A 130,979-nucleotide genomic window follows, 5' to 3' on the forward strand; every position below is an offset into this window, starting at 1 on the left:
AGTGAACTAGTGTTAGATTGCTGTAGTCTTCTTGGTTTTAGTGAAAAGCCTTCCATTTTATGTTGAATTCTTCAGGTCACAGGTCTTCGCTTAGAGCAAAAAATAATCAAATTCGGATGGCAGTAAACCAAAGAGAAATGGAGGGGAAAAGAGCTTGTAATGTTTTTTCCCCTGATGTTACTAGTCTAGAAGGAAGCAAATTAGTTTTCAGAAGACATTTCAAAAAGCTGATCTGAGAAGCACTGAGATAGCGTAACCACAGAGGTCAGATAAAAGTAATCATTTGTTTTCCGTCCATTTCTGAGGTCTGTTTTTATACTTAACCATGCTTACACAAAATCAAATCCTGCTTTCACGTGAATTTATAATGGTAGCTAATCTTTGAAAGATCTGTGAGAGATGGTGAAATTGGGTATCTTAACCGTTTAGTGTCTGAGACTCTCCAGCATTTGTAAGACCTTACGAGGCGAGTTTTAAGGTACTGCCATCAAATACAGCTCTGGCTTGTCATTTTGCAGTGCTTCCAAATGGTTTTGGCACTTGGGGTTAGCGCATTGTGAGGTGAGAGTGTTACCCTATGCAACAGCACTGCCTACTAAATGGATCTAGTATTCCACCTTCTGTTTCTCCCTCCATTACTTTTTTATGTCATCAACACAGCTGCTTATTTGGGGGAGTAAGAAGTATTAGTTAATTTCCCCAGTGACTATAAATCACCTGCACTTCCCTGGAAAGATTTGGTTTGCTCTGCTAAAGAAGTAAGAAGCAGCTTCTGAGGGACAGCCACACCATGGACAACTTTGCGCAGCGCTGAAACCTTTCTTTTTCCCCTCATATTTTCATGTATTAGGTCACAATGCAATGTTTGTACAGCTACCGGGAGCCTGTTGACCGTGCAGGCACAGGAAGTAGTTTGAGCCGTGGTGTGAGTTTAGGACTGGATAAATTTGTTTTTTTCTCCCCGTTTTCCTGTGTCCGAAGCAACACTGCTGCCCCGGCGCAGCTAAAGCAGGTGCTCTCAAACTTTGGTGTTTTTTTGAGGAGGTTTGTTTGTTTGTTTGTTTGTTTGTTTAAAATACGGCGTTTTCAGAGGAACCCGCGCCCTTCTCCCCCACATCCCCCCAACCGCTCGACGCGGGAGGGGGGGAGGAGGCGGGGCCACAGCGGCAGAAGCCAAACGGCCGGGCCGCGCGCCCCTCCCCGCCCCGCCTGCCGTCACGTGCGCGGAGTCACGTGCGGCGTGCAGATGGCTGCGGCGGCGCCGCTGGTCGGGAGCCCGCGGCCCTGAGTGGGAGCCGGGCCGGCATGGAGGTGTACATCCCCTCCTTCCGCTACGAGGAGAGCGAGCTGGAGCGGGGCTATACGGTGAGGGGAGGCGGGGCGGGAGACCCCTGCGCCTCGGGAGGGGAGGGAGGGGTGGGGGGCCAAGCGATGTAGCTGCGGCGGGCGGGGGCCGCGCCGGGGCCAGGTGTCAGCCCTGCCCTGCTCTGCCCTGAGACCCTCGGGCCTCACCCGCCCCACGCGAGCTTCATGCTGTGGAGCGGGGAGCGGGAGCAGGCCGCTCGGCCCCGCTGAGAGGCACACCCGGGCGCAGGGTCTGGGTCTGGGCCCCCCGGCGCAGAGGTTGGAGCGAAGCCAGTGCAGGGCCAAACATGATGGAGGGACTGGAGCATCTCTTGCATGAGGGAAGGCTGAGGGGGCTGAGACTGTTCAGCCTGGCGAAGAGAAGGCTCGGGGGACATCTCATCAATGTATATAAGTAATCTGAGTGGAGGGAATGAGGAAGAGGGAGCCAGACTCTTCTTGCTGGTGCCCAGTGACAGGACAAATGACAATGAGCACACATCAAAATACAGGGAATATTGTTTGAACACAAGACAAAACTGTTTTGTTACCATGAGGGTGGTCAAGCACTAGCAGAGGTTGGCCAGAAGTGTGTGAAGTCTCCATCCTTGGAGATTCTCAAAACCTCACTGGACATAGTCCTGGGCAGTTTACTCCATCTGACCCTGCCTGAGCAGAGGAGTTAATCTGCACAATTTTCAAAGGTCCTTTTCAACCTCAGTGGTTTTCTCATCCCATGGAGCTGTTGGGCTGTAACACTTTTCCACATGTTGCTGTATGGAGACAGGCTACTCTGTATCAAAGTCCAAGGTGCTTGACTGAAGGTGGATATTCAAAGCTAGCTTCTTTTATTAAATCTGTTTGTTCGGTACTTCTGAGCTGTTAAGAAGTACCAGGAAAAAAAAAAAATATAACCCTGTAAAATTGCCAGAAGTTTGGTCCATGTAGGCATACTTGCATGAAGCAAGTGCAACTCCCTGGTGCTAATGCTGTATATTCTCTGGCCCTCAGCCCCGGCAGGTATTTACAAGCCTTGTAAACTGCTTTAGACATATTAATGTGGGAGTGTAACCGCATTACTATCTGTGCTTCTTAGTTGAACTTAATGCAAGTGGTCCCCTACAACATGTCTGTGTGATTTTGGGAAATTAAACCAGCTTTAAAACATTCTGCAGGTCAGTTGAAGTGACAGAGTGATTTCTAAGATGTACATATCACACAAATAGGATTTTTCGTAGCAATATATATTTTTAGTATTTGTTTTTAATGTGCTTTTTATTTATTTAATAGTAATTCTGTCAGTGAATCCTGCAATTTAGAGCATTTTAGTTTTTAAATTTTATAAATGTTAAGCTGGGTAAGCTTCAAAGAATTTAAAAATGAAACTGTATTTCTAGAAGTCTTTCAAGAAAATGTTCAGAAAGTGAAAATGTTTTGTTATTACAGCACTGTTGATTGTTACCGCACTGTTCCTCTCAGGTCACTGGTGACAAGTCACACTCATGCATCTGAAACTTTCTCTAGCTCAATAGAGTTTGGTAATTGTTCTTGCATGATTACTTTGCATCTTCAACCAGATAAGGGGGTTTCTATATCACATCCCATACAAAACTTATCATGCTTTACACTATCAGATTCACAAGTTCAGTGATTTCCCTGACCATGGAACTGTGCTAGAAGTCACAGTTAAAGTTCCTCTGGGTCAGGCATGCCTGTGGGGTAGGATATGAAAGTCTATTCTGATAATAACATGGTGTATTTTCTTTATGTTTTAAAGAGTCTATGAACTATGCATGAGCGAGGCTTATTCTAATGTAATTGTCAATTTGTTACATGGCTAAATAATATGCATAAGTATTATTCCAAGCATAGAAACACAGGGCCAATGCAAATGAGTACACTGTAAGCCCTCCCTCTGGCAAAACTGAGGTTAATGAGAACTTACCATTGCTCTGTAATAACTAGGAAGATACTGTGTAGGCAGACATATTTACTTAAGAAAAAACAGTAACATAGGAATTGTTTTGCGCTGAGCAAAAATGTGATTTTGCTTGGATGGTTGGAGCTTGTGAATATTTCCTTGCTCAGACCACATCAGCTTTCATTCTTTTGGACCTCATTATGTGGGCGTTAACAGTCAGAAACTGTGGGCTTGGTAGATACTGCTATAAAATACGGGGATTGCAGAGTGTTGAAGACTTTGTGATTAAGATGTTTCACCAGTTCTTTGCTACCTGAATCTGATGGATTAGAAAAGTTGAGATAAGTAGAGGAAGGGACACTGTGCAGTATTGAATCTCTTTGAAATGTAACCTTCAAATTAAATGGGATGGGTGCAATCCTGGAATAGTGTAGTGTATCTGAGTGAAGTATGTTTTTTTTCTATTAAATTATATAGGTAATTCAATTGCAGTTATTTTGCATCATCAGCATATAGTATTAACATTTAAAACAGTATGGTGGTAAAGGTCAAAGAAGGTGTATCCCCCAGATTAACAGAACTGTTAAACTGATTAACAGACAAGGAGAAGGCTGACATACTTAACAGCTTCTTTGCCTCAGTCTTCACTGGCAGCCTCTCTTCCCACGCCTATCGAGTGGATGAATTGCAAAGCAGGGACCTTGGGAGCAAAGTCCCTCTCACTGTAAGAGAAGATCATGTTTGAGGATACCCGAGAGCATGGACATACTTAAGTGTATGGGGCCTGATGAGATACATCCCAATGTCCTGAAGGAATTGACTGAAGCAGTTGCCACTCTCCATGATATTTGAAGAGTCATTGGCAGTCAGGTGAAGTCTGCAGTGACTGACAAAAGGGAAACATTGCACACATTTTTAAAAAGAGTAGAAAGGAAGACACTGGGAAATACCAACTTGTCAGCCTCATCTCAGTGCCTGGGAAGATCATGGAACAGATCCTCCTAGTAGCTATGCTAAGGCACACAGAGGACAGGGAGGTGGTTCGAGACAACCAGCATGGCTTCCCCAAGGACAAGTCTTGCCTGACTAACATAGTGGCCTTGTATGATGGAGTGACTACATCAGTGGACAAGGGAAGAGCTACAGATGTCATCGATCTGGATTTCTGTAAGGCGTTTGACATGGTCCCTCACAACATCCTTCTCTAAGTTGGAGAGATATGGATTTAATGGGTGGACTGTTCAATGCATGAGGAATTGGCTGGATGATCACATCCAGAAAGTAGTAGTCAATGGCTCAATGTCCAGATGGAGATCAGTGATAAGGTCCATACTGGAACCAGTACTGTTTAATATCTTCATCAGTGGTGTGGACGGTGGGATCAAATGCACCCTCAGCAGATTTGCAGACAACACCAAACTGAGTGATGCAGTTGACATGCTTGAGGGATGGGATGCCATCCAGAAGGACCTTGACAGGCTTGAGAAGTGGACCCATGTGGACTTCATGAGGGTCAACAAGGCCCGAGTGCAAGTTCCTGCCCATGGATCCAGGCAAACCTCAGTATCCAAACAGGCTGGGGGATGAAGGCATTGAGAGCAGCCCTGCTGAGAAGGACTTGGGGGTACTGGTGGATGAAAAGCTGGACACGAGCCAGCAATATTCACTTGCATCCCAGATAGCCCAGAATATTGTTGGCTATATCAAAAGAACTGTGAACAGCAGGTCAAGGGAAGTGATTCTTCCCCTCTACTCTGCTCTGGTGAGACCCCATCTGGAGTGCTGTGTTCAGCTCTGGGGCCCCCAGTACAAGAAAAACATGGACCTGACAGAGGAGGTCCAGAGGACAACTGAGCACTGTGCAGTCACTGTCTCACCCCTCTCTCCTCAGGAATGGGAAGGAGAAAATAAAGCCAAAGGCTCAGGAATCAAAATAAGGACAGAGAGGAGTGACTCACCCATTATGGTCATGGGCAATAGACAGACTTGTTAGGGGAAGAAAAAAGAACATCAATTTAATTCAGACACTAACAACACTTAACAATCAGAGTAGGACAGTGAACATTACCACATCTTTAAGACACCTCTCCCACCACCCCTCCATTCTTCCCTGGTTCAGCTTTGGTTGGCATTTCTCTACCTCCACTGCCCCAGTGACACAGGGGGCAGGGATTGTGGGTTATTGTCAGTCTGCTGCTCCTTCCTCCTCAGGGGAAAGACTCCTCACACTCTTCCCCGGTTCCAGCATGTTGTCCTTCTCACGGGAGACAGTCCTCCATGAACTTCCTCTGACATGAGTCTTTCCCACTGGCCACAGCGCTTCTTGAGCTGCTCCAACATGGGCCCTTCCTCCACGTTGCAGTCCTCCCAGCACCAAGCTACAGCAGCGGGGGCTTCTTCCCATAGAGTCCTGGCTTTATTTGGGTGTACCACCTCCTCCAGTGTGGGGTCCTCCAGTGGCTGCAGGTGTATCTCTGCTCCACTGTGGACCTCCATCAGTGGCAGTGGGGTAGCCCTGCCATCTCTGCACCAGCGCATCCCCCACCCTTCCTCCTCTTTTCTTCCACTGACCATGATGTTTGCAAAGGTGTCTTCCTTTCAATTCCTCCTTGCAACTTGCACTCTCTCTGCCAGGATCTCCTTCTTAAATACATGGTTGCAGAGGCGCAACCACCATCACTAATTGGCTCGGCCCCGGCCAGAGGTGAGTCAGACTGGGATCTGGGGGAGCTCTGAGAAGCTTCTCACAGGGTACTGCTGCTATAGCTCCTTCCCCTGCTACCAGAAACCCCCACCACACATACAAACCCAGCACAGGGCACCACAAAAATGATGAGAGGACTGGAACACTTCTGCTATGAAGAATGGCTCAGAGAGCTGGGATTCTTCATCCTGGAGAAGAGAAGGCTCCAGGGAGACCTTATTGTAGCCTTTCAGTACTTAAAGGGGGTTTATAAGAGAGATGGAGACATACTTTAGTAGGGCCTGTTGCAGTGGGACCAGAGGCAATGGTTTTAAACTAGAAGAGAGTAGATTGAGATTAGACATAGAGAAGAATTTTTTTAATGATGAGTGTGATGAGACACTGGAACAGGTTGCCTGGAGAGACTGTAGATAACCGATCCCTGGAAACATTCAAGGTCAGGTTGAATGGGACTCTGAGCAACCTGATCTTGTGAAACATTATCCCTATTCATTTCAGGGAGTGTTGGACTAGATGATTTTTAAAGGTCCCTTCCAACTCAAACTGTTCTATGATTCTGTGATCACAGGAGTGCTACTTTACACAGTTGATCTTTTATTATTTTCTTTCCCACAAGTGCTAACTTGCTCAGAATTAAAATGTTTTCTTGGAGTAGCTGAAACAAGGAACTGTCAATGATGATGTGATTAATAGCAGAAAAGGATGATGGAGCTTGGGACAGATAGAAAATTGCTCATATGTTGGCTCCCCACCAGACCAGTAACATGCCAGGGGATACAGAGCTGTCTTTGGCACGGTGACTGTCTGGGGCCATTGCAGAGAAACAGGACAGAAGGGTTTTTTGAGTAGTGTGGTGATGCTCGTCCTAGTTTCTTCACTAGAAACAGCAATGATGGTGACCTCAGGCACAAAACGAGAGACCGGAAGTTGACTTTTACTCTCTACAGTGGCTCTGCATGGCTACAAAAACACGTTTTCAGGACATCTCCAGGTTTATGGTTTCTTTATCAGAACAGAATCCAGTTCCTCTTGGATTCCACCTGCAACTGTGTATTCTCGCTGCCTGGAAAGAAAAGACATTTAAAAAGTGTTTTTCCTTTTCTTTAAGGAAGCTCATTACCAATTTACTGGTTTGTTTTCAGCTTGCTTTTCCTGTAACCTATTGTTTCGGTTGCTTTTATTCTTCTCCTTGGTACAGCTAGGCAGCACTAGAAAAGTGGAATGGGCAGAGACCCATCAACCACCAGATTCCCATAGAAGCAGAATGCAGTTCTGGGGAGAGGGTAAAAGTGACCTGCTGGAGAAAGTGCAAACTTCTCCCTAGTTTCAAAGGGAAAACTACAGACCAGTTGAGAAATAGAAAGGGTGGGGTTTTGACCAGTGAAAGACTGGTTTAGAGAATGGAAAGATTAGAAAGAAAAATGAGGGAGAAGTCTATAATGCAACACTTGAGACAGGGCTGTGTCAACAAAGTAAATGGGGACTATGCTTCTTTCAATCTTTGTTTCAGGAGCTCAGCTTTGCTAAAGTACTCTTCCTCTGATAGAAAACCTTGAAAGCCTTCTTTCCACCCCCACCTCCCCAACCCCCACCCAACAAAAAATAGAACAGAATAAACTTGCAGTTGTTCCAGTTCTGTTTGGGGTATACATAAAATGATGAAACGCAGAATAAGGAAAATGTCTGTTTTCCTTGTGGACAATTAGATTTCATTGTCAGTTTAAATTGATGACACTGGCTTCCAAACTATTGAGCCTGTGTTAATAAATGCAACAGTTGTTCATAATTTGGCAGTGAATGACCTTTAAATGTAGACGCTTACTAAGGATGTCCCTAGGGAACAATTCAACTTCAAAATGACACCCATGTGTTCTTGTTATCATTTAAATATGCTTCCTTTGTCAATAACAGAATAATAAATGCTAGTTAGATTTCTAATGTTGATTCAGATGCTAGGAAACTTACTGAATAAATTAGTGTACATTTGATTTATATTGACCAAAAAAATTTTAAAGTGGTATATTGCAGGTCAAGGTGACATACATTTAAATGTGTTGTAGAGCAGAGGGCACACTTGACTGACACATGTGCTTACTACGTTTTTAATTAACACTTCCAGTACTACTCCCCAAATTGCTCCTAGAGTTGCAAATGTTGTGGAAGTAAGATGTGACATGTAAGATTCTAAAGTACTGTGGATTTTTTGAGAGTTCATAGGCTTTACCTCATTACTAGACTATGCTCATGTTCATGGAAGTATACAGCTACAAGGACTTAAAGTTTGGTATAGCTTATGTATTTCAGCATTCTTTACTTTTAAAGTAAATGTACATAGAGTCAAAAGGGAAGTTGTTAGGTGTTCTTCCGTATGAAGGCTAAGAGTAAGCCACAACAGCAAGTGATAAATGTGAAAGATAAAGTGGGAATATTTATAAGTATTGTAGTTATAAAGCATGGAGGAAGTAATTATGTAAATGGGCTTACGTGAAAACACTTTGAAGTATCTAACCCTTTCACTGAGTTGCTGGACTGTGTGAACTTGGTAGTTTTAAAAAATGTGGACAGGCTTCTGTGTGCCTTGACTATGAAATCTGCCAGTATGAAGACTTCCTGCTTACCAGACTGGCTTGTACAAGTTCACCATGTATTACCTTGTGTTGCAAGTCCTAGTCAAATCAGTGACAGACCACTTACTCTAGGTTCAAGGAAGTTAAACAGAAATATTAGATGTTAGATCAGTTGCACTTTTTTATTGTCTTAGTGTCTTCACAGAGAATTTTTAAATGTCCTTGTTACTCCACAAGGGAGTCAGGCTAGGTCTGTACAGATACTTCTCTCTCCTACATGGGAAGGTGAAGAGGATAAAGATAATTTGACAGATGCCAATAATTCTGCAATATCAGGAAAATGCTGTTTTGACCACTGTTTTTTTCAGTTCCAATGAGGAAGCATGTATTAGTGGAAGACCTGATGATTTAGGCCAAAGATTGACGTTACTGAAACTGCATTTTTTGTTTGGCTGGCTGTTTTTTTTTTGTTTGCTTTGTTAAGTTGTGCATTTGTCAACAGTGATGATTAAATTTCTTTCCTTCAGTCAGTTTTCCTGTTGACAGACTCTTATGTCAGTGATATGAAACTGACCACTTGGTATGCAATGGGAAATAGAAAGGTATAAAGTAAGTCACGGATAATTTTGCAGTGCACATGAAAGCAGCTAAGGCAGAAACTGGAAAAAGGTAAAACCAAAGTGAAAAACTGACTGAATGCATACATAACAGTCAGCTAAAGCTGTTTCCTTTTTTCTCTGTTTAATCTGCTTCTGGGTGTAGATGCATTAGACAGACACACATAGCTTCAGTGATCTCTAATTGTTGTGCAATTGCTCAAAATCCCCCTGATTCACAGTCATGAAATTCTAGTGGAGAGGGCCATGTAAAATTTCTCTGAGCAAGAAATCACTTTTGATGTATTCCTGCGGGGAAGGTGGGGGGGTTTTGTGCATTGGTCAGCAGTAGGATAAAGAAGCAGCAGCATGATTGCCTGTATCAGTTTGCCATCTGAAAGACCAAAAGTTGACACATTCTGTCAGTAACGCATAACTGAAGAACATCCATTACTCAATTCTCTCCCAGGATCTACTGATTTGAAGTTTTGATGAGAAGGTTACATTTTCAGAAAGATAGGGGGTAGCAGGGCGTTCAAACATGCATCACAATAAAGATATATTTGAGTTCCACTGGATTTTTGAGAGGTAGTAGTGGCAAAGCTTTGTTAACAATATAACGCTACCAATGGAATTACATCATCAGAGGATTTGTGCTTAACTGTTCCTACTGGTGTTTTCTGTCCATATAGCATCAAGTTGTGATGCTTGTAAAATCCTGTCAACAAAGATACTGTTAAGCATATATACGTTCTTTACTTCCCAGGAGTGAGAACACACTGGAATTTAAAACACCACATGAGGGAAGATGTAAGGGATCTCTTCCTTTTTTATTACTGTAACACACATTTTAATTGGTTTTTGAACTTTTTAATACCTGTTGTAATTCTTTCCAGGTTTAATTGACAATTAGTCATCATTGTCATGGCATTTATGGTTTTCTTGGAATTTCAGTATATGATACCATTTTTATGTTAGGTGACTGGTGAGTGAGTCCTGAAGAAGATGAAAACGTGTTTTCACCCACTGCAGTAGCTAGGTTATTAAATTAATTAAGTTAGTATTGCAGGAGCAGGTTTAGAAAGCTGTCTTTTTAATAATAGGTATTTATTTTTAGAATAACTGGGAACTTTACATGACAATTCTCTATACCATTGCAATTCAAAATTATCTATTGGAAAATACCACCTGATATCCACCCACTTATAGATTTTGATTTTTGCAATCTTTGTGATGAATGTTGTCTGTGCTGCTAATTTAAATGAACGCATTCTTTTTGGACTCAGCTGTCTCTCTGAGTTCCTTAGTGAATTTTTTATATGGAGGAATTTAAAGGATTGCTTGTATGGAGGCTGAATATATGTAAATCTTCATGCTTCTTATAATGATTAACTTTGAATTAACAAGAAATAGGAAAGAAATCAATGGTATTTTTTATACTGCAGCTTAGTAACCTAATTGTGTTTCTTACTTAATAGGCCACTGAAGACAAAGTTTAGTCAGTCTCAACCCAGCTCTGCCAAGGTGGAGAAATATTTTCCTGGCACCCTGTCAGTGAGGAGAACATAGAGATGAAGATGGGCTTGCGTGGCATTGTGCTTGGTAGTAGAATTTCAGTGCTACATTTAGGAACAGTGGAAGTACTTGTGTTATATATGCACCCTGGAAGTGTTCTAGTGGAGGCTTTCCAGTTACTGCATTTTGAATACTCTTATTGTAAGCAACCATTATTTCTCCAGTTTACAAGGATTATATGAGGATTTGTATCAACTTTTTGTTTGCAGTTTTCTATAAGCTTCAACTTCCTGTGCCTTGAGGAAGGCTAAAATAGCATTTTGTAGGGCACTCTGGAAGGGGATTTTGATGGCAAAGCAGAAGTGCCAACATTCCCCTTGAAATTGACATTGTATTTTTCACGGGCAACAAAAGTATTATGTGTTAGCAAACTATTCTTAGATGTCATGGTGATAAAGATCTTGTAGCTAGAACATGGATATTGTCTGTCTTTGAACAGTCCTTTTTTATTATTATTTCAACCTATATATCGTGTTATAAACATTTCACGTTTCATAAACTAGTAAAAGTTGTGTGGTTATTGGGGGTTTTCTTAAATAAAGTATTTGGGGCACAACAGTAATGCTTGGATACTTTTAGATATTTAAATAAGATGGGACAGAAAGAGCATACCATGAGAAAGGAGCACCTTCTCCATTCCAGGTTCTAAACGAACTGTTTCCTCTCATCATCCTCTGCTGGTGCAGTGAGAGCTCCACCTCCTGTTCAAAACAACCTTCAATTCTAAAAATGTGTAAATAGGAAATCTGAGAAGATGCTTTTGGATGTTGAAGCTGCCACCAGTGTAGCTAGAGTAAGTAATTGATAAGAAATGACAGCCAAACCTCCACTGCATCTTCCATTTAGTATATTATTTATTTGTATGTCACAGTGTTTGTGGGTCCCAGTTAAGGTGAGGGCCTTTAGGTGACAGTTGTTAAATTGTGTATGTGGTACACAGAGTTTCAAAAGCCACTCTTGAAAGGGGTTGCTTACACTTGGTAATAGTTGTTTAACTGAAAAGTAATGTCTATCCAAAATGGTATTATTATTGTTTGACTACTTTAATATGGTGAACATGGTATAAAACTTCTGTGAAAGTCTATTCTCCCACTAGTCTACCTTGAAAACTTTGAGATAAGAGTTATCAATTTTAATTATTTTATTTTTTATATTCCTTGTCTCTCCGTGTAATTCACTTTTTAAAAATGGATTCCCGTTTTATACTAGGACAGAAGGTATTCATGTGCTGCAGTATCTCCAAATTGGAGAATAACGAAATCCAAAGCTTTCCTATCATCTTTTATGTAAGGACAAACAAAGAATCTTGATTATGTGGTGAAACAATCAATTGTTTGGCAGGAAGTTTGTATTGATTACAACGAACCGCTTTTATGAAGAGTGACCATAGGTACTTCAGCTAACTGCCTTTACTTCTGGTCTTGCACAGGACTCTTGCTCTGAATATAGATTCCCTTCCATACTCTTTACTTAGTAATCCAGCTCTTTCCAGAAATAGGACTTCCTGGTCATGCATCTTGCTTGCATTCAAGCTGTGATGGTAATTATAATCTAACTTTCTTGTTCTTTTGATTAGTGGAAACAAAAGACACATGTCTTTAGTTTAATCATAAATTAATGGACTAATAGATTTATAACAATGTCAGGGAGTGAATGGAAAGATGTGAAGAAATGGATATTAAAAAAAAAAAAGTGCAAACCAAATTTGGAGTTGAATGCTATGCCATTATAGAATCAGAAAATACATTAGCCTATTGCTTTTCTGATTTCTAAGAAAATTTATGTCCCATGATGACCTCAGCAACATGAAACTCCAAAACACTCCATTCTTAAAAACAAGTTAGAGAACATTTAAAAGCTAGGTTTTAATTAAAGATCCACTTTTCCCCTAAAAGCCAAAGACTTAGCTTCTGTTTTTACATTGCAGTGAGGGAGCATAAAAAGTCAGTAAATACTGAAAACATCTATTTTTGGTATTGAATACAAAATGTTAGTGGCTTTCCTTTTGCTGGAGCACTCAGTGTGGATATGTGATTGGTAGGAGTACAGCCTTTACATGATTTCCTCTGCATGTTTTAAAAATTCCTGTTTGACACAGAAATTACAGAGCTGGAGTAGATTCTGAACTATAACTGAGTATGCTTGTTTTTTTCTTTTTTTTTCCATGTTTCTCCTCTACATCAAAATCTGTTTCTTTGGTAGTTTTAGTTTTACCTTTCCTTGGCAGAAATGGTATGGTCAGACTTCCAGGTTTTGCCAAAAATTTTTAGTGCCAGTAGGGAAGAGGGAAAGAAATTTTTGAGATAAGTTTTAAACAACTTGGTAAGAACTTGTTAGGAGCGTTACTGAGGATAGTAATTGTCTCTTCTCAAATAAAATAATCCTTATGTTGGCCTGAATTACAGGCAAAGTAGGAGAATATTCTCCAGGTTCAACACTTGCAGCTCAGAATTCCTTTATCATTTTCTCTTTACCTTTTGGTGCCTACTTGCTACTATATATGGAAAATAAACATAAGGAGAATATATTAATGGGCATCAGAAACAGTTTTAAGGTAATTGGTATAATAATTTTTTCTCTACATGCATTTAGACTTTGTATTTTAATTTTTCCTTTACTACTAGATGGTTTGTATCTAATTGCAGCTTTAGAAAACATCTAAACATAGTTTTAAGGCTGAAAAAACCTGGCATTATCTGGTTTGTAATATGGAACTCTAAATTAAAAGCCTGATTTTTACCTAGACCATGAGAGAAAGAAGGGAAATTCTTCTGAAAGTATGAACTGTTCTGTAAGCTAAGAAAAGATGACTAGAAGTTAGTCCCTTAAATCGCAAAAGGCACTGCTTTGTCTTTCGCTTTTTTTTTTTTTTTTTTTTTAAGTGTGAATGTTACAAATGTCGTTACTGTTTTTAAATTCAGTGTCCAGGATAATACCACTAACGCAAACCTGTTACAAATGCCATTACTGTTTTTAAATTCAGTGTCCAAGATAATATCACTAATGCAAAACTTTCCTAACTGCCTAGATGTTTAAATAATACATTTTGTGAATTGATACAGAAAATACAGTTATTTTAGTTCTGAAGTGTATTTGGTATCTGGAAGAGCACGGCAACATGCTGCACATTCAGAACTATTTTTTGCTACTCTCCAACTAAGTTGTCAAAAATTGCCGATTTGAAGAGGGGTAAAAACCTGCTTAAAGTAATCACAGATATAACTGTTATCTGTTACAGGCTAAGAACTTAATGCCCCGTTTCTCAAATGAGTTTTTACAGTAACGAGATAGCTGTATCACACTCCTAAGTGAAAAGCTCATGCACTTGCCTGCATGGTTATTTCCAACCTCTACACTTCTAACAAGCTCCCAAAGTTGTTGTTGCTTATAAAAGTGGAAAATGGACCTGATAAAAATGTTTAGTCCGCAGGGCTGTGTTTTATTTATCATATCACAAAAGAACAATGTTTTGTTGCATCATGGTCAAAATAGAAGCGACCTTGCTTGTTCATGAGTGCTCAAAGCGTAGAGATAAGAGGCAAAATAATAGAGTACAATAGAAAGAGTGTAGTGTAATTATTTGTGGCTTGTCAAGTGAAGCCCTCTCAGGCCCCAAGTGATTCAAATCTGGGAACTCTGCACAATTCTGTACACTAACCATAGCCAACATCAGAGAAATCTCACCCAGCTTCTCCGACAGTACTGAAATTGCATCAGTTTGTCATGCACTGAGCATGCCAGCTTCACACAATATCATTTGCTTGCAAATGGGCCTGGCCCCAACGCCCTGAAACACATTCTTTGGTATCTGACTCTTGGCCTGTGATTTGTCATGTCTCTAGTGCTATCGGCGTAAAGTAATTTTAATAGATTCTGATGGTTTGCTTGTGGAAGGTAAAGAATGCACTACAGATTGTGTCAGGTAGCTTTCTATGGCATGTAGCATGGTAGAGGCCCTCATGATGGTGATAGCCAAACAAAGAGTATGGAGAAATGAGAACCGTATTTTGAGTGGTATTTAACGCTCCCCTTCTCAACACCCTGCTGTGGACATCCTTGCTAACTCAGCAGGTTCAAGAACTTAGCAGCTCAACAAAACAGTGTTATTTGTGCTTATGAGTTGTGTAAGATGGAACACATAGCCAAAAATCAGTGGCTTTGTTTCTCCCTGTTCAAAAAGAAAAGAAAAGTGTATAAGCGTGAAAGTGTTAATTAATTTCAGGGACTAAACTGTATAATTTTTTTTCTTGGTGTTTAACTCTGTATTAATCATTTGAGTTTTAGTACTATTGAAATAAAATCACTGGATTTTTTCAGCAAATATGTTCTTTAATACTGTAAAAAAAAAAAGCTTGTACAATTTATACTGAAATGTATCTCTATAAAGCTACATAAATTTGGTCTAGAATATAGATTCCTGAAGAATTTCTTTATAGATTTTAATTGCAGTAGTTATTTGACAATTATTAGATTACTAAACATTTGGTTGGAATAGTTTTCTTGCATTATGAAGTAAATATGTGACATTTTTTTACTCTTCCTTTGACACCACTGAGATGAGATTATTTTGCCATTGACAACTCTGATCTTTGCATCATTTTTTTCAGCTGACTTCCTTAATTGATTACTACTTTGGTGTGGGAGCCTGCAGCGTAGCTCTCCAGAATTCTGCTGACACCAATCGATTAACTTGAAGGTGTTAATGTTAGTGATTTCATCTAAGAAACATTCAAAACCATGTCAGTAATCTGTTCTTAAAAACTGCCAGATCATTGAATCTTGTTATTTTGAACATGTTAGTTTGGGTTAGCAAGGATTTCTCTGGAGAGCCAAAAAAAATAGATATTTTAATAAATCCTGTGGGAAGAGCAGAGTTTTATTTAATTGTTGTATAGCATACACGCATGCACATGCCTTAATATTTAACAGACTGTTTTAAAATATGTTCTTATTAATATTTATGGTATCTCTGAGGAATTTATAAAAATGTTTGAGCACAAGCTATTTCTTTTTAGTTTTACCTAGGGAATTTTTGACAGCAGTGTAACTCTGAGCACCCCGCTAGCAAGTCTGTGCAAGTCGGCCACTTTCTTTCCCACTGTAGCTCCTACATTTGCTTAGCAGTTTTGCACAATTAAGCAAAATTTTTAAATGAGCCTGCATTTTTTCCTTTTCTGTTCTAAATTTTGTTGTACAGTCCCTCGGAGAAATTCTGGGTTAGGATCAGAACTCACTGTTCAATATTACACACAAAAAGAAAGAAGGAAAGTTGCTTTTTAAGCGTGACATAGACCAACTTTTGAAAGTATGTTTTCCTTTTATTTCTTAGTGGAGTTTTTTATAGGATGACTTCTTAAAACTCAATTTTTGTGATGGGCTAGCTTGTATGTGTGTTATTTATGCATCAGTAAAACAGCTCTGCCTTATTTCCTAGTTAAAAAATGTGGTTGATTGTGGAAGTTGAATGCAGTGGACATGCTGTTAACACAAGTTTTATTTGTACTGAAGGCAATCTAAATCAGTTGCCACTAAGCAAACAACAAAACCAACAAAGTACTGTGGTCAGTGTAGTCTCCTTATATTTAGATGGGGCAGAACACAGACATGTGTGCACACCCATATGTTTGTACATTTGTGTGCACAGGTACATAGAAGCACGTGCATGTGTCAACAATGGAAGGATTTATTGGGTTGTATTGCAGAGGTGTCTGTTTGAAGTCCTGTATGAATTGATGTTTTAATGACCTGGATGATAGAGTAAGAGTGTCCTTATTTAAATTTGCTATCGACACCAAGGTGGAAGTGGCTGTGAACATGCTGGAGAACAAAAGTAGAATTAAAAAATAATTTTTTTGAATTGGAAAGATTATTTAAGAAAGGGAAATGGGGTGGTAATTCAATAGGAAGTGGTGCCAAGCACTGTGTTTATCAAAAATAATCAGTAGCATGGAGTAACATCCAACAGATCAAGTAACAGATACTTCTGAAAGGATCTGAGGCTTATTGTGCATTGCAAGATGGCCATGTCACTGAAGTGATGCTGTTGCAGAAAAGGCAAATGCATGTTGGGATTTTGAAAGTTGAATGTAAAAAAGAGGTCAGTGATGAGGAGTGTATACTAAGCATGGAGTAGCATGTCAAATTTTAGGTCCTGCATTCTAAGAAACATGTGAGTGTATGGAAAAGAGTGTTCACAGGAGAAGACAATGTTGGAGGAACTACAACACATTACACTGCTTTCTGGATCTCTGATAGGTAGAAGAATGGCGTACACTACAGGCTGTTTAGATTGAAGGGAAAACACTCAGCAGGAACTTCATAACAATCCTCAGTAATGTAAAATGCTGTTGAAAAAAGAAAGGAGGCAATCGCTCTGTGTTTCGGAGGTGCTGAGGTCCTATACTGTGCAATTTTCTGTCCTATCCACCCGAAGTAAGAAAGACTAATTACAAAATGGTGCTGAGTAATAAAGGTACTGCAGCACCAGAACACCCTTCAGGAGTAGGGTATGGAAACTTCATCTGTACGAGGCTTAGCTGTTTATGCCCAGAATAAGAAGTAAAATTGGTCCTGCCTGGAGGCAGCAGCGTGAGGCAGGTAACTCCCAGAAATACAGATCCAGAATAGACCTGAGGTCTTCCAGTGCTGGGAGATAATATGCAGAAAACCCATGTAAGCAAATTGTTTGGATGTTCTGAGGCCCAGCTGGCCATTTCTCAGCAAAGTCTTCCTCAAATTTATTTTTCTGTGTTTCCCTTGACACCCAGCAATTGTCCTTTGCATTTCAAAAATTTTACCTATATCCATACCCTAACCTCTCATTGCTTACTGTGTCTTTCTAAAACTCTTGAGAATTCACCCAAAATAGCTCTGTTCTCTTCTCATAGTGGAACAGTTGCTGAAACAATGATGGACTTCCCCATCTCTGTCTCTGCATGCAGGATAGGAAACATCATTTGTTAGTTTGCTCCAGAGATCCTTTTGCAAGGTCCTCCTGAGAGGTAATAATTTTCTTCTGCCCCTAGCTTTAAATTTTGAGGTTACAGCAGTGTTTGGAGTAGACTTGTCACATCAGACTTAATTTCCTGTGTTTAAACACTGCTATTATTCTTCAGTAAAGCATTTGTGTTCAGTATGTATCTTGCTTAGTACTTAAGAATGGGACCACCTGTATCTGTTTCCCTAACTGTAAATGTAGATAGCAATGAAGGGAGGTGCAGAACATCAGGGACAACATCTCCCTCTATGAGCTAGTCAAGAAACTGCAAAAATTCAGTGCCACTCTTATCTCAATACACCTCTTATGGTATATAATACCTGCCATAAAATTAAAGCTTTCTAAATGTTTGAATTTCTAGATGAGTAGCTTATTAAGAGATAGGCTAGGTTGGTGCCTTAGCTGTGAAGCAGAAGGTAGCACAGGGACAGGAGTGACGGGAGTCCTGGTCAGAGCCCTGGATCTCCAACCCCAATCCAGCCCTTTGTCCTCATCTGTCTGTTAAAAAAGGAGACAGACACATTATTATAGGAGGTCCATGCTCACTTTAGCACTTGCACTGATGGGATATCCAGAACTTCTCTGGGCAACCTGTTCCAGTGTCTCACTGTCCTCATCATTAAAAAAATTCTTCCCTATATCCAATCCCAATTTACCCTCTTGTTTTAAAAAGGTTGCCCCTGGTCCTGTTGCAAGGCCCTTTTAAAAGTCCTTCTCAGCAGGCCTGCTCTCAATGCGTTCATCCCCCAGTCTGTACTGATATGGGGGATTGCCCTGAACCAGGTGGAGGACCTTGCACTTGGGCCTTGTTGAACTTCATGAGAATTATATTGGCCCCCTCCTCCAGCCTGTCAGGGTCCCTCTGGATGTGATCCCTACCCACGAGCAAATCAACTGCACCACTCAGCTTGGTGTTTGGTGCGGTTCTGTGTTTAGATGGCACTCACAAGGCCTGGGATCAAACATGAGCAGGACCAACCACAACAATGCTAGAACGCTTGCTTACTGAATAGTGCCAAGACCTTGAGAAATAAGTTTTTAATCATCTCTTGAGGCATTAAGCCCAAAGGAATTGAATAAGTTGTACACAGATAGCATTGTTTCTTGAATTTCCTGACTTTGGAGTGCTTGACTTTTAACCTCAGTGTTCTTTTGTCTTTTTTTTTTGTTGTTGTTGTAATAATGTCTAAATTTGTACTTTTATAGTGGATGTTGTAGTACTCAGTATTTCAGTGAAAACAATAACAAAGTTCACCGTATAGTTTTGGGGAGAAAAAAAAAAAAAAAAAACAAAAACCACAACAAGTTACAGGCTGCTTAAATGTTTTATAGCATGTCACTGTTTCTTTTCTTCTACTTTCCTTTGTGTAACATTGTAAATATTTAAATATGTCTCCCAAAAATAAACTGTCTATAAAATGTTGAGCTCCTGTTGAAGGCTCTAGGGATTTGGTATGCTAAGTTAGAACTGGTTGAATGCATTTTCAGAATAACTTTCGGCTGCAATTGTTTCCTTCAACAGCTTTGACTAGTGGTCAGAAGTAAGAGGCAGGGCGCAGGTCAGCCTGCTGGTGACCACTGAGAAGCTTCGAGGTTTAGGATCCTGCCTCCAGGTTCCAGCTGCTCCTGAGCATCTTGGATGAGGAATGTCTTCTGTAAACTCTCAGTGTGAGCACATATTGAACAACACTGGATTGACTTGGTTTAGACACAGTGGAAACTTGCAGTTACTACAGAATATTCCCTTTAATTTGCAGGGATTTTGAAGCAGAGGGAGAAGAATTTATTTCTATTGCTTACGCTTTCTGAGGAAACATTTCCTTCAGGAATGGGAATTAGCACTGCTTTCTCTTACTAGATCCTTGGAATTAGTCCTGTCCGAAATGAAGTCAGAGGCAAATGTTTGTTTTGTTTGGTCAGTCTTCTGCACACTTTATGTTGTAATCATACGTGTGTTATTAAAAAGCCCAATGGTCAAAGAAATGCACTTAGAATTCACACTTAGCATAAGCTTTGGTGTTTTCTAGTTGTTGTTCCTAGCTGAGTACTGGTTTCACCCATAAGTGTGTGTATGTGTGTCTAATATATATATTTATTAAAAATGAGAGAACATTCAGCACTACAAATAAACAGCCATACTCTTATTAATCTGTGGATGTACTCTAATTAGTGTTAAGATCTTGAACTGATTCTCCTACAAGATTGTTTAAATTAATAAAATAATGTATTAGGTAATAGTGTGTATTACAGAGCACATTATTGGTAACCTGGATTATTAGCTGGTTGTGTATTAAAGCAGACCATATTTAGACAAATAATTAGATACTTTTGTGACCTTGCTTTTTAGGTATAAAATAAAAGAGTAGCAAGCACAGTCTGATTCATGAGGGCTTATTGTTGTAAGTGCTATTCATGTTTCATTTGGAATGTACAGAACGTATGCATTTTTTTCTCATCTAAAACCTCCAGTAGACTGAAGTTTGTTTCTCCTGAGTGTTTTTTAAGAAAATTTTTGGAAAAAATTAAAACTCTTCATAGTAATGTTGGTCTCAAACCATTCACTTGTTTATTTTGTTACTTATAATAACAAGAATAATGATTGTTTAAAGGTCCATAGAAAACACTGGTGTGTTTTTGACTCTACTGACTTATTAGTATTAGTCATTCTGTGTCTTGAATAAGGTATGCATGCTCTTTATATGAGGATTGTCCATGTACATTATCTCAGGTTCACTCCTTGGAGTGGTGGTTTTTGTCAATTTGTGTCTCTGCTGGAGTGTCTAGCAGACCAGTAGGGGTCACTCTATGCATTGAATTTAGGAAATATGTAAGTCATTTTAATTATGTTTTATAATTGCATATACTAACACACTTGAAAATAATACTAGGGATTTATATACTTATTATGTATTATATTATTTTATTGTCTTTGAGTTGGGGGTACCTGTTCAAAACATATATAATAGTTAACATATTATATGCTAACTGCAAAGTGTGGATATATCAGAGCCTGGATGTCTAATGATACAGTTTCGGGAGGGTCTGACTTTGAGACAGTCTTCACAGCTTGCTGAAAAACAGTGTGCTGAAAAGAAAGTGGTTCTGGTTGGAGCTGCCATATTTCCATGCCCTAACAAAGTAAAAGAACATGGCAAGTCTAGTGAGGCAGATCGATGGGCCACACAAATGCTTCAGTAATATTTTCTTACATTTCAGTAGAAAAACAAACTTTAAGGCCATTTTAACAAGTCTAGCAGAAAGATACCAAGAATGTTTTTCCTTCTAAAATGTGTATCTGTTAAATAAAATAGATGGCTGATAGTATTCTGCTCTTCTAAGTCAGCTGGTTAATCATGCAACTAGTTGATAATCAATGTGATCACTTAAAACCAATGTATAAGATCCATCTGCTTCCTGGTTTTCTGTAGTGGCAATGTTGTGAAATATCTCTTTCCCTTCTACCCTTCCCCTCCCTACCCCACCCCAGAAAAAAAAAAAAGTCTGTATTTTAGGATTTGAAATGTTTTCTATATAAGATTGAAGAAAGATGTAAGGACATAAGCATCCCAATCCTTTCTTAAATGGGGCATTTATCCAGTTTTAAATTAAATATGAAGACTGAGATTTATTGTTTGTAATACTTTCATTACTGAGATTTCTTAATGAGGGATGCATTGCACAAAATCAGATGGAAGTATCTATGCTGTTTATTTTCATATCCTTCCCATGATCTCCTCTTCCACACTTACTGCAGTAGTTTCTGTACATGTGTTATTCTGTGCCACAGTTGTGCCTTCAGGAGCTCCCATACAGATCTCAAGACTTATTTAAAAATATTTTGAAGCCATTCAGAATCTTCAGTGTAAGTGGTCAGTGGGGAAAGCCCTGCTTTCCAGGAAAAAACACCCCAGTCTAGTGCCCTACCTGAGATCCAGGACTTGAGAGTTCAGTTTCTGATTCAGGCAAGTCACGGTGGTCTGGTAGTTTACATGGTTCTCCATGATTTTCTCAAGCAGAGTCAGGTGAAACTGAGAAAAATCGTATTTGTAATACTCATAGTCTTTGCTTCAGAGGCTGCCTGTAAGGATAAAGTGATTAATTTCTGTAATATTGGTACAACAGCAGATGGAAGCAGAAAGAGGCAATAGCAAGATAGTAGGCAGTAGCATTGCTTGTTTTTCTGTGCCTGCTGAGATTTGCTTAATTTGATTGATGAGCAGTATCTGAAAACTTGTTCTGATCACTTTTGCACACATTCCACTCTGACAAGAGAACCAAAGATCTGTACAACAGCGTGTCTGTCTCCCTTTTTTCAGTGAATTGGTTGAAATTCTAGTTATATTGGTAATTTGGGCATTATAATAAAGAATATCTTTGTTTCTGCCTTTCCTTAACTGTTGTCTCTTTACTATGAGTTGTATAGCATGGTGGAAAGGGAATGGTGGGAGAAACAGGTGGTGGAAAAAAGTATCCTTTCCTTCTGTTCTTATTTTGTGAAATTGATACTTTAAGTAGTCTAAAAAGTTATATAAGCAGAGAAATGTCTTCAAATGACTGTGATATTCTATTCCAATCAAAAATATAACAAATTCAGTAATCATGTAACAAAAAGCTATGAGCAACTTTCCAGGAAATGTTACTTGAATTCATAAAATTCCTTCAGCTTCAGTGTATTTTTTAGTGTAGCATGAGATCCCTTCTTCTAATGTTTGTTCTCTGCATCTCCAGTGAAGTCATTGTAGCTAAAGTGAATTGTGGCTTTTCTTGATTCTCTCTGCCCCTAGGTGTACTGATTGGTCTGGTCATCTAAACCTAACATATTTTAACACCTTTGAAATAAAAGCTTGCTCTCCTTTTCATTTCAAATATATTATTATCTTCTGTTATGCTTATCAAAATTTTAGAAGCTTGAACATGTGAATATTTCTACCTCTTCAGTTGATGAGTTTGTAGCAAAATTATGCAGTGGCCTAAATTGATGGTATGTTGCTAACAAAGTAGCAAATGAGATTATTAGTTTCCGTTATGTAATACTAATAGTTACCATAGCACGTACTACTTAATATGACCTATGTATGATTTATTTTGAAGGTTAATGATAAATGAGTAGCGATAATCAGTATAGTTGGGGGGGGGGTTAAAAGTTAGTATTTGGTTAGGGCAAATGATTGTTGTATTAGTGATTACTTATATTATTATTTTCATTTTTCTCTGAGGTAGATTGAAATAAAGCTTTCCATGAGGGTTTAGCAGTTTGATATGAATTAGGAATATGACAAAATGTCAGCATACTGAACTACATTTTCAAACAGCAACTTAGTGAACGAAATACCAGGAAAAAAAAAAAAAAAGTCCTTTTGCTTCTTCTTCATCCTTGGGGGAAACACTCATCTCTCCAAAATACATCTGAAGAATGGTTTTTGAAGCATGTTGACAAGATCACCAAATTTGTATGTTCAGACCAGATAAAGCGAACCAGGTTCCAGGATCTGAGAAGATAAAAATATTTTGTCACTTTATTGACTGAAACCATGTTTCTGTGATTTTAAATTAATGTGGGATTCTTTTTTTCTTCATGTACTTCTTTTCTTTACATACATTATACATTTTGATTCTATTTAGGATTTTTTTTTCTTAAATCACAGATGTAGTGATTTACCTTTTTTAAATTCAATCTTATTTTCAGGTATACTTAACATAAAAAACTTAAAACTTAACTTAAAAATAAGTAAAAATTAGTTAAAAAAAAAAATAGAAATTTTTCACAGGCCCAAACAGTAATATAACTGAGAGCTGCTAACAGTCGAGCCACGTAGGCAGGGTGAAAAGAGTTGTTACATCATGCAGTAGTAAATGTTACACTGGTTTCGGAAGTCACCGCTTGTACAATGAACTTTGTGTAGAACAAAAATCAGTCATTTTGGCAAGGAGCAGAGTAAGATGACTAAAGCTGGAGGAGGTAGCAAAAAGTGACATGGAGGTGTGCTGCAGAAGTTGTCACAGATCTCTGTGTGGGACTCTTGAACGATGTGCTTTCAGAGCAAAGATGAACCCCTGCTCAAAGGAGACCTCTTAAGTGGTGTGTTTTTCAGTGGAAAGATCTGATTATGTGATGTAGGTTGTCGTGTCTCATGTTTGGGGTTTCAAGGTAGCAGAGAGAACTGTAAATTACTTCAAATTAGTAAACATTGTAAGTGTTTATGACTACATGCATTTGTTTTTCCTAGTCTTTCAGGATTCCTTTTAAAAATGTGAGGTTCTTGGTTTATTGTAAACCTTTTATAAGACAACCACCTATAGCACTAAAATCTATGCTTACCCACTAACAAAGAAAGATGCATCTAATGCATAATGAATCCAAATACTAGTTTTTATTTTGACTTTGACTTTAACTCTGTTGAGTTTAACTAGAAACCAGAAAAGTCACTGCTTCAGCTTAGTGTGCTTGTCTAGAAAGAAGCAATGATATTGCTACAGGCATGCTTTGAGCAATGGCTTGAGCATTTACCCAGTTCATATATCCCTGTCATAAAGAGTCAGTTTCTGTTCTTTTGAAGTCAGATGCAGTGATGTAGGCTTTCTGTGAATTATTCACAGGGAAGAAAAAGTCTTCTGTCTCTTCTAAAACAGAAAGAAATGCCTGTGAAGTATGTTTTCCTGTAATGAAATAAAGGAATATTAAAATAATGCCTTAAATATGAGCAAGTAATTTAGATTATTGCATGCTGCAGTTAAGATCTGCTTTAGGAAAATAAAAGCTGAATCTAAAAGGAATTAAGTAGTATCATTTTCAGATGTGAAAGTTGTTTTATATTATCTAAAGATTGGAAGAGCGAAGTATATTTATTATAATTCACTTTCAAATTCTGCATGTCCTGTATGCATCCATATGTCAGCAGCCTGGCATACAGTCTCTGCTTCCAGCCTTCTTAGTTCCTATCCTGTTGCTGTGGAAATGCATGGCTTCTCACTTTTCCTGAGAGAAGTCACTCCAAGGTATGTCCAGCAAAATTTGGGAATGATTAATACTGAGTATCCTTGATTTTCAGGATGACTCGAGATAGATTAACTTCATTGAATGAAGAAATACATTCCTTGTGCTTTGAATAGATACTTTGCACTTCAAAAAAGCAAACAATTCTAGGTCCAGGGTTAATTTAAAAGCAAGTTCACTTGAGTTTTTTGTTTTTTTCATAACGGGTTATGAATTGCTGCCATCATCAGTATCAGTGTCAAGGCTTTAAGCCCAGATATTTATACATATCAGACAACTGAGATGAAGAGAATTTCCTGTTTTCTGTATAAGCACAAAGTACAAGAACCAGACTTGGAAAGGACAAAATGTAATTTGTCTGCAACTTCTTGTCTAAAGATATTCTTCTTGATAATTTTGAGTTCTTATGAAGGAAAGCTTATGTAGTAAAGGATTTAATGGCAGAATGCAGAACACTTCTTCGTCTTTGTTTTCTTTGTTTAAAAAAAAAAGTCATTGCTAAAGTAAGTTTCTTAAATATACATAAAATAGCATCCTATCTATACTGTTCATTGTCTAGAGTACTTCCTCTTCACTTCCCACTAACTTCAAGAAGATTAGAGAGTTTGCTTTTCAGACATTTGACATCACATATATTGAATGTGTGACTGTTTCTTTATCTTCCATTTTCTCCTTAGATCTGTATGTGCTAAATATGCAAGTTTTTGTGTATGTGCAAACCAATGCTGACAGCTAACCATAGTATCTGAGATGACAGTTTCTGTTAGATGTGTATCAAGCTTGCCATGGAAAATGTTGAAGATACATTTGAAAGCCATTTGGTAAGATTAAGTCCTTGGTTTAATTTTTCTGAATCATTATAAATATTGGCTTCAGGTTTGAAATCTTCTATCACAAGTAATTAGTATACATTTAAATCCTTCTTAAGTGTCAGTAAGATCAATTCATCTGCTTCAGATAAAAAAAAGGGGGGGGGGGGGAGGAGTTTTGCCAGGGTTAATAAAATAAATTCAGTCTTGTAACTGTTCTGCTGCTGCTGCTTTTTTTTTCTGCCCCCCCCCCCCCCCCCTTGGAGTAGAAATTGGGAAGTTTTATTAGAGTGGGATTTTATTAGTGGGAAAAGTAATTACTCTGTACTTGAAACTTGATCCAATTTAGCCATATGACCTGAAAATCTTGGTTTACCCCAAGTTTTTTTCAGTCTGAAAGAAAAATTCTAGATTTTTTGCATCAAGTGCATTAGAAGAACACCAAGAAAAGAACAAGACACTTCTAACAGTTATTTTTTTTGTCTGAAAGAAGTTTCAGTGATACAACTGAACTGAAAATAACAAGACTGTTATCCTTTTCCTTTGTTGTTAGTAAGTTGTATATAGTATAGTCCATGTTGTTTCTATGGAGAAATAGAAGATGTACTCTGCTTGTTTAAGACATTATTCACTTGCATTTCTGTTATTTTTAAAGCTTGAATTTCTCTAGTTGTGTAGGACTTGGATTTAGTCAACCTCTGGTCTCATGCTGCTTGTCTAAGTCAAGGGATAGGAAATGCCTTCTCTGAGAACTGAGTCTTTTATCTCTTTCCCCTTGAAATGGAAAGAATTTTCTGCATGTCTGAGGTGGCCAATAGTTTTGTTTTGAATCTGAAAACTGTTTTCAATTATAAGTAGTTAACCTGAATGCAAGGCTTAACTTAGAAAGGCTGAGCAACACTTCCTCGTTCTGAAGAGCGACTTTTGGACCATCGGCACCTTTTCCCCCTCTGGATTCTTTTTTCTTTGAAAGAAAGACCTACAGCTCCTGTCAACTGTAAGATATGAAATGGAAAGCAAGTTTTTCTGAGGTCTGTGCTGTGATCAGTGTACCTCTAGAAGCTTCATGATTTAAAGTTTTTCAGGTACTTGTAACATGCTGGGTCTTTTGAATCATTGCAGTTTACTTTGTGCTAAAACTGCTTTGAGTTTTCCAGTTAGACTGCTAGTGCAAACACAGATTCTGTAAGGAATCATTGTATACTGTAATTATGGCCTTACAGGTTACTCTGTGGAAAATGAGTTTACATTGACATGGGTTTCTACTCAAGATAATGAAAAGAATAAAGTAATAAAAATAATAAAAATAATATTTTAGCTGCAGGACAGTTTGTATGGAGAGCCAGTGCCCAAGAACTGTTTGGCATTTAAATCAATACAGTTTGAAAGACTCTCATGCAAGTTGATATAACTTCTGAAATGCTAATGATCAGTTATCACTTCCATTGCTGTACCAGTCCCAAGCACAAAAATGGTCATTTAAAATGTCTTTACTAAGCAGCACAGAATTCTGTAGAACTAAATCTTGAGTAGATCTGGCTCCCTAAATGGTAATTCCATCTTTTTTTAAAAGGTCAGCTCAATTAGATTTTGGCAAGATTGAGTCTTCAGTGTCTCTTAGTATATTCATCAGGACACACTGGCTGGTAGTTTGCAAGTGTTCCTGAGCAAAACAGGTTAGTAATACATTGGTACCAATACAAATAGATTGTCCTCATCACCGCATAGACAAAACACTCATGAGAACTGCACAATTCTTTAAGCACTAGTGGCATGATATAATGAAGTTGTATTCCATTAAGCACTTGTATACAAGGGAGCAAAATGTCATCACCTGAGTGTGGCTGCATTTCTGTGATACAACCTCATCTGTTCCATCAACTAGTTTTGCTCTGATCAATAAGCAGTTTTCTGTGGCCTTTCACTACTGTCAGATGTCATTGAATGATGTAAATACACATCAGAAACTAGAAACTTGACAGCTCACCTAGACTAAAGAGAGAAGTGTGTGGGGGGGTATACCACTGTGATAGACAGAAATGACAGCTGATGTCTGCTATGTATAAATTATTTGATATTGCTACAGACAAGATTTTTCATTTTCTATAAGCATGCAACAAAATGACTGTGGCTTGTACAAGTCAAATCATTCAAAAAGACTGAAGAGAAAAAAAAGGCTTTTTGTATTACAGGACAGCACTGAACACAGTGTTTTAATGGCCCATTTACAAGTTTTCTCTTATTTTATTCTTCTCTTTTGATACTAAATTTTGGGTACTACTTGCTGTTAAAATGAAGTAAGATTAAGTAAATACCGAAAATGTTCTCCTAGGCAGCATACAATGGATAGAATATCCATTCAGGTTAGCATCAGAGGATTCACGTCTTCAATATTTCACAACAGGATCAAAAAATGGAGGATTTTTGTTTGATTGGGTTTTGTTTGTTTTTTTTTGTTTTTTTTTTTTCAGTTGTGAAGAAGCTTAAAAAAACTTTCAAAATTGATGATAGGGGAGTAAAGAAGAAAATACTTGTATTCCATAGTGGAGACCTGTAGCAGAGATGTGCAGTATTTTTCTTATTAGAAGTTTTTTGGTTATACTTCATGATTCCAGTGAGGATCAACTACTACAGAAGTTGGTACAAAGAGAGAGCTTAGTTCTATTCACTACTTCATTGTAGTTGTATTAAGGGTCTTATACTGTGAAACCAACTCTTGCTCCAACTTTACCAGAAAATGTTTACAAAGCAAGTTCCAGACCACAGTTTTCTGGGAGGAGAGCAAGTTTCTGTAATAGATGGTTGGGGATAGAGAAACATTTAAGCTGTTTGAACAGGAGCATAGTATTTGGCTTTTTGTCCTGAGCGTGGTTTAATCCTTCATATGAAGTACAGATAGCTTATCTTTAACATATTTGCTATCATGTAAGAAGGAAAATGTAGAAGTTTTGATTTTGAAGAGAAAGTAAATACATTAGAAAAATGAAATCTGCTTCTAAAAAATCTGTTTTAGTAATCTCAAGTAACACCTGCTGGCATATTAACAGAGAGATCTGTACTCTAGCCTACTTGTAATAGCAGTCTCACTGATGCTGGGTTGCCCTCCACCCTGTTCTCCTGACCACTGGCAAAACTGCTGAGAAGATAGGGGTGTTACCTTTGTGTGATGATGTGTGCATATGTATACAAGTGTGTAATGAAGTTACCCATCTATCATATCCAGTTGAGTCTTCACTACCTTAACAATATTGTCATGCTTTAGTGTTCTTATCCATTACACTGAAGTGTGATTTGTATGAAGAAAAGCTCAAAAGCCCTCAGATTTGGCACTGTCCTTCTACAGCAGCAGGCTTTGGGAGATGTGTGCCATGTGGCCAGTGCTTACACACTGGAGATTTGGTCCTCACTGCTCACTCGCTGTACTGCCTATGTGTACCAGGATGTCTCAGCTGAAAGACCTGGTCTCGGAGAAGGAGTCACAATTCCCATTGATTTACGGATTCTTCAGTTTGGGCTCTCAGATTACCATCACCTCTACATCTCAAAGGCTTTCAAACAATAGTTGTCCTCCATCTGGAAAACTTAGACCAGGTGTCATGGTTTGAGCTCAAGAGGGCAACTGAGCACCACACAGCCACTCACTTCTCCTTCCTTCCCAGCACTGAGAAGGAGAAAATAAGCACAGGCTTGGGATTCCAGATAGGACAGGGAGGGATAAACCACCCATTATGATCACAAGCAAAAGGCAGACTTGTTAAGGGAAGAAAATAAGGAAAAGTTTATCACAGACACTAACAACAACATTTAACAGCCAGAATGGGACAGTGAGAAGCCGTACCACATCTTGAAAACACATTCTCGCCACCCCCCTCCCCTCAGTGGTGCAGGGGGCTGGGAATGGGGGGGGTGCAGTCAGTGCTGCTGCTTCTTCCATCTTTGGTGTGGGAGAAGTTTCTGGAACTTATTCCCCCTGCTCCAGCATGGTCCCCCTCTCCCAGGAGAGAGTCCTCTACAAGTTTTCTCCAACCTGAGTCCCTCCCACGGGCTACAGCCCTTCCCAAGCTGCTCCAGCGTGGGACACCCCCGCATGCTGCAATCCTCCCAGTGCCATACTACAACAGTGGGGGCTACTTCTTCCTTCAGGATCCCAGCTGACTTTGGGCACAGCCACCTTAATTGATCATGTGAAGTCCTTCACAGGCCATATATCTGAGTTTGCTCCACCGTAGATCTTCATGGGTGGCAGGGGGCGGCCACCCTGCTGTCTCTCCACAGGATACAGGGGGGTCTCTGCTCCGGCACACCTCCCCCCTCCTTTCTTCCTTTGTTCCTCCACCAACCTTGGTGTTCACGCAGCTGCCGCAACTCCTTCTCACAAGCCCGACTCCTCCTCACCACGTCCCTTCTTAAATATGTTATCACTGAGGCGCAGCTGGTTGGCTCAGTTTTGGTGCAGAGGTGGAGCTGACTTGGCACTGCAGGAGCTTTGAGAAGCTTCTCACAGGGAGCCACTGCTGTAGCCTGCTACCAAAAAACTCCACCACTCACTTAAACCCATGACACCAGATTTCCTGAGAGGGGCATGAATCCCGATTAAGAATAGCCAAGCAAAAGCACTCCAAATTAACTCTATTCCGTATTTTCTCACACAGCAGGTTTTACCTCTACCTTTCCTGTACGTTGTTAATTATTTGGTATGACTTACCTTTGTGTTGTATACAAAGAATTGCTAAGTGCTCATCTGCCATTATACATTTGTACTGACTACAATGGAAAGTAAAGTAGGTGGTGTTAAGTCATTAATTGCTACTCTGCCTGCGTACTTGAATTAATTTACTGCATATGATGAACTATTGTGATGAAAGGGAGGCTGCTGGAAAGGTCTGTGTAGGCTGATGTTTATTTTAAATCAGAAAATTATTTTTCATTTATTTCTAATTTGGCTTATGAACTCACTCAGAGCCAGTATTGTTGTCTTGCAAATGAGAAATGTCACACTTTCTGATACATTAAATGACCAGAATGATTTTACAACAACGTTAGAGCGTGTAGAATAATTGTCCCAAAAACAGAGTGGTTTCAAGGTGTAACTGTTAAGCAGAACTTTTGTTATTGACTTCATTGTGGCCAGGATATTACACACTTTTTTGTGGGGGAGAAAGGGAGATGATTGACTTATGGGATGGAGGAAATCATTACACAGAAGGAAGATACTCTAACTGCAGTCTTGTGTGTGTGGACTCAAATATCTTGAGAATGGTTATTGAAATTCTCTAGAAGCTAGCAAGAGGGCTCTGCTGCAACTTTGTGCTTTCCTGTGCATTAAGGTAATTTTTAGGTTTAAAACAACCTACTGCATATTTTCTACCTATTAATTTTTATTTATTTATTTTTTTTTACAAAATTGCCGTTATTTTACTTTGAATACTTGGTTGCTAGTACTGGCAAGTGGGATTAGATACCTCATAGACCAGTGTAACCCCTTCAAATATTGTAATCTTCAGAATAAGTTGAAAATCCCCAAATGAAGAGGGTAAAATGCTGCTTTCCCATTGTTCACAATCCCAGTCTTCATATATTTTAAAAATTCTTTCTAGAGCTATTTCTGCAACAGTTCTAAAATATACTTGCAATCCTAATACACCGAACAGTGATACAAAGATTAAAATGCATTTGTGATAACAGGGAGGTGTGCGATCACCCCAAATATATACTGATCATAGCAATTTTCCACATCATTCTGTTTTTTCTCTTTGTATATTGTATATATTAAAGTAAACATGTAGCCAGGTTTGGTTTGTTTTTTTTTTTTTTTTTTTTTTATTTACAGATTTTGCTGTGTTTCTGTCACTTCAACTTCTTGTTCCTTATTAAGACTTCAGAGATACAAACCAGTAGCTCAGTAATTGCTTTCTTGAATCTGCCTTTAATAATTACATTTAGTAAAGCTGTATCGAAAATTAGAAAGGCAGAGACTAATGGAAAACTAGATTTTTCACTGAATTAGAAAGCAAGACAATCCATATATTGACAACATTTCAAGTTGAAACAGATCAGGAAAACTGTTTTGGACTGTCTGTGCAAAGAGGCAAACACAGGCCTGATGTGCAGTGGCATCTGCATTTTATACAGGCAGAGAAACTGTAAGAGATTTCATGTAAATAGGTGTCTTGAGAGGGGACAGTACAAATCTGATTTGGAAGCAAGTCACTTGAGGTTTTTTTCATTTTTTTCGGTCAGAGAACCTCTTTTTTCTTCACATTAACAAAAAGTCTAGAAAGTACAACTTTTCACTGATGAAAATACCTTGGAATGGGAGGCGAGGGATAGAGGAAACATGTTTTAAATTCTTATTTTAGACTGGATCATAATCTGTGGAAGAATATTTGGTGAGGTTGATATGACAGCACTGTGAGCTAGCTCCTTTGAAGGGGGTAGAAGAGAGAAAGTAATTGTTTAGTCATTACTGGGACTTTTCACCAAAAATTTAAGGCATTTGAATTCCCATTTTAAGAACAAGTAAAAACATTAAAACTATTTTCAGACTTCTGTTCCTGGTATGTTGAATATTTTAAATGCTTCTTATTACCAGCAGGCAATGTATGTATGTATTTATTTATTATGCACATTGTGTTCATTAATAAATGGATAATTTGTGGTACCTTAAAATTAAAAAAAAAAAACGAGCAACTTTTATATGTATAGAGATCTTGCAGTGTAAATAGATCATCTCACAGTTATGTATTGTTAGTTGGATATAAACTTTTGTGCTTTCAAGATCTGTATTTTAAACTGGGTTTATTTACTGTTCTGTCTCCACATGCTTTCCCTTTTCATGTAGTAACTGAGCTGTTGATGATCATCTTTGCATCTTCTGTAGTATTTTGAGGTTCAACTTTCCTTCAATTATCTGCTAAATAGGTGGTGTTCCTAACAAAAGATATTTTAATATCTTCAGCATTTTTGGAGACCTTTATTTTTACCCAACAGTACAGTCCTACTTACATGATACACATTTAATAATGGTTTTCTTTGACGGTATAATGCTTTCTTCTGCTGCTTTTAAGGACATATTCACAGAATTATATGTCTTTCCTGAGTGTGAGATCTGGATCAGTGTGCATCCACAGAGTGTAGACCCTGTGATTTTATGACACTGTAGACCAGTTTCAGTAAATGTGGAAAAAAAGAGACTTTTGCTTATGTAAATTTATACTATGCTTATGTAAGTTTATTTATTGGATATTAAATTAATTTTGCTGAAAATTGCTGCTGAATTTTCAATTTTCATTATGTTTCATTGAACATATGTTGATGATTCAAAGGCTTCTGAACATAGGAAAGTATCTCTTACTAGAAACTTCACCTTAAATCCTAATCACGCAAGATAAATTTAAATAGTAACTTTCATTGTTTTACCTACATGTCTTAATCAGCATGTAATCTTAAATTCATGATTAATACACATTGGAAATCTGTTAAGTTTCTTTATCAATCTTAGCATTTATGACATAAGGAGAGCCCCAGTTGTTGCTAGTTAGCTTTTGAACCTTTGTTGAGAGAGTGTACTATACTGTTCAGTGATAACAACAAAGAAGACACTATTAGATCACAAGCAGTCTGAGAAATTTTACTCTTGTTTTTAGAATGCATAAAAGCTGGTTTTATCCTTGTTTGGAATGGAAATAATGAAGGTGTAATAAAGCACTGCTGGAGTCACTGAAGAAATGGAGAGAATCACAAATGTGAGGCATGCTTGTGATTCCCTGCTGGCTCTCTGGAATTGTCATTTGAGCAAACCAGCATTATTTGTATTTTAGGAAGGATTTTGTCAATTGTAAGTAAATTACTGTTTGAACAATGACTTTTGGACCTGGCTTTTTTTCCTGTACCTAGTGGGAAAGATGAAAGGCTCTTAAGAAGAGAAACAGTGTGAAGCTAATGGGAATATTTATTGTCTCCCATCCCACCCACCTTCAAAATATTGCGACAGGACCTTCAGAGAAGCAACAGGTTCAGGATATCATTTGATAAATCAGAATAAATTTAACTTTTCAAGGTAGTTACTCTGCAAAGCTGAAGGGCACACTGCTGCTTGATAACACAAAACTGTACAAATTTGTGACAGAGGCTAAGTCATGAATGTGTAATTGCATCTTCCAACTGTCTTCCAAAAAACAAGCAAATAACAGGAAGCAATTTTCTTTTTTTCTTCTTTTACTTTTCCTCCTGACTTGGAAGGAGCTTTCACAGGATCATAGAGTCATTTAGGTTGGCAGGGGCCCATGGAAGTCGAGGCACCCCCTCACTCCACCCCCTTCAAAGCAGGGCCAACATAGATCAGATTACACAGGGTCTTGTCCTATCATGTTTCAACTTTCTCCACTACCTCTCTGGGCCCCAGCTCCAGTGTTTATCTAATGTAGACTTTCTGATGAAACTATTAAGTAGGCCAGATTTGGCTCTGGATCTGATGATAGCCTTACTTTTCTAGAAAAATTAAGTGAGCTTTATATGCAATAATATTCTATCGGTTCTTTATGAAAAAATTGATAGAGGGAGATTTGATAGAAAATGTTGCTTTCAGTGCAAAGAAAGATCTGGGAATAGGATTGTACATTTTATGATATTTATTTCTGTTTGTGGTGGGTAGAATTTTACAAGTTCTTTGTTTTGCAGATTGATGTGATGACAGATCTTGGGGGGAAATTATTTTGAAACCCAGCATATTGGGTAATAAGTACATAAAGCAGCAACTGTTCAAAAGTATTGAAGTCCTAGGTTTTTTTCTGAAATTATTTTATAACTATTATCTTGTCACCATAAACTACAGTATTACTTCATATCTACCTTTAAGACCATTACAAATCCTATCATTCTTTACTGTCAGAAATGTTCAGTTTTAGTCAGGCATTACAATTTCATGTAAAATTAATGGTCAAGATCTTACAAAGCTAACGTGTGATATAGTAATAAGAAAATGTCACTCTTTTAAGACTAGCGGTTTTTTACCTACACATTTTAATTAATTGGTTTGCTTCATTTTCTGTGCTCATAAAGAATAGGGGAGTTTATTCTACTTAAAAATCCTCCACTGGCTTCATTCAATATTTGTTAGTGATGGCATTGATTAAGAAGTTTCGGGGAAAAATAACTTTTTTTGTTTTATGTATTTCAAGAATATCTGAAGTATGAATACTGTTTAATGATTTTTTCAGTTATGTAGTGTCAACGTATACCAAAAACACTGGCTACAGCAAAATTCTGCAGTGGTTCATGGTTTTGCAGGTTAATGTCTTTTTTGAGACTCTTCTTCTCTCATGAGGTAGAGGAGCAAAGAGATATTTTTCACTGAGCTTCTCTTTCCTCAGGTAGAAAAATCAATACTGCATTTTGTGGAATAGCTCTTCTATTTCCTCCTCCACCTCTTTAATATACCCTGGAAGGGGGAGTTGAGAAATGTTGGATCTATGTGTAGAACAACAGTGATCCCTGCAGCAATACAACTTCTCATGTTAAATCAGCTAGATGCCAGCACCAGCACTGCGTGGAGGAGCTGACTAGGAGATATTTGGGCTTCTGTGTGCACTTTCCAGGTTTGGTTGTGGAGCTTTTTTTATTTTTATTGTTTTTTCCACCACATTTTACATGCAGTCCCTGTTAAAAAGCCTTCCTGACAAAAATCAAGAAGGAGTGAGTAAGTGCCAGTGTTATTTTCTTATGTCCTGAAATAAGGACCTGTACATTAGTATGCAAGGTGGGATGTGTTTACTGTCTTTGTGGGTGTAAGCACATTGTACATCTCTGCTCTGCACCTGCTGGGTCTCTGAGGGCTTGAGATTTTAACCTCGGGACTCTGAATCATGCCCAAGGGGGATGCTCCAAATAGGTTTTCCTAGTATAAAGCATGAAATAAGTTGTTCAACATTGCAGAAGTACTTGCATTGTGGCTTCCAAAGTGACCATGATGTTACCATTTGCCTTAAACTCAAGGCCATTCTTTACATACATATTGTTTTCCTGCCTTTTTAAATGTTTTTGAGTTCTTACATGGAAAGAATCCCTAAGGACATTGTTCTTTGCTTGTTTGTTCCCACAATGCTGTCAGTCCTGCATGCTGAGCTAAGTGGACACTCGAGGAAAAGTAGCATGTGACTGACTGCTGCAAGTATGTGCAGGGACACTGGGTTACATTGTGTGAAAAGCTTAAATGACACTATGAGTACTTAAATTCCTAGCCATTGTTTCTTAATGGCTTCCCCTTTTCTATTTTTAACCCCTGAGCAGGTGACTGGGAATGAAAGGAAGGGAATATATAATTTGGATAGATACTGCCCCAGACATGTGACAGGCAGACGTGGAGCTTTTAGGTCCCTAGTATAGACCTCTACACTAAGAGGTGCTCAAGTTTTTGCCATCCACCGTCACCACCAGCAGTGGAGGGAGGGAGAGGGATACCGTGTGTTACCAATCAATTTTCACAGCAAGCAGATGCAGTGACATATGTTTCTGATTCACACATGACGAAATCATGCGTTCCCTTCACAGTTACAAGAGCTGGAGTGCTTCAGACTAAAAGCCCCTTCTCCTGCTCTTCCTTGGCCCACTTTGTTCCCCAGTGCCATAGCATAGATTCCTGACCAACATCACTTTCTTATAAAAACTTAAAAACATCCTCCAGTCTTTACTCCCCAATGCCATAGCGGCTCCTGAACTGTAGAAGAGTATTCTGTAGGCCTGAAAATTGCCCTTACTTTGTGGAGATGCCATAAACTTTCAGTTAGTATGGATGCACCGTAAAAATAACAGCACCAGCAGCGCTGATGCTGTTGGAAAACCTGCATTATGTACATACTGTGCAAAGTTTTGTTAGGAGTTAGATTTCTTTCCAGAAGCTTATAAGTTGACCAAAGTTGCCTCCTAGCTATCTTCCTGGTCTTCTTGTCCACATTTTGGGGAATCTGTGTGAAATGGTTTGCGTTTTGTATTAGGTTATGGGTTTTTAATTGTTTCTTTTGGCATAGGTAAAGTGAAATGTATTTTTCTTTAAGTATGTGTTTGGACTGTCTCAGCTGTAACTTTCTAAAAATATTTTCTGTCTGAGTCACATACCTGGTATGGAAAATCTAAGCCCAGAAATTAAAGGTTGGCAAAACTATAAGTAACTAAGAACAGTCTTGTAATGGAGAATATTAGATTATTGTAATTACTCCTAGCACTGCCATTAACTCCTATAATATATTTAATTACATTAACTGCATCTCAGGTCATCTTCAAGTGTTATTGAGATGTTTATTACAAATAGCAGTAGTGTGTGTGAGCTGTAGCATGAAACAGGAAGGTGATCAGCTGATGCAAGGTGAATGCTACTTCATTACCACTTCAGATTTCTTACCTGTGAAAAACATGTGGGTGAAATAAAAGGTAAGTAGGGACAGAGGCTGCACAGAAAGATGAGCAGCTGCTTGCTGAGGCAGTTGTAGATAAGATGGCACCTCATACATGTATCGGATGAGGTAAGATGCATTTTCTCTGCCCAGTGAGTAGAGAAGCGACACTTTCTGCAAATATATAGAAGAATCAACCTTTGCTGCAAGGAAGAACTTAAAGTAAACTAAGCAAAGTTTACATTCCTTCTGCCGGGAGACAGTGGAGGCTCGCAAGAATAGAGCCTTTGTAAAAAAATATTTGAAGAAGCTATTTATGGCAGTATTCTGTGTGAATAGAAATGTCAAAAGTTTTTCTATTCAGTACAAAAGGTGAGAACCAGGAAAATGCCAAGATTTTATTAGGTTTGCATAGGGGAGTGTAGTTTTTATTAAGTTCGTTATGAGGCAAAAAGAAAATTTGAAACCTCAGAATGAGGGAATGAGGGGTATCTGTGACAGTATCACATTGTATCTGTAATGACTTCTTATTTTTATTTGTAATTTTTTTTATTGATTATACTTTTGAATTTGTCCAACTCAGTTTAGAGGTTTAAGTCTGTGTGTATTTAAACAGGGGACCTGATTAGTATCTGCAGGTGTTGAACATCCAGAGTTTTCTGGTACAGTAAATGAAGATTTTTTTTTTACACCCAAGAACCAGGACATGAAATGTGACTCTCGAATTTCAGCTAAAAATGAGTATATGGGTATTATTTCCTCATAGTGCCATGTTTAGGAATCTACTAGCTTTTATTACTGAAGTGTTCAAGCCGAGTTAGTTCTTCTGTAGTCTGCTTGGCTGAGTCTTTAGTTTTCCTCTTTGAGGAAAAGAGTCACAGGTATTTAGACCTGTGAATGATACCTTTTGACTCTCATGCTTCTAGTTAAGATTTGAAGAGATTGGCACATTGTGTTATCTTCAGTTCAAGCAACAGTCAGCAATTAAATATTTAGCATCATTTTCAATTATCCTTTGCCTGTCGCTTTGTTTGCAGTATGCATGCTTTTATTTCCATGTTTCCAGCATCAGCCTCACTTCTTAGCTTATTTAAAATCTTACTGAAATCTGTTGGATACATAATACTTTATCTGTCTGAATACATGTTCAGGCATGTAGTTTGTTTGTCTTGCTATCTTCCAAGTGATTGAGAGGCCAGTTGCAAATTAACATAATTCTCACTGAATCAATTTTTATTGTCTTTGAAATGATAAATATTTAATTGTCCAACCAGTGTTCTCTGATAGGTTATTCAATCTTCAATCACAAAATTGCTAATAGGATACTTTAATTATATATATCATCCTGGATATTGGTTCGTATTAGTATTTCTGCTGCCCTTGGACCTATACAATATGTTGATATAATTGCACTGGACGTAGTCTTCATGAGTGGTTTAGATGTTGCGTTTTCTGAGACATGAGTGTTTGAGTCAAATTCTGTGCTGCCTTATCTCTTCCACTAATGCCAATATAGTTCTGCCTGATGTGTCTATGATTCAGCTACTTGCTGTGTTTTATATTGTAACTAAGGAAAGCAAATTAAGGAAATTTTTTTTTTTCTATTCCCTGTGTTCTTCCCTTGTGTTCAAGTCAAATCCAAACTCTGCATCCCTCTGAACTTCACACTCACCTTGCTCCCTTTTGTGGGACACCTGCACCTCACTGCAGCTCCCACAGTCATACCTGGCTGGGATAGAGCCAGGCTGGCCCCCTTGGCAATGAGCTTTGTCCAGACTTTGCCACAAGTTTCGCACCTTGTGCTGCAAATGCTGCTGCTACTGTTATATTGTCAGCAGTACCTGAACTGGTACTGGTCTAAATCTGGTTTAGGAATATCTGCTTTCACAATGGCCACCAAGCCAACTACAACATAAGTGCTGTGTTAGTCACAGCATGTAAATTCAGAAGCTTAAAAACTTAAATCTTGATTTGGACACAATATTTTATTATTTTTGGACACTGTGGTAGCTGCTCATGTATTTTCTTTAGTATCTGATATTAGTTTGACGGTTCCATTCTCTCCGTCTTCCTTGTACATAAAGAACCATATGGTTTTCTGCAATTGGATGTATTGATAACCAAATTATGGTAACCTGTTTCAGGTCTTGCCTTAGTTACAGCAGGCTTAGTCCAGTAAGAAATGAAACTGCCTTATAGCTATTTGAGTTTATTTCTTCATCCCACTTTGAATTACCATTCAAAAGAGATTAACCTGGCAAGGGAAGCCTTTGATGAGCGGGATGACATTCTTTGATAAATTCATATGATGACTTTTCAAAAACGAATGCTGATATTTGAAATACTGCTGTGAGTTGTATGTAATAGCACAGATGGCAGGCAATAGCAGAGGTAATTAGGTTTCCATTTTAGAAAGCAGACCAGTGTGAATTTAGTGCAAGTTTGGATGAATTAACTCTTTGAGAGGAACTGCCTGCAAATGATCTGAAGACAGCTTAATTCCCAATATTTAAATGTAATATTTGAAGGATCTTTGCTAAGATGCACATACATTTGGGAAAACAACCTTCTTTGACTATTTTGACTACTGCTCTTGAAAAATTATTTGGATGAACTAGTTACATTAACAGGTAAAGAGGAGCAGAGTCTTCTCAGCTGGATTACTGCAGGGACCCTAGTAAGCAAAGATGCGAGGTATATATATAGTATTTTTCTTCCCTGGTATTTACCCACCATGAGGAATGTGGGGCTGATTTTTAATAGCTTGTATATACTGTAACTTGACTAAATACTGTTATGTTTCATGTTCATGTGTTTAGTTAGTCACTAGCAGAGGAAAAGGCTACATTCAGATACCATGGTAGACATACCATGGAATATGAGACAGTACAAAGCTAGCCCCTTTGAAGTGTAATGCTCCTTACCTTTCTGTGTGTATACTTTTTTTCAATGTGTTCTTTCACACCATTTGACATTTTTGTTTGTAAACAAAACATCTGTGTTTTGGAGGCCTTAGGTGGCCCCTGTTTTCTCCAGACAGCAAATACAAGTGCAAACAAAGTAACACAGACCTAAAGTTTCTAGAAAAAACCTTAGTCTTGTGCCTAGCTTCTCACAAAAAGGAGTTTCTTGCAGCTGGTTGGCTGGAATATGGGGACACTTTCATTGTGGTTAGGAATTGCATCCACCCTTGGGAAATGAAGGGACTCTTTAAAGATTCTTCAAAGGATTTTGTGACAAAATAGAAGAGTCCTTATATTTCATCAATCTTAGAATTCATCTGTTTCATGGAAATATTCTTTTGCCATCAGTTATTTTCGGCAATATTCAAGTATTTTATTCCAATGTACTATTTCTCTTGCAAAGTTCATCTTTTCCATAACAAGGCTTATGGTTGTTCTACTAGTAGAACACTTCCGATAAGAGACGTTGAGATGATCCAGACGGACAAATAGAGCAGAGCAGGCTAATTTTTTTGTCTGTGTAACTGTAGGCATTAGCACGTGTTAGGAACTTTTTCCTTTTTTAGTAAAAGATCAACACATTTTTCCTTAAGTTTGATTCTAAGGAAGTTAGCCAAGTAGTTGGCCACAGTGACAATGAGATTTTAGAAGGGTGTCGTCTGTGTAACAGTTGTGCTTTGTGCTCTGCAGGGCTAATAAAGAAAAATATCAAAAACAAGTCAGATCTTGTAACTTCTTGATTTGGTTACAAATTAGATTTCCACAGTCAGTGTTTTGCTGGCAAGAGAGAGGCTTTTTAGCTTGGAAAGCCAAGTAAGTTATTTTTCAGGAAATGACAGAGAAGTTCCTATGGGATTTTATGAACCATGTGTTTGGAAAAGATTGGTTTAAAAAGATTTGAAAAAATCAGAAAACTACTTACTCTTATATGTCAGCTACTCTTTCATTCAACAGTGACAGCTCTGTAGAACCTCCCTTGAGCTTCCTATTTTGTAGGAATTTCAAAACTCACTGACTGAGTGGCAGTGTAAATTGTTTTACTACCTCTTTCTACAAACCCTAAGAAATGTGACATGCACTTTTCAAAGGCCTTCTTCAAACAGAATACCCCCCAAGCCCTATGCACGCATTTTGTATATAAGTCCTGCCAACATTATGCCATTTTATGAGTGGAGGAGCCCCATACTGCAAAAGAGTATAGGAGAGGGAATATCCTTAATTATTTTGTAGGATTGGTAGGAAAGACAGACTACATGCTGAAAGATTCTTGAAGTGATTGTAGTCTGGTTTAGATAGGTACTGGTAATAGTAACACTGATAAGTATTATCAAAGAGACAGCTTTTTCAGTAAAGAAATGTCTGAAGGTTACATAAAATTAGTAAGGAGACATTTGAAGTAGGAGTCACATTTATAAGAACATGTGCTTGTGATTTTTCCTAGGTACTGTTTTTGTTTTTTTGGTTTTTTTTTTTTTTAGTAATGAAGGTGCAAGTTACATTGCAGTAACATGAGATTTAATAGAAGGAGTCAGTGAAACAACATACTTGTCCTCTCAATGGGCTTAAGTCACAGTAGAAAATCTATGTATTGTATTATAAAAACAGTAAGTCTGCTTCTCCAGGCGAGGAGGGGTCAAGTAACTGCTTCACACAGGCTGGAGCTGTTGGGAATACTCTGGAAATCCTGCAGTGAATGTTTCACTTCTCTGACATGGTCTTTATCCTTCACGGGCTCTGGACAAAGCAACATCATAATTGCATAATATCAAGTCTTGATTTCCATAGTTAATAAAATTATGTACTTTTTTTCTTGTGCTGCAACTTAATATTGTACATTGTTGTCGGGACTAAGTGAAATAGTCTGATTTCATATAACATACTTGTCACTGCTTAGGGTGGGGGAAAGGGACTGTGTGGGTCCACCACAACTTTAGAGCTGACTTCAGGTAAGATAAGCGCCTCTTGTAATGGAGGATGTAATGCATGTCTTTGAGGACCTTTAGTAAAAGTGGAACACTTGTGTTAAGTAGAGCTGTACTGCTGGAGGACAAAGCAGAGGCACGACAAGCAGTTGCCTGGATCAGCAGGGAGGCAGAGGTAGCTGTGGGCTCATCACCTGCCTGTGAGGACCAGTGCCCCAAACATCTGCACTAGCTGAGCTTCCCATCTACAGCTCCTGCTTCCTGCCTGCTCTCGTGGCTAATAGCAAAAAGGGTTCAGCATGTGTGAGGGCTGCTACTGGGAAGCACAGATGACTCTCAGCTCTGTCCCTGTTCATCCTCCCCCCCCAACACTTTCATTATTCTAATATTTACTATTTCACTTCTGTTCCTTTACTGCCTCTTACAGGCATTTTCATCCCTTATCAGAGTCCCAGCAAAACCAAATGGAGCAAATTGAGCTCTTCGAGGCTTTTCTGCTTCTTTCTTTACTGTGCCCCAACTTGTTTCCCCAGTTCTGCAGCAGGAAGGGGGCCCTTTCAGGAAGACCATGCAGGAGTTTGTGTAGGGGCTGTGTAGATTGGGGAGAGCAATTGCTACAGATAGGAGGCAAAGATGTGATTTTTTACGTGATTAGCAATCTACCTAAGGCACAGAAGGTCTTAAGTCTCAGCAAGTGGATATGGTGAGGATAACCCAAAGTAAATAGTGGGTGCAAGACAGGGGAGAACTAGAACTGAGGGGAACATGGTTGGACAGGAGAGAAAAGGGGAGATTTGTCGCCACATGCCTCCATGACCCACGTCAGCCAATCTCTGCGCCCTTGATCTGCCCTGTGCTCACTGTAGGACTGAGTTTTGCTGCCCCTCACCCCCTTCCAAAGTATGAAGTCAGAATAAGTTAATTTGTTTTCATTTTCAGGATAGCAAGAGTCAGTTTTATCAAGGCTGCTCTGAAGTTTGAGTTGGCCCTGAATACTGTCCTTGTCTCCACCTCTGCTGTGGATGGCATTCAGAAGTATGGAGCATTGCCATGAGGCACTTACACCCCTGAGATACCTAATTGCTGCTGCAACTACATCCAGCTCTGGTTATGGCCACCACCCAGGTGCTCTTACTGATTATGTGGAATACTGGTTTCCCCTGGATCAGTTGGATGGGAAGAAGCTTAAAGTAATCTTCTGATCTCCCCTATATGCTGTGGTCTTCTTGTAGTCGTAGCACAACTGAGTCAAAAAATGTCCATTGTCTGAACAATAATGAAGGAGTAAACGTGGAAATCCTATTAGTGTTTCATGGACCATAGCTGTCACTTCATTTGCTCTGGAATTCCTTCCATACATCCGTGACAAAGGTTTAAGGTTGAGTTTCTTGACACTTTGAATGCATTAGCTGTTTCTCAGACAAAAGTCTGTCAAACATACTGAGTCATCTAAAGGGTTGTATTTATTTCTGTAATACATGAAATAGCGTTAGTGTTGGTAAGCTTGATCTTGAGGGAGAAAAGCACAGTACTAGAATTTTGTGGGGTTTTCTTTCCTGGTGAGTATTAGACAAATGTATCATTTTCTTGTAAACTTCTCTTTTTCTGCTTCTGTTTTTTGTATCTCCTCATTCTAAACAACACTGCCCAAATCTCTTAACTGTAATTTTTCAGAAATTTATATACCTTGCGATTCATTTTTCCATGTATAAATATACACAATATGATAGTATTAATTTACCATAATTATAAGCTGTGTAGTTAGTGTAATTTCCATGAATGATTATAAAAGTGCCATCTGTGTATTTCTCTTGTAATAGAAAACCAAGCTGAGAAGTTACTATTCTCATTAGTTTTCCTCCCTACTCCTGGTCATGTTTGTCATTCTTGTCTGTGGTTTTTGTTAAACTGATCATTCTGGGTGTTTTGAGACAAAGTTACTGGAGCTGCATATTTTCACATCAAATTATCAGGTAAAAGATGCCCTTTTGTATCCAGTATAGGCATTTGACAAAGGACTGAAGAAGGGCAGAATCAGTGTTATTCACCCCACAGTTATTGATGTGGACTTGTAACACCTATGGGTTTACAAGAAAGCATGGATGGTTCTTATATGTCTCACTGGTTCCTGTTTTCTTCCATTTGTGTTTTCTGTCTTGGAAATTCACAGTGATACAATACCAGTTGTTTGCCTGTATATAATCCAATTTAGTAACTACATAGTACTGTCCAGTTTTTTCAGCAAGCAGAGAAATGTTAAGTATTCTTGAATATAGTGAAAAGGGTTCATTCAGTTAGAGGTTTGCTAATGAACAGAAACAGATAAATTCAGGAAAATGGCACAATTAGACATACTTGCTAACAATAAGAAATGAAGAAAATATTTTCCAAGTTCTGAATATAATCCATATCATTGAAACAAAGGTAAGGCAAAGAAGAGAAACAAAAAAGTTTTGGTGTTTGTTTTTTGTTCTTTTTTTTTTTTTTTTTTTCCTAAATCACGGATAAATCTGTTTTGTAGTCAGACCTGAAAGTTTTCACTACCTTGTTACCAAAAACCTTAGGAATTCTTCTTGAAGAGTTCATTTCACAGGTTGGATGGTTATGAATTGCAGTAACAGATCTGCAATTCTGCTAGGCAAAAGATAAACATTATTTATACTGGTATCCAACCCAAAGGTGTTTGTCCCATATATGTGGGTTAAATTCTGTTGGAATAATGCTTTTAATGGATAATGATCTTCAGGCTTTGTGCAAACATCGTTGATAACTGTTGTGGTAGTAACCAAGAAAGGTGGGACATTTCTACTTTCAGGGTACTTGTAAAGAGTTTTCTAACTGGTGTCTTCATATCTGTGGTCCCTTGTGTCCTAGTCAGAATAAACTGCAAATCTTTCAGTGCGGTGTAATTTCTGGTATTTCAATGACTATGGGAAAAGCATTTTACTTACTTTATTCAGTGATTAATTGCATTTTTCATTTAAGTAACTTCACTTATAAAAAGTCATATGTCTTTTCGGAGTTATCTGTTCACAGAACATGAACATTTTTACAAGAAAAGTAATTTCCTTGCAGTGTTGCATTTTTTCCCCCATACTTCTTCCGTCTTTATTTTGGCACTTTCATCTTTGTTCACCCGTTTCCTTATATTGTTTTTCTGTCAGGGCCTGCAATGGCTCAGTTAAATTTGTGTGAGATTTGTCTATAGCTATTTTGAATCCATAAAGAGATCCTATCTCCCTTACAAGCTATTGTATCTTTCTGTCTTTCACACAAAGACATGTTGTATGAAATAGTGACACAGAACCTCACTTCTCTGCTTTTAGTTTGCTCTTGTGAATTGTGATCCAGTAAACAGTGAGGAGGCAAACCTGGAATTTATGCTGTCTAAATAAAGCAATTTAATAATAAGTTCATAAGCACAATATGTGTTATTTCACTTGCATTTCTTCTTTGTAAGTTACTTTGTAAATCAATTTGTTATTTAGATTTGCATTAAACAAATACATTTACAGATTGTCCACTTATCACAAATTGCTTTATGTTTCTGAAATATAGGTGCCACAGTGGGTAGATTAGAAATGCCATTTTCCAGGTTTTTTTTTTCAAATAATAATTTTCAACTTCATCCATAGCAAATCTGTTGTCCAGCTTTGTAATTTTTAGTTGGCTGCTAAAGCTAAATTCAAGGGCTGTGGACAGTAGGAGGCAAAGTTAAAGCCTCTATACTGGTACAACCAGTTGAGAGCGTAAAGATAGCAGATCTGTTGTTTTGGAAATTATGTCACTGTGCATGGGAAGCTGTGGTTCTCTCTTCTCATGTCTTCCGTGAAAGTAACTGGCAAATATATTCTTTAATTTCATGTTACTAGAAAAAAATATGAAACAGTAATTAAAACTTTGTTACTATTAGAAAGGAGGATGAATAAATGCTGTGTATTTTCTGGTGTTCTGAAACCATTTCTGTCATTCCTTCACCAGTGATGAAACACAGAACAAAATAGATACATGCTTTGAAAAGAAGGTCCACAGAGGGATTTATACTACCTTTCTTCCCAAAATTCCAGCCTACTCCTTTATGAAATGACTGGTTTATAGACTTCAGAGGGAAAGATGTTTCTCTGAAGTTGCACATAATGACTAAAACCAAAATGGGACTGCACAAGCCAAGCCATGATTCACAAAAAAGTTACCTGGCAATGGAGTGCTTATAGCTGAGGCAGAAGCCCCTTAGACTTCTCCAAATTGCTTGGCAAACCCTGTAGCCAACAAGGGTGCTAATCTAACAGTGGTGCAGTGGCTCTTAGCTGACTGAGGTGTAAGTGGGTGTTATGAGTTGCTTGTAATTCCTGAAGATTTAATATAAAGTTAATTCAAAGCTGTTACAACACCATAACTAGTGATTCATGGTCACTTCTAACTTAACTACTTTCATATTCTGTTATCCATTCTTCCCACCAAATTATCCTTGAAACTCCTTCAATGCAGTGGCTTTCCTGTGCAATCCAAAGCATTTTGTTCCCTGCAGAACTATTTATTTCATACAAGGGGTAGCATATAAGATGTAAATAATGTTTTCCTCTCATATAATTAGGATATTAAGTCTCAACTAGAGAAAAGAGTCTTCATTGATTTTTCTTTGCATGTGATTCTCTGTACAACTCTGGACTTGCAACAACATATTCCTAAGGGTGCCTTAGAGTTTCTTCATATGTAGAGGAAAATTGTTTAATAACCAATAGCTGTTCTCCCCAAATAGTCTAAATAGATGGGGGTGGAAGGAGGAAATCAATGCACCCAAATAAGGTTGTCTGCTTGCAGTGATTAAGACTCAGAAATAGTCCTTTTCAAAGAGGTAGAATGTAGCACAAGTTGTTACAACAATATGAACTAATTTTGGTAACATAAACATTGGTGTGAAATGACTGCAGTCCCATCTATGCTACATTCAAATAGTGCAGTCAGATGCATTTCAGTCTGTATTAAATAAAATGCTGTCTGTTTCTAATGTGGTTTGGCTAACTGGTGAAAACCATAGCATTTTGACTTGTTTGAAAGGCAGGTTCTAGTGGACAACAGAAAGTGTTTATCCAGCATGGTTTCTGTGTGTTTGTTCTGATCAATGCTAGCTGGGCATGTTGTGACAGAAAACCCTTTTTTCTGCATTCAGGCATAAACATTGTTTGCAAATTTATTTCAAATAACTTTTTATTTGGCCTAATTCTTGGGTCTTGATGTAATCATCTGTCCTGAACATTGTCCTGGAAATAATTATTTCCAGCATTTTCTGAGCAAAACAGAAAAAAAAATAGACTCCTAGATAGACCAGGCACCTTTTCTGTATTGCTTTTCTTCTGATTTTGTCTTCATTTAATAGACCGTGTTTTCTTGAGTACTTCAAAATATTTCTCATCACTTGCCCTCAGAACTGACCCAGTGACCTGAGAATCAAGAAAATGTCATGTTAGTGACTACTAATTAGTGGATCCAGAGAGCTGCTTCTCCTGGCCTTTCAACCTTCCAGAGGCAGCAACAAAACCTGTCACATGTATCATACAAAGAAAACAAGCATTTGCCGTGTTTGTTTTTTTTTTTTTTTTTTTTTTTTTCCTTGAGTGTAGATGGTAGCACAAGCTCAATTAAGACTATGAATTTGTAAGGAGGAAATTAACCTACAATATAATGTTTACATTTATTTCTCCTTTTCCACACATATACTGCATCTGTTATCCAGTTCTTATTGAACATGTGTGTGTTAGTATGCTGTATTGTAAGAGGGGAAAAAGAAATAATCTATTCCTTTTCTCTCTTTTCTTTTTTGTTTTGTTCTTATCATCATTTTTTTATATCTTTTCAACTACTTCAAAATGGTTTAAATATTTCTAAAAGGGAATATTTTAATCCTTAGTTTTTAATGTACAGCACACAGTCCAAAGTTAACTTGTCTTTTTGTATGTTTGTTGAACAAACTCATTAACAGAAGATTCAGCCATACTTCCCATTAATCACTGTTGTACTTCCATGCCTTTTGAGTCATCATGGATTTTTTAGGACCACCTGCTGGAATGACTGTGGTAAAATGTGCAGTCACAGCCATGTCACAGAACTGTTTGTGTAAGTAACATTAATCTCCTTTCTATTATTTTATTTATTTTTTTATTTTTATTAATTTTCAGGTCTTTAAAATAGAGGTGCTAATGAGTGGAAGGAAACATTTTGTGGAGAAAAGATACAGTGAATTCCATGCGCTTCATAAAAAGGTAGTGATCTCTTTCTTTATAAGATGTAACTTTGTTTTGTCTTAGTGGTGATGTTTTCCTCTCTCTTGAAATTGTTATTGTACATGGTTTATCTCAAATACATCTTGTGATTTATATCTCTGGAAATCATTTCCCAAATAACTCAGTTTCTTCTCTATTTTGCGGAAGGGGTGATGACTTCTCAGACGTTACTAAGTCTCCTTTTCTCTTTTATTATTGTCTACATGCTGTATTGCTAAAATGCTGTCTGTAGTATGTTTTTTCTTGTTGTAAAATCACAAAATAAGACATATTCCTATAGCAAATAAATACAGTTTTGGGTTTTATCCAATTAGGCAAATAATTTATTAGTTCCATAAGTTGTGTTGCTAAACTGCTATTTGTAAAGTTGGGGAAGCAACTTGTATACACCAGGAAACTAGACGTGAAAAAGACAGTATACTATCTCACTCTGCTACTTTTCATACAATGAATGTGATATGAAATATGTGCTAAGCTTGTCTACTGAATCATCTTACTAATATATAGATGGGTACTCAGTATTTTCAAGATTGATTATCCACTAATTGTTCTTTGAATTGTTTTGATCACTGTTAAAGGAAACATATAATTTCTCCTCTCCAAGCTGAACTGGATCCTGCTATACAGTTGTGCAGCTGAAAGGCAGGTTCTGCATTTTTTTCTGCCTTATGGAGGCCAAGTATTGTGAAGGAGAATTATGGAACAGCACTGCATCCCATTGCAAGCAGTGGAGCTGCAATGAAGAGCTTTAGTCCTTCATTCCTAGGACCTGGGTCAGCTAAATATTTGTTGGTTTGTTGCTTTCAGTGGCAGTGCATTGTGTGCACCATCAGCTGCTTTGACTGCTGCTGCTTACCTTCAGTATGGAAAAGCTTCCTCTGAAAATGGCAGAGGGGAGCACAGGCATTTACAGATCCTGCCCTTGCAGTGTCAGATGAGCTTATTCACAGTCGCAGGTTTGCCGGTGGCCCTGAATCTGCTCAGGAATCATCTCATTCAGGGAAGAAGTGTTTTCCTGGTGGCAGAGAGGATGGATTTTGCCAGTCTTGTATTATGGTGTATGGATATAAACAAACTTGGGTCTATGAAAGTCAATTATTAACTGTGTTGGCCATCAAAATTCAAAGAGCAAGAATACATTTTGCTTTACTGCATCATAATTAAGATGTGCTAGTATTTCTTGCCTTTTTGCTTCTTGCCCCAGTTGTGGTATCAGCTGCCACTTTTTAATACTCATTTCCTTGTTTATTGTTTTAATTCGCACATCTCTCAGATATTTTCCCTGTTGTGTTCATATTGAGTATGATACAACATGAGCAACAGTGTCAGAATCAGTAGTACAATTCACTCACCAACCACCAAGTGTTGCTATACATGCATGTTTTATTTTACATACGAGAATAATCCTGCAATTGAAAGTAAAGCAGGTGAGGAGAGATCATACAACTAAATAAATTAGGAAACATTGAGAGGGGAAAATCAGGATTTATATGCTTAAAATGCACCCTGCCCAAGTAGGCCATCTCCTATAGTTAGAATAGAACAAAATAAGCTATTTCAGTTGTAAGGGACCTATGACTATCACCTAGTCCAACAGCCTGACCCCTTCAGGGCTGACCAAAAGTTAGAGCATGTTATTAAGAGCATTGTCCAAATGCCTCTTAAACACTGTCAGGCTTGAGTCATCGACCACCTCTCTAGGAAGCCTGTTCCAGTGCTTGACTACCCTCTTGGTAAAGAAATATTTCCTAATGTCCAATCTAAACCTCCCTTGGCATAGTTTTTAACCATTCCCACGCATCCTGTCACTGGGTCCCAGGTAGAGGAGCTAAGCACCTCCCTTTCCCCTTCCACAGGAAGATGTAGAGGACAGTGAGGTTACCCCTCAGCCTTCTTTACTCCAGACTAGACAAACCCAAAGTCCTTAGCCTCTGCTCATAGGACGTGCCTTCCTCTGGACACACTTGACTTGTGTGAGGCCACACCAACACTGAATACAGCAGGATAATCCCAGCTTTTGCCCGGTTGTCTATGCTGTGTTTGATGCACCCCAGGATGAAGAGGTTTGCTGCCCTGTTGGCTGCCAGGGCACACTGCTGAGTCACGCTGAGCCTGCTGCCAACCAACACCCCCAGACCCTTTCTTCAGGGCAGCTCTACAGCGACTCCTCTTCCAATTAATAGCTGTACCCAGAGTTACTGTGTCCCAGGTGCAGAAGCTGGCATTAGGACTTGTTAAATGTCACACCATTAATAATTGCCCAATGCTGCAATCTGTCTAGATCCCTCTGCAAGGCCTCTTGTCCCTCGAGAGTCAACAGCACTTCCCAATTTGGTGTCATCAACGAACTTGCTAATGATGCATTCAACTTCTGCGTGCAAATCATTGATAAAAATATGGAACAGAACTAGGCCTAGGATTGAGCCCTGTGGAACACCACTGATGGCCAGACACCAGCCAGATGTAGCCCCATTCACTACAACCCTTTGAGCTCTGCTCTTCAGCCAGTTCTTTACCCAGAACAACATGTACCTGTTCATACCGCAGTTGGACAACTTCTCCAGGAATACTGTAAAGGACAGTGTCAAAAGCCTTACTAAAATTCAGAAAAACTACCTCCACTTCCTTCCCTTCATCCCCTAGGTGGGTGACCTTATCATAAGGAGATATTAAATTAGTTAAACAGAACTTTCTCTTTGTGAACCCATGTTGGAGGTGCCTGATGATTGCATTGTTCTTTAAATGACTTTCAATAGTACCCAGTATAATCTCCATAATTTTTACAGGAACTGAGGCTAGACTAACAGGCCTGTAGTCTCCTGGGTCTTCCCTCATCCCCTCCTTGTAAACTAGAGTAACACTGGCTAGCTTCCAGTTAGCCAGGACCTGCCCAGACTCCCAAGACCTTTGGTAGGTGTTCAAAAAGGGTCCTTCCATAACATCCGCTAGCTCCTTCAGAACTCTGGGATGAATCCCATCAGATCCCATGGACTTCTGAGCATTCAGCTGATACAGCTGATCCCTGACAATTTCAGTGTTCACAAGGGGAAAGTCACTGTTCCCCACTTGTAGTCCTCCAGCTCTAGGGACTGGGCAGCCCAAGGTGTCTCCATATTATTAAAGACTGATGCAAAAAAGGCATCCACTTCTTCTTCTTCCCTTTATTGTTGTCTAATTTGACTGTAATTTCTGGAGTTGCACAATTGCTCCACACAAAGGTCACAAATGACTGAAGTTTCGGTCTCAGATTTGTTTCCTTGTACACTGCTTCTTCTGCAGTAACTCCCTTTGAAGAGATTTCTCTTTTTCCCTTTCTCTCTGTCCAGAAATAGCATCAAAATAAACAAACCTGAAGAACAGGTATTTGAACCAGACAATTTGCACCATTCTTCAGTTTGTTTCATTTCACTTGTCATCTGCTTGCTGTCTGTTTATATTACTCTGCAAACTTGTTAGTGATTTTTTCTGATTTGTTGCATGTACAGATGCAAAGCACCCAGCATATTTTGGCAATATACCTCTTTTCTTAAGTCTTACTTTTTGAAGTTGTAGCAAAATTTCAGTGAACATGGTTGAATAGCTCATGTTCTGAACCTTTCTTAGTGCTTTCAGTATTACAGAAATCCTGGAGAAAGCATTCTCTGGTAATACAGTATGCGGTTTCACCCTTTCTTCTGCTCTCTGCTTTGTGTTAGAGCAGAAGATCTCAACACTCTTAAAAATGTAGGGTATTTGAACAGTTTTTACTGGAGAAGAAGATTTTAAACTTGTATCTTGATTGTTCTTTGTGAGCCATTTGTTCACATCTCATGACACTATTTATACCCAGGTCCTGATATCAGTTTGCTTTCAGCATGCCAATAGGGTATTTATTTTTTGCTCCTCTCTTCCCCTTTAATTTAAAATGTAAGTTTCACTCTAAATTGCTGAGAGTACATGGCAATTGGAAAGGTATCTCTAGACTTTCTGCATATTCAAGGTGCCCTTAGTGCTGGAGATGTCTGTAGTGAGTAGGAGAAAAAACTTCTGTAGAGAACAGCTGTGGTAGAAAATGGGAAGAGGCAGAAGGGGAGGTTTTGCCTTTTGCTGGAGAAGGACATGCTCCACTGGCATCATATGGAGGAAGAGGGTCTTCATTGCTCATAGAAGATATTATTCATTCATCAGAATACCAATTAGTGCTTTGATATATATATATATATATATAAAAAAAAAAAAAAAAAAAAAAAAAAAGACATTTCCAAAAACATAGCTGGATTTCTCTTCTTTTTGGGTTCAACCTTTCTTACATTCCAGTTCTGTGAAAAAGTAAAGCCCTACTTCCTGTGCAATCTGGGTGTAGGTTTAAAATCTTTTCAAGACTGGCATGCTACACCAGGAGTACAAATTATTCCCTTACCAGAAACCATCCATTGCTGTTGGCTTTTTGAAATAGTTTGCATAGGCCATTATAATTTGCCCTGGTTTGAATTACAAACCAGGCCTTTCAGGCTATGCACCATTTACATTACAGTATTGTATTAAAGTCTGAACAAAAGTTCTATTATTCTCCTATGGAGAGTTTTTCCTAAAGAATTAGATTCTTTCTATATGTATAACGTAGTTAAAAATACAACCATTTATTCATATTTATTCTCTAATTCCTTTTTATACTTTTTTTTCCTTTACATTTTTAAATATTGGTAGTTCTTTTTAAGCAACAGAATGCTAGAAGATGATAGTGTTACAACTACTGCAGTGAAATCTGCAAAAATCTTACATACTATACATCTTGTTTTGCAAGGTATTTATAATTTTAGAATAATCAGTGTACACTCTAAATCATATTAACTTTTCACACTTGGACAATTCTTTACTTGATGATTTGAGCCATCTTTTAGTCTTGCAGGAAGTAGACACTACAGTACGTCAAATAAGCATTAGTTCAGTGTTATGGACAAGAAGATACTACGGGCAGTAATTGTCCTCAGATAAATATTTCTTGTATAGGCACAGGCCTAAAGCAATATAGCTGACACATACCTGGATTTGTTTAATATTCTTTGACATCATAGTAATTATGTGTTGTAATATATTATTGGATTATTGTAAGCGTAAGAATGTGGACTTGTAATTTATTCTCTGTACATCTCTTTAGCATGTGCTTTATACTTATACACAGTACCTGTGCTTGCACATGAAAGCAGTTGTCTTTTGAATGCTTTATATAACAAGGCCACAAAGCCCAGAAGGATTGTTAATCATCAGCTGAGTGACCAGCCACAGAGTACTTATCTTGTAAGCAGCTAGGCTTTGGTGGATGCTTGTATTATTCCAGATTTGTCTCCCCTCATATGGAGCATTCTTCTCATATGTTACTCATCTACAGGTGCTATCATAGTTCACAACAACTGTGACCATAGCTTCTTCAACATTCCTGACCAATTTAGAGTTAAAAATGGGGTTTTATATTCTGGCCTTAAGAGCAGTCAGTAGAAGTACATGGGTTTGGGGTTTTGTTTTGGTGGGTTGTTTTTCTCACTTCATGTTTAATTATGATTTAGTACTATTAAGAAATAAGGAAGTTGCAAAATATTTCGAAAGCAGTTGAGGTTTCATTGCTGCAGCTTCCTAACTTGTGGTTGTAGAGATGTTGATATGTTGGCACTGCTTTTTCCTATAGTGACATCTCAGCAAGCTCAAAGATGAAATGTAAATTCTCAGTCTCCCATGGGTATACATGTCAAAGTCAATTTTGAGTTTCTTTCCTTGCATTTCTTGCCTTGGATTTACTCAGAGGCAATATCCAACAAAAAGAATGTTTAATGTCACCTTTTATTAAAATGCAATGGAGTCTATTCCATTTATTATTTTTGCTCTGTAGTTTTAAGAAAAATGTTAATGTGTTTTGGTTTTGAAAAAGTACGTTGCTCTGGAAAGAGGATTCTTATTGTCAGAATGTATGTTTGTGTCTATCTATAGGTACTCGTGTATGCATATACACATTTCTGTATATATCTATAAAAGCTTTCTTTTAGGGATCTTCAGAGCAATAGTTACAGAGGTCTTTTGGAAATATATTCAGTGGCAATCTTGCTATTTCTATGTATAAGATATTAAACACAACTGTCAATCTGTGGTACAATTTGAGAGCAGAGATATTTTGCTCTCTTGATTTCCATCTCTCCAGAGAAATGGTTAGCTCCCCTCCCTGTACTCCTCCCACTGTTCATAGTTGCCTAAATCTAGAGTTAGAAATTGTCATGGTGTTTTATCACTGCACTTAGCAAGGTGATATCTGGGCATGTCGCAGGGATGTGAGATATCATCCCAGATTGGCTAACAGGGAATTAATTTCAAGTATTCTCATATAGTTGTTGCTGTTTCGTTTTAAGGCTGCTAGTCACAACAGATTGTTAGCAGGGTTCCTCTTCACTGTACAGAGCAGCTAGATGTGGAGATTTTTAACTGCAGCCTGTAGGTATGAAGTCTGTTGTTGACTTCATTGAACTGATGGTGAGTAACTTCACTGCCATGCTCTTGTCCTTTATGTGTGGTTATTTAACTTGTACTACCTCATCTCAAACATAAACATGTTTACTTTTAAGGAAAGCTACTATACTTTTTTTCTGTCTGCATTTCTTCTCGTTTGCAGCTCAAGAAATTCATAAGGACTCCGGAAATCCCTTCAAAGCATGTGAGAAACTGGGTCCCCAAGGTCCTGGAGCAGCGACGGCAAGGCTTGGAGTTGTACTTGCAGGTGAGTCTCCTCTCAGCACCTTTAAAGTAAAAGTGTCATCCATTTTCAGAGTGGTAATATCCAAAGCTTTTGAAGGTATGAAACAGGGCATTTTAATGATAGGCAATTTTAGAGGTGGGAAATGAGCTGAATACTTACCATCAGTGATGATTTCTGTTCATTTAGCAAGACTAGCAGCTAGAAGTCCAGACTGTTCTGCGTTTTTTTCCTGATTCTTGAAAAATCTGCTGACTTTGGTGAACCTACTAGTACCTCATTTTCCTGTGCCTAAAATGGGGAAAATAATGTTGTTGTGACCATACCAATCAAAAGTGTTGCAATGGAGATACAAGGAGGCCTTATTTAACTGACCTCTATTTAGACAGACTAGGGAAGAATCAGCTCATTAAATTCATGTCCTTCTACTGTACATGCCTGTATCAAAATTGTTCATCTAGCTGAAATATGCACCTGTCATCCCATATGCATCTCAGTTGGTTTGGAAACTTGCATTAAGTCTCAGATTCTACCTATTTGGGTTCTGATTTTGCTACTGACTGTATGAAGTGTCTTCAGGAATGACTTAGACATATAGACAATTATATATACCAGTGATAAATCCCAGCCTTTTTAAATAAATGCAGTTTCTACTCTTACCATGATTGCTTTAAAAATGTCCTGTGGTGTAATTTCACAGCCATTTCTCTGGTTACAAAGCCAGGTTAAGGTGTTCCTCTAGACATGTTCCTAGTTCACTGCACCTTCAGCTGTACTGACACAACTGTTGCTTGATTGAAGAAGATCATAGAAATTATCTGAGTCAAAAGATGTTTGTCTTGGAAGAAAGGCAAGAGTGAGAGTATTCTATTTTTACTCAGATCAGAGTAGTGAAAATAGTAAAAATTTCAGAGTTCTGATTTATGTCATCATCCACAGTTGCACTGGCACACCTGGAAGCATGGTGAACTGCAAAATAAAGGACAGTGAGCTGCATTCACAGAAAATAGATGGTAACCTGCACCACTCAGGAACCTCCCTGATTTCTCAGGAAGGTTTATAAAAGAAAACAGTTTAAGGAGAATAGAATTATAGTGTGACATAAGACAGTATTACTTCTGACATTAAACTTTTACAAAGAAATTTGGAAATAAGGAGGAAAACACAGCTCAGATTTTGTTCTGAGACATAAGCATTTCAGGCAACACAGTTTATTTTTTCTTTTTAAATATTTAGTACTGTTAAATTCAAAAATTCAACCTTTTTTTCCTTCTTGCTTTATGATATTTATAACATCTTTGGCATCTAAAAATAACATTTATTGTGTGGGTGAAAAAAACATTGCTGTTGGAGAGAGTTTGGTTTTGAAAAGGGATAGGGCCTTTCTGGTTTTGATGGCTGTCAGCACAGCTTGCTCCATCATCAGTATGTTTTTCTCTTACAACCATTTGCTGTGAATTTTTTATTTTATTTCTGATTTTCATACAACTGTCTTTTGGAGAATACAGCTACTAAGGCGGAGGTACTTATTTCTCCTACAAGGTTGATTCTCTTAAAGAGATACAGCGGTATGTTAGTTATCACTTTTTAATTGCTGATAAACTTTAACGGAACGTCTCCCCCTGCTGGAAGAGTTAGTCAACTCTTGTCCTTGTACAGTCTTGTACATATAATTAGCTTTTCCCCTCTTCTATCACCATTGCCTATCGTAGGAACATACAGTGGTTTAAGTTGGAAGGGACTGCTCAATGTCATCTGATTAAAACATGACAAGACTCTGAGTTATATCCATACTAATGCACATACTAAATTAAAACCAGAACAAAAGTCATTAATATTCTTGTCAAAGTATTAATTTGTTAATGCTAACAGAAAGCAGAACTAATCATCAGTAAAATTTTAACTTTTCAATAATAAATATCTGATTTTAGACAATTTAAAGTTCATATTAAGGCACTTCAGTTATCAGAAACTTTTTAATAGTGCCAAGTATTTTCCAAGACACGGTGTAGGAACAATTTCAGAAGGCATGATCAGTTTTTAATTTAATGCCATGTATATAAAATATTGCAAACATGTTTTCAGGTGATACTAATGAAAATTAATCTGTAAGAGCAGTTTGGCTACTGCCATCACTAGTCAGTGGTGGTACTAGTAGCCAGCCATTTGTGCATCTGGTAAACTGTTATGGACTCGTGGTAGTCATTAACTGTTTTTTCAAAACCAGTCAGAATCTAATGCAGAGATTGAGCATTGACACAGATGTTACAATCAAATAATTTCTTTTATGCAATACATACTCCTTTCTCATTATTACTCTTTGCCCCTTGAATACCTGTGCACGCAAGAAGTAACATGCCATGCAGGTAGCAGTCAAATATAGACCTGTATCTGACACCGTCTAATCATATCGAGTTCTTAATATGTTTTTAATTAAGTAGTCTTCTATAGTTAAATGCAGATAATAATAATGATATAAAATTATAACAGTAGAATTGGTCTATATCAAAGAGTAAAGAAGGGAAGACATTCCCCTCTCTGAGCCAGAAGGTGCTGCAGTTGCCAATAGCTTGTTATTTCTTTGTTGCTTTTCATGAGAAACCACCCTCTTAAATCCTTTCAGCACAGTTTATGGAAGTGGATGGACAGGAGCTCAGAAACATTTCATTATATCTTTCTGAAAAATGGCAAGATTATGAATAAACCAAATATTATTAAATTATGAGATACAAATACACATTTTCTTAAATTTATCAGTATCCACTGTCAGCTAATATTCATCAGATGACTTATTTTGCTCTTGTCTTTGAAAGGTTGAGTGGGGATTTTTTCTTGTAATAGATTGGTTTTCATAGAATTGTGAAAGAATGATATATCTATATTACTTTTAGGTGTCTTTCATATTTTACAAGTTTAACTGGAATTTACAGCTTTTATTTTTAATACTTTGGAACAACTGACTAGTAAGCACTAGTATGTGTAGTAATTCAACTGCATGTATAATAATAATACAGAGCCCTTATGAATACTGAGAACAATCAACTGACTGGCAAGAGGAAAGAAGGATTATGTTTAATTTATTAATGAAGAAACAGATGCAAAGATAAGTGGATGACAGAGTGTGGCCCCAAATATTCAAGCAAATTTGTATGCAGCAATAAGCTATAGCTCCTGTGCTGCTCCGTGGTAACTATCTCTGTGCTTGATCTTAACCTACAGCATACAGGACTTCAGTTGAGCTGCTTCAGTCTTTGATAAATAAGAAAATACCTGTTATTGACTGGAAGCGGACTAAACCAGATCGAATTACCTTTTGGTAGCTATCAACTAAGACTTACCATAAATCAATTAGTGTGTGATATAAATTCTGACTTAACAGTTACTTATTTGTGTATCTGAGCTTGTAGCTTGTAATACATCAGAGATCAGAATCCAGGTGGTTTTGATTTAAAATTTGTAAAATAAATCATTGGATCACACTATTGTTGACAAAAATCTCTATGATAGTAGTACTAGATTGCAGCAAGATTTGAACTTCACTATGATTTGTTTGTGGTTACAAAATGTCTTCTCTTGATATGTTTCCTGAAGGATTTGATATTGAGAGAAGAGAGAAGATGCAGATTGGAGGTAGTTGGTTGTGTAGGGAGCCTCTAATTCGAGGACTGCCATCTGGACCTGCATTGAAAGTCTGTGACTCCTGATGGTGTGTTTGTGAGGCTGGAGAAATATGCTTGCTTGAAAGAAGCAGAAGGTGAAGGGAACTGTGGAAGGTGATAGGGCAAACTGATAATCAGCATTGTAGCTTCTGGATGGTGGTTGTTTATTTGTGATTTTTTTAATCAACAGTATAATCTTGGACTGACCATTTATCACAAAGCAATACAGAAATGTAGTCTGCTTTGGAAGTGTATTTAAAGGAGACCTAGATCACTTGAAATGCTCCCTCTTGCTCAATTATTCTTGTGTATGAGTTCAGTAAGTCATCTTGTGGATTGACCAACTGAACAGGTAGTTGGGGTTTTAGTTTGGACATTGAAGACATTGTTGGGATTCATAAGGGCAGTACTGAGGGACCTTATCTAATTGGTTATTGAAGCGGTTGCAGCTGTGTTGTCAATCTGATCAGTATTTCTTACAAATAGATTTTATATGATGTACTCTTGGAGGAGCAGTTTTTATGGAGCTTATTTTCAGTGAATTAGTAATGGGGAAGAATTTGATCCAGCCACCTGCTGTCTACTGATTTGGAGTTAGGTCATATCCTTGTCCTGGTAAGCTGACACTGGATGTTATTGCCATCCAGTCTCTCTGCCCCAGGGACTTGCCCTTTGACAGGTCTGCCTTTTAAAGTTCAATGGAATAGATATTTTCTAACCCCCTTGGGCAGAAGAAATCTCATCATTTGCTGATATCATCAGTCCAACAAGATAACAGGCATCCTTAACAGAATTCACTGGGAAGTCACACCCACACCTCAGCATGAGACTGTGTAGCTGCTGCTAGTCTTCACTGAAATGATTTGGTTATGGAGAGAGATTTTGGAGAAGACCCATATTTTTTAAGAGCTTCAGGATAGTAACTTGTCTTTTGTGGTCTGAGTGACCTAAAGAAATTCTTCTTGTGACTGGCAAGACTAATATAAAACAGAGGGCTGTAAACTTTCTGAACTGCTCTGTATGTATGTAGGGTCTGTATGTACATATGTCTCTAACCAGAGTTAATATGTAGAGCTAATATTTCTCTCTCAGATGAGGTCAAGAAAACATACTTGCCTTTTATTTACTCTTAAACTTTTTACAAAGAGAGCAGTCCTGATTCCTGCAGATAAGATTGGTTAAAGTGCTGCTTGGCTGTGAGACTTGAAGACTTGATGAACTTCAACATTCCAGCAGTTTCAGGAATCCAAATCTTCAAAATAAATTACGAAGTTTATGAAACTGGACTAGAGATTTGTTTTCCATTTAAGGAAATAATCTGGAGATCTGAGAAGCACTTTGACCTATATTTCAGTATTCTTCAAATGCAATTCTCTTTAAAAATATTTTAACTACCAATCCTTCCTGAAAAAGATAAATAAAACCATATCTGTTATGATTTTGCTCTTAAGAAAGTAGAATCCAATCCTATACTCTTTAGCTGTCTTAGTTTCCAGCAGGGTGGAGTTAGGAAAACAGTGGATAGAGTGATGAATAATGTGTAGCTGCTTTATGAGTAGGTTCATCAGAAATATAAAGAAGAAAATCACCCATTTTTATATTGCATTTTTTTACTCTTTTTTGGGGGGAACAGTTCAAGAGCAATGGCAAAAAAAATTAAGACAAGTGAGCTATTTCTGCAGTTAGTGACTGTAGAAGGAAAACTATCTTACAGAAAAATTGACCCAAGATTCCTTCATGGGCCATGATGATTTTCTTTAATTACTTCAATAAGTGTTGATACTGAATTCCTTGTGGTTAAAGTTTAAATAAATAAATAGCCTTTTCTGACTGGACAATGGGTATGAACAAAACAATAAATCTGGATGGAAGGATTAAAAAACCTTCCCAAGCCCCAGGAAAACTCTTCTGATTTTTTTAGTCATCACTCTAAATTGTATTCTACAGCTTTTGAACAATCTTCTCTTAAGTTGATCTAGATGTGTTCCATTGCTTCATAAAAATTTTAGGTTCAATTAAAAATAATAAAAGAGCGAAAGGATTTTTTTTTTTTTTTGAAACTTGCAGAGCATTTCAGAGCTAATACAGCATTTCATATTGCAACTGAGGATAAGAATCTTCTGCTTTCTTTGAGTGTCAGTCATTGCTCCTTTTTGCTATCATTCTGGGAAGTGAGTTATTTTGATTTCTCAGGGTTTTTTATCTAATTGTGAAGAAGAAGAGTATTCCATCACCTAGTAGGAAGTTTCATTAGTTCTTCACTGCTTCACTGATTCAATTTCTGTTGGCCTCTTGCTATTCTAACAAGGAGGAATGCAAACTCAGTCATTTATAACCTTGTCCATCCTCAAGAAGACTGGAGAGGTCTCTTATCTAAGAAAAGCCATCTAAACTCCTGATGCCAGTCAGCAATTACTCCACTTTGCTCATTGGCTAGAGCTTTGCCTTTCAATAGCCAAATACACTTTGTCTGTAACTGTAGCTGAAATACTGCTTCAGAGCTCTTTGGCTGGAGTAGGATCAGAAAGAGGGGGGGAAAATCCTTAGTGATGCACAGGATTTTTCATTTTTTTCTCTTCTCTTTGTGAAGTGGAGTAAAAAATGTCCCATGGTAGGATGTAGAAGTGAGCCTGAGCTCTGCTAGGCAGAACAAAAGCTAGGCTTTTGTATAAAGACAGGGAGATCTTGGTTTGGGGGTTGGTTGAAGCTGCCATAGTTCTCTAGGATTGGAAGCAATCTGTAAGTGCTTTCTAAATGGAACAGTTCTTGATGTTTCATTATCAATATTGAAGAAGAAAAAAAATGTCTGTAGAGGTAGGCATTTTTGAATCAGTGCTGTTGGAGCTGTTTAGAAATATTGAGATCTCTGTGTGTGATATATGCACTTCTGTTAGACATTTGTTTGCTTTTGCCCAATAAAAATAAATCAAGTTGGTTCCTATTTAATTCTGGAAACATAATGGCAAAATGATCTTAGAACTATTCAATGATCATTCAGCTATTGAAATTTCATTTCTGTGCCATTCACATTTATCACATTTATCCACTCTGTCAATGTTAATATTTGTCACAATTGTTCTTCCTTTATATTCTCCAAAATCCATTTTTTATCAAGCAGTTTGTTATTCCTGTATACCTGTGGGTCTTTGCCAAAGTGTGTTGTGAATGCAACATGTTAAATTGGTTCAAGGGAAGACTGGAAAGGTTAATGGAAGAGCAGTTTATATCAAGTATAGAAGGTCCTCAAGCTGGAAATAACTTTTGAGGTTGCTAGAGTATTGAAGAAAAATGTCTCATATGTTAGTCTTGCTCATTTATACTCTTCCTTGGTATCTATTTATAGCCATTTTTTGAGATAGGTTGTATGACAGTCTGCACCATTATGACCTTTCTTACATAGTCCTTAAAGTAATTAAACACACACTTCTGTTTCAGTTTATTATTAGATTTGATTAAACATTAATGTGTTTTCAGGAGCTGAGCCCTGTATGTATCATGAACACTATTCTTAAAAGAAAAAAGATTTAATCATAAGGCTGAGAAGACATGGTTGAGTCATACTGATATAATGAAGAGGTATGCATGTCAGATGCCACTGTGCAAAGCTGCTTGTAAAGGCTAATGCCTTTTAAGACCAAATGCTTTACACATGGGAGGTAATTGGCTGTGTATTTAAAAGCTGAACTCAGAGGAAGAAATCTTAAGCTATAAAACTTTTGTGCAAAATGGGTGCCTATTTTTGTTCTTCTCTGCCTTATTCTGTACATGCCTGACCTGTGGGTTTTTTCCCACTAGACTTCTGTTTAACCATTCCCCATATCTGAGAGCAGGAGCTGGATAGAAATCACTTTGACTTCCTTGTGTCATTCATTAACCACCACAAAGATTTCTACAGAGACAATCCTTCCCTTTGTCCTATGTACACATTCACTGTTGGGATCTATTTCTAACTAATTTAAGACCAAATTGGCTTATTTGCAGAAAGAAAAAAATTCCCATCAAGTCCCGAATAGATGCTTATCTTCCTGATTGCTGTTTCTGGAAACCACTTTTACTTTAAATGCAGGTGAATACATTAGGAAAAATGAGTCTAGCATTAGAAAGTTGCAAGGAAAAGTTGAATTTGGTGAAATAAGATTTAACTGATGTTTTGTTAGAAAGTGTTGAATCACCTGTGTCGATTAATCACACTGAAAATTTTCTCCATTATCCAAAATTATTCGGTGTCTTCCTTCTCTAACGCCATTTAGTCTGCAGTAATCAAGGTTGAACTGTACCTATAAGGAGCTCTAAAAGCAATGGTTTGATAACTATAAAAAGACAAAATGTTCTTTGTCCTTATTAAAGATTGTGAGCAGAGTGTTAAATAATATTAATGGCTGGGATTGTCAGTACTTAACAGTACTTTCCTAGTACAAGTGATTTTATTGATCAATACAGTCTCAATGTAACAGGGCAGATTATTCTACTGATTTTATCGAAACCTTAACTAAGTTTGTTAGTGTACCACATATCTTTAAATAGATCTAGATGATGATGTAGATTAAGAAAAGCAGACCACCATCCATCTTTTTTTGATCAGTTAATAACTTAAATCCATCATTGCTGCGACCAGCTTTTTTAAGATTCTGTTGTGCATACGTGGTTTTTTGGTGGTACAGACACATGGGTGGTTTTAGATGGCTGTGGATTTTAAACAAGTGTGCTTGACACATGCAGGATTGCATATTTGTTAAGAAGAGGTAGAAAGCAAGAGAAAACAGGAAAGCAAAGTAATTCTGTAAATAATTTAAAGAAGAGCCATTTATTAAGAGTGTCTGTTTGCAGAGGTGTTTCCTGCAGAAATATTCCAAGCATTTTTCAGGCATGCTTGGGAAAATTACCTGGTTTATGTTTTAAAAGTTACATTTCTCGCTTTTCAATTGATGCTACACAGTGGTTTATGATTCATATTCTTTCCTTCATGTTCAGTAATCTGTTTGGTTTTGCTGTATGGAATTGTGTTGCATGAACTTCTCTCTCATTTCACTCTTACATGTTAGAGCTGATGAAAAGAAATCTTACTCAGTTAAAAGCAGAACTTAGCAGAAGCAGTACAAAGTGTGAGATTTTCCATGGCTTATTCCATTTAGACATGATGAAAGAAGAAATGGTCACCTTCCTTATCCTTAAGGCAACTCCTCATTTGATGTGTAGGCATTAATTTTTTTTTTCCTTAACAAATATTTAATAGATTTGCTTGAGCTTCTTTGGGGAGGGGAAGTCAAAAATTTTTGTCCATTATAGTAAAGGAAGGGAGGAGGGAACTGTAATTCTTGCAAAGAATCTTTATTATCACCATGTGAAGTATGGTAGAAAGACTCTGTTTCCCCCATCTTTTTAATCAATCTACAGCATTTTAAACACATTTTAATTTCCTACTCTGTGTTGTTTTACATAATATAATTCTTATTTTTTGGTGTACAAATGACTGTTGCTTTTTTAAATTGGACTTTCAAGCAAGTTAAGGCTTAAGGTCTTTCTCTTCAAAATTAATCCGTAAAGTTACTTAATAAATTGCCAATGAAGGGAAAAATTTATTTTCTAGTGGAAAAGTATTTTATTATTACACATGTAGTGCAAAACACTATGGTCTGTTATGGTTGTAATTCTATCTTTATATCATGATTTGAATTTGTCCATAAGACACAGGCCACATTTGGAGGTGGGAGAAATCAAATAAAAGACTGAATATATGCTGAATAACTGAATGCCATCCATTCTGTGCTTTGGATGAAGAACTGATTGTGGGAGTAAAAAGCAGTATGGGATCCCAGTATATATATAAGCAATAAATTCTTCCACATAAGAAAGCTGAATTAACATTTGACTGATAAACTTAACCTGACAACTCTTCACTTTGAAGTATGCCATAATAACTTTAATGTTCTTATCTAATGTTTGTATCATTTAGCATAGACCATTCTGAAGGGAAAAAAAAATAAAGAGGGGAAAAAAAAAGAGAGAAAAAAAAAAAAAGAGGGAAAAAAAAAAAAAAGAAAAACACAACAAAAAATTGTGAAACTAATCACAGACTTTTACCAGAAGATACTGAATTAAATAAGCAGTAATTCGTGACCTTCTGCTTTAGAGATGTTTCAAGGAAAGATCACAGGAACAGAAAAATTCTTTGCAGGAAGGGCTGCTTAAGCAAGAAGTAAGAGCTAGTCCATCAGTATCTGTGAGGGGTGAGCTGAGAAGATGACTAGTCTTCCTCAGGTAGGTTGTGGGAGAGTGGTCAGTGAGCTTTCTCCTTTGATCCTGCAGTAAATTGGACTCTCCTGCATTAGATATAATTTCCTTGTGTGTGCTCCCTTTTCTTGGCTTTTATGCAGTCTTGCATATCTCCTTTCTGAAGGATATGTTGAAGGATTTCAGTCTGAACTAAGGGGAGAAGGTCCGGTGCTTATGGGCAGCTTAGGATAATAACAAATGCTTGTTACCTTCTGCTAACACTGTGTATCTCCACACACATCATTGTTGTTTGCCTTTATTTTTCTTTTCACCTGCTTATTGTCTCTGTAATCTGAATATAATATGGATTTAGTTAAGTGTAAAAAAGCTCATTTTACTGAAACTGGTGATTGGAGTTTGTCTTGACTGAGACAGGCTTGAATTTAAGTGCAAGAACATTTACAAAAAATGCACATTACTGAATGATGCCTAAACTTATATTCTGATATGGACTTTTCCTGTTGACTTTAAAAACATGGGCATTAAAATAAGAAACTTTCATAGAATTTCTTATGATAAATACTATGAATTATATCTAAGAAAATCTTCTGGAGGTATTGATATAAAAGTTGAGTTTTGTGATGCAGTTTCTTCTTTTTTAATTTATCATAACTATCATTGTCTTTATCCAACATACTTTTTCTTCTGTAGATGAAAAAAGTTTGCAGAAACAAAGTGTGAAGTAGAAGTAGAACCTTTAATTTCATTAGGCACATTGTAACTGGTGAAGATTAATGTATATATCTCTCACTAATTCTTTTCAATTACTCAGTTCATATAAATTCCCAAACCTTGTTAATTATGCTGAAGTCAAGTGGTAATTTTTAACAGTATTTCCACAGCAAGGGAATTTTCCTGGTCTAACCTTGCCCTCCTGTAGAAACTCTCAGCAGATTAGGCATTCTGACTCTAGTCCATTCGTTTTCAGCACAAGCCTAATTGCTGCCGACTGCCTGCCACAGGTACCCTGGTAATCGTACATTTAAGGGATGCAGGTTCTTCTGAGAACAAATAAGGAAAGATTAATTGTTTGTTTTGTTTCATCCCAAGAGAAATGTGGGAGCTTAATCAAGAAAAATAATTTCTTCTGTTGATTTGGCTTATTTGTGGAAAGGGATAATTGTATAGAGGCAGGCATAGAGCTATGCATTTTGAAAGAAATTTTGCCATTTACTTACTTGGGAGGCAAAGATACAGCAAAATGAATGTAACACAGCATTGGAATTGATGGGGATGGTTCACATTTCTCATAGTAAGTAATTTGGCTGCTGGGCTTTTATTTGAACCAATATTGCTAGGTGGTATTGTCATTTGTTTTGTCTGCTTCTTTGGATATCTAATCAAGGAGACAATAGTAGGGGGAAAAACGCTTTTCCAAATTGTCCTTAATTGCTAGAGCACGAAGTGAGCTAAACACTCTGGTATTTCCAATTAAAGAACTTGTTTCCAGCAAGCACCATTAAATCTATCTTTCCCAATCTGATAAATAAGCTATCAAACAGTGGAACAGATTAATTGAGAGCAGTTAGTTCAAAGCTCGGTATAACAGTCAGAGTAAACCAACATTATCAATGAATGCAAATTTTATGTAAAGCAATAAGAAACACTGATGCAACAAAATAGAGTTGAGAGTAACCACTAAGCACAAAGGAAAATTTTATCTGTGATACAGAAATTAGTCTTGTTTCTCCTCACAACAAAAGCACTAAAAGCTGTTTCTTTTCGAGATCTCTGTTACAGGAATGTCAAATTGTATTTGACACCTTTGCTATGTACATTTCTCCTTCAACATGCTGCAGGAAGTAATAGGCACAGGAAAATCACATATCCTACAATTCAGAGCCAATCACAAGATTTACTCCAATTACATCTGAAGCTCCAGAAAGCATTGCTTATACGGCAACACTAGTGTTTGTTACTGCCTAGTACACATGGGAATCTCTAAGTGTGGCATGCTTATGTTAGGAACCAGTAATCCCTGTGTATGGTAGAGATTTAAGACTAGCATGTCGGATTTTGCTTCCTCTTTGATACAGGTGATTGTCCCTAATGATATGTATCTAGACATTTTTGATGGGTGTTCCTTTCTTCCAGATGTCTGTGCATGCCAAATTATATTGACCCATATGGTGTAAGCATCATTCTGCATGTGGGTTCTCTGGATATTTCCCTTTATGACAAACCATAGGAAAACCACATTCCCCTTAAGCATCAGCCTTTTGCCTTTTGAGAATGAGTGCATCAGCATGAGAAGAAAGCCTCCCTGTCACTTTAAATATTGAAATAAATTTATAGGCTTTGAGTATTAGAAGGGATTGAATGTTGGTTCAGTTGTTGATATTTGTTGTGTATATAAGGCTTTTGAGTAACATGCTCCCTCCGGAAGAAGGCAGGAGAGGATATACATAGTTTGTTACCCATGAAACAAACTAATTTCTAAGTCAGTTCTTACAGAACTACCTTGGCTAGGTAAGTTGTATCGCTGCTGTGCATGTTGGCATCGCTCATGTAAACTGACAGCACAAAAATACCAGCTGCCACAGCTTTTAAAACTGCTCTCTCAGAACAGCAGTGTGTATGGTGCATCCCTGGCCTTTATAGCAGAAGTGTGGCTGGAGTTTGCTTTTGTAGAATTACAAAAATGGTTGGATAAAAATCTTATTTCTTATGCTGTTGCAACCCACTGGGTATGTCTATTCTAGGAAAATGAAAAGGTCAGTGATAACTTTCCCAATAAAACGTTCTCAGAAAATGTCATTCCACTTACGTGTATCTGAGTGGGGGAGTTCATCCTCCATTTTTCAAGCCTCTTATTTTTTATTTCCTGAATATCATCATCAGTAGGGAAATACAGCATTCATAACTGTGATAGTATGGTGTCATATCAGCTCATGAACTGATTATAATAGACATGCTGCAACAGACGTAGCAGTTTGAACACTGGTCTTTTACAGTTTTTTTCTTTACAACCTTTCAGGAAAGATCACAGTTGTATTCTGAGTAACTGTGGCTTTATGAGCAACTTCCCTGGACCTCGTGGCTTCTGGAAAATGTTCAGAATGTCCTCAAGAAACCATGAGGAAGTTAGACAAGTGAAACCTCTCCCAGTTTCTCCAGATGTCAGGGCATCCAGATCTCCCAGGTGTGCTTTTCAGCATGGGATCCAGCTCTCACACCTGGTTCAGTGGCGAAAATGACTAATGTAACATTTCAAAAGCACTCATAAAGCACCAGGAAATTACAGAGGAGCAAAGACCGTACACAAGATTCACAATCAGCAGTCTTGCAGCCACCAGCATGTAAGCAGCTGTCTTTACATTATCCCATCAGATGTTTCTCTGTGTATTTGGATTCAGTCACGGTCATGCAGTGATACTTGCTAATAGTTTTGAACAGCAGTCGTTGTATGACTTCAGGATTAGGAAACAACTTGCTTTTTTGTAAAGCAAGTTGACTCATACGACCTAAATTAGTTATCCAACTTTAAATGCTGGAGTTATGAGGACATGCACTGCAAGACTAAGTTACCATAGGATATTGGGGTCTTTTTGTAGTGTTGGAAATAAAAGTTAGTGGGTTTTGTGATGAATTTGTGTTGTAATGATGCAGGAAGCTGTTGATAACTGTGGTCCAGTGCAAATACTTGGGAACGGTATTATTAACGTAAAAGTACAGACAGCGTTTTAGTGAAGAGGTCTAGCAGCCAGGCTTGGCACATCAAAAAAAAATGAATGTGGGCAAAAAAAAAAAATCCCAATTGCTCTGGTTCAATCAATTATTTTTGCCCAGTTTTACAAAGTGGTGATGTTCAGCGGGGAAGTCAGAGGGAAGTCAGCCATCAGACCATTGATTGGCACTGAGATACAGCACGTGGAGAAGCTGGGCTTGTTAATGTGTGGATGGAGACGTCTAAATTATTCTCCCTGTAGTATCTAAATTGTTTTCCCTGTAGTATAACCAGCATGTTACAATTTTTATATCTACATGTTATCTCAACCACGTTATTTTTATATCTATAGCAGATTCTTTCAAGTTCATATGTCACTACCCATTTTCCTACCTTTTCTCTTTTTGTTTTTGTTCTTGTTTTTTTTTTCCCTGAAATTTCATTTTGTCCCCTTGACTGGTTTATTCAATCTACATATTAGTGATAGTGTTGCCTTCTGATGATCATGTGTTGAAGGTCACTTCTGTGTCCAGTCAACAGAGAATGCAAGGTTTTTTGTAGACTTCAGTTCTACTATAAATCCTTTCTGAACCCTTAGACTATATCCACATCCACCTTGATTTTGAGGTACCACTTTTTGAGACATACTTGCACTGATGGCATACTCTCTTATATTTGCTTAGCGTGGACTCTAGAGTCTGATTAAGCTCTCTGTAGCAGAGTATTTTAGTACTGTTCTGTCCTTTCATTGACCCACCAAGAAATGTGACTTAAAATAACATTTTAACCTTAGCTTCAGATGCCAAGGCTTACTAGTAGGGTAGACCACAGCGTTCAGTGACAGAATAACCCCTGGGAAGCAAGGGTGTGACACAGCATTTTTGCAAGTTCCAGAGACCAAATATTTGTGCCAAAAATTAATAGTAGAAGTAAAGAAGATTGCTGTCTAAAAATGCCAGAATATATGGTTCGTGAATTCATCATTTTCAGTTTCAACCTCATTTGTGGACTTTACTGGCCAAAATTAAGTCGTTCCCCAGTTGCTAAGTAAGGAAAATCGAGCAATGGCTAACTGTGAAGATAACATCAAAAAACATGAGATTTATAGAGAGAAGCTTGCAGTATTTTAATGTTATAAAAATGTTTAACAGAAATCCAGATAGCTATATTACTTCTGTTAGGGGACTAACGTGCAATCTTGTTTCTCCTGTCCGGAAAAGTCATCCCTCTTTTCAGTAACAAGAATGTGAAGAATTTTAGCCAAATCAGAAAATTATCTGCAGAATTGCTATGCCATGATAAATGCAGCCCTTTGACTGCTGCTGCTTGTCTGCCATCAGCACAGAAGAAGTAAATAAGCATTTGCTGACCAAGTTAGTATAGTCTCTTTTCACAAGTAATTGCATTGTTCCTCACCTCTATCAAGGACTCCCTTGCTAGTGAGTTTTGGGAGGGACAAGTGTCAAGGAACAGAACCATAATGAAGTACCTGCGATTGAGCAAGGATTACATTGCTCCCTTAATTCTGTAAAAACTTGTCAGTTTGCCACCCAAATAAATGCCTAGAGTGCGTAAAACATGGAGCAGAGTGACCTCTAGAAGAAAAATCAATGGCAATTCATATTTCATATGTCTATAATTGCTTGTGAGAGCATGGCAGCAGTTTGTTTATAGAGCAGCTTGTTCTACCAGGGATTGTTTCCTGACTTTTTCTTCTTTCAGTGGTGATGCCTCTCATGGTCTGTGAATCACAGCCAGATGCAGCAGTAGACAAGTTTTATTGGTGGTGATTTTTTATTATTGTTTATTATTATTGACATATTACTGTCTTCAGAATTGCTACACCTGCTCTGTTTGAACCAGTGCACTAATCTATAGTCACAAGTAAATTGTGTTTACAACTGTTTCATTGGAAGACTCCTGAAGCTGTTTTTTTACTTTTTTAGGAGGCAAGGCTTTATCCTCTGTGAAGTTACTAATTTGCTAGTATTTTAACCATCAGAATGAATCCACTGTGTGGCCTTCATTTTTAAGCAATTTGTCAGAGAGGCAAGGAATTCTCATAGTCTGCTAATTTAAAGACAGAATTTTGAAAATATCTTTTTTTTTCCCCCTGCCTTGCTTTGCTTTGTTTTTTCATTTTTTTTTTTAAGAAGCTGTTGTAAGATTTGTATCCCCACTGAGGACCAAGATGTCATAGGGATAGAGAAAATGCCGCTCGCTTTATGGATTACAGTTAGGTCAACAAAACTTTGGCAGCATTGATTAACTTGACAGTGAGTACAGCAGTACATTTATCACTTATGGCTGTGCTGTAGAAAATCTAATAAGAGGCAAACAATTCCCTTTAGAGCAGTAACAGGTTCACTGTGGCTAACGGTGCATGCACTGGAAATTTCTGACTTTAAATTATACCCTTGCTGCTAGTTGGGTCATTGACTCAAAGCTACTGCACTTTCACTGCTATATTCTCTATTATTAATTTGATCAAAATTGGTTTGGCTTCTAGTAATGTGATCAAACCGTATATTGGAGTTCATGTAAACTCATAAGCATTTTTGAAGAAGGCATGCAGAAGGAGCTTGATCCAAGCTTAATTATGTAGAAGGGGCAGCTGCCTGTTATAGCTACAAATGCTTGGGATCTTACACTGTTATAAAAGGAAAATTTTGAACTGTTGCTTACAAATCTGCCTCTAATTCACAGATTTAAATAAACCCCAAACCTATCTTACACTTAATAAGTTTCATTAGTAAGAAGGACATTTTTCATATGAGCAAATGTGTGCTTTGTTAATTACCAATAATTACCTTTAAATTTCTATGCAAGTTGATTTATAGATATGTTTTTCCAGTTGTCTTGTTTTTGTAAGAATTATGAGAATTGAACAACAAACAAGAGATTTTCTGTCACTCCTGTGTTGTTAGTGCTGCTGCTTAACTGCTAGTTGGTGTTTGGTTCTAATCTGATTGTGAAATTATTTTTTATTCAGTATTGTTTGGTTTCACTTCAAAAAATCTTTTCTGGAAGTCCGTGACCAGTACATTGGGAAGTGTCTTTCCATTCCAAATACAGAGAAAAACAGTTGTTTGGGGTTTTTTTAAGTCTTGTACTTGGTAGTTGTCTTAAATGGAAGACTTGCATAAGATGTTCTTTCACAAAAGTGCACCATTTTTTTTTTTTTTTCAGTTCAAATAACCAAAAGTGAGTAAAGGCCACATACCTGAGTAATTGTGTTTCTAGGTGCATGCAGGAAAGAACAATGAAGAAAATGCAATAAGAAGTGCAGATCAGAACATACAGCATGCAACTAAATTTGTGGCTTTGTGATATAATCTGCAAAATTGATGTTCAAATGAGAGAGTAGTTAATTTTTTTTTTTTTAGTATTAGGGTACATGGCTCACTAGAGTAGAGAGCTGTTGTGAGTAGCAACTGGTATTTCAAGTATTTTGTGTTATTTTAGGAAACTGTTTAAATTGGAGGTTTTGTTCTGCAATATCTGTAAAAATGATGTTGTTTTCTTTGTTGGGAGAGAAGTATTCTACTTGAATCAATTGTCAGGAGGCTTAATGTAATAAGGCAGTTTGTGGTCTGACTAAAAGAAACACTGTGCAAAAGAAATTCCCATAGCAGTTTGTTTTTAACAGAAAAACTGAGTTCACCTGAAACATAAATATATTGAAAACCAAGACTTAATAAGGTAGAGCAGCTTTAGAAGGAAACAGAGTGGGTTCCTGTACTAAGTATGTCTTGTAATGGCTACAATTTAACGAAATATCTGTGTTAATGATAGTAAAGCTCAATCAACAGCATCATCAGGCAAGCTGACATAAGTTCCCTTTGCATAGTGAGGGGAAAAACATACAATTAAAATAGTGCTTCCGGATTCATTCTCCTTTTTTTTTTTTTAATTTGCAGGATAAAAGTTGTGTTTCTCTCTTACTGCATTTTAGAGGCAACAAGACACATTTCCACATTTTTTCCTGGGTTCATACAATAAAGGAGTTACCCTACTGCCTGCCTTACTGAACAGAGACCTGATATTGATTAACTATCACACTGGCATCAGAACTACTCTTAGGATTCAATTTTTTTGTTGTTTTGCATATTTTATTGATCAAAAGTGGTAAATGAGCATCAAGCGTGCAAGAAGACGATGAATTGTTTACTTGCATAAAATAACCTTTCAATAAGGGAAGATGCATTGCTCACACTTTTGGTGCTGTTCTGCTGCCCGAAGCAGATGGCATTCAGCTGCTATTGATTTGCTCCTATAGTTACAGAGCACCATGTAACAAGGCATGCTCATTTCTCTGAAATAGAGGTGAGATTTTTTGCCAGGGTGGCGGGAGTGAAAAAGGAAGGATGGGGTTTTATGGGACTGCTTTGAGGTTGGGTTTTTTTGCAAGAAAAGACAGGGAAAACCTTACAAGTTCTGTTAGCAGTTCACTGTAAACAAAAAGCAAGGTTTGCATGCTTGAAGAGAAAAGGAGTTACTTTGTCTAGTTCTAGCACTTCTGATAACATTAATTCCCACTGCAGATTGAATCTGTGAGCAAGCAAGTACTTAAGACTGTAAAGACCATCCAGAATTTAGCATTGCAGACTCTACACCACACTTCTTAGCTGCTGTTTTTTTATTTATACGTTTTTCCTGCTTGTGTAAAGACTGTCAATTCCTTAGCAAGACGAAATCATACTGCAATCTGCTGAGCTTGATTCTGCAAACAGTTAATTTCACTGATGAATAAAGAACTTAATAATTTGTGGTTGGATATCTCCTGTAATGGAGCGGTTGGGGGGAAAGAGGAACAAAGAGAGCTTTCTCCAAAAGTTTGCTTGAAAGGACATTTAATGCAAAAGTTTGGCACAAACAAGATTTTTAATTGTTTGACAGATTTTAATGAAATATAGATATGATAGACGAGGGTTTCAGTAAATAGAGTGTAGGAATGATAGTTCTAAGACACAACAATTTAGATAATTTAAAGTCTTTTTTCTGGAAGAGTAGTATGGTGGTGTGGTACTGAGAAGTGGGGCAGTCCTCAGTCAATCTGTTTTAACATCGCAATAACCCATCTGTCAAGATCCGCAAGTGTGATAGTATGAGAGTTAACAAACTCAGCCTCTTGGTGAAAAAACTGGACCACTTAAATATTTTGACAACACATTAAAGTCTTCCTTGCCCACCTGACTGTTCTGCAGTGACTCTTACAGCTGGAAGTGCTTACCGTTAATTTTTTAACAGTCTTGAGCATCTTCCTGCTCTGATGTTGTTTGGGAAAATAATTTACTCTGTTATGACTGTTCTTCTATCCTCCATGTCACTTATATTGTCTTCCTTTTTTAATGAAAATAATCCATGAATTATGACCCCTGACAGAATATTCTTAAAAAATGTCCTACTTCATCTGTTCAAACTTCTGTTCTCTGACATTGATTCCAGCCTGCTTGTGTAATTTATGAAATGCTGTCTAAGCTTTTTTATATCCATATGGTTAGATGTCACTACATCTTGACTATTTGTTATGATGCTTCTGTAGCATAAACAGGCAAGAAGAGATTGTCTGCATCTTTGACATAAACCTGTTGGTTTCAATCCAGAGTATAAATTTCTTACGAATGTTTTTCAAAGAGAACAAACCTTTTTGAGTTTTTCAGAAAACAGATGCTTTTGAATCAATGGCTAATGCTGTCAGCACAGCATTTACCTCATTGTTCTAAGTTGATTGGGTCTTGCTGTCCTGGGGAGGCTAGGGAAATGTTTTAAACATAAGAATTATTAAAAACAGAAGTAAATTTAATGGGACCTGGATAAGTGTGTGTTCTTAAACAGGATTTTCACCGTTCCAGTGGTTCTATGAGAAAGCCAGTTGCTTTCACAAATTAAAACAAATATATTATTCTTCTATTCCTGTGGCATCTATTTATACTGTTAGAACTCACTCCAATTTTCCTCAGCCGTGTCTCTCTCATTACTGAGTTTGTTAGTGGTCAAAACTTACCTTGTGCTTCTTTGCCCTTGTGTCAGCGACCACCTCATTAACTAAAGAATTAAGATACCAGAATAAGTGGTTAGTATGTTAATAATACAGGGAAAAAACAAAACAAAACAAAACAAAACAGATTCTTACCTTGCTTTTCCTGCTAAAATTAATGCAACATGTATTGTCTTGTTAAGCAGATTAAAATGAAATGGAAGCTTCAGAGTTTTAAAATTAGGCTTACAAATTTTCTTGCAGTTACTCTTCAAACTTTGTAAAGTAGCCTAGAGTCCTTATTCAACACCATGTTTTATTCTGAAAGGGCTACCAACACTCAAAACTAAAAAAACAAAACCCAAAAGACCCCACCATGTAAATCCAAATATATGTGGTCCTCTATGTTATCCCTTCTTTACCTCGGCAAAAATGACACAATGTGTTCATTAACCCCAGGTGCAGTGAATTCCCTGTGCTTTCTACATCCTCTTGTTTGGACTTTGGAGGGGGTGACTGCTGCTTAGTCTAATTAGTTTCAAAGGGAATGTCGAGTCATTTCTCAAGAGTTTAGTCTGACCCAAAACCTCTGACAAGAATATATCAGGGAGACAAAATAAGAAGTTGTTGTAGAGTTGAATAGCACTTTTGTTACTGTACCTTATGGAAACAGTGCACATAAGGAAATCATCCTCAGATGATTTCTAAATTTTTTACATGACATTTGCATGAAATTGTCATTCTTGTGGAGAGCAAGACTTGTTTTCATAGCTGACTTCCTTAGTCTTCATCAACCACCTGACTCTTTCCTTGTTCCCAGCAAAATGAGTCAGTGATGTGGGACGTTTCTTATGAAGCCAAAAAGAAGTGAAAATGCTATTTCAAGGCTATTCTTACATATTTCATTATTTTTCTGGGCTTTTTCAGTTCTCTTGAAGCTATGTTATTTGACCAAAACCACATTATCTGGCAAAAAAATATCCAACATCCAATCCACCATCTGCGTCTTAATAGAATAGTCTATGACATTATCCAGAGAGTGGGGTTTTGGGGGGATCAAGAGAAAGTTGGTCATGCTGCAGAGCTATTCCTCTGTTTCTCTGGCTGCTGAGATAATATTCTATTGCATTTGGCTCTGAAGAATGGAGTACAGCTTAGTTCTTTAATCGCTGCCTTTTCTTCAGGCTTCTTCATAGCTTTCCTCCTTATAAAGGACTATTTACAAGCAAAGTAAATGTAGTAGATAGAAAATATGGCAGTGCAGGAAAAATAGTAAACATAGTCTATGCAGAGATAGGTGACGATTTTTTTCAAACTCCTCTTTGAAATGAAACATAGTAACATGAGAAAAAATATTTTTTATATATTTTAGTATGTCTAGAAAGTAAACATACAAATACAAACACTGCAGCCATTCTGCAGCCAAAACTGTATTTTTGTCAAGCAATGTTTTAAATGATGTGTGAATTACTTTAATATATCTCACAACCTGTCTACATTAAACTTCTAGTCAGCTGAAATAACAGTCCTTTCACTTCTGTTTTACATTCAGAAATGTATTTTTTCTTAGATAATTCATATTCAATACAGGTAAAACAAGGCAAACAGTATTTGGTTCCAAGTGATGTTTTAAGTTTTCTTAAAATACTTGCTGTGTTTCATTAACTCTTTTTTTTTTAATCTTTTTTTTTTGTCCTAATATTATTTGGCTTTGCAAATCTTTAAGTAATGTGTGCTTTTCCAAAATAAAACTTCTCATAGTTGACAGCAAGAAAGAAGTGTTGGAATATCATCCCTGCATCACCCTTTCATCTTCACTGCCTGCAAACGGGGATGATGGCTGTCCACCAGGTCAGCTTCCAGATCGGTCTTCTGTCCCCAGCAGTCCTTCATGTGGGATTCACAAAGCAGAACAGAGCTCCAATGTCCCCCCAGAAAATCTCCACCCTCTCTAGTGTTTGGGGAGAAAAGAGGTAGAGGGGCTGTGGGTACACAAAAGCTGACAAATTACCTTTCACCATGGGGTTTTGCTGAGAACTGGCAGGTGGGAGCGGCATCTTCCAACAACATGAATGGTAGAAAGGATGAATGAAATGGACCGAGGAGAGAGTGAGTTGGCCATTTCCCAGCCGTGCTCCACCTTCCTTCTCTGGGAGAGCCATCTGCTACTGCAGACTAGTACAATTAGCACTGTAACTCAACTGGCATAGCGTAAAATAATAGCTGAATTAGATTAGACCAGAGATAGTGCTCAAAAGCAGGTAGATGAGGGAGAACAGAGAGAACATGCTTTAATAATTCCTCCTTAATACACTCTCCATTTCTATGCATTTTCAGTTCACTGAATTCCTCTTCTATCAATCTATTAAGTCTCCCTTTAATCATATACAAATTTTCAGCATCTGCAGTGTCCTGTGGCCCATGCTTCAACTGCCTGTTACATGAAGAAGTCCCTCCTTCTGTCTAAAGCCCCTACTTTTTTATAATAATAATATATAATTTCTAATGATTTTTTAAATTCCTTTTCTAATAGTTTCTAATAAACTTTTAATTAGCTTTTTTAAATTGCTGATGGATAGCAAGCTCATCTTTTGAGGTATATATTATAGACTGCAGCATCTCACTTCTCAGATCACTAATGGTCAGTCTAAAGCACATCATTGTTTGTTATTTTTTTCTGATATGCACCACTCTGAGCTGTGTCCTAACCTCTCTTTCGGGACTTGTAACTACTTATTTATCCTTGCAAGGATCATGGCTGCTGTGTTTGCCCTAAAGCCTTTGATGGAGGTCTTTGTCTAAAGCCTTCTGGAAATGAAAGTAGGCTCTATCAACAGCACCATATTTATCTGTGCTTTTTGATCCTGTCAGGGGTTTCAGTAAGTTTGAAACAGGGTATCCCTTAATAGCAGCCCTGTGATTCTTTTCCATATTTATCCATGTGCCCACTAATTCTATTTCTTAGCATAGTTGCTACTAACCTCCCTGGTACAGGCATACTAGTTTATAAATCACCAGTTCTCTCATGATACTGTTTGGTTTTTTTTTAATTATATTTATCATTTGTTTAGTCCTCCAATTCTAAAGCAGCCATAAACAATATGTTACACACCAATGATAATTCAGAAAATTCATCAGTGAGTTACCTTTACACCTTTGGAGGAACACTGTATGATCCTGTTAACTTGTTACTATAACAAGCAAATACTTTTCTGTGTATTTTATGAGCTCAGTTAGAGACATCCTTTGATGAGGATTTTTTTAAAAACAAACAAACAAAAAGTATATGCTCAGAGTTTAAATCTGATAGTGATGAATGCTGATGGCTTCATGATGGCTGCTCATGGCTTGGGTATACTCTTTGCTGGGTAAAAAAATGTCTGGATGGTCAGGCCCAAAGGGTTGTGGTTAAATGTATTTAAAGCCAGTTGATGGCCAGTCACAAGTGGTGTTCACCAGGGCTCAGTACTGGGGCCAGTTATGTTTGATATCTTTATCACTGATCTGGAGAAGGGGATCAAGTGCATGCTCAGTAAGTTTGTAGATGACACCAAGTTGGATAGAAGTGTTTGACCTGCTTGAGGGAAGGAAGGCTCTACAGAGGGTTTGGGACAGGCTGGATTGATGGGCTGAGGTCAACACTATGGGTTTCAGCAAGGCTCAGTGCTGGGTCCTGCACTTAGGTCACAATAACCCCATGCAATGGGCTTGGGGAAGAGTGGCTGGAAAGGTGCCTGGTAGAAAAGGACCTGGGAATGTTGGTCCGCAACCAGCTGAATACAAGCTGGCAGTGTGCCCAGGTGGCCAAGAAGGCCAATGGCATCTTGGCTGGTATCAGAAACAGTGTGGTCAGTGGTTGAGTCACCATCCCTGCAGGTATTTAAAAGATGTGTAGACATGGGGCTTAGAGACGTGGTTTAGTGGTGGACTTGGCAATGTTAGATTTACAGTTGGACTTTATGATCTTAAAGATCTTTTCTAACCTAAATGATTCTGTGATTCTATGAAAGGGTTGTCTATCACATACTAAGAAGACAGGAATACACACTAAACACTGATATTTAGAGCAACAGTGTTAGGACTGAAGAAACACTTGCAAATTTGGCAAATCTAGAACTGACATTTTCAGTGTCGGCTTCATATGTCTTAAATTAGAGTAAGTATTTATAATAGTTTTTAATTACCTGATCAGATACTATTTCAGGGTTTTGCTTCTTTTTCACATTCGACCTCCTCCTCGGTGCATAAGGATCAGCATAGAAGGAGGGCAGCGTCTGACTGTGCAAGAAACCAGAAAACCTGCTGGCTTCCAAACTTTCAAGGTGTCATAGTTTACAACCTGAATGTTGGGTTTTTTTTTCATTACAGCATATTTGTATTTAGTTCCTTTAAGCTTTCAGAAAACAGTACTGCAAGTTTAAACCTCTTCTGCTTTACCTGTTGTATTGTGGACTATAAATGTGGTTGCTTTTCTCCAAACCTTCCCCTGTACTCTTGAGAAAACTTTTCCAAGCATAACAACCCAATTTCTTTACCATCCAAGAATGTGTATTTTCTGGATCTACTGATTCACATATATATATATATATATATGTATATATTATTGTCTAAGGTATTCCTGCACCTGTTATCAGCAACATTGACGTGGTCTTAATTATTTGTTAACTGTCCGTTATCTTAGTTGTCCACTGACTTTTAAAAAATACTTCAGCCATTTTAATATCAATGTTTATTTTCATGTCTTTCTTTGTCATTAATGGATCTGCTTACTCTTTGTACTACTCTTTCCTGTTACTTAAAAGCCTTTGCTGTTCCTACTAACTTTTTTAATATCATTAACTCATCCTGCCCTTCTGCTTCTTTTCCTTTTGCTCTGTTGATTTCTTCATTTCTCGTTCAGCTTTGTCTTAACCTCCAATCCTTTGAGCAGTGTCTCAGGAAATTATATTGACTGCTTCCTTTCATTTTTATTTTTCAAAGGAACTGTAGTCTGTTACACTTTGTTTCTAATCTTTCTAGGGCTAGTCTCCTATTTTGCTGCAGAGATGTTCACTGTTTGCTCCCACTACATTATGTTTCCAGTTTTCCAGAAAAAGAATCAATATTGTATTTTTCACATCAAATGGGTTATATTTGTACACTTAGCCTCAAGTCAATCTACTCTGCACTCAGTAGTTAAATATTAGTTGGAACTGTAACTGTGAAATGTAACTAGCCTTCTAACTAAAGTACTCGTTACCTTAAATCTTACTTGGTAGTAAGTTTTACTTATCAATCAGTCAAAATTAGTAAAGTGCTTTGAATTTATGTTGCATAAGGGTTAAATAAAAATGTTAATAGCTTATAGACACTGTCATGAAGTTCTGCATACATATTTTCAGTAATGATCCAGCAGTCATTTGACCTATCGGGCTTCCCTGCCAACTAGTTCATTTATCCCCTGTCTAGCGTGAGAATGCTGTGGTAGATGGATTTGTCACTCAGGCGATGTCTGGTGAGTTTTAAGCTCACTGGAAGTACAACAAATTGATCTGAAAGTTGGTGCAGGAATTTCTCTACTGTTCTCCAGTCTTGAGGTTCAGAGGTACAATTACCCTCAGCGCCTTTTTTACTTTTGAGACTTAACATTAATTTTCAGATAGTAACTTATGGATCCTCTTTGGAAGGATTTGTGCATATAATACCTATATCAGTATCTTGTTCCCTTTCAAGCTCCCCTGTGTAGATGGCACTCTTACCGTTGACGTCCCTTTGATATGCAGCCTGGAGTGTTAGCTAGCTGGTACTTCATATAGTGCATCACTCCTGTGTTGTTTTATGTGTGTTTGCATGCTTCTTATATCTTCATACAGAGTTTTAAGCATGTTTGATAACCTCCTCCTTTTCTTAAAAAAATGCCCATCAGTGAATGTTTTTGGTGGTAATGAGGTGGAGAGTCCTTACTACAACTCAAGTCCTTATTACAACTTAAGTGACAACTTATTTAGAAATAATTCTTGTTGATAACCTATAACAACACTGAAGAAGGGAGTGAGTTTCTTCATAGTTCTTCACAGTATGTAGTATAAAACATTATTGTACCTGCTATTACTTTAAAAAAAGGAAAGCTTGCTCTTATAAATCTGGTTCGTTCATCTACCTGGTTTTTAGTTAATGTGTTCTTTTGGTAACCTTTTTATCATTTCATGGGACTGTGTAAAGCAGTTCAGGAAAAGCAGGTTAATAGAAGAATATAAACTCTAAAGTGTTCTAAAAGATGTGGGTTTTGGTCCCAGTGGAGACAGACACTCCAGCCTACTTACTGTAGCTGGAATGTATTGATTTTCTTCTCCCCCATCTTAGCTGCACCACTGAATTAGGTATTGTGAAGCATCTTTCTCTGTGAAAAGAGGAAAAACTGTCATGAACTTTTTCACCCTAACAGTACAGCATTTCAAAGTAAACCTGATTGAATGGAAAAGTCTGTAAGGACTTTTAAAACCTTGTAACTCAGCTCCCCACTCTCGTTTCTGTCCCTCCAACAGCTGTTCCAACAACCTTGAGAAAGTATGACAGATGATTGTAAGAAATTAATTTTTAAATCCTTTTTCATTAAAATTAACAATAATAATAATAAAAATCTGTGAAAACAATTCTTTCTCGTGGCATGATCTCCTAAGGTTAGCAAAGTGGTCTCGTACAGGTTTTCAGCAAGATGTTCAGTTACTGTTATAATTGGCTGATGAGTAGGTTTGGACCTAACTAGAATGCCAGTGTTCGATTTCACAGTGTCCTCTGTGAAGATATGTCACCATTTACCCTGGCTTTAGTGACAATTTTCTAAAAAGGAAACTCGTGGGAAATCATTATGCTGTTTATATGTCTCCCTTGTTGGAGAGCATTATCCTGTGATATTTTAGCACTGTTTTCCACTGCATGATGGCATCTAGCTAAGGTTAAGGCAGAACAAGTCCCTTTGCAATTTTGTGACTATATTTTACTTGCTGAAGGAGAAAAGATAACCGACAATTAAGTATTTCAGATGTCACTGAAAGAACATGTGCAACTAATCAATGACATCCTTAGGGAACATGATTTTATGAAACTGATAAGGTAGAAAAATTGGGATTTTTGTGATTTGTGTTACATAATAATAATTGCACCCTTTCAATGAAAAAGACATTTCTGCTGATGTAAACATCAGGCTTTCCCTTGTGTTTTTGTTTTTTTTTTTTTTTCCTGAAGCACGAAGTACTTCATTAAATTGTGACAGTAACAGATAAACACCCTTTACGATTTTGTAAGAAACTATGGTGCTTATACTCTTAGTTCAGCTGAAATCAATGAGTTTGAAAAATGTATTTCTGGAGTCACTTAAATCACTTACCAGAGGTTGTGTTAGGTCTTTTAGTTTTGGGGGTTTGTTTTATTTATTTCAGGAAGGAAGTATACATGCTTTTTTTTTTTTTCTAAAATTAGTGTGCTTAGCACTCTGACTCTGGGACCCATATTTGAAACTTATTTCTGTGATCTTGGTAAAATTCAGATGCGTTAGAAATTAACTTTATTAACAAAGTTATTGTGGGGTTTTATTTCTTTGAAAATATGTATCTTTAAGTTTCTGATTGCAGAGCAAGCAAGGTAGTAGTCATGTTTACAAGCCAATGGCATATATTCACTTGAACAAAGGCTATGGTTGACCATGCTACATCACAAATTACAGATAGTGGTTTAGGGACTTTACCTGCTGGTTCCTATTCTGCTTAGCTATTATTTAAAGATCAGGAAGTTTGCAAAATATGTATTTCTTAGAAGTTTTCAGTCAGAAGTAAAAAATCTGTTGTGTTATGGTTGTTCCAGGTAAATTAAGCCAATTATGATAACATTTATTTCTGATTTAAGAATATTTTTTTGAACAACTTAAATAGGAAGTTGAGAATGCTTCCGTTTTTCTCAGGACTTACACTTTGTGCAACCACCAGAGGTAGGAAACACAGTAAGACAGACACACCTAATCCTCTGTGCTTGTTTGGCTTTTTTTCTGTTGTTCCCAGGTTTTTTCCTCTTTTCCTTTGGTTTCTACAATGTATATTAAACAGCTGGAGTATATGCTGGCCCTTTTTTGCATCAAAGCCAATGAAGTCAAGCCAGAAGATAATTTGCCCCCTTATTAGTATAACTAACTTGTACCTTCATTTATTTTTTATTTCCTTGAAAAGGATGTCACATTACATTACATCAGTTGAAAAATCCTTCTTTGTTCAATGCAGTCATTCCTCCCTTCATATAATTCTGGAAATGCCAAAATTCCCAATCAACAGAGGCAGCATCCAAAATACAGTACAGTGCAAAACTGCCTTTGCTTCTCTGCAAATTCTACATTTTCAAGTTTATTGATCACTAAAGCAGAGTTATTGATGGTTAACAAACTATATGGATTAATACACTAAAACAAACACAATTTGCTTACATCTTTTTGTGAAATATATTTGGTTGAGGCAGGGTTAGCAGGGCTTGGGTTGACGTGGTGCATGTCATGAAAAAAAAAAATAGAATAACATACTAATCTGGAGTGAGTGGAGGTAGAAACAAATAGGTTTGTAAGAGCTGTCGGAAGTTTTCCATTTATACTGTGATGTATCCTTCTCTTCTTCCCTGACAATCACTGTTCTGTTCAGCAGGCATCTCAACTTTTGGAAAAAGCTGTCAGGAGGTGTAAGTATGAGGTTGAATGTAAGCACTGGATGCCCTTAAACATCTTCATACAGCTTTTTGCAGTTCTTCATTGCATATAATTAGTAAGATGGGTTTATTTGAGCTAATCATACACATTGTTATGCAATTCACACACCCTCTGCATATGCATCCACCCCCACCCCTCCTTCCTGTGCATAACCTGAATGCAGAACAGGATAAATTTTGCAGCAGCAGAGTGCTGATTTTGCAGAATGCAAATGAAGTGGCATTTTTTTAATGTAGCATCTTCATATAGAGGTGAATTGAAAGGCTCAACACCAACATTTGAGACCTCCCTGTTTGTTATATCCATTAAAATCTAGAACAGAAAAGTTCAAAAGCTGCATTTTTCCCTGTTCTTTTTTCCTAACTTCCTAGTGATGGTCTCAGCTGTTGAAGAAATGTAGACTCTGAATTCAGATTTGCAAACATAATATAAAAAAAGAAGCAGTTCTCAAATATCTTTGTTTTCAGATGGGTTTCTCTCTTTAAGTCTATGTACAGCTTAGGTAATTTTTACACTAAGTGGCTTTTCATTGCACAAATGACCAAGCCATTTGCTATAAAACCTGCTATAAAATCTAGATGACCTCTAGATGTCTTTTCCAACATTTTTTTTTTGTTGATCCTGTTATCATCTACATACCACTGCGTCTCCCTAGTGATACTGTAATGTAAAAGAATACATGAACACTAATAAGTTACCTCCTGAACAGAAGCAGAGTAATGTTTGTTCCCATCATCACTTGTTTCTTCTCTAGGTTTGTTTCTTCTTACATTGGGTGTGAAAATGAACAGGATGAACATGGACAGATTTGCTTGTACAAGTAATTTTATTTATAAATCTAGTGAAGTTTCTTCCATGCATACAATCACTCTGGATCAGGCGTTTATGAAGGAGAGCTCTTTAGGAAAGAGCTTGTGGCTTTCATTTGCATGTGATGTACATGTGTTATCAGAATGTATGGCACTATGAACATTAAATAAATAGGGGCTTAATGTTTCAGGTAAGACATAGGTTGAATTTATGAACTGTTTTGTTTGCCTTGTGAAAATTAAAGATCAACGATTTTTTTTGGTCTGCTTCTATGAAACTGTCAAGAGATTTATTGTTTCCTTTAAAAGTCATTTTTTCATGATGAACAGGCACCGAAGCATCTCATTTATTTGGTACATATTTTTAAGTGTACTTGTAATTAATTTACTGAAAATTGTAAATCATCTCATCAGTGAAAAAACAAAGGAGGATGGAGTCCTGCCATTATGCCGTTGCTGTGGAAGAAATGGCAGGTCTAGCCAGCAGCTCTTTGGTCAGAGCTTTGTCATTAGGAGTCACAGCACAGAGTTAAGCAGTTCATTGTAAGCTGATCTGTTAAGTCAAGCAAAGAGTTTCCCGTGCTGGCATTTACCAAAGTATGCATTAATAAAATTGCACAAAGTGGAGACTTCCTTTTTCCACTGATATGCCAGACACGAGTCTTCTGTGAGGTGAGCATGAAAGCACTGAGCTGTAGCTGCTTTATTTTATGTTTTAAATAAATGGAAATTTATTCATGAATGAGTGTGCCAGTAACTTAGTTTCAGAATCGGACATCTGTGCTTCAGGGGCATCTAGTTTGGCACCAGTGGTGGCAGGTGAAAAAAGAATGTAGTAGCATAAGCTGAATGTATTTATATGTGATCATTAAGAACTAGTTTTCTTATTGAAATGAAGCACTCCAAAGTAGGTGTAAAAAAAAATGGAGAATTGAAAAGCGTTGCAAGTGGGAAATGTTTTGGTAGCTTGAATAAAAGTGTGCAATATCTAAAATATTTTAAAATTTTGTGTTTCTATTGTGCTTTTTTTTTTTCCTTTTTTTACAGACAGTCATTTTAGAAAATGAAGAGCTCCCTAAAATATTTCTTGATTTCCTGAATGTTCGCCATGTACCTACCTTGCCAAAAGCAGAAAGCTGTGGGTAAGCTCTCGTTTACTGAAAAATACAGGGAGGCCAAAGGGCCCATATCCACTCAATTCTGATGCAGTTCCATTGACTTAAAATGGTCTTGCTGCCAGCTCTTAACACTATAAAATAAATGGGCATTAGGTTCATGTTAAGTATGTTTATATATCGCCAAAAGGTGGTAAAATAAATCCAGCTTGTTCAAAGACAGAAGCGAGTTTTAATGTAATATTCTTGGAAAGCAAAAGAGAGTTTAGATGAGAAAAATATGATTTTCTCATAGATCTTGAAGTATCTATTGAAATGTAAAATATTCATAAACACTCACTAAAGTTGCATAGAAAGCCTTTACATGTGTTTTGTGGTCATAGTATCTGCATAAAATAGAAGTTAATGCGGTGATCATTTTATGATCTCTCTCTGTATGTTTGAAAATGGGGTCTTTCACCTTTCTGATGACATCTACCCCAGTGGCCCCATTGCCCTTCTGCTGGGAAGGGTTCTTCTTGATAGCGTGGGAGAAGGGTATCTTAGCATGATGAGTGTAATGACTACAGAAATACCCAAGCAGTGTAACTGGAAACTCTCTTATCATCTACAGCTATAAGCTTTGTAGGGAGAATAATTTATTTTATTGTGCAAGCTGAAGTAGTTGATAGTCCAGCAGCGTTACCAGAACTTGCTCCTCAGAAAGCTAAGTGGCCCTTTTCCACTTTGGGGGAGGCTGTGTGGATCTGCAGTGGAGAGAAGGCGAGTTGAAAAAAAGTGGAGTTAATTTTGAGGCCCTCTTACACTCAGAGGTGTCTACAGCCCAGAGCAGTCTCCAGAGTGATTCAGAAGCTAACAGACTTGTAGTTTTCACTTGTAGTTAATGACATCAGCCAATACTCTCAGTGGGACTATGCCCCATCACTTCATAGATAGATAGAGAAGCTTGTGAATCTGCTACAGTAAAATGGATGTTGTCATTTCCAAGTAGTAGTTGTTGTAAAATTATATGATCTCCAACATTCTTTTCATCACACTGCATTATGTAGCTTCCAACCAGAAAAATGTTGCTCCCTGTGATAGTTCTTAAATGATTTGGGTCTTTTTTTTATTGTAGGGTTAAATTTGTTGTAACTAAAGTTCCCTCTCACTTTACTTGCAGCTCTTTTGATGAAACAGAATCTGAAGAATCGAGGTGAGCTTGTTTCCTCTCTTTCGAGGACACCAGAGTAATAAACTACTTGAAATTATTGGCATTTACTGTATTTGTTCCTTTCAGTTAACAATATAGCAGTGGTTTAGCATTAAAATTAGATGTGTTTGTTAAATACTATGGCTAGTTTCATTGGCTGTGCTAGATCCATCCATTTGTAGTGTGAATTGAGCATCCTTGTGCTTCTATTAAGAAATTTCTTACAAAACCCTAATAGAATATTGCTAGCTCTGAAATATTTCTGGGAATGTGTTTTACCCATTGAAGTGTATTTTTCATCGCAAGAAGACATAGCAGAAGGCATCATAGGTTTGCATTCTTCCCTGTGTGTTCGATAGAGCTTTGTATGGATCTGGTTGCACATGAATGCACAGAGCAGCGCGGAGAGGGCTGGCGCTGGCTGGGGGAGCATGTCCATGCTGTGGCCAGGGTGGGACACAGCCCTGTGAGAGGCTTCCAGGGACTTTCTCTCCATGGGTGAGGTGTACAGCCACCGCTTTGGGGGCTGGAAGAACATGGTGAATCTTGAGTCTGGTGGCCTGAAGAGCCTGTAGACCACGGAGCTTGGTTATATGTGATCTTGTAGCCTGCATTACACCGAGTACCAGAGAGCAGAGCAGGATCCAGAGGTCTCAAAGAAGCTGTAAGCCACCCCTCCTGGATGCAGCCCCCTCACCTCCAACTTCATGTTGATGGTTTCACAGTGTGGCTGAGGAGCAGCGAGCTCTGCTCCCAGGAGATGGAGCCTGCCCTTTCTGGGCCGCGCCGGTGTGCAGAAAGGCACTGGCATGGCTCCTGCGCAGCTCGACCACCTCGCTTTATCAAAGCTAGTTTGTAGAATATTCTGTTTGCTGTCCCTTGATACTGACATCCCTGTTCTTGACCTTTCCAGCAAACTGTCCCACCAGCCTGTACTGCTGTTCCTAAGGGATCCATATGTCTTGCCTAAAGCCAACGGTAATCAAACCTGTCATCTGTTAACAGCGCTTTACTGATCTGACCCTGCACCGCATAAACCACATTATTATTAATACCAGTCTAGTCAAATGACACTGGTCCAAATCTAATAACCTGCCAATAAAACAATAGTTCTTGTGTAAGAAACCATTAAAGCACTAAGTGGGGTGGGTGATTTATAAAAGGGTGGAATTTTCTCCCCCAGTTGTTCTCAGACAAATCTACTGAGAATTCAAAATGAAAGACAAAGAACATTGCTTTTCTTTTCTTGTTGACCCTTTGGGCTGTTTTGCATGAAGGATTTGAACTTAGAGGCCCAGTCCTTTGTAAGTGCTTTTTCCCTAAACACCAGTCGATCTACTGCAAGCATGTTTGTATTTCCATTTGGATTATTACTTTCTTATCATTTATAACCTCTAGAGCTCTTTCGAGGGGGAAAAAAAAAAAAAAAAAGGAATGTATACTTTAAATATAATTGATGTGTTTCACGGGACATTTACATTAGCCTTCATCTCTTAGTACATGGTTCAAAAGAGTGTTTGAAATAGCTTGTTATAGCCCCTTTTTTTTTTTTTATAAAAAGTTCTTTTAATTATTAATTCAGAGAACTTTCCCTCTGTCTTAAATGTGTGCAGGAAAAAAAAAATACCATTTTTAGTAGTGTGTTCCTCCTGATTCTGTCATTTTATTTGTTTGAACTGTTACTTCTACTAAATTTTGTATTAAAAATACAATATACTTTCAAGGGAGAATTTTCTCCCAGAGCTGCAAATTAAGATTTTTTTTTTTTTTAATTTGGCATTCTGACTGATTTTACAAAATACTGTGTTGAAAACAAGAGTCAGGTTCTTGAGCTGCCTTGAAAATAATGAAATTTTTTAGAAGAGTAAATTTTGGTAAAAACACTTGTTTGCTTGTAATTTCTTAGCCAAGGAAGTATACTTCCTTGAGATTTTCTCAAGATGCATACAAATACCTGAAGGGAGGGTGTAAAGGCAAAGCCAGGCTCATTTCAGTGGTGCCCAGTGGCAGGACAAGAACATCGGGAACATCAGGAAACACATTTTTGCTGTGAGGGTGACCAAGCACTGACACAGGTTGCCCAGAGTGGTGGTGGAGTCTCCCTCCTTGGAGACTCTCAGAAGGCGTCTGGACACAGTCCCGGGCAGCTGGCTTTAGGCGTCCGTGCTTGAGCAGGGGCTTGGACCAGAGGACTGCCAGTCACCTGTTCCAAGCTGCAACCACTCTGTGATTCTGTTGTCTTTTCAAGCTGTTTTTCAAAACCACAGGGACCAGGCTCATATTTTGAAAGGGTTGAATAGTCTCTCTTGCAGGCATTGTCCACTCTAACTAGTAGTATGGCCCAACAGTACTGATGCTATGGAGTCTTACTGAGCTTAAAGTTGTAGTTCTAGAGTGGAACAGGGAGTGCGGAGGTCCTGCGTGACCAAGTTCCACATTACAAGACACATTACAGGGTCGTTTAGTTTTTGACTTAGCATTAGTCTGGTCATGTGGACTGAATGCCCATTTGAGGTTGGACTGCAAATCACAAAACTGATGAACCCAAGCACAGTAAGGGGAAATGGTCACTTTTCGAGGTCACTCCTGACCCAAGTGGCAACAGTAGCACAGAAGCACCCACAGGGTGCTGTCTAAAAGTTGGTCCAGATGCTGCTGATACTGGCATTTAGTGAGCCACACGGCATGTCTTAATCTTACCGTTTAATGCTCCTCTTATTTGCAAGCTTGGATTCCTCAAGAGCAGGATGTAAGATATGAACATTTAATTCCACACTATTCCTGAGAGAGAAAATGTATTTCTTCACGTACATTTATCCTGAAAAATTAAGACAGTGCTTAACGTTTCCAGCCGACCTGAAAGGTTTTGCTGTAGGACTTCTATTCAAGATTTTGCAGTTCTGTGATGTTATTTATCTTCCTTTCTTAATGTGTACTCCTAGTAAAGCTAAGCTGCCTTTTCTTGAAATCATTAGGAACTTTATAATGAATTTTCTAACTACTCTTTAAGTAGTGCTTTACTTGGATTAAGATAAAAGCTTCTTCTTATGTGTGACGTTTAAATATTAAGTAGGCGTTATTAATGACATCTGAAACAAAGGACTTTTCAGGATTTGGCCTTGACACAGTATTTAGAATTTCACATGGCAGGTGAATATTCTGTATATTTGAAGACCCTAAAACATGAAATTCATTTGCAAGTTACTCTTTAACTTAATGAATTAAAACACAAATCAGAATGTGAGCTGTAGTTTAAAAAAGAAAACCAAGTCATAAGTCTAGAGACTCTACTAGTTGACTCAAGTCTAGTTAGAAGGAAGCAAAGTTTTTACACAACTACCATTGCCTTTCATTCTTCTTTTAGTTCGCAGGACAGAGAAAATATAGATGAGCTTTCTAAAATTTTCTCACTTGGATCAGTTCTTACTTTGATAGACTTTGATTCCTTCGTAAAAAGCAGCCAAGGTTGTTCAAACTATTACCAAAAGTAAATGTCCATTAGCAAGTAACTATTCATTGTATGTACTCTTTGAAGAAGGTGAACTGTGACAGTTGTTTGGATCAGAAGTGGAGTTAGTCTTTCATGGATACAGGAATGCCTGTGTTAATATCTTCCCATAAACCAGGAAATTGTGTATTTGTGGGTGTTTTAATGAAACAAATAGTTGTTTCTGGAACATAATACTGAAAGAAAATTTTTTTTTTCCCCCCTCATTGCACTCTTACTTTTCTTTATAAGATATACCCTTGCCATTATTCTAACTACTGGACTTTAAGCATTGTTGAGTTGCAAGACAACTTTCCAAAAATAAGATTCACTGTTACAAACCTCATCAATTTTCAGATTCACTTTTTCATGATGTATCTAACACAGTCCTAGTACCTGAGCACATGACTTTCTGTAAGGTGGCCACTTCTTGGCAGGGGGAGGAGGGGCAGAAATTATATACTATTTTGGAGAAAAATGAAGGAAAAATCTAAAATACTACAAATTGAAAATGATACCTCAGGAGCTAAGAAATGGAATCTCAGATTTACTTCCACTTCTCTGAAAATTATTTTGTTGATTGTTTAAGCTATGTAAGTATCAGATCTGAAAGACTGTGCTTTGGTGTATTTATACATTTACCTTAAATTAATATGCTTGATTTTTTTTAAGCAACAAAGCCTCACAGTAGATCTGATGATGTAAAGTTGTATCATTTTTTTAATCAGTAGTCATCTTCCTATGCATACTGTATGGTATAGAAGAACCAGTAAAAACTGGTTGCTGGAACTGCAACATTTAATTTAAAAGGAAAGCATCAGATTGCCCTTTCAAGTGTATTTTTAATATCATTAATGACAACAGCATAGGGTTATTCTACCAGGGTGACTGGGAATAGCTGAGCTTGCAGGACTTGAGGAATCATTATTGGATTCAAGATATTAACAACTAATTAATAATGATGACTTACTATGAGAAGTTGGGGAGAATTATGCATGTATTGTTTATGGTGGAGGTTGCAGTTCATTGAAACATCCTAAAATACCTGTTTGTAACATCTTTAATCACACTGGAATCATCTTATTAATACCTATCACACCTTTAAGCTAATAAGGATTATTTATTTTCTTACAGAGTCCAAATCTGCTTTTTGCTCAATATTTGTACCTCAAAAAATATTTCAGCAAAAGAATTAAGGGCAAAACCTAATTCCCACCAACATTAGGTGATCTAATATATCAAGTATCTAATGACTTTTATAAAAGTTGCATCTCCCCTTTTTACATGTCCTGTACGCTGATAGGTGAAAGAAGGATTTGGTTAGTGTGGGAAGTTCAGTATCAGAAATAGTCCATTCTTCTAGGCAAACCAATTTCCTAGTGTACTAGCAATTTCAAGATCATAAAATGTGATCAGAAATTTATACTCTTAATGTCTAGTGACTTAAGTAAAACCTTCATTAAAAACACAGGAGTTAGTGCATTTGAAAAGTATTTTCACTTTAGTAATGTACATCGTCTACCATTCCTCTGCATGGATCTACTACTGTGTTTTATCAGGTAATTAATGCTAAATATAAGATGAAAATTTAAGTGTCAGTTACCACTACATCTGTGTTATGAACATAGGGAGGTTTTTTCCTTCAGATATCACAGGATGAATTTTTGTAACACGTCACATTTTACGTTGATTAGCCTGAAATTTTCCTGTCTCAAATAATCATCTCTGTTTGTACAGGCATCCTCAAGTCTTATCAGTCTGAACATGGCTGTAAACCACAATGGAAAAACAGCTTTGAAGTATTCCCAGTAGCAATCTTGGAATTTCTTCAAGTATATTGAGATTTTGTTAGAAATTGAATTGCCAGTGTAATCCATCTTCCTTGCGAGAAAAGATTCAGATAAAGAGCTGGAGCCTAGCAGCATTAAGTATTAGAACATCCCTTTAAATCAATAAGCTACAAATCTGGCAGCACATTCATGCAATGCCCAGTGCTACACTAAAGTGGCTTTAGTGCTGAAACAGCATTACTAATAGCACATCCCCAACACGGAGGAACAGTTGAGTGATGCAGCAACCCAAATTATACAAGGCCTTACCTAGTTAAGTTTCACAAAAACATTTATATTGTACTGACATAGATAAGAAAGCAAGTTTTTTTTCTTTTTTTTTCAGATGACTTTCCCAACGTAGTTATAGAAGGCATTCTACATGGAATATTTTATCCTCATTTACTGCTCAGGTAGAAGTGGTGCGTGGCTAGAAGAACCTGAAGCAAGTCTCTGAGTTATGTTTAACAGAAGTAACAGGAATAAAATTCTGTGATGTGAAAATTAAGCTCAGAAGCAAGAGGCAGAACCTTGGTTTAAGTTCAAGCATTATATCTTTTTAAATGAAATCAATGTCACTACAATTGCTGCTTTTAAAAAATGGCGATATGGAAACAACAGTATTGAAGTTATTTATACCTTCTATATATTGACATGCTCTAACTATTTAACACTAAAAGTCATACACTGAATTACACTAACCTTTGAAGAGAATTGAAAGCTTTACTAATTATTTCTGTAACTTCTGTCATAAATTACACTAAACCTTTTTGCACCAGGATTTTTCCCAGCACATACCCCATTGCTGGCAGTGGATGGATTTAAAGTGCTGAAGAGAATGTGTAAGAAATGGACAAAAAAAAAAAAAAAATAAAGCAAGAAGAAATGGAGAACAACTTAAAAGTGTTTTGTTAATTTTTCTTAAATTATTTTGAATCTGCTCCTTAATATCAGGTTGGAAAAGAGCCAGTTTAGGTATATGGAGAGTTTCTACTGGAAAACACGCTTCCACATTCTGAAATACATAGCGTTCTCAGGAAGTTTTCTACATTTCGGTTGAAATTATTTTATCTACAAGGAGGTTTTACATGGCATTTATGCATCTCCATTTAGTTATGACATCTAACCTGCGCATATAGTTACTCTTCACCTCAACTTGCAGACTGTAGTCGTATCTTAATACAAGTCACAGAGCCTACAACTCTGTGGTAAGGTAAAGCAAGAATATGATAAAGCAGTAAAATGACAAAACTAAAACTGATACCTATATACATTTGTTCATATTTAACTGGAAATCTGTATGTGTGCTACTGGACATGACAAAATAAATTACTGACATGACAAAATAAATTACTAGAATATGAATATACTGCTTTGGTGTATTTTTTTGTGCATTTCTCTGAGCTTGTGTCATCAGAGATGGGTCTCACAGGTATCTCCACTTGAAGCATGAGAAAATACCTGTGTGTCTCCTCATTTAAAACTCTCAGCACCATGCTATCTGAACATGCTAGGCTTCTAAGAGTCTAAGTCTTTGGGGAAAAAACTCGGTGTGTTTCAACAGCCAGCAAATCATTGGGCTCATCAGAGGGAGGGAGTGTTGCACAAAAGCAGGAATGGCAAAGCTAGACACAAACAGCAGTCTGATCCTGGACATACACACATCGCTTCCTGCAGACTACTACATCTGTTTTAAAGCTGCTTGAGAATGGTAAAAAGCTGGGACTTGTGTAAAAGGTAGGCCTCTGATGGCAGCACTTGTTCCAGTAGCAGAACTGTGCTGTCTGCAGGATCAACCTCCAGGAAAGCTTTCAGCTACTAGCAGAAAGCTATTTGGGTGAAGGAGTCCGGGGTATTCCCGCTTTTGCCTCCTAACACTGCTTCCCAGTGCTGCTTTTCAGAGAATATTACTTCAGTAGGAGAATGAACAGGTGTAAAACAGAAGCCTGACTGCTGACTACAAGGTAAATTTAGAGACCCTCAGCAAGTTCTCCTCTAGCTCTGTCTTAAACCTTTCCACAGGTCTCTGAAAAAAGTGTCAGTATTTACCCTCCCCCAGGGCTGCAGACAGTGAGCCAGCAGAAGCACCCCTATACCTTCAAATGACATGTTGGGAGGACCTGAAGTAAATCCCTGCCCACAGCATGCTTCCTTGCGAGGGGGGTGCCACTAGGTACCAACAAGGTCTGTCCTGTAGTACTGGCTCGTCCCCTGTGACACTCAAAATCTGGACACCTCACATGGGCTCCAGGACACCCTTCAGGGAACCGGTCACTACAAAAGTAAGTGGCGTGCTGCCTGGTGTGCAGGTGGATGAAGCCTTCATCAGATCTTGGCATCAGCTCTTCGATCTCAAGTTCTAACTAAAACACTGGAAACGACAAAAATCCACATCTCTTCCCTGTAGAGTACTATGTAACAATAAAGAATGTAACAAACACAGCTGTCTCTAAATGGTAACTTATGCTGACCTTCTTTAAAAGCTACCAGTTGTCAACTTAAGTTATTTAAGAAGCATTACAAAACTAATGAACCTGAAGTTGCATCTCTAACATACAGCAATACTTCAAGAAAAAGCATTTGAGCTTTATCATAAATAACATTAGCTAGGTGTTATAAAATTCACTGTGCCGTAACACAAGGATTCTTCTGTTTTTATCAGTTTCTAGCTGATGATCTTATTTAACAATAGGCAGAGCTGCTCTTTCTTGATTATAGGATTGTATCTGAATACTGTGGTGTTTTGAAAGACAGCAGGGACTTTATCTGACTTGTTAAGATTAGAGAAAGGTACCAACCCTACTCGAACCTTACAACCTCGTTTCCTGGAAAGCAGCACCCCCTGCAAATTTTACAGAATCAACTGAGATCAGAAAAAAGGCCAGGGAGGTGGGGCAGGAGAGGATAAAAAAAGCTCTTAATGAAGTATTTATTTGAAATCAAAGTTTATTTATTTAAAATGCTTCTGTATTTTTTTTTTCATTTTTTAAAATGCTGATAACTGTTACAGAAAATAATACTTTCAGTTGTGAAGGCAGAAGGAAATATCACAAAAATTTCCAAAGAGAACAAAATGTCTGTATTTCAAACCTTGAAAAAATCGAAGCACTTCTAAAATTTTTCATTAAAGACTTCTTCTGCAAGATCTGGGAGTCAGCTGGCTATGTCTTGAATTTCAACGAGTGACAGCTCCATCAAGTTGTTACAGAAATGGTCATACATTTTACGTATTTGGCAAATTATAACTGTTGTCTAAATATAGCCTCATATGTTTTGAGGAGAAAACTCAATGGATCATTGAGATCAAACAGGCCTTAAAGAAGAGTGATAAAGTTTTACTTTTCATTCTAACTGTTGGCCTCACCAGTCACCTACTTCAACTACAAATGGTTCTTTTACAGCTATCTTGCCACTGTTCACAATCACACAGTCTTGAAGGGGCCGGTCATGCTCATCTGTCTGCTGAAGTTCTATCGAGTGCACCACAGACTGTTAAAAAAATAAATTAAAAAATTAATTAAAAAAAAAAATTCAGTTTAGCCAAGTGGCTCAAGTCTGGTACCAGGTAAACACATTCCTAGCATTACTATTCATTAAGCAACTCCTGAACAAAAAACTTTATGCCTCTGAGTTCCCACATGCTTTTTTTTTCCATATTAGCAGTTGTGCTACTCTGCAGTCCACACATAGTTGAAAGAAGCACATGTAAGGCTGTTTGCCCTTCTATAAAAACCTTCGGCCAACAAAAATACTATGAAGGGGCAACTGAAAATACCAGCTGATCGACCTAGCACATACAGGGTCTATCTGTAGCCTATGAGCAGAAAGTGCATCCAGAGATCATAAAGGATGAGCAGTAATTATTTTTCTAATCGTACAGCATAACTGCTTCAAGAAACCTGATGACTCTTTTTACCTTTAGTATAACACACACACAGATTTTAAGTGTGGTGCCATGCCCTCCAGACAGACAGATACAGGTAAACCACTGGCCTCACGCTAGACAACTAATTAATATTTTTAAAGGACAGAATTTAGTTAGGAACACTGACTATCTGGCTTTGTTCATCTGCCCATTAATCTAACTAAACTAGTCTAAGTCTCCTCAAAAATTTCAGCTATTACTGTAGCTCATAAGAATTGCATTCAATATGAATGTGGGAGTGGAGGACAGGTGGTCTGATGAAGTTTTCAAACTCCTCAAAGACCTGGTCAGTGCAGCAGTTCATGTTTCCTCCATTCATGCAAAAATACAGATTAAATGGAGTAATTTAAAAGGAAAACCAGACCTAAAACTATCATCAGTTGGAAGTTCCATTTTTAAACTTAAATTCTATTTGGCCTTTGATCAGTTTTGCAGCTGTGTACAGTTTGAGTGAATTGACTAGAATTTTTTTTCTTTTTATACAGATCTAAATACATGTGTTTGTATACTTCACATTCACCTGTTTCTAAAAACTGTAACAGTGAAACTGTTATCCATAACTAGCACATGCTACAGAATTATATTTTAGCTTGTAGAAACATAATTATTTCATGGCTAACAGCATTAGTTAAAGGGGGATGTCAACTTTCTCCATTTCTAATCTGTAAACGTGTCAGTGTTGATTTCAGTGGTTAGTGGTCTGAAACAAGAGCAATGAAAGCCAAAGGCATGATTTAAGTTTCCATTTCTGCAGTCACCATTTGCTACTTCAGTTCTTAATCATCCAGCTCCAGGATCTTCACAATCATTTTCTATCATGTACATATTAGATAAACACTCAATTGTTCCGAACTGCAACGGTGTAAGTTACACTAACACATAGAAAGCAGCAGAATTTGTCCAGATTTTCTTGGATTAATCTTGCCACTACTTTTAGCTTACCATTCCATCAAGGACTTTGCCAAATACTACATGTTTTCCATCTAACCAGGAAGGCTTTGTCACACTGATGAAGAACTGGGATCCATTGGTGTCTGGGCCAGAATTAGCCATGCTAACCCACCCAATTCCGTAGTGCTTCAGCTTGAAATTCTCATCTGGAAACTTTTCTCCATATATGCTTTTTCCTATGAAACAAATAAACAAACTTTAGGAAAAAAAAAAAAAATCAAACAAAAACCTCACCTTTTTGTTCAAAAATGGGAAAAAACTACATATAAATTCAGGACTTGGAGATTCATTGTTTGAGTAAGCACAGCAACATCACTGTTCCATCATCAGTGATCCCGTCACTAAAAGCATTTTGTGTGTAAAGAAAGCGATAAGCTAAAACACCACATGTAAGGAGAGAATATTTAAAGCTGATGATGCTTTATCCTTTGAATTTAGCAAGCAAGCTAAGTACCTTCAAAGGTCCTGTTTACATATACCACTTACCAATAGTATACTTCACTTTATTCAACAAATCTAAATCACATAATTATGACCACTAAAAATAAGGTTTCCAAGCTTTATGACAATTTTATCCTTTACTTTTAAAACTTTTCCTCCTACTAATTGCTTTAGACATGTTTAGAAATGTGAAGAACATACAGAAGTCAGCCTAAATGATTCAGTGTGAATTTGTACAATTATTACAGAACAATTTTAATGTTTCTAAAATAGTTCAGAAGATAAAACATTTGAGTTATATTTAAACCATCATCCCTTTGAGAAGAGAAGGCTGTCTATCTCATTCTTGATTTGTACAGTGCCTGGCATAATGTGGACAACGCTCTCAACAGTGCCAGATACCATCCCAATGAAGAGTATTAGCAGGCAAACAAACACTGCCTACCTTTAATGCTAAAACTCCCTTTCGTATTTTAGCCTTCCCCATTGTTCGCTGCAAGGAAAATGAATGTGTTTTCCATTTTGTCCTAGTGGGGAGATTACTAGCATTGTATGCAGACAGTTCAAATCACAGCACGTGAAGAAAGAGCATGTAAAGGAAGAGAAGAAATTGGAAGCCAGAATGCATGCAATGCAAGAGATGCTGCACTGGGATTGCCCTCCTCAGTGGACTGAGCTGGTCTTCCAGAGGCTCAGGACTGAGAAGTGATACATACTGCCTGAACTCATAATACCAGTAAGTTTATGATTTAAAATTTAGTAAGAGAAAAAAGGGGAGAGGGCATGACCCTAATTTTCTAATTTCTCTACCCCTCTTCTGAAATTCCCTCCCATAGCACATTTCAGAAAGTTCCAGAGAACTGGCTGAGCTGAGGCCAGAGAGGACAGCCAGCTCCTTCGCCACGTGCCTTCCCTCTACATGCTTACACTGTTCCATCACAGATTAGTTCTCTGCTGGATGACTTGAACTGGTTCACGTACACATGCAATCAGCGAGTGGCTCAGGGAAGGAGCGCTGTCGCAAAGCCAAAGCAGGGGAAGGGCAGAGACATCCATCTTTTGGAGACAGCATGTTGAAGGAGCAGCTCAGCTGGTCACGTGGCTCCCGCCCACCACACAAAACCATGCTTCTTGAGTGGGTACAAGTCACAGACAGAAAAGAGCTATCTGCAAAAATTGAGGATAAAGGAAGCTCTACACATACTTATAATCAGGTAATCCAAATAACTGTGGCTTATGTTCCAGGATGCTTGGAAAAGTACTAGATGGTCAACAAATGTGGGTTTTTTTTTCATTTATGTTAGCTGAAAGAATGAGGGAGTATGCTGTTTTGCCCATCTTTTCAGCAGATATCTGAAGAAAGGAAAGGGAACCTGGAAGATACTAAGCATGTTACCTCCTGATCCATCTCCAGCTGTAAAGTCTCCTCCTTGAATCATGAAGTCTTTGATCACACGATGAAATTTACTTCCTTTGTATCCATATCCTTTCTACGAAAATGAAATAATTCTTTAAATGAATGTAACATCCAGTTCTGTACAGTCATATGGAAATACGCGTGTGGTGAATGGCCAGATTTCACAGAATGTATCACCACCAGAGACAAATACTGGCAAGAAACAAATCAAACTGAGATGTGGATGAATACAGCTGGGCTGCACTGCCACAAAGCAGGTATTATGCAGGTGATGAAAGCCATTGTCATTATCTGATGGGTATCTGACCACAGTACCTCTACATGCTAGGTCTGCATGGCAGGGACAGGTTGAGGTGGTTGATATCCAACATCTCGTGATTACAAAGACCTGAGAAGACACACACCAGTGCACAGCCTTGGGGATGGCACTGTGGCACAGGTTCCATTGAATTAAGATTGACTGTTCACAACTGAAACAGCATTAACAAATATTTACTTCCCAATACAAACTTGAGTACACAGTGGAAGAAAACCGCAAACGTACTTCTCCAGTTGCCAGTGCAATGAAGTTCTCCACAGTCTTTGGGACAACTTTTCCAAACAATCCAATTACAATTCTGCCAACATCTTTGTCTCCAATCTTCACATCAAAGAACACCTGAACATTTTTGTGAAGAGAAGAAAAGTAGTACAAACATGAGCACAACAAAAAGGCCAAGCTTTTGAAAGCTTAAGGTGGTAAGAAACTGATTCTCGTTGATCTATATTAACAGTATGCTTCAATTCCTGAAGATGCTGTTTACAAAAAATCCTTTCATACTATGCAGAAAACTGTTTGCGAACTGGTGACTACACATTTTTATTCCTATTGCTTTTAAGAGCTCCGTGGAATTGCTGTATCACAAGTTTGAACGTAGCATTCAAGAAGTTTTTTCCCAGACATGGAATGTCTTCAAAGCTGTACAGAAAAGATGAAATATCAAAGTAAGAAAGAAGAGTGATGCTATTCCAGTGTGAACACTAACGAGGAGCTACAGTACTGACACTCCCCACAAACAAAAGTTTTCTATCCACTCATAATCTTCACTCTTCTAGGCATTAGTATGTATGTGATTAAAAACAGGCAAAAGCCTAGATTTCATTAAATTGGCAAGCAGTGGGAAGAAAATCCTACGCTTGACCAAGGAGCCACTTTCCTAAATATGAATTCAAATCTGATAGAGAAATAACTAGGCTACATTATTCAGCTGATTGCATAAAAGCTTCAACATAGATGTTGCTAAAAAGCAACTTCAAAAAGGCAAATGAGTTATAAAGCATTTTAATATAGTTCAGAATATATGAATGCATATTTGAACGTACAAAAATGTTCCAACAATTACTGAAAATAGGAACAGCTGTCAGGAAATGAGGCATTTTGAAGTTCTGAAAAAGTTACATAAAGACTATTACAACTTCTAGGAAACAGCAATGTGTATTCCTATGATGTGGTATTTGCTGTTCCTTGTGGCATTCTACCAAATATTACTTGTCTGTAGCACTAAGAAATTAGTCCAATAATGATAATAAATGACCACAGTCTCTCCAATGTGAATGCCTCTTTCACGCTCTCCTACTAAATTTTTCTACCGTTTCTTGATCATCCATGTGGTTTCGACTGTTGAACTTTTGGCTAACGCTATAAAAGCTCTATAAAGAAAATAAAATTCCTTTTGATACACCTCATTCATTTCCTTGGCACTTGGCACTAAATAACATACTTCTTAGATGTGTGGCTCTCAAAGTATTAATAGCACACTTTCACTAACTTCTTAGCATTTTTATAAACACACGTCTCTGAATTTTGCTGCCAGGGTTATCTAGGTAAAGGGTATTGCCTGCCTACGTTTTCTAAATGCACCTTATTTTGCCTGGAAATGTTGTCCTAGTAGAAGGACTGCCTAAAATATATATCCGTATATACGTAACACAACCAAGACTACCAAACAATGACCCCAGATAGTAGTATCAAACACTTTCACAGAGCATATGGAGACAAGTCCATCATATATTGTAAACCCAACCAGAGGGCTTCATTCATGGCAGAGCTGCTCACCTAAGCAGCAAACCCAGTACTTCCAAGAAGCGTTGCTTCAGCTTATTCTGTGTTTGTGAACAAACCATAAGTTCTGGGCTTCCTGTTAGCACTCCACATACCTGTGCTACACACTTGGTGATTTTTGGAAAGCCCTGCGCTTCCTAGTTATGCACCACATAATGTGTCTGCATATTTCTGGCCAGGAAATCAAATACATAAATATTTGGTAGCCCTAGATGCCATTTTTGCATAGAGAAGCCATGTTCTCTTAAGCATATTTCCTCAAGTTCTCTGGAAAGTCGATAAGCTTGTGGACAATAGTGAGCTGGTCAAGAGCAGTCGCAAATCTCAAAAACCATTTGGCCAGATTCTTCACCAAAAACACTTAAAGAAAATAAAATACTATAAACTTGCAGTCTTATTAATATTTATATAAATATTTAATCTTATTTGCAATTTGCAGTAAGTGTTTCAAGACTGAAATAAAAAAAAGAGTGCACCAGTAAGACTGGATGGTTCTCATGAACATATTTATATGCAATTTACACAAGACAGTGTATATCAAAATGAAAAAAATCCAAAAGTATTCAATTATGGGGGGGGGGGGGGGAGGAGGGGGAGGGAAGTTGACTGTGAAAGACCTCATGATTCTTAGAAACGAGGTAATCTAATGACAAAGGAACTCCTGATAAATGCAAAATACTGCATGTGGAAGAGGACTATACAGCCACAACAAGGGTTCCTAAATCAGCTACCACTCAGAAAAGACATCTGGAGTTGCCCTGAGCAGTTTGATGAAAAGTTTGGCTCTGGGCTTGTGAAGGTCAGAGAAGGAAAATGAATGGTAGAAATAATTAAAAATGGGTAAGCCCTGGTATACATCTGTACTGTGCATTCATATCCTGAGTGCCACATGTCATTCTGGCTTCTCTATCACAGCATGATAAAACCAACCCAGAACGGTAAAGGACAGCACAGGTGCTCAATAACCTGGAATACCTTTTCTGTGAAGAAAGATTAAATAAAATCTTGCAAGCTGGAAGAGATAAAAACTGGTGTGATTTGATGAGCTCTGTAAAGTTACGACTGGCTTGGACAAGGAAAATTGGGAGTTGCAATTCTCTCTGTCCCAGAACTTAAGATCAGAAATGAGCATAAAACGAAATCCCGGGCAGAAGGTCTGAAGAAGCAAAGTACTTTACACATAATTAAGCTGGAATATACTGCCAGAAAACGAGCGTATGAGATTTAGCCCCCTCCCCGAAGTCCAATTCGGTGGCTAGGAAGTGTCCACGGCAGTGAAACTGCAGACGGCTGTAGACAGCGGTGGCAATGGAAGTTCAGAGACAAAGGCACGGGCCGCGTTTTAGGAAGCTGAGGCTGTGCCAGGGGAAGCAGCCCTGCCCCTGCCCTGCCCTGCCACGCGTCCAGGGTGCGGGCACCTCTCCCCAGGAGCACGGAACTCGCTCTTGAGCCCGGCTGGAAAGGCACCCGGCGGCAGGAACCTCTCACCCTTACTTCATCCGCAGCCGCACGAAACATCCCACCCCCCGCACCAGAACTGAGAAGGGGGCCGGGGGGGGGGCAGAACCGAGCCCCGGGGTGGTGAAAACCCGGCGGCGCGGCGCAGGGCGGGCACCGCCGCGCAGCCCCCCCGCTGCCCACGGGAGCAGGGGTGCGATTCCGAAATGTTAAGGTTCCCGCTTCGGTAAGCCCGGGGCAGGGTAAGCCAACTGCCAGCCTGAGGTGTGCCAGCGCCTACGGGAAAGGGGGGCATGCCCAACGGCGTCAAAGAACCAAACCAAAACCAAACCCCCGCTTCTCACCGACCGCGGAAGTTAAGGTATTTTATCCAAACCCGGCCCCCGAGGGGGCCTCCTTTCTGCCCGCAATCCGGCCGGTGAAGGAGCGAGTCGGCGAGGGACCAGCTTTGCATCATGCAGCCGGGGTAAAAGGCAGCCCCCCCTCCCCAAAACCGCCGGCGGCGAGCGCGGAGCTGGCAGGAAAAACACCCGCTCCGGGGGCGCCGCGGGCCCCTCACGACCGACCGACCGATCCCGGCTCGCCTCAGGCCGGCGGCCGGGGACGCTTCCCGACCGGCGGGCGAGAGTCACCTTGGCGGTCACGCTGGGTCCCCTCTTCTTGAAGCCCTCAGCCGCGGAGGCCAGGAAGCAAAGGCAGGCGACGGCGCCGAGGAACGCGGCCGGCCCCCCGCCGGCCATGGCGTTGCGGCCGAGCGCTGCGGCGCCTGCGCCCGCCCGCCCGGCGGCTCCTCCCGCGCCATGCGGAGGCGGGGGCTGCGGGGGCCGCGGCGGGACCCTCGCCCGCCCCTCGGAGCCGCGGCCGCCGGCCCGGCTCGGCGTGGGCCGGGGGCGGCGGGGCCGGCCGCTGCGGGCCCCGCCTGGGCTGAGGGGAGCTGGTGGCCGCCGCCTGCCTCCAGGCCCCGCCGCGCTCTTCCGAGCGAGTTTTCCTACGTCTTGGGTACGGGAGGGGGGGTGGGGGGGCGGCCGCAGGCCTGGATGTCGTGGTCCCCGTTCCGTGCGGGGGGCGGGAAGCCGTGTGGGCCACTCGGGCGCTCAGCCTCGCCCAACAGGAGCTGGCGGGGGCTGAGCGGGCCAGCGTTGGGCTTCAGCTAGTCCCGTGGGCGCGGGAGGGCTCCCTGAGCGCCCCGCGGGTGGGTGAGGTAGCCAAAACAGTAGGTGCTCGGGGGATTTGGGAAGTGGATCGCTGGCCTGTCATCTTCGGTGCGGTTAATGGGCTGGGTAGAAACACGAGCCTGCGAGGGTCTCGTAGTAGTTCAGGTTGACATTCTGAGCAGTAGAGGGGCACTGCTTGGCACCCGTGTCGGCGCCCCGGGGTTCGAACATTTGAGGAGCAGCACCAAATGAATTCATCAAATGCAAACGCCTCTCCCAAAACATTGCCTACCGGGACAGGGATGAGGGATCCCAGTCTAGAACATTATGTTTGGCACTGACCTGTTACCTTCTCCGCTCAAAAATTGTTTGCATTCAGGACCTGACCCAAATGGTGTTGCTCCTACAGTAGTCCCTAGAAAACGTGCAAATTGTAACACACAGTGCAGTTTGTGGCCTCCCAAGTGCCAGCATATGAAATAAAAATAATCAGTAGATACAGATATGCTGCAAACAGGTGACAGTGATTTGGCTGAACACAGGATTAAACAGAACTGCACTGTCTTTCTGGGTACATGGCATAGCACCTACGCAGAGAGACTGCAAACCAGCCCAGAGACCGGGTGGAGTGCCCTGGGGGGAATAAACTGTGCTGCCCTGTCTGCGCTACCAGTGCCGCTGAGCCTTGCAGCTTGAGACTCTGCTTCAGTTAGCAAGTAGTAGACACACAGTGAGTGCTGAAAGGTTGATGCCTGCACTGTGTGCTTTTCAGGTGATCTGTCCATCTGAGCAAATGCCCAGTAGCAGTTGGAAGAGTGCTGGGCATGCTCCTGAGACTGCTCTTCTGGTTTAGTTTAATGTGACAGGAATCTAGTTTGTGCATGGCAAGACCTCACTGCATTGAGAACCAAAGCACAAAAGTGACTGGGGGTGTTGGGAAGATCCACTCTGAAAGTGCACTCCTGGCTCAAACATACCACAGACATACACTAATGGACACCTTTGGCTATAGATTGATCATAGACTGTTTTTTGCAGGAGATGTCACTTTTCTGCTCTTTTCCATTCTGCCCCGCATGCTGTCTACAGTAGTGCATCTAAGTGCAATGAGATTTCTCATCAGACAGCTATAGTAAAAATTAATATCCCAGACAGAGCGGAGAGTTGTGGTTACTAGTTCCACATTACACAACACATAAGCAGAAACACCAAATTACCGTATTGCTTAATTGATGACTGACACAAATAGATCCCCTTTCCTCAAGTGGTGTAAAATATCTGTAGTTGTAGCTCCTCAGTCAAAGAACCACCTGGACTAATACAGGGCTTAACTTTGACACCTGACCTACGTGCTGGCATTTTGTAAAACTGAGGGCTTTACAGAAGCCCTGCCTATGCGGACTCAGGGCATGGTTCAAGACATTTACCCAGTTTCCCTGTAACTAGTTAGATCTGTTTGGTTTAGTGCTGAAACAAAACTAGTTCATGTGTGTATAGGTAGTTAAAGTACTGCTTTGATCCCATTGTTAGTGATTGCTGGATTTCACACTCACATTCTTCTTTAAATACCAAAGCAGGGCCAAAATTTTACTGTCTCTTATGCTGGATTCTTCAGTATGTTAGAGCACTTCCAGCAAATATGTGAGTATCAGAGTTTACTCGGAGTAAACTGAGTATGTGTTTATTTTCTCTGCCGGTTTGATAAGGTACTGAGAATTTAAAAGTATGATTCAGCTGCCTTCCTTGCATTGCGTCACCACATAATAATGGTGTTTGACTAGCTCTGGAGTTAAGATTTACTGCAGAAATATAACAAAATCCAAAGATACACTGATTCGTTGTAGTAGTTTGATATAAACTGTAAAAGGACTGTATTATGGTATAATTATGTTAGAAAATAGTTAGGAATTTTAACTAATACTCACAGAAATCTTTTTGCAGCCGACATACGGACCCAGTCACATAAATTTCAATAGTTAATACCCAGTAGATGAAAACTTAAAATTTCCATCTCTCTTTATCACAACAATCTAGCTTTATTACCGCTACCTATTCAGTATTTGTCTGCCCTGACACTGTGGTCATTAAGCTGAAACTAAACAAGAAATGTTACAGACTGGGAGATATTCAGAGGAATATGATGAAAAAGGAAAAAGGTTCTACCTGAAGCATATATGAAGACACGTTAAAATTCTTCAGCACTCTGCAGGTAGTATTTTTAGGTTGGGGGTGAGTAGAAAGAGACCCATGTGGGACAGAGCATTTTTGTTACTCCAGCTGCATGCAAGTCACTGTGTGAATGTTGACGTAAGTGTGGGAAGAGGTGCAGCCATAACTAATTCTAAGTTTTGAATCTGAAAGAAGACAAATACTAGCTGATGAGACTGTATTTTCTCAGAGCAATTCAGTCAGAGTAGTACACTGGTTCAAATCATGAGGTGCCAAGGAGCAAGGAAGGATCTGGGAAGACAAGAAAAGATGGTCTGGCTCAGCAGCCCCTTAATTTAATACTCCTTAATACAGACGGGCCTGTTCAGTGTTGGTATGCTGAACAGTACTATCCACGGTACTCCCTAGAGTTCTCTTTCAGTCTCAGTAAAAATGTTGGTGTTTGCAAAGATGACTTCCCTGTTTACTGACGTGTAAATATGTTTCATCGATGTACAAGATGGCAGTATGAGGCAGGAAGAATGAAGTGAGTGGTTAATAGCACTGAAGACATTTAAAAACAGCAAGATGAGACAGGATCTGGTTTACATTATCTTGGAAAGTTTATGCACATTGGTGATGCTGCTAAATAATTTTTGGAAGAAGATAAAACACTGTTTAAAGAGGAAGTCTCAAAAAGAGGCAGAAACTTAATATGTTCAATGAAAACTTAATTTTACATGGAAAATCTCTTCCTGACGCTGAAAGAAGTACATGTTCTTTTTGTAGAAATTCGGTGTCATGACTATCAAACTGAAAGTGCACAAAAGCCAGACAAAAGGTAGGCTTTGTACTAACTGTGAAAAGAAAGCAATCCTTGCAATAAAACTAGGGAATAATATGTAAAAAAATATTCATAATGATCTTGAAGGATTTAGAGGTCTCCACAAACTCTTTACACAGAGTCTGCTGAGAACTACACTGTATTCACTCCGGGCTTGCACAGGGGCAGTTTCTTTATATTTAAAAAAAGTGTAAAATCAGGAGAGGGTCTACAACAGAAGACCATTCTTTCCTGTTCCATCCTCCCTAGCCATGAACAATTTGTTCACCTCTTCAGTACAGCTGATTTGAAGACTGTTATCATTTCTCCCCTCAGTTTTCTTTTCTGTAGACTAAACAACCCCAATTCCTTCAATCTTTCCACATGGGTCAAATATCAGAGCAGATGTCATCTGCCTGTGTAGTTTTTAGCTGAAATATTACCTTTATCCTTAAATGTGAGTAGAAGTTACAGATAAGCACGCTTTGTCATTTCTTGCTTTTTTTTCTTTTTTAAATTGATCAAGTGACATGAGGCTATTGTGACAAAAATTACGTAGCCCATTCAGAAAGTATTTTCAAACTATCTTGTGTTTGTAATGTGGTGCACAGGACATTCCACATCTTAGAGCTAGCAGACATGCATTTTTTTGATGCTTGTTGTCTGCTGAAGTAATCAAGCTTTTAAAAGAATAATTTGCTACTGTTTTATGGTCTTCAACTTAAGTAATAGTATCTGTAATGAGGTGTTCCATTGCTTGTGATGGGCTCTTTACAATTTAAAATGGGTGCAGAAGAGAGATATATTAAGCGTATAACATCTGACAGATTTTGATTTCTAGTAGTACTAGCATTGGCAGTAATTCTAGCACTTCCTTTCAGCACTATGGCATTTTAGTGAGCTATGATTTATTGTAGTGATATAGAAATATTTCATATCCAAATTGCTCTAGTATATCATGTTATACAGGTAAAAAGAATTCTGGGCATGACATACATAATAATAATGCTTTATGGTTCTGTAGGCACTTTCATCAGTGTTAACTGCTTGACAGCTGCCAGGATAAAACTTGGAGTAAGCACTGTGTTTTGTAAGGCTGCTGTAACTGAGCTTTTATATTTTATTTCCTCACTTTGAAATGGGTATTTGATTCTCAAACCTGAGACTGAAATTGTGTCATCTTTCCCAGGCTTGATCTTTGTCCATATTGTTTCACAATGCCATTGTATTACTTGTCTTGGGTTTTTGATCTCTCACTGGCAGAGTAAAGTCATATATTTAAAACCAAACTTTAATCCCATGAAGACTAAGAAGTGACACCACCTTGTCTTGCACGTTGTCTGAATTATAAAATGGTTAAAAGCTATAAAATTTTGGGGCCATTGTGATTGCATGTAATTCTAAGAGACCACTGCTAAAAAAAAAAAAAAACAAAACCAACTGAAGGTCCACAAATTGTAAGTCACTATATATGGCCTTCACAAATAATGAAGGAATAGGTTTATGGGGAGTTTTGTTTGTGTTTTTTTGTCTTTTCCTTTATGTGACTTTAGAAAGATAGAGTGTATCATATGTGCTGTCTCTTCTATTAAATCACTTGTAAAACGGCTTAGACTTCTCCTGTCATCTGGTGCACTTATGCAAAATAAATGTGTCCTATGCTCCGGATAAGTGTCTTCCTTTTGGTGAATAGTTTTTTAAGCTTTTTAAATTGTGTATCCAAACACAATTTGAAGTGTCACCCTTTCCACTCTAATGGTCAAAGCATTTATTTAGGTGATACCAGCAACGTGCTTTCAAAATAGTGCAGCTGGAGCCAGAACCATTTTTGCTTTGAGCACATTTGTTTACAGGATATCAGAGCTATCTGTAATTGCACATCTCACTGCAGTGAGCATTTAGCACATAGTCATTCATTTGAATCCTGTTTTTCAGAACGTCTGCAGTTGCATAAGATTCCTCAGGGGAAAAGAAAAAAAACTAGCTGTAAGGAAGTGTACAGCCAGATATCTTTGTTTTCAATGCAAAAAAAAAACCTAAAACTTAGCTTAAAAAGCTAAAACTTAATAGCATCTTAAAATTATGTGGGTTTTTTCTTTCTCTGATTATTACTTACGATAAATATTCTAGTTCTCCAAACACATTTGCGCATCCCTTAACTATGGTTGTGGTCTCTCTTCCATAGAACCACTCACACCTAAAGGTAAGTATGCATGTGTTTGAGAAGTATGCCTTTGTCAATAAATTTTAAGTTCTAGTAATTGATACTTCTAGCCTGATGATGGCCCAGAGGTGCAAATCAGGATATACAGCCTATGATTCTGGGCTCTCAAGGGAAAACAGAACTCCTTCCTTAAAAACCCAAATGGGAAATTGAAAAAGTTGTGAAGCAACATCCTGTGACATGACTATGGTGAAAAATTGATCCTGCTTTGCTCTTTTCATGTGAGATTTTAAATTATTATTAATGTTGTTGTTGAGGGGTTTTTTGATCAAGGGGAATGTAGGGGAAGAAGGAAATAGGAAAAGTGAAAAAAAAAAAAAGCCCATTACTTGTTTAGACAGTAAACAGCAACTCAGAAGTAACACTCAGAGACAACTCACATACTTGGCATTGAGAAGGCACATGAATGGGATGGGTCCCCACCTTCTGAATACAAGAGGAGATTGTAGCAGTCAAGAGTAAAAGTGGGGCTTGCAGCTGTTCAGGGAGAAAGTAACAATGGCAAGTACAAGAGTTTTTCCTTTACAAGTCATAAAGAAAGTGGTCAGATGTTTAGAGAGCTTTTATATGAAAAGTGATAATTTTAGAAAAGACCTGAGTGTCTAGAACCAGTGAGAAGGCTGCTTCAAGGATGGATTTAAATGGACAAAAATAGTTGGTGGTTTGTTTCAAGATGAGTGAAAGGTGAAGATAAATTATGTTTCTCTCTTTAACTCACTCTCAAGCCTGGTATGCTGATAGAGTACAAAGTTAGCTTCATTAGTCCGGTAAATGTGCCTCAGATGATACAAAGGAAACAGATATGTGTAATTCCAGTGTCCCTTGAAGTTCAGCATTGTTATTACCATGCTAAAAGCAACGTGATCAAGGACTCCATCTATCTAGTAGGTTTCTAATCAGTAAGATGCAGTGTTACTGAAAAGTTGAATTAATTTACTATCTTACAGAGTTCATTACATAAGAAAGATACCTTAAGCTGTCTGCAAAGATTTGGGGCCAGTTCATTACCTACATATTTCCTTTTAACTCTGAAATATATTGCATACTTACATACATGCAGTTGCCTGCATACACTTGACTTAGATACCACCTTATTTGTTGCATGTTTCAGGTCATTATGAAAATTTACTCTGAAGTGAAAAAAATATTTTATTAGAGCTGTAATATTCTTCTTGGAAATGTTGCCCATCAGAGATCTAATTTCTGAGAAATACATACTGTTATCCTTTGTACAAAATAAATTTCTATAAATTTTTGTACATTACACATGTGCAGTAGCTAAAGGAACTCTGCCAGGATTACATAAGGATCTAGGGAAGGCCACTAGTGGTGCTTACAAGATGAGCAGCAAGTTCTCAGCTGTAGGCAAGTATATATAGTTGGTGATTTTCCTTAGTACCTTTGGTTTGAACAGTGTTACAGTCAGTCGTATTTAAACTAGTGTACAATGATTCTTCTTGAATTTCTATGTCACAGTATTTAGGAAAGTGTGATGGTTTCTTACACTTGGAAAAAAAAAAAAGCAGTATCCTGAGTAGCATGATACAATAACTCTGCATGTATTGACATTTTAGTGGTATTTGCATGGGTTTTGCAACATTTAAATGAATGCCATGGAAGCTATTCTTCTCTCCCTCTCCGTTGTCCATTCTAAGTTGATTCTCCCTATTCTAAGTGATTTATTTTATAAAAAAAATCTACTCTAGAGTGTTTTGTAAAGTCTACATTTTGTGCCCAGTAACTTGTTACAGCAGTCACCCTTATGTTTATAGGGGGGGTGTTTTATAGTGCTGGTAATGAATGGTATTGTGTGTTATTTTTGAGAAAGGAATTCTAGATAATTTGAAAATAAATCCTGATTCTCAGATGTGGAGAGCTGCATTGATGGCAGTGGGACCCTTTTGTGGTGTCTTGACCTTGGCTGGACACCAGGTGCCCACCAAGCTACTCTATCACTCCCCTTCTCAGCAGGATGGGGAGGAGAAAATAAGATGGAGAAGAAACTCGTGGGTCAAAGTAAAGGCAGTTCAGTAAAGCAAAAGCAAAGTCTGTGCATAGAAGAAAAGGAAAACAAAGGATTTACTTTCTAGTTCCCATCAGCAGGTGATGTCTGGCCACTTCCCGGGATGTAAGGCCTCAGTATGTGTAGCAGTTGCTCTGTAAAACAAACGTAAATAACAGATGTCCTCCACTTCCTCCTCCTTTCACTTAGCTTTTATTGCTAAGCAGATGTCATATGGTATGGAAAATCCCTTTGGTCAGTTGGGTCAGCTGTCCTGGCTATGTCCCCTCCCGAGATCTTGCCCCCCCCAGTCCCCTGATGAAGGGAGGAGGTTGGAGCGACAGCCTTGGTGCTGTGTGAGCACTGCTCAGCAGCAGCCAAAGCACTGGTGTGTTACCAACAGTTACCAGTACAAAGCACAGCACTATGAGGGCCGCCATGGGGACAGTTAACTCCACCTCACACAGACCTAAAACACCTCTCTATTTACAAGTCAGATGTTCAGAGGTGCCTGAAGGATCCCAGTACTGAATTGCCATTGCCAAAGAGGAACCAAGACGACTGACATGAAAAGCTGGGCATTTTAAAAACCTTGTTTACTTTTAGAAAAGAAGCTTTCAGCCACTGGGGAACATTTCAGTATTGTTTTTAGACTTCACATGGTTAATCTAGTGGAAAAGAGTCATATTTTAAGATTAAGATTTTGTAAAAGTGTCAGCAACCCCCCTAAGCCCTGAAGACCTCACAAAACATTTTAAAACAGGAGCTTCTTACAAAATACATAGAATATGCATAATGCATGGAAATGCAATTGTCTGGAATGACAATTTGCCCATACTACTGTCACTTCTCAATATTTAATTAGTCAGAAATTGATGCTGATGATGTGCTTTCCATTTGCCATTTGTTTCTCTGTATTTCCTGCGAAGCAGGACTCCTAAGCCTTAACTATTTGTTCTCAGTACATTGCTTTTAAATGTTCTACTTTTTTTTTTTTTATCACCCATTGACATGAAGCACTGCAACATATCAGAAAAACTAGAAACAGTCTGGGAAATTTAAACTTGTCTGAATAAACAGAGCAGACCTCTGAGCAACCCGATCTAGCTGAAGATGTCCCTGCTCATAGCAGGGGGTTGGACTAGATGACCTTTAATGGTCCTTTCTGACCCAAATCATTCTACGATTCTGTGAAAAGGAATCAAACTTGTCACTGCGAGCAAAGGAACCTGGGATAAATAGCTCAAGGATCAAATACGTTAATATAATTTTACTAGGAAATGCTTTCAGAAATATGACTTCACATTGTGTTTTATATGCTGAAATGCTTAGTGTAATTGCAACACAATTGAAACTTTTGTTATTTCTTCAGTCTTTAGATTGCTTATACTTTGCTGACTGCTATATTTTCTTTATGTCTGGAAGCATACCTTAATTACGTAATGTTTTTGATGGCACATCTCACAGAGTTTTGGTTGACAAAGTAATGATTTGGATGGTGAAACAAATTACAGAATCCATTTATATTATTTAATCCATTAAATTCTAGATAATCCTCATCAGAGGCCCAAAAGCCATACATTGATTATTGTTTTTCAGTTCAAAATAGACTTTGGTGGATTTAAATCAAATCCCACAGATGCTACCTGCAAGCTGATTTGGTTTTATGTCATTTTTTATATATCTTAAAGTATGGCCTGGGTTTCTAGCAGAAGCAATGTCAGAGTAGAAACAGAGCAGATGTTTCTCTGATTGTATCTAGGGATATGTCAATGGTGTTCTTAGAAATAGAGAAATTTTGGCTTGGCAAACTACTGGTGGCATTTTTCTCCTCATTAAAACATCAGATTGATAAAGTCCATGTACTGTTCTGTTCCAAAATGTCCAGGCTTCTTTAAACATTAGCATTCTTATGATTTCATTGGCACTGCAGGCTTCTAGGGAACTCACTTTTTACAGATCTCTTCCTTCACATCTTTCCTTCCATCAACCTGACAAGTGAGAAAAAATTCACCCCTAAGATTGCCAGTTGTGGCTGCTGCTGAGGGCAAGGGATTACAGTGAATACTTAAAATTCAGTTCCAGGAAAGCTTTTCCCTTTGGGGGGCTATGTCCTGTCTCTCTCCCAGTTGACAGAAAAGCAAGTGCTTTCTTAGATTTAGCAATGTTCTGTGTCAAAATTCTCTAACTTCGGACAGCATAGCCAGGAAGGTGACAGCTTTATATGTATCTTTTTGTAAGAGACCTCAGCAGTGTTGTAAATCCGGAGTTTATTCACAACTGTTGTGTTCATACATTGCTATAAAAGCAGACTGATATATCACATGATGTACAAACTACTGTTTTCACACTTAGGACACCAATCTGTAAATTTGAACCAGTAAATCTTCTTGAACCTGAAGACAAAATTGGTGCTCCTTTCATAAACACATTGGCTATGTATATTACATCTAATGCAGCAAATGTTCCCCTGGAGGATAAACAATGTCATCCACAGCTAAAGTGTTGTCTTTTAATGACATGGTTCATAAATTATAATGTCATTAGGAAATTAGATTCAAACAATTTAGAAAAGCAAAATGAGTGTTTGAAATGTAAATTAGGACTTGGATCTCTTTTTCTGCCTCTTTAGCATCAGTGTAAACTCAGTTCTTACAAAGTGGTGTTTGCCTCTGTGAAAGCAGGATACTCAAGAGCACATAAACAGCGCGTTGGTGAAGCCTTCCAGCAGGGGTGTCCGTGTTGGCTGACCTTCTCTTCTCTCTGCCTTCTGTCTGTGATGCTTCCCCATTAATTGCATTTTCTGTCTGAATAGGATTTTTACATTTGGTAGTGTAGGATTTGTACATTTGGCAGCCTTAAAGATCAACTTAACTGAGAACATTTTTCTAGTGAGACTAAGAGTATCCACATGTGGCCTTTTCTGCCAGAAGTGGTAGAAGACACATTTCACAGCTATGATCTGATTAAATGAAGCTTACCCATAGTTGTGTCTGAACCTCTTACCAATTCAAAGGTGGAGGCATGATTCATGCATGTTCATTCAGACCTGAATAGGTCTGTATGCCTACAGATATTATCACGAGTCATATTTCAGCCATGACTCAAATGAGCAAAACTGTCAGGTGTCCCAATCTTGATTTCTAGAGGAAAATAAGATGACCATGTCTTTCAGATCAATTCATCCTCTGAGAAAGAAGTCCTCTGTGAAAACTGGGATGGGAGGAGGTCTTCTGTGACGGACAGCTAAGAAGACAGGCAGAAGTTCATACTGTGGAAAACTGAGGCTAAACATGAAGTTAAGGCTTCATGTTTCCTTCCCTTCTCTTCCCTTCTCTCTGACTTTCTCAGAGATTTACAAAAAGTTTTAGTTCATCTGCCTGCACAGTGACTTATATCACTACCTCATTGCTACACAGAGATCAGTGGCTCAGTTGCAGGCCTCATCTGTACTTTTCAGAAGTTACTGTTGGGAGAGTAAGTGACGAGTCCTCACTGGAGCAGCTTCCAGCAGTACAACAACAACTGTGTCTCTGTCTTCCACTGCCTCTGCTATTAAGACATCAGGATGCTGACAAGAAATCAAGTGCAACTAGCTCATCCTGAATCACAGCAAGGTCAAAATTGTGCTGTGAGATGATGCTTTGACTACCTGTCTGAGACACTGTTTCCAGCAATATACAGACCTCTGTGTCACTCACTGAAGCCTTGGCATCGTGCCTGAAATTGGATAACCAGGTAGCGTCAGTATCTACAAATGCCTTATTTAACATTTAACTTGCCTGGAAACTTTGTCTCTCCCTGCTGGACAAAGATCCGATAAAGCAAACAGTGAATTTTGTTGAGATCTTGAACAAATCTCAGCTGCTTCAGTTGAAGCTGGCTGAGGCTGTTCGGAGCCCATCAGTCACTGAGCTCCTATCCAGCTTCACATCTACTTTTCCAGCAGGATCATCTTCAAAGTCATGAATTGTCTGAGTGAGTTGATGGGATAGAAAGCAGTTGTCCTTCCCTAAACCTGTGCTTACCTATTAATGTTGCCTTTCTGTAGCTACCTAGCAGTAATGTCAGCAAAACAAGCAAATTTAATAGAGAATATATTTTGAAATCATTTTCCCAGGCATGCAAAGCTAGAGAAGCTAAAGTGATGCTTTGAGGGGAAAAAAAAAAAAAAAAAAAAAAAAAAAAAGCAATATCTTCTGGCATGAGTAATCCCAACTGCTGACAATAATATCATGTGCTGTCAGTTATATCATGCAGGTAATGGCTATAAGACTAAGCACATGCTCAGGATTCTGGATAAACAGTTGAAAATAGTTACACTACTTGCTTGATTCTAAAATTATAGTCCACTAACCAGTTGCAAATTATCTCCATTTTGTTTTTTGAATAACAGATGTGTTTGGAAGGCATCATATTTCAGAATAATAGAATTGGTTTTTAACAGAACTCAGCTTCCCAAAGAAGTGTTTTTCACAACTGGCTTGGGGAAGGAAGAGGTCTTTTAGATACTCCAGTGTCTTTCCAGAGAACATGGCTGAGAAATCATCATATGTGGTTGTAGGTAGCTATAGATCATGAGCTGTTTGCTGTTTTATTAGGAACATTATCTCTGCAAATTTTAAAGGTGCAGCTGCCAGTCCTGCACCAGAAGAAATTAGTATACTGCATGTAAGAGGACTCTCTGACTGAGGAGCAGGAAAAAGGCTTTGCACACTCTCACAGCCATCTCTGACCCAGACCCAGCTACTCAAAAACTCAGAAGAGGCAGTGGCCATTCCACTTCTCTCACAAAAGTATTGACAGTTGAAAAGAGAGTTTTACATACAAGCCTGGAAAGTGCTTCAAGGAAGTGAAAGAAATTGTCTAAAAAAAGTAGCACAAGGGAGTAGAATGAGCGGGCTAACAGAAATGGTGAATGCTTGTAATGATTTCAGGTGTCATCAAAGCTACCATTGACTTCAGGAGGCCTTAAATCAGGAGTAAAAGTCTGATATCAAGAGCTGTGTGGTGACCCAATTCAGACTAGTCATAACACCAGGAAAGGCTATATTCAACTACAGCTTTTTACAAGGGCGTGTAGTGATAGGACAACTGGTAATGGTTTTAAACTGAAAGAGGGTAGATTTAGATCAGATATAAGGAAGAAATTCTTCCCTGTGAGGACAGTGAGGCACTGTCAGAGGTTGCCCAGAGCAGCTGTGGCTGCCCCCTCCCTGGAAGGGTTCAAGGCCAGGTTGGAAGGGGCTTGGAGCAACCTGGTCTGGGGGAAGAGGGCCCTGCCCATGGCAACGGAACTGGAACTAGGTGGTCTTTAAGGTCCCTTCCAACCCAATTCTATGATTCAATGACATCAAAGCTTGTGTACTTAGATACTACTCATCACTTTTAGCCTCATCTCATGATCATTGTCATAAATTCAATAAGTCTCGGAGAACAATCTAGTTTATACTGGAAATAAGGGTTTAATTATGAAGAGAAGAATCAGTAAAAAGACAAGCTGTTCATGTATAATTCCAAGAAATCCCAGCAAAAGGAAAAAAGATATATTGAAGAAAGTAATAAGAACAAGGTCAAATTACTCTCAGAAATACATATTCTTAGTCCTGCCTTCTGTTTCCTTTTTCACCTGAAGGCAAAAGAAAAGTGTTACTAGAGTTTCCCAGTGACAACACATAGTCTTAGTGGCTACTACCCTTGACTCTGAAAGGAGTAAGGATCAGACAGAATGTCCTGGGTTGAGTGAGTGGTGGAGTTTTTTGGTGGCAGGGGAGGGGGCTATCAGGGTGGCCCCCTGTGAGAAGCTTCTCGAAGCTCCCCCAGCTCCAAGTCAGCTCCACCTCTGTTTGGGAAATTGAGCCAATCAGCTGCACCTCTGCGATAACGTATTTAAGAAGGGACGTGGTGACGAGCAGTCGGACTTGTGAGGAGGAGTTGCTGCAGCTGCGTGAACACCAAGGTCAGTGGAGGAACGGAGGAAGAAAGGAGGGGGGAGGTGTGCCGGAGCAGAGACCCCCCTGTATCCTGTGGTGAGACGGCAGGGCGGCCCCCCCCTGCCACCCATGAAGATCTATGGTGGAGCAGACATTGATTTATGGCCTGTTGCTCCTGCTCAGCTGATCAAGGTTCTGTGCCCGAAGAAGGCCGGGGTCTCATGGGAAAAGGTAGCCCTGCTTCTGTAATTCAGCACTGGGAGGATTGCAGCATGCAGGGGTGTCCCACGCCGGAGCAGCTCAGGAAGGGCTGCAGCCGTGGGAGGGAATCCAGTTGGAGGAAGTTAGTGACCCATGACGGAGCAGTGTGGGGAACGCTGCAGCCCATGGGAGGAACTCATGTCAGAGAAAGTTTGTGGAGGACTGTCTCCTGTAAGAGGGGACCACGATGGAGCAGGGGGAACAAGTTCTAGACACTCCCCTCACCGAAGATGAAGGAAGTGGCAGTGCTGACTGCACCCCCCATTCCCTGCCCCTGCGCCACTGGGGGAGGAGGTAGAGATATCGGGAGCAGAGCTGAGCCTGGGAAAGAAGGGAGGGGTGGGGGGAAGGTGTTCTCAAGATGTGGCAATGCTTCTCACTGTCCTACTCTGTTATGTGTTGTTAGTGTCTGTAATAAATGTATGTTCTTTTTTTTCTTCCCCTAACGAGTCTGCCTTTTGCTTGTGATCATAAAAGGGTTTTTTTTTCCCCATCCCAGTCCTATCTTGAACCCCAAGCCTGGCTCTCTGTCCCTTCTCATTGCCGGAGGGGAAGGGAGAGAGAGCTGCTGCATTGTGGTTGGCTGCCAATCAGGCCTAAACCACGACACAGAATGACATAAAATTCTGTCTTTACTGAAATTCTAGTTGATAGGGTACAGCTGATGTACTTTGTTTTAGGAAGAAACGGGTTCAAAAAGTTTCAAGGATGAATATGAGTTTTATTTTCAAGAGTTATTGGTATGAATTTTGTAGGCATAACCTTTTTTGTGAGTGTAGTTCTAGATTGCATATTTACATTATTTTAATTTTTATTTCATTCTCTTTTTCTGCATTGATTCCACTACTTAGGAAACAGGAGTAGCAATATCGGATTCTGAGAAAAATGTAGAGAAACAGAGAGAAATCACTTTAATTAGACTGGAATACTCTTCGGAGACCAAAGGATTTTTTTTCTGCAGAACTTAAGTGGATGTTTCAGACGTTGCCAGTCAAGGGACACCTAAATGCTAATAACAGGGCTGTCTTGCTCTTCTCTCGGTATGGAAGAACAGTAGCCTGAGAGATGAGTACTGTATATAGGGAGCTGTTAGATTTCAGCTGCTTTTACTGACTCCTTTTCCCTTCCTGAATGTAATATCTGGGGTCTAAGCCATGATTAGTCAGCCAGATGAGCATTCCTGTAAGTTCTCATGGTTTCATCAACCCAACATATAGCTTTAACTTACATGCAGTTATGAGGCTGTCATTATAGCATTACACCCAAAGGTCACCAGAGGAGGATTTCCTATTGAATTTTAGGGGGAAGTGGAAGGGGCATTGGATCAAGACCTTTTGTGTTTACTCATAATTACTCAGAAAACTTTTCAACAAAAGATTTCTGCAGTAGATAGAATTGGAGAGGAAAAGGTAATAAGTCTGAGTACTCACTCACTAATGATAATACTAGCTTCCCATTTTACATTAGGCCCCTGCGTGTTACTGTATGTTACTGAGGATTAGGCAATGAATAACATTGAGGTGAAGATTATTCTCTTTCTTTGTAGCTGGTGCTACACATTATTTTTTCATTGTTTCATCATCTACACTCCTTAATCTGCTTTTCTTCAAGGCCTTTCCCCAGTCATTGAAAAGGGGAACTGACATGTGCAAGAACCAGAGGTGGTACAGGGCCTAGCACATAGCCCATGAGATGCTACTATCAGCGGGAAGTCTGACTCTGGGGAGGCAGGATCTGTGATGTGGTATAAAAAAAACAAACTAGGGAATCCTTATGGGTGCAACAGGACACATCAGATTCAGAAACTTTATTTAATGCACTGTGAGGATGCCCTTTTATTTTGCATCTAATCTGACTTATTTGTGGAGTGTTGCCAAAAAGGTGTGATCCCATTCTTTCTTCTCTTCCGGTGCATCGCAAGTAGTAAGCTCTATCCAGTCCTTTATGTCATTTGAAATAATCATACAGCTATGCAGTGAGTCAGATAAACATGCTGATCTGATAGAGAACACACTCTTCTTTTTTGTAGGTTAGTTATCCGGTGGATCAGTGAAGCAGAACAGCTCACTCTAAAGCCTCATAATGAATAGAGCTGGTTTTACATTGAGGAAGGAAAGACAGATAGTAGAAAAGGGGGATAGTGAGAGATGCCTGCTGTTATGTAAGATTAAACAGAACATGTAGATGCACCCTGAAAAATAACAGTTAGCTCTCTAGGACAGACTCAATTCTAGAATCTCATAGTCTGTTGGACCTTTTTGTACCTATTTCCTATCCACTCAACAGACATGTAAATGCCTTTGTATTTTTCTTTCCAAAGCATTGCAAAGACAGTTGACTAATTCGACAGTACAGTTCTTCTCAGGATTTACTGTAGATTCGGGTGATGAGTTGCCCACATTGCACTCCTGTGCTGTTGCCAGCTTCCTTTTGTTTGCTTTTATGCCACTTCTGGTGTCTTGTGAGACAGGGCTGACTCCAGTGGCCTTTCTGAATCGAATATGAGTGAATTCCTCTTCCTCACACAACTGACAACTGAGACAAAAAGATTAAGAGTTATCTAGGTGGTAAATGATGCTGTTGGTTTTGTTTTGATCAAAGCATTCGGGTAGTTGAGCTAAAGCATGTAGCTGTGCTCACATATGCACAATTCTTGCTAACAGCTTGCTTGATGCTCTGCTTTTTTCCTCAGAACTCTTCACTGTAACACCACTGGAAGTTACATTATTAACTTCTATTATTAATTAAGATACCAAATCAGGAAAACCAGCTACTATTTGGCATAATTCTAATTTTAAAACCTTTTATATTTAATGCAGTTTTAGTGCTGGAGTGAATGATAGGACCCGAGTTCAGGACTCTCTAGTACAAGAGACATGGACGTACTAGAAAGAGTCCAGTGAAGGGCCACAAAGATGATGAAGGGACTGGAGCATCTCTCCTGTGAAGAAAGACGGAAAGAGCTGGGACTGTTCATCCTGGAGAAGAAAAGGCTTAAGGGGATCTCAGCGATGTATATAAATACCTGCAGGGAGGGTGCAAAGAGGACAGAGCCAGGCTCTTTTCAGTGATGCCCAGTGACAGGACCAGAGGAGATGGGCGCACACTGGACACAGGAGGTTCCCTTCAAATATCAGGAAACACTTTGACACTCTGAGGGTGACCGAGTGCTGCCAGAGGTTGTCCAGAGAGGTAGTGGAGCCTCCATCCTATGATATATTAAAAAGTTGTCAGCCCACGGTCCTGGGCAACCCTGCTCAAGCTGTCTCTTCAAACCTCAAACGTTCCATGATTCTGTTAACCTCCTGTTTTTATTGAGTTTGAACTTCTATCACTTACTGCTTATGACCCTTTCTGATGATAAAATACATAGTAATATAATTTCCCAGTGTGACCGACTGTTCTGTATGATTCATCCACAAGAAGAAACACCAGAATTACTGCCATATGCACTCTGTGTTTAATCTTACAAAAATAAACACTAAAGCCATTGAGGGTGAAGCAAATTGCTCAGTTTCCTAAAATAGAACAAACAGCAACATGTTATTCTCTTCTTCATCATGCAGAAGTAACTGAAGAATTCTCTGCTAGTAATTAATATGGAAGGAACATACGAGAAACAAGGCAAAACCTATGTGAATGTGGAGGCAATTTAGGAAAGATTTTGCAATATGTAGTTAAAACCCCAAATCTTACATGTCCCATTCTCAGAGTTAGCTCCAAGAACAACACTGTACTCCGTGATCTAGCTGCCACGAATACGACTTTCAGTAGCTTTACCAAAGGTTCTATTCATCAATTTTAGGGGCACAGGCAAAGGGAATCAATTCATTTCTGAACCGCTTTCGCCTGAATGACTTTCCACTGTGAAATTCATAAAATAAACAGTTTTGATGCTGTAGTACTGCGGCTATTGCCAGTTGCAGTTGGATAAGACCACTGCACAGTTTTCCTCAGTCTTTTAGAAGAAGCTGTGGTCTTTGTGCTACATCTTCTCTAGATGAATATCACTAGTTCATTATGAATTATTACGGCATGTACACACCACAAACTTCATACAACAAGCAGGGATAGCTGAAGAATATCTAGGACTCTCGGATCTTGCCTCCCAGACTCATACCCCTTGTGATAAAGAAGCACTGTTACTGCACTGGAACAATTTTTGATGTCTTCTGATGGTGTATGGATTGCTGTTTGAATTTGTTTTCCAGGTTTAGGCTTTCTGGTTATTTCAATACCATAATAGAAATAAGGCTATAGCTGAAGCACAGAATCGAAATCACCATGAATGTTAAAGTTACAGGTTGTACCGTATCCTCTGACAGCACATAATTCCTCTGCAGAACGTGCCTCCAAGGCCTGCTATATGCTAAATCAAATTGTCTGTCTTTGTGGGGACTTCCTGAAAGATCAGCTGAGATCATGAGCTGTTTGGGACAGACACGTCATAGAAGATGCAGCCATGGAATAAAGTAAATTCATTCTCCTGTGTTGTCAGTCTGCCTCAGTCCTACACTATCAGCAATGGTATCATTTTAAGGCACTGCACTCACTTTATTCCTGCTCATGTTTCTTGTCTAGGCACTAGCCTGCTTCCTGTATGGTGCAGGAACACTTCGTTCATGTCTTCTGTAGAGCAGGTTAACTTTTTTGTTATTACACCCACCCCCACCCCACCCGCACCCCCCTTATTGTGGAGCTCATTTCAGGCACTCTTACAGCATGTCTGATTCTTCCCTTGTATTTCATAATTCTCATCCCTTTTATCTTTAAAGTTTTAACACTGCTAACATCAGTTAAGCAACTTTTGGGACAGCCTATTTGAAGGAAAACAATATAAATAAAGCTGTTCTGACATAGTTTGTCACCTCAGAAGTGCCAGAGGTGTGGACAGTGCTTTATAAAGTCGTCTTCCCCCAGCTGCTGGGAATGAAATGTGACAGTGCAATCTCTATTTGCAGTTGGCTGCAAAAGGCAGAGGCAGTGGCAATGGGAGATTCCAGTGTCCTAATTCTGTTTTATAACAATTATGTTTGTGTCCCTGGACAAATAACAAAAGCCCTCCAAATACTGCACATATGTTTAGCTCTTCACATGACATTTATTCCATTGATTTAAAATAATATATTTTTACATACCAAGTCAAAACCCATACTTACTCCATGTAGGATCAAGACCTATTTTTTCCATTACTTGGTTTCTTCATCTGGAGGATAGCCATCTGCTATGTTAGTGATATTGATAAGAGGCTTTGTAGATAAAAATTGTGAAGGAGGTACTAATTGCCACTTTTTACTTATTCCTACCATTTATTCTTGGCCAAATTAAAAAAGAAAAAAAAATCTTAATGGAATAAAGCCTGAGTAACACTCAAATAATGTTTGTGACACCTTACCCGTCTATTAATTTTTAACTGAACATAATTGACTGACAGACAAAAACAGCTTCCTCTTATACTGATTGCTTCAGGAAGTTCCAGATTTTCTCCTAAATATGTAATAGCTGAACCACTCTCATAATGTCCTGAAGGCCATACCACTTCTATAGCCTTCCTTTTGGCAGATATACTCAAAAGTGAATGTTCTGGGCTGCAAGTTAAATGCTGTTTGAGGACTCCTTGACTGCATGTACACTTACAAGTTTGGACCATATAAATGTGTACAGAGATGTTTTGAAACAAGCCAGATCTGCTTATTATTCAAGCTTAATTGCTGAACGGGCAGACTGCCCTACTCTCTTGTAACTTTTTATTGCAGGGAAGCTGACTAATCTGGCTCTTCCTCCATCAACAGAACTTTGTGAACTGTTCACATCCCACTTTGAGAACAAAATTAAGATCACTGTGAGTCAGCTGCCCTCTAACGAAGCTGCCAACACTAACAATTCTGTAATTCCAAATCTTGAGCCTGTCACAATTCTCAAGCTACAAATACTTTTGGCATTTTATGCTCCAACACCTCAGGGCACTATTATGTTTTGCCAAATCTTTGGTCTAAACAGTTACAGTTTTTCTTGATTCTCTAATCCCTCTGGGTTCTCACATTGTTAATCTTTCTTTGATGGTGGAGAACTTCTTAATAATGCCACAAAGTAAAACAATTATCAGTCCAGTTTTTGAGAAAAAAATCTGTTACCAATAGAAGATCCAGCATGTTACCATCTAATATTCAATCATCATTCTTTTTTTCTATTTTTTTTTTAATTTTATTTTAGTGATTGTAACACATTGCAAATGTGGCAATATCTTTCAAAGAGGGTTTCTTGGCTTCCTCTCAGGCTGGGCCCTGTCCTCTGCACTATGAAACAATATTCTTAAGAGTTTATTTTTGATCTTCATACCCTGACTGATGATGAATTTTTTGCTGCTGCTGCTTGACCTCTCTATTTCCTTTGGCATTATTTTGATCATAATAGAATATTAGGTCTCTTGGCAACCCAGATTGATTTAGCTTTTGTTTTCATTGAGATCTATTATGCGCATAAGTCATTCTGCCTTTCTCTTTCTGGCCCTCTCTCACACGTGTATTCACAGGCACACACACTCAAGAGTATCTTATACATACCACTGCACAAAGCAGGCAAACAGAAATGGTCTGATGGTTAATAACCAACTCTCCTGGACAATGTGATTCAATTAATAGAAATAATACCTAGCACACACACCATTTTTCATCAGAATGTATGAAAGCTTTTTAGAAAGATGTGTAAGAACTAGTATCTTTATAGAGATGCTGCTGCAGACAGGGGAGTTTGCCTGTTACACTGTTGGGGAGAGTAGCTAGTCTGGAAACAGAAACCAAGCTATCAACATACAGTATCATGAAGAAAGGGGTATAATTTCTGAAGTCTCATGGTTTTTTTGCCATCCTGTCTCAACTTATTTATATGACAGTTCTGTGCATACTATTCAGGATACAAACAGATTTAGGTCCTGTTTCTTTTAGTCTCTATCTGTATCAGTGCAAATCTTGTTTGTCATTTGCAAAATGTTCATATCTAAGCCATTTGACGTGTACAGCACCATCAACTGGGTATTCATTTGCCCAGATCTCATTTAATGCTATAGTTTTTCAGGTCTGCTTAGGTATTCAGGTGTTAGGTCACTTCATCTTGCAGTGCAGTGTCTGTTAGCACTGGTCTTTTGCTCAGCTTTTCTTGAAATGTAAAACAAAGACACATAAAGCTAAATCACTAGTCATTGGTTTCAGAAAGGAATTGCACCCAGTTTCCTTGTTTGCATTCTTTATCGATGCTCAAGGCATTCCTGCCTCATAAATCAAATGCCCTTTTTTACCAACTCTTATCTTGTAGACAACTAATAGGTATTATTCTTGGGCTTTTTTTTTTTTGTTGTTACATTTGGTATTTGTTGTGTTTCTTGAAAAGACTGCTAAAATACTGGTTCATTCATCTTTGCCTATTATATTATTTTAAATGTTTTATATAGTCAGGTCATCTTAATGTCAACATCTATTCTCCAGAATGTTTTGAAATTATCTAAGATATTTCAATAAGTGATCTGACTTTCCTCATCTAGAATGTGAAATCTTAAAAGGCTAGAGAAATTAAATCTTAATTCCATTCTTCTTGGGTCATTGTTTCTGAGATTTATAAGAATAAATTAAATATTACAGGTGTTTTTAATCAAAAATATATTTCAGATGAGTCCAGTAATCAAGCATTCAAGGTATGAAACACTAGTGATTTTTCCAACAGACTTTACATGAGAAATAAATATATAGCTTAAATATATATAGAGAGATAATATATAAAATAGATAGGTTAAAATATGGCTTTTAAGTGGCTATAACTGTAGCTTAATGAAGGTTGTGGTTTTCACTGTCTCTTAGATTTTCTATATTGCATTTGTTCTTTTGAGGGGCTTCAATGCAGCCAGTCCTGAAAACCTAACCTGTGTTCTAAGAGTAAATCTGTTTTTTTTCTGATCACACCATATCACAGATAATAAAGATTAAAGAATCAGAGGTTAGCTAATAAATCTGCTTATCTTATATAAATGAAAAAGTATCTAGCTCATTCTCCCACAGCTGTGTTGATTCTACACAACTACAAGGAATTAAAAGTGATAAAAAATATATTTTAATCACAGAAAAATAGAAGAAGGGAAAGCAGCTATGCCTTAATGCAGACTAGGAGTAAGGCTGCTGGGAGGTGCCATTTTTATATAGCCATTTTGCCAACCACAGTCACACTTTGATTTTAAACGGATACAATTGTACCAATCTTGGTGTAAAAGTCTTAGGAACTGTTTTCAGTACAGAGTAAACTTCCCATTGAAAAAGCTGAAATAAAGTAGGTTTAACAATAATAACTTTTTTGAAATGGTAACTTCCACATGATTATTCAAGCTAGTAGGTGACTACATTTAACTAACTAGTCTTTTTCTCAGGTGTATACCTTGGTCATTTGTCAAGTGAAAATATATTCCAAAATTATAGTGAATACTAAAACAGATCTAATAAATCCAGTATCACACTCTATTTTATACAGAATCTATTCCTTCTGACTGAACCCCTATTGATTTGCAATCTAATTCTTAGGATACAAGGGTAGCGTATTACATATCTGTCAGATTAATTTCCAGAATTCTGTATCTGTCCATATGTGCAGATTTTAGCAGAAATTAGTGGAGATAAGTGTTTTGTGACTCAAGTTCAAATTGTATTCAGGGTATACTATATTGCCTACACACATATCATCATACCATTTCCTTTCCTGGAAAACTCTCTTTTGTAAAATATACTACAGAAAACAGCCATTGAGCACACTCCATGGAAGATACACTTCAAAAATTATGTGTTTGAAGGTTGTCTTGTTCAAAGCCTAAACAGGTCTTGTGGAAAAACTGAATTCTCCTGCCAAATCTGAAAGAGGTTTTCAGATTATTCTGAATTCAGTCTGTGAATGTTATCAACCTTTGACCATCATTAGGCAAAGTTAAAAAGAAGTAATAATGATTCTGTCATTTCTTCAGGTCACGTGGTTTTAGCCGAGGAATTATTTTCCCCCCAAATCACTATTCAAGAGAATTACTGTAATCTTTAGTCCTGTCATAAATCTATATTAAAATTATTTCTGCTTTTGTCTAAAATATGTAATCAAAGCATGCAAATCTTTAATATTTTCCAGCAATGGTAAGATGGATGATAAGTGCTTGATTAAAAAATGGTACCTTTGTACTCTAAGTGCCTGATAGTGTTTATTATAGCACCTGTCCTGCTGAAATCAGTGGGACTAGGGAAGTCCTGATGGCATCAGAATTTTCCCATTCTTATTATTTTTCACCCTTGCTTACCAAAACCTTAAATAAAAAAGAAGAAATTATGAAGTAAGGGAGCTTCTCAAAGTGCATGTTTTGTCTTTGCTTAATATCCTTCCTTCCTCCCAGCTGTATTATTTTTGCTTTGCAACTGTTTACATAATCACAAAATAAATGCTTTAATATAGCATTTATTTATGGCCTGTATGGCTACATTGTTCTGCGTGCAGTGAAGGGAATCTAATGTTTCAGTTCTATATTAAATCTGTAAAGCCTTTATTTTGTGGCTTTACAGCCTGAAATAAATAAGAGGTGCTCAGAAAAACATCATCTATACTTTTTTTTTTTTGTTCTTTTTTTTTGCTGTACACTAGTTTTATACCTTTACATTTCTTGATGCTTATTTCTGAAATAAGTGTCTCTGGTCTCTCTTCCTAGCTACTCAGCTCTTCTGCCTCCACTCTGATTTTTTTGCAAATCTGAAGAACTCTCAGGAAGTTCCACGAAGAGCAAGACTGCATGGCAGACAAACAAGCTAACAGTGCAAATGCCAGGAAGAAGACATTTTGAAAGGTACATGCCAGTGTTACTCAGGGAAAGGTAGGTCTAACAGAGCAGAAGGGTAAGATCAGGAGTGTACTCACCTCATCTACTTGAGATGTAACTAGAATCTGCTGTTCGGGGACAGAAAGGACAGCAGCGTGGCAACAAAGTAGACTTAATTTCTTGCTAAAATTAGCCTGAACAGAGAAATGGGTGGCTTCATATCAAAAGCATCAATAACATTCAAGAATGTTATGAATCCATTTCAGATAAATAGCACGGTAATCCATCCATATTTAGGAAACGTAATTTGGATTTGTGTGTCTGAAAAGAAGCAACACAAGTAATGATTAATTTGGCTTTTGAAAAAACTCGAACTGCATATAGTGCTTATCATTTAAGTTTCTAATCATACATTATATTGACAATGTGACTGTGACTTTTTTAATGTTCCCTGGAAATATAAAAGTAATAGGTTGAAAATATTAACTTTTGGAAAAATAAAAATCATAAAGGCTCTAGTGGAAATAACTGTCCTAACCAGGAGCTTTACAATAAAAGAATAAATGCATTTTTATGACAAATTTTCAAGTTTATCACTAAGCACGTTCTGTTTAGTAGACCTTTTGTTAGAGAAGGAAATCTTAAAGATATCCCAAATACCTTTCAGGTAGAGTGGTAGTGATAATTTTGCAAGCTCCTCCTGCACCCACCTTCTTTAAGTGCTATGGACTGTGTATATCACAGCCTTCAGTGTCACACACAGAGCACACACAGAGAACTTCTCAGTGTAGCTCTGTGTGTGAATAAATTACCAACTACAGTTTATTTTTGTCACCTAACAGCTAAAAATTTCGGCATGTTCATCCAGCACAACAAATAGTGTGGGAGGTCCCTTCCATTCAGCACAAGAGTTAAATTAACCTGCCACTGAGGGTATTTTGCATTAGTCTGGCTGATAGACTGAGTAAGGATGTGATTCCTTTTCCTACTTCTGTCTGAAGATTGTAAACTTCAGAAGAGATGTGATAAGTTATTTTAGGACAATGGCATCTTATGCTCTAAGAACAAATTCCAAAGTGAAAGTATAATACTGTGGTTAGGTTACCAAAGCATGAAACACCTGTACCTTACTATTTCCATGTTGTCCTACAAATGTCCTGTATAAACTGTTGAACCTGTTTTAAAGTGCACTTTCTCATATTGTAAATTAAGTAACCAACATAAAAAAAAAAAAAAAAAAAAAAAGACAGAAAATCAAATATCATAGTTTGCAAACTCCAAGACTATGCTGTTTTGAAGGTCTGAACAATGTGTCTTAAAATCTCTGTAGTGGGTTTCTCCACTGGAACAAAAGCAGCAGTGGGAATCCTTTTGGGATTAAGTGGAAGGAGATATCCCTTACATGTTGCTAGAACTGTTTGTGTGCCAGAGGGGTGTGGGAGGAACAGCATTCCAAGGTTTGGGGAGGAACTGAAGTCTTCTGATCACAGCGGTGGCTGCAAGGGATGAATCACATGTATAGATCTGACACTCTTGCAAGTGAACATGGTTTAGACAGTGTCTCTGATATGTGAGATTTGTCTACAGTGGTTGTCAGGCAGAAGTTCAAACTTTTGTTCATGCCATTTCACCCAGTCATCCATGTGGAGCAGCAGCAAATGCCACCCGAGTCCTCACATTCTGGTCAAGTTCCTTCTACCACTCAGGGACACTAACTTATTCTGTAGACAGTTCTTACAGCCCTGGCATGGGTAGCCAGTGCCTGAATCTCTGCTGCCTTCTCGCCTAGTTTGTTCTCAAGAAGTTAGATGGAGTTTTATAGGTTGATGTTTGATTCTCAACCCTTCATTTTCCTCAGTGGTTATTCCAAACTGCCAGCACAGGCATTACCTGATCCCAGCTGCTACAGGCTGGCTCCCACTTCCTTTCTCCTTCCATTGTATCTATATATCCATAATGGGGTGCTTGGCCTTGTTTTTTCTACATTTTCTTTATGCAGAATCCTATTCTTACAACTACAAGAAATAGATTATATGTGTTTGTCTTTTTTTTTTTTTTAATTATCTGTGTTTGTCTTTTCTACTTTTTCTTGATGCAAAATCATGTCCTTATAAGAAATAAATTATCTATGTTTTTCTTTCAAGCATCGGGAATTGCTATGAGTGCACTGATGTGCTTAATATCTTGGAGAGTTCTCAATTTTATCTGGTCAAGATTTTCTTCTGTTTATGAGATAAAACTGACCGTTTTGTTTTGGTCTAGTGGAACTTTTCCCTCTGGTTATCAGTGATTGGTGGAGAAGTTTTGATTTTCTCTATTCCATGTGGGGTATTCACTTTCTGAGGTCCCCTGGCCACTTTCATGTGTCCAATTCCTTTCCCAGTACAGAAGCACATAGCATCCCTTGTCTTTCCATTTCTTTACCTTTGGTACATTGTATTCTGGAGGGGTTTTTTTCTTTTTGGTCTTTTCTACTAGAAGTCTCAAGTTTACTACAGGGTATTTTGAGGGGAAGCAGGAGAGAGTAGGGCTCTTACAGCATATAGTAGAAAGAAGGGATTTCTTTTTTACCTTTTTTTGGACTTAACAGCTATTCCACAGTTGCCTGCAATGGTAGTGTACTGAGTGACCAGCTACACTTTCTATCTCTTCTTTCTAAACCCAACAGTCAGTGTTTGCATTGCCAGTGTAGCAGAACACCTAGCCTATTCTAGCCAAAATGCGGAATAGCTCACAAAATCATGTATCTCTAAGAGCTTTGTGTTTTAGGGTTGTCTTTTTTTAATGTCTGTTCAGCAGGATGGAGGCTAAGTACTTGTGACAGGATACAGAGAGCCTACTTGTTTTCTCCAAACAAGGGAGTTAGCTCCCAGTATAGATTTAGCACAGATGCACAAAGTGAAATAATAAGGCTGGTCTGGTTGTCAGAAGGCAAACAGGAAACTAGAAAAACTGCTTCTTGTTAGTCAGAAGGAAGAGTGTGGGATTTCACAGTGGGCTGCTTAGGCAGGTTACTAGCCTAAGGTGTATGGTCATTGCATATATCTCCATACATCAACTGTTTTTGTTTTGGCTCCCTTCCATGAATAATTCATGCTGGAGGATGTCAGGAAGTAAGCCTTGCTGCAGAAAATTTCCAACTGCAGTATGATTGCTGTCTATTGAAAACCCAGTTGTTTCATCTGTGTCATTTATTCTTTGAGCAACTGTATTTCTGGATTCAGTTCTGGACTTGAGTTGCTGTGAACTCAGAGTTCTAGATAACACTACAGGAAGTATTTAACGACATGAAAAACTGAAACAAAAGGTAAAGAATCAGAAACTGAACTAAAGCAACTATTGTGGAGTGGAAGGAACTCTGATGTAGTTACTTAGTTATTTCAATCGTTGATTCAGATATTCCTCCTTGAGAGTTCACCTTCATATGCTGTTCAGTTTATTCATTTAGCTAGTAAACTCCATTGGTCATGAGGTACTATTTATTAATACCGCCATAGTAGCCCAAAGTTGTCTACTTGGTGCTAAAGCTGTGACCAGATGTTTCCCACAGTAGGCACAGTACACACCACACATCTCTTCTAAAAGAGCTACTACCCTTTCCCCAAGTCCTTCTCTACACATGAAAGTTTACCAAAACTGCTATTCCTGAATAGTGATATCAGAATGAACACTTGTATTCCAGTATTTGACTTACTGGTGTAAGTCCCACATATAGGCTTACTTTAAGCAAAAAATCATCTGCTAGGCATAGTCCAACAAAAAACGAAGAACATTAGCAGAGCAGGTAATTCAGACATGTTCTTGCACCCTTTTACCACATGGTACACAAGGCAAAGGAAGCCACAGTCTCTGCTTTGAACTTCTGTTCCCTGGGGCTGTCAGTCTTTCCCTTTCCCCATCAACAGATTCACTGGTGATTTATGAAGGGGGGAAAACAAATACAAAAACAAAACAAACAAACAACAAACAAACAAACAAAACACAGTACAATCTACCAGAGTGCAGGCCTAGAACAATCTGTTAGAAAACTATATGTTATGAAAAAGCAGTTAAGTGGAAAACATAAAGTGTGAGGTTTTTCTGTTTTTTTCTGTTAAAAAACATTGAGTCATAATTATGTTGCTAAGCCAAAATTGAAAAAGAACCCCATAATTTCCATTATGGTTAAACCACAGCATTCTCATGACAGTGCTAACCATTGAAATGCTACTATTCTTGAGTTTTGTCCAGACTTTATCATTCTCATGTCACATGCAAACAATCATATTTAATAGATTCCGTATTTATGAGAGTTATTTTTAGATAAAGTGCAGAAAAACTCTCTAGACTATGTTTTGCTGTTTGAAGTAGCCACCCAGTGTTGCTTAAGCAATCAAAATGTTGAGTTGCCTCGTTTTGGAAGGCTTGACATCAGGGATTGTAAAGGAGGTCTGCCTTTCAGGATGCTCCCTTATACCATTTCTGAAACTATGGTGAATGAAATACATGTAAGAGTATACACTCAGCCATGCAGGAATCCAAAAAATGGCAAAAGCTGTGCTTGAAGATGTCAGAAGTGCTTAAAGTATTCTGCCTATTAATCTCATTATCACCTAGAGAATATATTTTAATTTATATAATCCTATCTGGAAGACTGTCTTAATATACTGCATCATAGATTAAACTGTGTTTAAAAAAAACCCAAACTAAATCAAACAAAGCAAACAAACAAACAAACAAAAAACAACAAAGACAAAACCTACATTTGAATAGTTAGTTTAATTCTCAAATAATTGAGAATACTTTCAGATGGGCTGTGTGTGAAAGTA

At 38.3% G+C, this 130,979-nt stretch overlaps 2 protein-coding genes across 3 annotated transcripts; one reads left to right on the forward strand and one right to left on the reverse strand.

Moving 5' to 3' along the window:
- Positions 1–1,219: 1,219 nt before the first annotated feature.
- Positions 1,220–92,873, forward strand: SNX24 (sorting nexin 24). The gene is made up of 7 exons (XM_042787985.1): positions 1,220–1,365; positions 47,956–48,039; positions 54,695–54,799; positions 84,933–85,027; positions 86,163–86,195; positions 87,106–87,170; positions 91,855–92,873. Exons 1-7 carry the CDS (start codon positions 1,306–1,308, stop codon positions 91,923–91,925), a joined length of 513 nt encoding a protein of 170 aa, XP_042643919.1. The 5' UTR covers positions 1,220–1,305; the 3' UTR covers positions 91,926–92,873.
- Positions 92,874–94,521: 1,648 nt separating this feature from the next.
- Positions 94,522–102,604, reverse strand: PPIC (peptidylprolyl isomerase C). Of its 2 annotated transcripts, none has more exons than XM_032984080.2 (5): positions 102,434–102,604; positions 98,787–98,900; positions 98,222–98,315; positions 96,376–96,560; positions 94,522–94,997 (listed from the first exon to the last, which is right to left on the reverse strand). In XM_032984080.2, exons 1-5 carry the CDS (start codon positions 102,539–102,541, stop codon positions 94,869–94,871), a joined length of 630 nt encoding a protein of 209 aa, XP_032839971.2. In that variant the 5' UTR covers positions 102,542–102,604; the 3' UTR covers positions 94,522–94,868. The 2 variants fall into 2 exon arrangements, with proteins under 2 accessions (XP_032839971.2, XP_042644016.1); XM_042788082.1 differs by lacking the exon at positions 94,522–94,997 and adding an exon at positions 97,753–97,992 and having other exon boundaries at positions 96,473–96,560; positions 102,434–102,591.
- Positions 102,605–130,979: the final 28,375 nt, after the last annotated feature.

This window comes from Tyto alba, unplaced genomic scaffold, assembly GCF_018691265.1.
Source record: "Tyto alba isolate M040663 unplaced genomic scaffold, T.alba_DEE_v4.0 Super-Scaffold_13, whole genome shotgun sequence".
NCBI classification, from domain to species: domain Eukaryota; kingdom Metazoa; phylum Chordata; class Aves; order Strigiformes; family Tytonidae; genus Tyto; species Tyto alba.

Coding starts and splice junctions, on each gene's coding strand:
- SNX24 (XM_042787985.1), top strand. CDS start 1,306: ATGGAGGTGTACATCCCCTCCTTCCGCTACGAGGAGAGCGAGCTGGAG. Junction 48,040..54,694: donor TCCATGCGCTTCATAAAAAG/GTAGTGATCTCT, acceptor TCTCGTTTGCAG/CTCAAGAAATTCATAAGGAC. Junction 86,196..87,105: donor ACAGAATCTGAAGAATCGAG/GTGAGCTTGTTT, acceptor TGACCTTTCCAG/CAAACTGTCCCACCAGCCTG.
- PPIC (XM_032984080.2), bottom strand. CDS start 102,541: ATGGCCGGCGGGGGGCCGGCCGCGTTCCTCGGCGCCGTCGCCTGCCTT. Junction 96,561..98,221: donor AGCTGGAGATGGATCAGGAG/GTAACATGCTTA, acceptor TTTGTTTCATAG/GAAAAAGCATATATGGAGAA. Junction 94,998..96,375: donor GCAAAGTCCTTGATGGAATG/GTAAGCTAAAAG, acceptor TTTTTTTAACAG/TCTGTGGTGCACTCGATAGA.